This window comes from Harpia harpyja, chromosome Z (assembly GCF_026419915.1).
Source record: "Harpia harpyja isolate bHarHar1 chromosome Z, bHarHar1 primary haplotype, whole genome shotgun sequence".
NCBI classification, from domain to species: Eukaryota; Metazoa; Chordata; class Aves; order Accipitriformes; family Accipitridae; genus Harpia; species Harpia harpyja.
Genome location: NC_068969.1, coordinates 71,917,685 through 72,061,863, shown reverse-complemented (window position 1 = coordinate 72,061,863; position 144,179 = coordinate 71,917,685). Strand labels below are relative to the sequence as shown.

General features: G+C 39.9%; 1 protein-coding gene across 12 annotated transcripts; it reads right to left on the bottom strand.

Moving 5' to 3' along the window:
• Window positions 1-65,205: 65,205 nt before the first annotated feature.
• On the bottom strand, window positions 65,206-141,567 carry AGTPBP1 (ATP/GTP binding carboxypeptidase 1). 12 transcript variants are annotated; one of them, XR_008233333.1, is made up of 29 exons: window positions 141,188-141,351; window positions 130,807-130,938; window positions 129,707-129,777; window positions 122,836-122,966; window positions 122,237-122,304; window positions 121,758-121,821; window positions 121,254-121,400; window positions 120,851-120,982; window positions 118,841-118,934; window positions 117,343-117,380; window positions 115,586-115,794; window positions 114,935-115,112; window positions 112,665-112,759; window positions 111,504-111,620; window positions 110,165-110,874; window positions 106,542-106,625; window positions 106,176-106,262; window positions 105,943-106,091; window positions 104,320-104,407; window positions 103,481-103,625; window positions 93,811-93,964; window positions 92,869-93,049; window positions 91,312-91,441; window positions 90,815-90,946; window positions 89,021-89,197; window positions 83,420-83,580; window positions 81,172-81,197; window positions 75,633-79,959; window positions 73,973-75,192 (listed from the first exon to the last, which is right to left on the bottom strand). XR_008233333.1 is itself a non-coding variant. In XM_052775725.1 (28 exons), the coding sequence occupies exons 4-28, from the start codon at window positions 129,736-129,738 to the stop codon at window positions 65,758-65,760; spliced, it is 3,681 nt and encodes a 1,226-aa protein (XP_052631685.1). In that variant the 5' UTR covers window positions 129,739-129,777; window positions 130,807-130,938; window positions 134,493-134,583; window positions 141,188-141,348; the 3' UTR covers window positions 65,206-65,757. The 12 variants fall into 12 exon arrangements, 8 of the variants coding, with proteins under 8 accessions (XP_052631685.1, XP_052631686.1, XP_052631684.1 ...); XM_052775725.1 differs by lacking the exons at window positions 73,973-75,192; window positions 75,633-79,959; window positions 81,172-81,197 and adding exons at window positions 65,206-65,935; window positions 134,493-134,583 and having other exon boundaries at window positions 141,188-141,348; XM_052775726.1 differs by lacking the exons at window positions 73,973-75,192; window positions 75,633-79,959; window positions 81,172-81,197; window positions 141,188-141,351 and adding exons at window positions 65,206-65,935; window positions 141,454-141,567.
• Window positions 141,568-144,179: the final 2,612 nt, after the last annotated feature.

The following is a 144,179-nucleotide window of genomic DNA, read 5'->3' as shown; positions in this document are numbered from 1 at the left end:
AGTCTTTTCAATGCAATTTCCATATCGGCTTTTCCAAAACCCATATATTCTGAAACTTCCTGCTCCATAAAAGAGGAAAGAAAACTGTCTAAACAAATGCATTTGGGCATGTTTTTATTAAAATAATTGTTAAAATAGTACAGTCTCTTATGGCAGGAAATCCCCCCCTCCAAAGAACTACAATGTATTACATTTGCATAACAATGTCCTTAATAACACTCATCAGGGATTTTAGCTCTTGCCCTGCCTATGTTCCAGGAAATTCTGTCTTCCCACTGCAAAGAAAAAGTAATTTCTTCCATGAAGATTCACTTTCCTGATCAACATTCAAATAATCAAAGTGACTTATCAAAGAAAGATCTGCTTATTTTAGAGCTGTGCATGATACAACTGGGGCTGTGGTATCTCTTTGCAAGTCTGCTTTGTGCTTTACTTCTTTGTCTATCTGAAAAGTATTCAGCTTAAGCACAGTGTAAAATTAGTTAAGCAGCTCTTCCAAGTAAGTATATTTGCAAATTGTGTGTGCTCTTGTTAACAATGCAAAGATGGTGGACCTGTTAACACTTGTTTAAGAATTTGCTGGCGTTAGATCCTCCTAGCAGAGCTGACTTTTATCCATAGTACAAAATCTACCATGCTGCTTTTTCCTCTTGTGCAACAAAAGGTAATCCACTCCAGGTATTCCTAACAAACTTTGGGCAGCCCACAAGTCTCCAGCTATTCCTAACAAACTTTGGTTAGCTCACAACAAGTCCTTGCCCTCCAGAATCATACTCTTCCTTGTCAGGATTACTCCAGCACCACAAAATGGACTAGACCTTCAGCCAGCATCACCCATCACAGGTTTGGGTGGGACAATGGGAATTTATCGCTATTGAGAATGTCGTTCAGTTTGAAAAGCTAGATGTCTGATAGGAGGGCTCCTTGAGGACATCTCACTTATCTGACCAGCAGTGATGTCTTGGCTTCATAACTCCCAGCTTACCTTTTTTAAAATGCACGCAAAAGGGGCCACAGCAGCACTGTAACAATTTTCAAAGTAGGTCTAGCCCAAACCTGGTACCATTAGGTTTGGAAAGGCTTCTGTAAGCTTATCACTGGCTTTGCTGTTAACAAGTTTTAAGAAGTTCTTACACTGAAATGCTGCTGCTTATCTTGAGACTATCACTACGCACTACTACACAACTGAGAAGAAAGCAAAAGCCCTGGAACAGACCAAACTGCTTTCTTTTGAAAACAATACTCATTTTGCAGTGATAGTCATGCTCTTTCCTTCTGTTACTTAGCTTTGTCACTTTTACTGTCAACCTGGGATTTGCTGAGCAACAATTCTCTTGTATTGGTTTGAGCTCAGGATTCCTGCAGAGCACAATGCAACAAAAAGTCCGGTCCTACGTGCTGTGGGAGACTGTTTGGTTTTCCAGACATTCAAATACAACCTAGTTGTCGTATCTTTGCAGACCAAGAGATATTAACAGATATACTTGCACATGATACATGTATCTCATGTAAGGTCTGATCCATGCTCATTGCACAGACACCCTTCTGAAGAACAACTAAAGGGCTTGTAAATTTCTACCAGTAGTTTGACATTTTTTCATTTATGCTGCCTTCTGCTCAAAGGACTTTGAATATGAAATCCATAGGCAAAAGTTAGCTTGTGTGCAAAGAACAGTTTTGCCTGTTTATACTTCCCATCAGATTCCTGGAAAGGGAGGTCTTCTGTACAGCCCTCCCTACTTCCCAGTGCATCTCAGGCTCACTGAGGCTTTTCTGCTACAGTGCTTGCCATCCAGTGATTGCTGAATGTCACAGAATGGCATTCATGGGGTCTTTTGGGGAAAGGACCAGGTGAGAATGAGAAATCTCTGTCAGGGAGTCCTCACACAGGAATGCTGAGCTCTTCCCATGTGCCTGCTGAACTGCATAGCCCAACTAATGCTTATATAAACCATCCAAAATCATGGAGATATACTGATTTCCATCAGCTGAAGATCCAGTCCTGTATCCCTTTGATACATTTTGGCATTGCTGTAGCCTCAGTCCATTTTTTTGTGCAAATGGAGGCACTTGAAAGAGAATCTCTGAAATATCAATAAAAGAGAAAGATTGGGTTACATAGACACACACTCCAATTTGTATCACGCAAGAATCTGCCCTGAAGACATTAACAGGAAATTCTTGTGTCAGCTGTGAGAAGTTCTTGCAAACAAATGGTTTTGTCATTAGATGTGGACCTTTTTCCCTTTTTTTCCCCCCTTTCAGCAAATTCTCTGGAAAATGCAGGTTTTGGGTGGCCAGACTTCTCTGCAGATTCAGATGCAATTTGCAGAGGACTTTCAGCTGAAATAAAAATGACACAATAATTCACAAGTGCTTAAGGTACCTCTTTGACAAAACACTGGAAAGATGCATTCTCAAATGTGGTTTCAGACCCATGTAACAAAACACGAAGGAGCTGTTCCACCTTCACCTGCCAGGAGGGTCATCAGAGCCCTGAAGCAGGTGAAATTCCCAGGGAAGCCCAGGCTTCCACCCCTCACCCACGTGTGCTCTCCTACAGCTCTTACTTCCAGCATGGGTCTGCTCACTCTTGATCGCTGATGCTTTTCCATTTTGCATGGACATAATCTTTCAGTCAGGGAGGAAGCAAACATACAGAGGATTTGTACAAGGACCCCTGTACACCCTGCAGGCTGGACACGGCACAACACAGTCCCCTTCTGACTTAGATGTAGCAATAATTCGAGTAAGTACTGCTAGGGCAATCCCACAACTTGAGCACTTCCATGAACCCTCAAGCAATGGGATCATTTCACTAGCTCACTGAACCAGTGGGCTGAAAGAGACCTCAGGCAGCCTCCTCCTTCATCTTCTGCCCACACACCTGTTAATGACATGGTCCTGCAGAATTGCCGGTGCCAAAGCCATGTTGGACAGAAATTGCACTCTGACATTATTCTAACATCTCAGTGATGGATACTCCATAACCAGGGCATCTACTCTGTTGCTATCCTTACCTTTAGAAAGTTTTTTCTGAATTTCTTCTTGTTATGGAGGGGTTTTTCTCTCTTTACTGTAACCTTTTACCCATCTGAAGACTATTATCTTTCACTTCTTTTTGGACTAACAATTTTCAGTACAGTCTTTCCATGATTCATAACTATAACATGGTGATGGATAAGACACTGACCTTGGAGATGTGGTTTTAAAACCAAGGTCACACACATACTGGGGTGTTCTAGCCACATGGCTTTGGGCAGTTGTTGAAGAGAAAGTACAGGAGCCTTGTTATGATATGTAGAAGTCCTGTTATGAAATATATGGTACCATTTCACCTTTGTGGAAAAAAACTTTTAGAAAAATCTACATTTTAAATTCAAGTATATAACACCTGCACCCCATTCCATTTCAACCCCTGCTGAAAAAGCTAGTCCATTGTTTCCTGGCACGAAAATGCAATGTGCTACTTTGGGTCAATCAGATTTTATGGTCAAGCTCAATCAAAAATGTTTGCACTGCTGTCCCAGGAAAAAAAATCCTGTAATCACTCTGATTGACAGCAGGTTTGGGACATTATTTTTCAGTAGCTCAATCAAAAAATGTACAATTTTATAGCCCTACTCATCATATTCAGACACATTAGCACCTCTGTAGGTTTTTAAAAGTCCTAGAAGAAGGTAATTTCAGCTATGAAAGCTAAAATCACTTTAGTCCTTACTTTACAAATTTCTAAAATATTCTTCAGGAGAAAACTTAACTAAACTTAACTTAGTTTTCTAGGGGAAGATTCAAGATGATGGGCTACATCCTTACTTTAATTTGATTCATGGCATACTACCTTTAAATTTAGAAGAAAGTCACCTTGAATGAGTCCTGAAAGAGGGATTCAGGTATTTTAAACAAAAACTTTCTACACATAAGCAGCACTGAAACACTATCTTCCCCGCCATGAAGATTTGTCCCTGTTATGCCAAATGCTAAAGATTGTCTCACTAGGCAATCTTACACTTTGAGCTCATTGCCTAAATAGTGTTTTGATTTTCTAGTAGTGTAGCTGGCATCAGAGAAAGGTATGCACTCTATTTTTCCAGTGTTTATTACTTTCTCTTCCTACAGGAGCTTTCTTTTTCCTGGTTACACTTTTCCCATTGCAAGTTTTGGTTGAGGTCCAGGGGATTGTGGTCTGGTTCTGCAGGGATTTTTCTCCTGGTTCTCTCTCTCCATGCATATTTCATGTGCCCATTACTTTAGGTGCCATAAATACAAATTAAAACCAGCATTATTTCTGTCAGAAAGCACCATATTTCTCTACTCATTCATTATTTATATTGCTTCCTTAAGTGGTGTTGTTCTTGCTTGTTTGTCTCTAATAGAGGATACAAGTTATTTCACAGCCTTTGTTCATTACTGAGGTTGGGCTGATCAGGAGGTCCACTGAACTGTAAAAGCAGTGAGGTTCACCTCTGCTGATAGATAAATCCATGAACGATGTCTGCTGCTGAATGACCAGCCCCAGTCAGCCACATAAACCACATTAACCTCACCTTTCATTGTGTGTCATGGGAAGGAAGACGATTTCTGTGCTTTGGGCCTATTTGAGCACTGAATGTTTAACCTCTGCATCTAGAATGGATTACGAACTCGCATGGTGCATAATCAACCTCTAAGTATGAGTAGAAAAAGAGCTGTCCTGCGTCACTGAGTCTGGTCTTGTGAACCTCACCTTCTTCTCAGGAACAAGTCAAATCACATTTAAAAAGCTGTTTGATTTCCCTCTCCTGCTGCTTTTACAAGGAAGCCTCCAGATTCTCTCTACTGTAATTTTTACAAGACTCCCTATTTCCATCCTGTACTTACACATGGTCAGTTTTGACTCATTTTTTGGTTTGTTTTTGTTTTTGTTTTTCACCAACATTATTATCCTCCAATTACATATTTCTTTCCACCATGGAGCATTACCAAACAACGTACCTTGAGGGAGCAGCTGCACAGCCTCGCACATTTTATTTTGTTATGCTAAAAATGGGTCTGTGCGGCTGCAGCAGAGACAACTCCACTAATCTTGACCACTGGCCATCTAAGGCCTGCAAAAATCATGAGACTAAAGTGCCTTGCATTTTCTGGGACAAATGGTGGGAATTTGTCTTCTGCCATCAAAGCCTCTGTTTTTCACATTTTCAAGCTGTTCCACACCACCAAGAAAGCCACACATTCCCTTTAAAAGAAGGAGACATGAGCTTCTCTGCATATGAATGCAGACTGAAGTTTTGAGAAAAGCATCTAATGCTATGAAATTCATGATAAGGTTGTGAGACTTGACCACACCGCATTCACTCTACTTTTCTCCAGGTAACAATACATCAGAGGGATCAGCAAGTCTATGTTACTACATGCTGCAAGGCCATCGGTAAGTTCATCCTAAAGAGGTGCTAGAGGACTGTCATCTATCACCAGCAGAGTCAGTGAGGACACTGTCTAAATGCAAGAGTCCCATTACACAAGGAACAGGGCATCTGAAGGACAGTTTATTTACCTGTTCTCTCTCCACAGCTATAACACTATGGATGTCTTGTCTCGGGTCTAGTGCACTCAGTCCTTGTAATTTTGGTGAGTCCCATAGGGACCAGAGCTTCGTTTGAGAGCAGCCTGTGGCTTCTTGTGCTGTCATTGAGAGCTAACCTTGCAATGAACCTGACCTCCAGCACCAGTTGTCCTGTCCTCTTGGAGAGCTGATGGACAGTCAATAAATGCCTTGGCAATGCGTGTTTGCTGGAGGCTGGTGTGCTTCCTTGCTTTCAGACATGTCACAGCTAAGGCTGGGAAAGGCACGGCATTTGCCTTACAGGAGTACAGCCAGCTTGGGAGGGAAGGAGAGAGGGCAGGAAGCAATGGCAGAAGGGCAGAAGGGAGGGAGGGAGGAAGGAAAGGAAGAAGGTTGGAAAGGGAGGAGTAGGACCAGTCCATGGGGGGCTGTGCTGTGCCAGACGGGAATTAAATATCAAGTATGGCCCTAAGACATCCCATCCATTTCCATCCCACCATCTGTCCTTACTCTCAAGGGACTCTGAGTAACAGAGGCTCTCCCTGTCCTGAACTACAAACATTTTCACGGATTTCTACCACCTCCTTTCCTTTCTTTCCTTTTAGGGAGTCCTTTAGACAGCAATTGAAGCTCTACAACAGCAAAGCTCTATCAGAGCAGAGGAACAGTATTTCAAATTAATTAAGAAAACAACATTAGGCAGCTTGTGAGCCCCCGGTTGTGCAGAGCCATCGCTCCCCCTCCGTGTATTCTGCAGGCAGCAGCAGCAGCCAGGGCTGCCGGCAGCACGGGAGAGCACTGCCACCAAGTGCAAACCCAGCTCCTCCACATCGCCCGTGCAGAGAAAATGATTTTTAAAAGCCCATATTCACACCAGCTCTTCAGTCCCTCGCCTTAATGAAACTCCCACGAGTTGCACAGGTGGTCGCATTGGGTTTTTTTGACTTTTCAAGCTATAATTACGCCATTACTTCATCATTTTTACTCTGTGAATTAGTATATCAACCTGTTCTTTCACCTTCTTTTTAAGCACCAGCTTTTTCAGTAACTGCATAGACAGAAGCTGCTAATATCACAGACCTTTTAACAGCTGGTTAAATTAACTGTGTGATGGCAGGGCATGCAGCAATCTGTGAAGTGCAGAAATAAGAAATCTCCCAGTGGCACTGAGAAGAGAAGGTAGAATACGTCTTCAAGACTCAGAAAACAAAATCAGGTCCTGCCTGCGTGGGGATGCTAAGGAAAGGTAAGCTGAACTAATTCAAGGTGTGAATTTAAATTAGATCAGGTAAACCACACTACATTCCAAAGTGAATTAAAAGAAACAGAATTAAGGACTATTTTAAATCAAAATAAAAATGTCACCACAGTGAGGTAATGTAATTTAACCAATACATTTAAAGGTGGATTTGATTAACTTTCCTGCAGGTCCTGTCCCTACACAGATCACAATGCAGGTGCAACCAGAAGTGGTTGAAAACAGTGACATTCCCTCCTGTGGTGCTCTCTGGCACTAGCTCACTGAAATTAATTTTTTTCTGCTCCAGTCCTGTATCAGAGAAGGCAGCCTGACCCCTGCTTCAGTTACCTGAACACTGGACAAATAGGCACAGTCGCTGTCTTTGGTTTACTCACCTGCAGAATGGGGATGCTACTGTTCTTTACAAAGGGTAAATAATGAAGAAAATGCTTATGAATTACTCTTGTCTGTTCAGCGTTAAACGATGTAAGATGATAAACAGAAAAAAACATGCTCTGTTGTCTAAGTAAGAACAGGTAATTTAGTTCTTTTACTTTCCTTTCTTCATGATACTATTAATAACAATCTAAATGTTTGTGCTTAGCATTTGAGGTTTTGTACTATCAATGAAATCAAGGCATCCAAGCAAAATTCCCTACAAATATAAACCAATGGAGGATCTGAGCTCCAGATACTTGTCTTCAGAATCCAGCAATGTTTAGGAAATACAGCTTAATTCTGCTCCACCACAGTCTCCAAAACCAGCCTGTGCCTGGTTCAGTCCTTTGGATGCCAGCAAAGCTGTGCAGGATGGTCATGAACAATACACTTGGCAAGGCTAATAAGCGCTTCCTTTCTGGCTCAGTTTCACATCATGGTTAAAGGTAAGGGAACTAAAATGAAGGAAATGTTAAAGGCTGTTAGTAGGTACTGCAGTTTATTCCCACCTTCATAACAGCAGAATGGACTCTACAGCAATACGTTATCATCTGTTTCTTGGTGATCAGCTGTATAAAGTCATACTGCTACTTCTGATAAATACATTCCCACTAGTGCTGTTCATAATTTACATATTATATACATCAATGAAAATAAAAGTTCTGAAGATATTTTCTCTGCTACTTCCTTCTATTTTCCTTTCCCACCCTAGCAAAAATTAAATGTAGGGGGGGAAAAATCACTGAGAACACTGAGAGCAACCTGGCAAATCACTTGCTTCATTGAGAAAGAAGTGGCATGGCCAAGCTGTTACACACCAAAATGGGCAAAGCAGGAAATTTCTCATAGGCTTGCTCTGATATGGCCACATGTGACTGCCATGCGCGATATCTGCAGAGCATCTGTGCCTTGCTCAGTGCCTGTAAACCGTGGCATCACTTAGTTGTGAAGGCATTATCAGCATTAATCACAGCCAAGACATGTCTTGTGCATTTCACGTGAGAGTCCAGGTCAGGCAGGAACAATGCTGCTGGGGCTGACTAGGCACCATGGAGAAAGCCAGTTTGGGTCTTTTAGGTGCCCTGCCCTGGGGAGAGACTACAAAGGCCAAATAGCCTGGATGGTTTTCAGAGAAAATAGGATGGGACGAGTACCCGAGGCACGTGCTTTGAGCTCAAATCTTCAAGAGGGTTTTCAAATCCAGGCAGGATCTCCAAAGTAGGAACTGCAAAGAAAGGCAGGAAGAGATGGACGGTGTCTGACCTTAAGCCACTTTCTGAATAAATCTTGGCTGAGTTTTAACACTAAGCCTTTTGGTGCTGGGAAGTGAGAGAGCAGACAAACTGAGGACACTGTACTCCCAAGAAGGTGGCGAAGAGCAACAGCCCTGCAAGGGGGATCTGAGAGTAAAGGACCCATCCCAAAAGGGAGGCCAAAGGCTGGGCAGTACTTCTTGCCCTGCTCCAAAGAGTCACAGAAGAGGACAATGCTTCCAGATGCTGGCTTTTGGGAAGGAAAGGAAAATACAGCAAAGGACATTGTGGAGCTGTAGGGAAATATCAAATGCCCTTTTTAGTACACAATTAATGATGGCAGAGGAAAGATCCTGATTAAATCTGATTTTTTTTTAACATATTCCTAGCCTGAAAAATAATTCAGTGGTAAAGCAAAGATAAAGAGAAAGCCAGCTCACACAGGATATTTACATTAGATGGGATAAGCCCTTGTAAATGTGCAGTAAGGATTAATTGCACTTTGGCAGAGATTGACTAGATGACCTACCGTAACAGTTCTGGAGGTAGCTAACAGCCAGAATAAGTCATCTTGAAAATGCAGTAGGGAAGCTTAGTGTCTCAAAGATTCACAGCAGAAATGGCCGTGTTCTTCTGCATGATAATAAGAAAAAGGACAAAGGGGTGAATTAAGGACACAGGGTTGGTTTTGCATTTCAATTTCCTGATTTTTGTCAGGTAATGTTAGAACTTAAACATTCCTAAAAGGTACGGCAATTTCGTTGACTGTGAAATTTGTATCTGGTTTATTTTTGCCTTTTTTTTTTTTCTCATAAGTAGCGGGGGGAAATATCTTATGACAGATTAAATCCTAAATGGCTGATGCAGCTTGGCAACAGGCATTTTTACAGGGAAGAATGTATGGAATTAAGTATGTTTGGTGTGTGCACTACATGGTATACCACAATTATTTATTCAGGTAATCATATCTTTTAAAAACCCCAATCTTTATATAAGCATGATTTATTTACCCTAGAGACAGGAAAAGCTCTCAGGGAAATGTAGATTTAGACATCTCCAAAAAGTGACTTATTTACCCAGTTCAATACATTAAATCTGGAGATTAGATGATTCACCTGACAGACATCAAGGCCTCCCCTGGAACTGTTTCATTCTGATAAGCAAATGTGCCTTTCATGCCTGCTTACCAGGGAAAAATTACTATATTTGCACAATATCTTGTAATGACTCTAAAGAGGTGTTTAAACATTACTAGCATTTTCAACCCCCTACACAAAAAGCAAACAAACACAAAGACAGTCAATATTGTCTTTATACAGTAGTGTATTCATCTATGCTGGGGCTTTGATTCAGGGGTGGTGGACATTTACATCTCCGAGACATCTGCTGTCTTCAGACAGTAGGTCATTTTGTCTTCAGTTTGGAGCAGGCAGTGGAGAATCTACAAAGAAAACATGCTTCTTAAAAATGTAATTGAGTCCTTTCTTGTTTAGGTTATTCTGACTGAAAGCGCGTGGCTGCTATTCATGTAAAGGAAAGAAACCTTTCTACTAAAGACAGAGTTGTTTATATAGGAAGAATGCTGTTCCAGGCTCCCTTTTCAAGGTGGCTTGAAAAAATTATGTGAAGTGCAGTAACTAGGAGGAAGGGAAAATCAATGTCTTTGTTTAGCATGGGAAGCTAGATTGTCCCTACAGCCATGGCTTATATTTTTCCCAGATGGTTTTATTTCCCCAATGGCAAACTCAGAATTTATTTTTTTCCCAGCCCTCTAGAATTTAGATGGGAAAGAAAGAAAAGAAAAAAAGAACTGTGAAGAGAATTCAGACAAACCATCCTGGTTCTCTTTCTTCTTTTCATATGCAAAAGGGACAGTAGCATGCCATGTAACCAGTCCAAGTTTCACCCTGTAGACCTAATGTCACCCACCAAACATAGACTTGCCTTCAAGGTTGGCACTGAACACTTTTGCCAGGAGAATGGCATAGCGTGCCATCTTCTGATGGGCTGAACCAGATAGATGTACCCTGGAGCAGGAGGAGTTTGATAAGAACATTTCCTCAGTGGGCAACAACAGCTCATAGCTCTTAGATGATTAAAATCTACTCTGGCCAACAACAGCTCATAGCTCTTATATGATTAATATCTACTCTGGCGAGCAGCAAGGTGAATGCCAATGGTTTGGGCACCTCCAGTGGGAAGGTCAGGAGTCCCAGGGCACCTGTATGGAAGAGTGTGGAGCCTGATTTCAGATAAATACGAGATACTTTGATAAGTAGCAACAGGGTGGCAATTTGCACAAGAGACTAACAATAACATTGGAGCTGCCACTTTCTGGAAATGGCAAACCATTTTTAGAATTCTAAGTGGAAACTATTCAATTTTTATTGAGCACATTATGGGATATTCAGAGTAGAGGCTGGAAACAGAAAGCAGCAGGAGAACCAGAAGAGTACAAAGAGAGGGGACCAAAACCAAAAAGCAAATTAAGGACGCAAAGGAAACATTGCTATCAAATTTTCCATTCACCAAGGTTCTCATTTGGGACCCCTAAGGTAGGAATTTCAAAAATACCATTTCACACTTCGGGAAAACAGCAGCAGTGGTATGGGAAAGGCCAGATTTTCAGACTGAGTTGAAACACAATGAAAATGGGATAAAATTAAATGCTATAGTTCCCTTGGCTTTATGACTATGTTAGGTACAAGCTCTACACTGCAAGAGGAGCTCTGAATTACTCTGCTCACAGAGACTTGCATGTCCTTCTGTTCCAGCGCACCTCCTCTCCAAGTAAGCCCTTCCTCTTCTTTCTCTGCCTCTGTCTCAGTCCACACAACCAGCTTGCAGCAGTGTGGATGTCCTCTCTCAAACCTCTCAGTGCTGGTGGTTGGAGTCTTCAGTTCCGGTTTTGCCACCATTGTTACCATGGATGTCCAAACACCAAATGTGGAGGAGAAAGAGAGTCCCTACACTGAATTATGGTTTTCAGTCATATAATCATAGTATTTTGCTCTTATAAAACATAACACTTTTCATTCAAAGACTTCTGAGCTTCTAATTGATTACTTAATTAAGTCACAAAATGTTCCTGTGATGTAGGAAAGTATTGAAATGGGTGAGTAAACTAGTATAGATGAGTAAAGTCATTAGTCAAGATGACTAACAGAGATGAGAAACGTACTAATAGAGGGTAGTTGCAGTAGAAGAAAATGAGCTTCAAATGGGTTAGCAGAGTGATTTTTAGAGACTATTTCTGAACACCTACACTCTTTCATAGCCAGCAGAAGCTGTGACTGCTCAGGAATGTCTAAAAACCAGACTAGGTCTGACTTACCTAGGGACAGGGTAAAACAAGACATTTTTAAAACAAAGGTGTGTATGGGGCATAGGAACACACGGCTGAACAGACCACCTGGGCTACTGAGTCCACTTGCTCACCTACGTGGACAACGACAGAAATTATGTTCAGTCTAGGAGTCCCTACAGACCATATGCTACTCACCACCTGTGTCCAACGTTAGTTGCCATTTTAGACACTACTGGCCCAGAAGTCTCTCCTGGGTGGATCTCACCATCACCTGACTCCAGTGGATGATACTGAGATCACCTTCCTGTATGGACATCTTTACCAAGACTGCGTGGGCAGGGTGCGTTTTGACAAAGACAACCATGGTTCTATTCAGTCATCCCATGCTCGGTCTCCCTGCGCTCTGTGGCCCACCAGTACCTTCTTCAGAAGTAACAGGAAAGAGGACCAGAGAGAGGCGGTATCATTTATTTCCATCGAGTAGTGAGGGTACCAAAGGGCTGATGGATGTGGAGTAATGCTTAGGTAAGATTGACAATTATTTCCTCCCACTTCATACACATAACCAGCACCCACCTGTTTTCATCCCACCCAGAGATATTTTTGAACGCTTCTTCTAGCAAATTTCTGCACCAAAATTAAACCCATCTAGCAGTCAGCCTTACTGCCATGTTCCAACGTCAGCTGTGTGTCATGACAACAGATGATAGAAATGCTGCTATTCAGGCTTCAGGGTGTGTGTTTCTTTTCATTTTTTAAAAATTTTAATAGCTTTAAAAAGAGCTCTGAACAAAAGTGCTTGCTCCATGATGCAGCGCTGAGCTAAGGCGCACAGGGCAGGTATACCTGCCCACATGCCAGTGGGCAAAAATAGGTAGAGTGGGTGAGGTTTCCTGTGACACTGTGGGGGCTGAGGGAGAAACACTTCGAGGAGAAAGAGATGGCAACAGAAGGGAAAAACGTGGAGAAAGGAGAGGCAGAAGCAGAAGTGCTCCCCCTTCCCTGCACGCTGGGGCCCTGCACCCCTCCCCTGTGGGGCTGCAGCAGCAGGGCAGCCCTGTAACCTGCACATTGGTGTCTCTGTTCTGCCCCGTGTCCTAAAGCCAGTCAGACCTCCCCACCTTGGGGTGCTCCCTGGCAGATGCCAGCCTGAGGGGCCCCGCCCTGTCCTGCCTGCCTATTCCTGACCCACGGTGCTGACCCAGGAGAGCAGAGGCCACTTGGAAACCCCAATGGAAATTAGGAGGCTGCAACCTTCAGTGCCCACCAGCTGGTCAGGGACGGATCCTATGCTCTGGAGGAGAGAGCTCCACGTCCATCACGGCTTGCTTGAGTTAATGTGTGGCGCAAGTGCCACAAGCCACCCAGGGACGGTGAGCATTAATTTAGGACCAGTAAGCCACACCACAGATGGGCTTTAACTGAATGATCATCCGTCCTCACAAGTCTTACCTGTGGTCCAACAGATCAGGAGACCCAAGGGTAGGTTGCGCTTCTGTTTTACCACCACTGTGATTCTATAAGAAAGGACCATCACATGCAGAAGTAAAACTGTGAAAAATAGGACAGCTGATGTAGATTAGTAGATTCTTGGTGCCAAAAGTTTCATTTGTCCCACGCTAGGTAAGCAGAAGTATTGACTGGCTTGCTTTGGACCAAAACCTGTCCTGAAAGTTCAATGTCAGCAGTGTAAGGAAGCCTGAGAGAGGCAATTTTAAACAGTCTGTGTTTGGGTTCCTCTTAGCCCTTCTGAATGAAATAGGAAGCTAGATACCTGTGTAACACCCCTAAGGTAAAAAACCTTGAAAATTTCTGGCCCTCAAAGGTTACAACCTAAATAGCTAAGATAGGCAAAGCACACCATGAGTTAAAAAACAGCACTGAGAAGCAAAGCAGCTTGTCCAAGGTCTCACAGAAAAGCAGTAGCAGAGGCTGAGATGGGGAGCAGATTTGCAAACCAATCTGACTGTGTGAAATGCTTTCCCACCTAACTGGCTAATGAGAAAGCATTCTTCTTGTAACACTGTGTGCTTATTTTCTACCAGTCAAATTGCTGTGGATGGATTTAATTTGGAATTAATTTTAAAGTGAGTATTTTTAAACCTTCTCTCACACCATGCTTCTGTGAAATGCAAAAGGCAACCATAAAAAGCCCCCAACAAAACCCACAAACCACTTTACAACCTGATGGACAAAAAGTAAAGGACAAAACAGTTACAAAAAAGATCAGAAGCAGAATAGCAGATCCCAGGAGAAATCCTCTTTCAAGGATCATCATAATAAGCAGAAGTACCTGATCTCACTCACACAGTGTAAGTCCCTTTGCATGGATCCTGGACAAGTATTCTCAATGGGTTTTGCTATCAGTTTCAAGAAAGGGAAGTTTGGATTTCCAGGCAGGGAAATCTTGCTCTGCAGATGTCAGCTCAGTTACTCCATGGGAGAAGAGCACTACTGAATGAAAGCGTCCTCCCATGAAACAATGTTATTCCCACAAGATATAATTTCTTGCAGCACAGACCTGCAGACACAACTTTCTACTCAACAGCTGAACTAAAAAGTTTGTATGCCTTTTTTTTTATGCACCGCTAGGTCCTCAAGGCATAAAAAGAAATAAACCTACTAAAAGCAGGCTCCCAGTTACTTTGGGATCAGGCTATGCAAGGGCAGTCAGAAGCTCAGAGAGGAGGGCATCTCCAGCTGAAACTGCTGCAGTTCACAGCTCACACCTCAGTAATCATCACAGTTGTTTCTGTTTCACAGCATCATAAAAGACTGCAAGCAACCCCTGAGCCAAGCAAGAATTTAAATATGTCTCTGAGGCCTTTCCCATTTAGAAAGTCGCTTGTGTCTATGCTTGATACTAAGGGCTGTTTCTGAATATAAATGCTTCCCTGAATCAGGGCTACACAAGTATCAGAAGCTTAGATCAAGGAGCTGATCTGTCCAAATGAGACATGAGAGGCATGATGAAATGCTGCAGATCTTCCCTTTAATGAAACTTAGTTTATGAAACCCTTTAATAAAGCTGCAGTGAGCATATTTACATTCCCAACAGAGAAGAGCTCTCTCTTGAAACAGGAAAAAATTACCACAATTAATAATATCCTGATATTCTTCATAATGACAGTAGATTGCAAGTTTTTGTTGAGCTGTTCATCATTTTGAATTTCCATGCATGTCTTTATTCCACATCCACTTCTATACCCGCTGGGGCACTTCCAGGACTAGAATTCATTGCTGTATATTAAAAATAGCAAACGAATCTCATGATTTCTTTTGTATCTCCCCAGTTTATTCAGCATACAAAAGACAAAATCAATGGCATCCTGCCTGAGGAATAGGGTTATTTTTATTTTTGTATTTTTTTTATACTGTCACGGATTTTTGGCTTTACTCTTGAAACTGTGGTGTGGTACACCAATAGATTTTCACTCCATGAGTTTTCAGATCATCTGCATTTTGCTGTGCTAATCCCAGATGTTTAATATCAAGCAAAATAGTATTTATATCCCATTCATCTCTCTCTCCAGCATCTCCTGTGTATCTGCATTTTCCTTTTCCATTGCCAAGAGTCTGAGTTGAAATATTCAGAAATTATTTTCTTCTCAGGGGCGCAGATCCAATTAAGCACTTACACCTAAGCTTATGTATCACTGAAGGTAAATTTGGGCTTGAGAGACTGAGGTGCTTCCTTAAGCTGAGAGGGACAGGGGGTAAAGGAGGGAAGGGGTGCCCCTATGGGCTCTGCCCTTTGGGGAGAGCTGGGACCCACAGACCCAGCGCAGCTGTTGCTAGAATTGGTCTGCTTTCTGTTTTAGAAAAGCAGTGTGGGATTTCCTTTCCTTCCCTTCCATCTTTCAGCACTTCCACAGTTGCCCACGGTTTTCAAATAGTTGTAAGTGGCAGAAAATTATTCAGGAAACAGTATCTTTAACACCTAAGGATGTGTGTCATTCAGGTGACCCATATGTGTCCAGATTTCCTATGTCTTGTTCCATTTCTTTCTTTTTTTTTTTCTTAAGTAGGTTATTCCCTTTTGCATTTACTGTTTTTTTCCATCCACTTTGTCTATTATTTTTCTTCAGATTAATGCAAAAGCAAGTTCAGTGTTTCAACCATGCTAAGTGTCTGTTAATTTAACCTCCATCCCGATTTATTAACAGATGGACTTTCTACTAAGTGCTGCTATTTCCCCAGCATACTGATTAAATCCTTTCTATTTGTCCTCATGTATCTGATGGGGGCAATTCACTTTGCTTTAACTGTCCTCTTTTCTCTGAAATCATCGGCTGCCTAATTATTCTATCTACATGGGTTCCTTCATTTCCCAACTACCATTCAGGAGACTGGGTTATTTGATTTTATTATTCTTCATCCTGAACCACCAGACTTTCCACTTTATGACAGAATTCTTCTGAATGTAACTTTCTGGACATGTTTTACTATGCACTTTAGTTTTAAGGCAGAACAGAAAATACAAAGAATACACTTCTTCCTTCTTTCACTTCTTTGGCCCCATTTCTTCTGGGACTTTTCCCTGAAATGTGAACAGGCTTTTCCAGTAAAGCAAAGCAGATGTTTTGCAACTGTTTTCACAGTTAGAAGTCTCTGACAAGCTATATATAGTTCATGTGTCCTGTACTGCAAACATTGTACAAATACCTTTACATACAATCAGTCTCAATGAAATTAATATGATTATGTACCCCAGTAAACTAATCTTCTTTCCATTTGGGAGAAAATAAACTTCTCTTTGCATTTTCAAATATATTTGTCCCCTTAGCAAACTGATTACAAGGAAACCATATACATACTTACAGTGCATCTTGTAGTGGAATTTGCAAGGATTTGGGTTTTATTTCTTTGATTTCTACCTCCTAACTTATGGCTCAGGTAGCTAAGAGATGTGTCTAAACTCTAACTTCAACTAAATACAAATTTGGAACAAAGTGGAGGCCTAATATGAACTTATCATGAATTTATCTTGAGTGCACTTCAGATGCAGTACTTGATTGCATCTCACCCAGTGTACCTGAAGAGCAGTCATCCTTGGAAGACAACCTCTTGACATTTTCTTCCTTTAGAAAGCACGGTCATTTTGAGTTCACTTCTGCTCCCTTTTTCCTGCCACTGAAGCAATGTTTGTTCCCTCTACAAAATGGAGCCAAACAAGGTGATTATATGAGTCATCAGAAAAGAGCAACAGCAGTAGATGGTCACTGACGGTGATCAGCCTGAATTGCTTACTGCCCCCCTGCCAATCCCTTGCAGACTTCAGCATCTGGAGGACAACTGGGACCTGTCTGGGGAATAGCCTTGGTGCCCACGAGGCAATAGACAAAACCAGTTTTATCTGAAAGCTAAGTTTGCGTTCCCAAAACATTGCAAGCCTAACATTGTAGACTATTGCCTTAGCTGATTGCAAAACATCAAATGCTAGTAATGGAATGTGGAGGTATTCCTTTCTAAGCATAATAGAGAATACATGCCTAGCTAGTTATGAATACACCTATATTGCTAGATGTTAAAAGAGATGCCACGCTGCCATATAAAAATGCATTCTATTGTCCTTAAGTTGATAGTTCAATCAACCTGTCATCAAATAGCATAAGTATCCTTTCTGCTTCCATCTCACAATGAAAGGAAAGTAAGAGCAGATACATGTGGCATTAATTCTCCTATCCCATGACATTTTTTTGGTATGAAGAAATAACATATTATCAGAGCAGAGGTAGGTAAAGAGAACAGGAAAAGAAAAATTCAGTCTGTTTGAGATTTTGCTATGCTAAAATCTCTCCTTGTTTCTCTGCAACACTTCCATACTGCCATCTGAGTTAGAACTTCACATCATTGCGCAGCTGGGCATCTGGCAATAGTTGGAGTAAAAAGATTTTGAGGCACACGTCGTCAACATGTATATAAAAATAAGAAAGCCTAAACAACTCCAAACAATGTAAGGAAATTACTGAAATTAAGAAGGATTGGGAAGTGTGTTCCCCTTCTTTAATCAAATAGCAATATGAAAGAAATTCAGCAGACCTCAGCAGTTTACGCTAGAGAAAACTTATCGTTCACCAATGTGTTCTGTAGCTTCTTTCAGCCAGCGACAAAGTCGTGTTTGTTCTGTATTTTGAAAAAGGGGAAAGGGGGAAGCGCAACATTGCCCGGATCGCAACATTTAAGCACTTCTTTTAGGTTCCTAAACAGAAATTAAACACGGTGGTAGAGGCCAATTAACAGTATTTAACGCACCTAAGAAGTCACGAGAGGGAACTTCACTCGTCTTGCTAACAGACACGACACAGGCAGCGGGTGGCGACTCGTACTCCCATCAGAGGGTCTACAAAGGAGGGGCGGCGGAGCGGGGAGGGGCAGGAGCCCGGCACGGCACGGCACGGCACGGGGCCGCCCCCCCCGCCGAAAGGCGGCCGAGGAGCCCCCTCTGACGAGAAGCGGGGGGAGGCGCCGGGCGGCAGCGTCCCGGCAAGGAGCTGGGCTTCGCTGCCGCGCTCCGAAGCCGGGGTGTGCTGCTGGTGCTGCTGCTGGTGCCGGGTGGTGCTGCTGCTGGTGCCGGTGCTGCTGGTGCCGGTGCTGGTGGTGCTGGTGCTGGTGGTGCTGGTGCTGGTGGTGCTGGTGCTGGTGGTGCTGGTGCGGGACCCCGCTCTGCCCCTCGCCCCGCCGGGTGGGGAGGGGACGGAGGTCGGCCCGCAGGAGACTCCCGAGGCCGCCCCTCACCCCTGCCTGTGCCGAGCCGTGCTTATTTATCCTCCCGTTCAGGGAGGGTGGGAAAGTGCCTGTGAACTGCAAGATTTTGCGGCGTGCTCAGATCTCCCGGGGATTTTGGCTGGGTCTCATCTCCTCCAGGAGCTCCCTCAGCCAAGAACATTTTGTCTCCGCATCTCACGTGCTTCCCTCTTTTCTTCGTTGCCGCGAGGCCCCGGGAGGCAATGCTGTCTCAGGGCATCGCAAAGACGCTGGCAGCTTCCCTGGTGGTCAGGTCCTGATCCGTGGGGAGTGTGAGGACAAAAACCCAGGGCACAGGCATGCTCAGCAGGGTGCAGGCAGCAGGGCGGGGGTGGCTGCAGGTGACACAGGCAGCAGCCAAGCTCAGTGCAGATGGCCTGCCAGCACCTCAAGGCCTTATAAAAGGAGCAGCTTTGGGAAGCAAGAGACAGTCCTGGCAGTTCCCCACCTATTAGAGGCAAAAGCTCCAGTGCAAAAATGTCGAGCACGGGGTAAAGGGACCGCCCAGAGGTTTTAGCTGAAATTTGGACCTCTTGCAGTCAAAGCCACAAATTCTGGGTGAGTAAAGAGGGGTCCAGCGAGAGTCACCCCCTGATGCAGTCCCACACCCCTCATCAATGTAGGCACTTACAGAGGCCGTTTGCATCCCACGGGCTGGGGCTTGCCTCCATGCCCAGGGCTCAGGAAGGCCTCACACGCTGCACGCAGGGCAAACACCACTTGGCAGCTTCTCTTAGCCCACAGGGGTGAGCTATCATCCGTGCTGGTGATGGGTCGTCACCCTTTGCTGGAAGTCCCCAAGCCCACGGTGGCACTTCAGCCATGCACCAAGCTGTACCCATGGTCCCAAATGCATGTCTCCTGGAGACATTGCAGGCACCAAAAGCATCCCCTGTAGGTTCGCCTGCACTGAAAGGAGAGACCAGAGGGAGGTAAGGGGTGAGAGCAGCTCTATATCTCCATGTACCAGCTGGACTCAGCGCTGTTATCTGCAGGGGCCAGCAAGGGGGAGGGGAAAGGCAGAGGTTGGTGCCATGCTCACCCTGCCCTGCTCATCCTCAGCCCGCAGCTCACACCATGGGGGTGGTCAGGCTCCTGTGGGCACCAGTGGTCTGGGAAAAGCAGCTTTTGCCCCATTTTGTGGGTGCAAATGGAAGAGCCTGTAGAACAAAGGCTATTATTAATTCCCATCTGCTGAAAGGAGGCTGCAGCTGTTTTGAGAGATTTTCCTGCAAGCTATGCAGATCTGCTCAGAATTTTAATGGTTGTTTACCAACCAAAGCGTGCCATTGAAAGAGCAAGATGTTTCCAAGCAAACAAGGTGTGAATGACATTTCAGCCTGGAAGTAAACCTCTTCTTTCTTGTTAAGGTTTTTCTGGGTGAGCAAAGACATTTTTGTATTTGATTGTTTCAGTTCTCAGCTGTTCTTTTTTAACTCATCCTCTCCCATCTAAGCAGCATACAGAAGAAGAGATTCCTTGAAATATGCAATGCATTGTTACACACGCAAAAAGCCTTTTTAGGGGGGAAAAAAACCCCAAATGTTCTCTCTGTGTGGTCGCTAAATGACTGAAAGAAAAGGGTAGCCCCACAAAACACTGGTCTGCAGCTGAAGCAGTATGCACATAAACCTGGTATCTGACCAAAGAGCCTTCTAAGCCCTGAAGAAAAACACAGCATACAAAAGATTGAAGAAGGGAAAAATGAATAGGCTTTGTTATATCCTGGGGAATGACAAGACAGACGGCAGGCTTTTTATCTTATATTTTCTGCAGTGGCCATAAACTTCAAGAGGATTGTTATTGCTAAGAAATTAACATGTCTTTAGCCAAACTCTCTAGTGCACGTTATTTATATCAGGAATTAAGTCTCTGCAACTGTGCCTGTGCTTTATGGCTGTGTATAAATATAAGCCCTGCTTCTGTGGTATTAATACATGCAGTTTCTCTATGACATGTATACCATACATAGCTAAAAGGAACACTAGAGAAATGCCTCAGATAGATACAAATAAACAAAGGTTTTTTGCTTCAATGCATTTGCAGTCCAAGCTTTTTTTCTTTATCCCAGTGGACTTCGAACTGTCTGACCTGCAGAGGGTATTTACAGCTGAAATGACAGTCCCTGAACGCAGCCTAGCATTCTTGGTATCACTGCTGCAGCCGGGGGATGGGAAAGATCCACTAGCATCCACCATTTAGCCAAAAAGTTATGAGCATCCTGCATTTAGAGAGGACTATGCCTGAGAAACTGAAAAGACAAGAGAGTTAAGTGATGTGGTAAACGGTGGCCAGGAAATGACCAGGAAATGAATATAACATTGAGGCAGTGCTAAGGAGAGGGTTGGACAGCCTGCTGCTATTCCATCAGGTCATGCAACCGAAAATATTAGTGAGAAAATTAAAACTATTCATCTTTCACTAAGACAGAAAGGAAAAGTGATCTGGACAGTCTGACCTTCTAGTCTGAGTTAAGTCAACACATAAACAATAAAAATGGACTAATATTTCAAGGAATTTCTTTTTAATGACTGTAGCAGTTCAAGTTACCATGAGATATTTTCCTGTAATATAATAAAATCCCACTAAATGGTCGTTATTTGACTTCTGGTAATGGAGACACCAAGGCTCTCTGCATGTTGTGTGTTTCTGTTACAGGAGTCCAGAAGGTAGATTAGGCTACTGGGATGGCTTTCACCCATATAGACATGAATTTATTTTCTCTTAATAAGTGGTAACCTTCAGCTTTGTATGATGACAATGCAAAGTGAATTTCTACTTCACGCTAGCTAATTCATGGCAACTAACTTCTAAGAAAGCATGTGACTGCAAATAGCTGTGGACTGTTAAATATTAGAGATGATTAAATAGGTTTTTTTTGAAATATCACACTTGCCCATTTCTAACAAATGCTTTTTCTGCTCTGCAGTTCAGCCTACAGCATAGCACAAACAATGACTGAAACAAGTATTAAATTTTTTTTTAAAAAGGATGGGAAATCAGGGGATTGATAAACACAATAAAGTTAATGGCATAGTCTGAAATGGCCAGAGATATCAACTGAGTAGGCAGATACCACGTCTCACTGCCCAGTGTTTTCCTTAGTAAGAGAGTTGATGCTCTCCCATGTTTTAGAAGTGTAAAATAGGATTTAGCTATATAATCCAGCCACCCCCAATCTTCTTTATGCATGCTGGCATTCATGGACACGATCTCAAAGTATCTAGGCACTTTGATTTACCATGAAACAGTATCAAGAAAACACTTACACTACCTGAAAATAACCTGATCTAATACACCACATGATTTTACCAATGTTCTGTCTGCATGCATGTACAGATGGATAAAGAAGTCATAGAATCACAGAATCATAGAATAGTTTGAGTTGGTAGGGACCTCCAAAGATCACCTAGTCCTAGCCCCCTGCAATAAGCAGAGTCATCTTCAAGTAGATCATGGTGCTCAGACCCCTGTCCAACCTGATCTTGAATGTTTCCAGGGATGGGGCATCTGCCACCTCTCTGGGCAACCTGCTCCGCTGTTTCACCACCATCATCATAAAAAAATCTCTTCCTTATATCTAGTCTGAATCTACCTTCTTTTAGTTTAAAACCATTACCCCTTGTCCTATTGGAACAGGCCCTACTAAAAAGTCTGCCCCCATCTTTCTTATAAGCCTCTTTAAGTATTGAAAGGCCACAATAAGGTCTCCCCAGAGGCTTCTCTTCTCCAGGCTGAACAACCCCAACTCTCTCAGCCTTTCCTCATAGGAGACGTGTTCCAGCCCTCTGATCATTTTTATGGTCCTCCCCTGGACCCGCTCCAACGGGTCCATGTCTTTCCTGTGCTGAGGACCCCAGAGCTGGATGCAGTACTCCAGGTGGGGTCTCACGAGAGCGGAGCAGAGGGGCAGAATCACCTCCCTCAACCTGCTGGCCACGCTTCTTTTGATGCAGCCCAGGATGCAATTGGCTTTCTGGGCTGCAAGCACACATTGCTGGCTCATGTCCAGCTTTTCACCTACCAGTACCCCCAAGTCCTTCTCCACAGGGCTGCTCTCAATCCCTTCATCCCCCAGCCTGTATTGCTACTGGGGTTGCCCTGACCCAGGTGCAGAACCTTGCACTTGGCCTTGTTGAACCTCATGATGTTCAAATGGGCCCACTTCTTGACCTTGTCCAGGTCCCTCTGGATGGCATCCCACCCCTCAGGTGTGTCAACTGCACCATTCGGCTTGGTGTCATCTGCAAGTTTGCTGAGGGTACATAAAGACTTGATCCAATACAGATCCCAATACAGACCCATGAGGGACACCACTCATAACTGATCTCCATCTGGACATTGAGCCATTGACCAGTACTCACTGGATATGACCATCCAAGCAACTCCTCATCCACCAAACCAGCTACCCATCAAATCCATATCTGTCCAATTTAGAGAGAAGGATGTTGTGGGGGACCACGTCAAAGGCCTTACAGAAGTCCAGATAGATGACATCCATAGCTCTTCCCTTGTCCACTGATGTAGTCACTCCATCATAGGTTTGCTTTCACAAGGAAGTCTCCCCTTCAGTCACTTGTGGCCAGTGTTCTGCAGCCTGGTGCGGTATTGACTCCCAGTGCTGTGGGAATGCGCATGTAGCAGTGAGCTGGTTATCCATATCATCCCACTGAACAAGCTCCTCACTTCTTTACCCAAAACGTGCCCAGAAACCAGGGCTGGACAGGTTTCTAAACAAGTGTAAACCATATGAGCACTAGAAAACATCCTTATCTCCCATTTTGGATCAACGTCCTTTCCAGATGTGAGAACTCACTGTCTGGCTGCTGCAGTGCCCTGAAATATACCCTCTCTCTCACTGCTTCTGGACCTGTCTTCTCTACCTCAAAATTCTAAGTACTCACTGAGTTCCCGCATCCTCATGGTAGCTCAAAGCCACACCATCTAATCTGTGCGTGCCACCCAGAACATGGCTCATGCACATTGTCACTGCTGCCACTTGGGACAAAAGAGTGTGCCAGCATTAGTCGCAGCTGCAGGGCTTTATGGACACAAAACATGGGCCATGACATGGCGAGTCACGGACTTCCAGAAAGAGCTACGGCAGTTTTACATAAGGATCAAAGATGGTGTGACCTGAGGTGTTGGAGACTAGCACCCTTTGGGTCTGAAGAGAAATTCTCATGCGCAGGTGAGGGATTTTGTTCTCAAGAGGCTTATGGACCTGCACTGCTACAGTCAACACAAAAAGAAGCGTTAGCCTCTCTACCAAATGAGCTATGCCGGAGGTAAGCAGTCCACCAGTCAAGCTGGTGGTGCCCCTAGGAAAACATATTTAAGAAAGGGTAAAAATAATCTCTCACCAGTTTTGAGAGAGAGCAGTGAGAAAAATGTGACAGAAACAGCCCTGCAGACATCAAAGTCAGTGAGGAAAAGGGGAGGAAGTGTTCCGGGTGCTGCAGCCATAGGTGAAGACCATAGGGAAGCAGGTTGTCCCCTTGCAGCCCATGGAGGACCATGCTGGAGCAGATATCCACACTGCAGCCTGTGGAGGACCCCCCACCACAGCTGGTGGACATGCCCTGAAGGAAGCTGCAGCCTGTGGAGAAGAGTCCACACAAGAGCAGGTTTTCTAGTAGGACCTGTGAACCCATGGGGCACCCACACTGGAGCAGTCTGTGCCTGAAGGACTGCACCCCATGGAAGGGACCCACACCGGAGCAGTTTGTAAAGAACTGCAGCCTATGGGAAGGACTCACTTTGGAGAAGTTCATGGAGGACTGTCTCCTGTGGGAGGGACCTAATGCTGCAGCAGGGGAACAGTGTAAGGAGGAAGGACCAGCAGAGAGGAACTGTTAGGGACTGACCACAAACCCCGTTCCTCATCCTCCTGTGCTGCTAGGGGGGAGGAGGTAGAAGAGCCAGGAGTGAAGGAGCGAAGTTCATCCTGTGGCGCTGGAGGGGAAGTGGTTTTAGTTTTTGTCTTTGTTCCTTAGCATCCTGCTCTACTTTTATTTGGCAATAAATTAATTTTCCCCAAGTCACATCTGTTTTCTGTGTGGTTGTAGTTGGTAAGTGATCTCCATGTCCTCATCTCAACCCACAAGCTTTTCCATCTTATTCTTTCTTGTGATGTCAACCCACTGCAGCCAACAATTATTCCTTGTATGAACCACCAGAAAAATACTGTTGGTGTTTTAGGTACAGGGGTGGCAATACACCTCTTTTCTGTTGTTCAGAGAAATCCATTGACATCTTCCAACTGTCTTTCAGCAATCCCTTGCAAAAGTGGTAGCAAGGAAAGATTCCTAACTTGGCTATACCTCCAATGTCCTGTACTACTAGCCTGTATATTTATGTTACTACACAGAGAGCCATCTAGGGTAATTTCCTACTTCTTTTTCCTACGTAATTTCTTACCTAGAGTAATTTCCTACTTCTTTTGCCACAACAGGAATCCATGACCATATTTCATTGAAAGAGTGTGTCATACAATGATGAAAGTCAAGTGCTTCTGTATTTCTACTGCTCATCTGAACAACATTAAAATTGACCACTTAAGGTAAAGCTAGTAAAAATAAGTTTTATTTTACAGACAATAATTTTTTTTAAAGGTTAGAAAATTTCCTTAGTGGAAGCAACTTAACTCCAACATTTCTTAAAGAAGGTGGCACTGAAATTACTACAGCAATAATCTCAACAAGGGTACAGCACTACCTAATCAGCATCAGGCAATATGTGACACAATTAGTTTATACACTACCCCTCTGTTTCCAATGTATTCTGCAAGCCCGTGTCAATGTATAGGTCGCTGTAAACTTTCAGAAATTCTGCAGAGGTCAAATATACAGATTACCTCTTGCTGTTCTTATTTGGACACTTACTCACACACTCAGAGACTCCTGCAGATGCTCATGGGAGTAGACCTGTTATGTGATTGACCACATGAGTTGTGGTTTATTAGATGTTCCCAAGGGCCCTTATGGGCCAGATTACATCTCCTGTGCTGTCCCTGCAGTCAGACAGCAGGAGGCTGTTAGATGGGGGAAGGACAACACTGCATCATGAGAGCTGAACAGAGTGGGATTCCCAGGCAGCGGCTTGCCACAGTAGGGAAATCCATCCTAATTTAATTAATAGGAAAGAAATATTTGGGGTTGTTTGAACAAACAGACTATTACAAAGACACTTGGGCTGACCCTATGTGAAACATCAAAATGCTATAACTCAGACAAATTGAAAGCTTCCTGATGCAATGTTGTTTTGTAGAAACTGCACTTTCTATTGTAAAACCATGTTAAAAATCCTGACTAGATTCTTTGGCCAAGAAGAATCCTTCAGTTTCTTGTTCATGACTGTATATTTCGAATGCTATAAACATCAACTTTGTCTTGGAAGATAATATCACTATAAAATTCTAATTAAAGCTAACAAGAACTGAGAGTGCTCAGTGTAGGCCTTTTAATTTTAGATTAGCCAAGTCATCAATTTGAAACAGGAACAGACCAAATAAATATGACAAAGTGGAAATGAAAATTGTCTTTTAGAAATACTCTGCCATTTATTCAAAACAGACCAAGCAGAACACCTGACTCCTTAATATAGAACAGTAGTTGGGGCAGCTCCATTTGGGGAAATTGATTTCAGCAGAGATGGTCTTGGAAAGAAAAGTAATTTCCAAAAAAAGTCATATGGAACTACTTGCTATTCCCTCCTCTTCCTTTTCAAATCTGCTTCAGGGAAAAATTGTTTCAGGAGCAAGAGGTTAAACATAGCTTCCTTGTGTCTGCTTCCAACAGAATTTTTCATGCCTTACTTCTGATTAAAGGATCTGTTCTCATCAGGTTTACACAAACACCACATTTCATGGTTTCCAGATTCTAGCTCTAATTCCTTTGGCCACTATTGCTCTCCTTGTTATTCTTTACCTCCTGTAAAAGAGGAACCTCACATGAATCACTTGCTTAATGTCCAAATTCAGTTAATAGAATTGCACCAGGAGGGATGAAAAATGAAGATCTCAATGTCATTGAAACAGAATTATTACTAAAGTCTATAGTGCCATTGCTCCCCTTTATACATAGCTACTTCTGTCTACGGAAAGGTGTTATAGTTGGTTGTTTTAACTATTCAGTCTGGTTCTGTAAAGGGGCAGTGAGGAACCTTTTCCTATTGATTAATATTCACAGCACTGCTGTATTCAGTTTCAATTTCAGTGGCTGGTAAAGGAGTCCAGCATCTTGTGAGGTCAAATGCTTTCTTGGTCACATAAGCAAAGATGAATTTGGGTAGGAAACCAAAGCTGAAAGTAGGATGGTGAAACTTCTGCTTTGACAGAAAATGAAATTTCCAGCTCAGAAAAACAGAATCAAGCTGATTGTTGTCATGACATTTCAAGAAACCCAAGTTCATGTCTTAGAAATGCTTCGGCTTCATGTAACAACCTTCAGAAAATAATTGCATTTCTCTGTAAATACAAGGGAAATGAAACTACTTCATTCACCCTTTTTCTACCTTGCCTTGTTGTCTGTCTTGCCTCTATATATCACATCCTTTTTAGGAAGGACAGATATAATTTGTTTTCTTTGTAAGTTTCACAGAATCACAGAGTGGTTGAGGTTGGAAAGGACCTCTGGAGGTCAGCTGGTACAAAACTCCCCTGCTCAAGCAGAGCCAGCTAGAGCAGGTTGCCCAGGACCATGTCCAGATGACTTTTGAAGGTCTCCAAGGCTGGAGATTCCACAACGTCTCTGGGCAACCTGTGCCAGTGTGCAGTCAGAGTATATAGAAATTTTATAAATGTTTATAAACTTCTTATGTAAGCTTATACAAAATTTATACATTGCCTAGCACAAAGAGCCATCTCCTTGTGTGATAAGTGGAAGCTACCTAAAATAAAGAACAACAAGAGCACAAGGGTTTGTAAACATGGGAGTATTTGGGATCCAGGAGCAAATAACTAAACAGTACAAAATTATGTATGTAATCATATTGTCATACATGAGGAGTTAAAGAGTGTTTTATCTGCTTAATGCTGTTTGAAGCACTTCAGTCACTCCCGAAACAGCATGAAAATGGTCAGCAGCAGGATGGAGAGTTCAGTGCCTGCCTAATGAAAGAGGGCTTGAGAATCACTATTCTAACAGTGTGCAGGGAGACACATACATTACTAATATGAGATAGTGTATACTGTGTTGTACTGCTGCATAACATACAGATTGTGCATTGCCTCAGAGGCATCCACATTAGCTCTAAGTTTGGCTGAAAATCAGGGTGTTTTTTGGCCAGGCAGAGGTCAGCAGGAAGACAGCTGTTCCATTGGAAGACTGCGCTTTGCTCCTAGCAGCAGTGGAAAAGTCACATTTTCTTTCTAAGCTTGTTTTCTTCACACATTTGCCTATTTGGCTTGCAGGTAACCTGGGGCTGACTTTGCCTCACAGTCCAGGTGGTAGCTTTTAGCAATAGTTTTGGCTGCAATATCTCCCTTCTAATTCAAATAGTTTTTTGAAATTATTCACAAAGCGCTTTTCCAAAAGATGGAGACTTTGGTTTTACCTCAACAAAAACAATCAACCAGGCAAACAAACATACTTAACTGGCTGATTTGGTATAGAGGGAAGAAGAGCTGGCATAAGCTTAAAGATTGCATTCATTTAGCTAGTCTGGGATTAACTTGTCATGGACACCCCCAGCTGTCTGTAATATATAAGTATGTATCTGAGTATGTTTGCATACCACTAAACAGCTACAAAGAACAAAACAGTGTCATATTAAATGCTGATCATTTAATCAGTTTACATTCTGCTACCATGCTGGTTATTCGGTTCCAGTGCCCATAAACAGTTATCATTAGCAGCATTACTGCAAATAGTGGGAAACTTCTGCTGGGCAGTGGCTTTTTGCTAAGGGTAGCAGAACTCCTGAAAATGAGCTTTAAAGGAACATTTGTGTGTTGGGTTTTTTTAATTCCAATTTAACAACTTGATCATGATCTGCTGAATATGAAACACATGCAATAGATCACATAAAATCACACTCTGTAAACATTTGGGACGTGCAAAACACTTAGCAGAGCTACAGTGTCCTGGCTCTCTGACTCAGAAACCTACCATGTCTGTACAGAGATTTCTTGGGGTCATCATTGTTTGCCCACCCAGGCAATACAGATGTCTCACACTTTTGTGGTCTCTCTCCAATGCACATCCAAATTAACTCTGCATTACTGTAACCTCCACTCACTTTTCTCTTCTAATGTCTCCCTGCTGACTAATCCACCCTAAAATGGATAACATGAGAACAATGAACACCCTTTTTTCATTTGCTGGACAGGTGAAAATCACAAAATGCTAGTGGGTTTGAATGCTTCTACTTGGCCTAAATCGAAAATTATTCTGAACCTAGTCACCAATTTCACACACACAATGTAGAGTCACTGAACTATGCTCTTACACAAAATCCAGTCAGCTTTGTATCATTCATATAAGCCAAATCTTTATTGATTTTCACAAAGAGGACAAGGCTAAAAAATCATTTTCCTGCTACCACATTTCACAATAGAAGCATGTCCACCTTTTAGTCAGTGACTATGAAATCTGAATGCTTTGCACTGTCTAAACAGTGAAGATGGTTTGGTGCACAAAAAAAATTTGTTTAAATTATGGGAAATCAGCTGGAGAAACACGTTGGCCAAGGTGAAGTTCCCAGTGCCAGAATTCTTCCCATGAAGGAAGCATTTTGACTCACAATGTGGCCTTCTGACACCATTTACTAAAAACTCCTCTAATTCTGTCCAAACTACTTCCAAGACAGTGTAATTGCAGAACTTATTGCACCATATCAGCCTCAACTAAACAGGAAATACTTAGGAAACTTCTACCTTTTGTTAGACTAATATAAATCCACAGGAGAATAAAATCAGTGAAGCTACTGTTTTCTTACATCATCACAGGTTCACATTATCCAGATCATGCTACCCATTGCAAGCATATATATTCCAAGAGTGTGTTTAACTGTATTGTTATGCAGGTAGAAGAAAATTTCAGAGAATGAACCTTTCTCCTGCCACTATACATTTTATATATATTGCCTTTCAACTATATTGCCAGTACACATATGCAAAGAAAAAAAAAGCAGACAGAACTCTGATGAGTGAATGCTTTATTTGGAGCTGTATTTTGCAGTCATGGGGAAGCTTCAGAAGGAAGAAAAGTTTTAAGAAGGAAACAACACTATAGTATTTTCATTTTTACTTCAGAAAAAATGCTGGCAATACACTCAGCACAGTTCTCTGGTAATATTAACTGTTGCCCATCTTTTTTCAGCATAAGCACCACAAAGAAAGGCACTTTTTCATATTTTATTTTGGCTTATTTGTTCTTTGTTTGCAAAATGCCCTGACACAAGATGGATGAACATCAGAACAGCTGATGACAGGTATTGATCCAGTTACATAGTTTCAAGTTAACGCGCGGTAACTCGCATTAACATTTCACAGGACAAGTGCATAGACAGGACAAAACCACGAAGTTGCAGTTTATAGAGTTTTTAGACAAGCTGTTTGTATCAGTATTAATGTGATAACTTTCTCTAACCAGAGAAGTATTTACCATGAAATATTTTATAAGTAGCATCAGAAATACCTTCCTTCAGGTTTGATTTACTAAGTCAAAGTCCATTGCACTACTCAGAACACAAACCTTTCCATAAAAATCTAAGGTGATTTTTTTTCAGCCTTTTTAATCAGTGCTGGGGAAGGAGATAATCTCTGTTTTAATCTATGATAATCCCTTCATTCATGGTACAGCAGCACTGAATTTTAACCCAAACCAGGCCAGCTGTATTCTATTTTTAGATACAAACATTGGTCTCCAAATGAACTCAAGAGGTGTGTGCTTGCATTCAAGGGCAGGTTTTGGCTTTTAGACAAAAATTTTTCTCTCATTTTCAGTCCAGATCAGATAATCAGATGACTGGTTTTCTGTGACTTCACTTCAGTGGTTTGAAGGGAGAAAGAATTACATCACCTTTGTGCTAAACTTAGACATTTTCTTTGTATCATAGGTAGACACTGCACTCTCTATCATTAAGCAATCAATAATTAACAAGTAATTGAATAACGAATTAAAGATTCAAGCCTTCTTCTTGTAAACCTATAAACACCTCCTTACCTTACAAGTGATCTTGTGCTTATGCTTTGGTAAGGTCAGAGCCAAAGTTAAAACAGCAGCAAGAAGCTTTTTGGAACCATGGGCAACAGTTTTAACTTCATGTATTTTTAGTAAGGAGACTAATTAGCCATCCAGACATGAATGAAGCATATGAACTTCTGCTGGAAAGTTGGCAAATCATGATTAAAAACATTGCTATGGTTGGAACTACTGAAATGATGGCTTTCAAGGGTTCATTTTTGCTAAATCACAGCCATCTTTCACTGACACAATCAGTGGTGCTTATTATACTCGCTAGGTCCTTTCTTAGACTCAGAAATTCAGACTTTGGCCTCACATGGCTTTGGCACAACCAGACGTTCACATAAAATCCCCGGGACTCATTTGCTCATTTTTGTTTGTTTAGGGCTCTTTCTCCTTCTTCTTATCTCACATTTCAACACGAAGCTGTGATTTTTTCTTCTCAAAATTTCTAAAACAATTCAGCCTTAGGCAAAGCCCACGCACACAGCTTCAGGCTGGTAGGAGAAAGAGAAAGTTAGGCGTGAGTCACACCAGAGATGTGGATGACTGACTGGAGGGCTTGGGCTAGGGTTATGCATCAAGCTTCCCAATGTTTTTCCTCTGTAGATCTCACAGTTCACAGATGTTAAAAATGATTAGTCATACAGAAGGACCTGACACATGTTAAATGCACTTTAAATGTCTTTCCCAAGACCTCATAGCAAGCTGCAGCGTTACAAAGAGTTAAAGCCAGGCCATATGATTTCCAGTGCCAGGCATTTTTCTCCAGCATGTCACTGCCCTTCAATACGCTGCTGATGATTTTTTTTTGAGCAGTGTAAATATTGTGTAGCATGCAAGGAGTGTAACATCCTGAAGCCAGGCTCTGAAATTCATGTAATGCTATGCTTAAATAAATAGCTACGCTTGTGAATACTCTACAGTAGGCAAATGCTGTCACAGACATCAGTAGAACAGCCTTCCCACTCCATTCTAGGTGAACTTAAATTCACCAAAAAAAGCCACTTTCTCTAACCAGAATTATTTTCCTTTCTCCACTCCCCTCTTCCTTCATGGCATCAGTTTCATGCTGCTTATGCTTTCCTTCAACACCTTGACTACCACATAAGCCCTTACAACTTCAATGGTGGTATTTTGCCCTCCCATTTCTAAAGGCACCAGTCCACAATGCCCTTCTTCCTAGCTGCAGCCAGGAAGAAGCTTTCTCTCTAGCTGCCCTGTGCTTCAAATACCCGCTTTAAACTGTGCTCCTTTTAGGCTAAACAAGAAGGGTGTCACCAATATGCTCTTAAACCCCCCTTTCTAGACTTATATCTGTCTTGGAGGAAGAAATAAAGCAGTTATCAACAGTGGGGTAGAGACTCCAGACTGGACGGCTGCTCTCCTCTTCAAACTTGAAGTTACTCCTCTTTTCTCCTTTCCCTTTCTGCTGGTTTTCATTTAGTCAAATTACACAGAAGAATTCATACTGCATATGGGTGGCATCTATAAGGTCTGTGTTTGTACCTTACTGTGAATAACTTTGCTAACCACTGGAAACAGTTAACTTCCGACAGAGCTGTGGACATGAGGAAAAGAGAGAGAAGAGCAGCTCTGAGTCACTTCTGCAGGTACTTACCAGCTGGGTCAGATATCCTCTGGCTGGATCTGTTACACTGCCCCTAAGGATTATGTTCAGCAAAGGTCTGTGACAGCACTCTGCCAGAAGTACTCTTTGGTGTATAATAACAGAGACATGGTGAGGATGAGATACTACAGAACCCCTTACAGATGTTTTTCTTATTGGCAGCTCCTTCCACATGAGCAGTTTACCCAGGCATTGCATCCTGCAGATTATCATTTTCATGACCCTGCTCCCCTGGAAAAAAAAAAAAAATAAAAAAAGCATCTTCTCATGTTATTTTTTTTCTTACTCGGTACCGGATCCAGGCTCTCCCCTGTGCTAAAGGAAAGGTTATAGTAACAAGGGCTAACAGTGCTTTTAGTCTTCATTAAAGCATACAGGGGGATGTGTCAGCTGCAGGGCAGACATGGAAGATGCAAACACAACATGGGACTGGTTTGTGTTTACATATATATATATATATATGTAGGCTCTTCTGAAGGGTTTGGAAGTCTCTCTGTCATATACAGACACAGACAGTTTATTGGCGACAAATACTAACCTCAAAAAAAAAAGTTTTCTGAATGGCTTCTCACACTTCTCTAAAGCAGATATTGCTTTCCATAGCAACATCTTCTGAAGTGAAAAAGAAAGTGAAGAGACTTCACTCCTTCCTGTTTTCAACAATATTTGTATTATCTTGGCTGCTCTGTAAACATCATTTATTCACTGGCATGTCAAAAAAAAAAAAAAAGAGGAAAAGACATTCTTTTGTTAAAAAGGTGTAAGATCAGCTCTGAGCCACTAAGGTATCAATCTCTAGCATCTGCTCTCCAAAGTGAGAGTATCACATTTATGTATGTATCACTGATTAAAATCAGACTAATCTTTAGACAAATATTTTATCTAAGGGTCTGGACATAGAAAGGAGATGCAGATAACACGGTTTTACTACTACAGTAACTTTTATGGGTGGAAAAGCTGAAATACAAAGATAACCATTTTACTCCAGCTCACAGAAATCAGAGGAAGTGCCTCAATGAGCTGAAAGTCTCCTGTTTTTCCATCCTCATGAGACTTTACAAGCTCTATTTTACCTCTTTCTCAGATGTTTTGATCCACTGTTTTGTGCTCATCCTTGAGGAAAAAGACATAGAGAAGCAGGTAAGGTAGATAGTAAGGCCTGGCTTAGTCCTCAGGCAAAAAGATCTCTCAGTAGTAGGAGAAACTTCGGGCATAGAAAAAACAGGGGTAAATGGAAGTATTAGCTTGGAAATTAAAGATCTAGTGGATCTTTATCCAGTGCAACAGAATTTTAAAAATACTGTAATATAGCAGTAACTATTCTGTGCTGTGCAAGTATTATTTTACTTTCAGAAGTGCTCAGCAGAGGGCTTTTTTCCCCTTGGTCAGCTGAAGACATGTTATTAGGAAAGAGTGTCAGGAAATGAATATAAATGTTATTGTGAGAGGAAACCTGTTTCAACTCCCATGATTACAGTTTAACACAGCTGCACCCCAAGAGAACAATAGCGAGATTTATTTCTTTTATAAGTCTCAATTTTGTAAAGAATAAAACAGTCCTGTTAAAGAAAGCTGTGAGCACACGAACTGTCTGGGAGGATGTGAACACAAACAAGAGAGAGGAAGAGAGAGCACAAGAGAGCAAGGATGCACATGTACTTATAAAAGGGGAAACAAACATGTTTCCATCTAATATTTAAGTCATTTCTTTTGGGTAGTTAAAAAAAATGAATCATAAAACCTCCAATATTCTAAGCAAAAAAACTAGGTAAAAAGTAAGGCCTGTTTTACATGCTCACTATAGACACCTACTAGCTGTGTGCGAAGCACAAAACCGGGCACCCAGGCAGAAGGTCCACCTGTGTTTGCTGGCCATCTCACGGTCCCTTTGCAAAACCAGGTCCCAAGGGGTGATTTTCTTGTCTTACAATGGCCTGCCACAGCTGCCTTACATTTTATTTTTAATTTGTGCTGTGCTTTACTCTTGCCATAGGAAGAGCAACTTTGAATCTCTATCTGCTCATGTCATGCTGGCTGCATGCACGTGGGACAGGTACATGTACCTTGGCACCTCACCTTGCTCCAGAGGCAGGGGTGTATGCCCAGATCAGCAGTCGAGGATGCAGAAGCAAGGCTCAAGGGTGCTGGGAAGTGTTTTGTGTCTTGCCAGTCAGTACCTGGAAAGGCTCAGCAATTGTCTTTGTCTCTTCCGCCTTTTGAATAAAGCCTTCTGTATGAAGCCTTTCTGAATCAGTGGGCTTTCTCTTGCTGCAGGTGTCTCCCTAAAATGGGCCTCCTTCCTATTTGCAGCTGCTGGTGCTACCAGGCTGGTTGTGAAGGGCTCCTGTTCCCTACCAGTGACCCAGCACTCAGACCCCTGCCCCTCATCAGCATGCTGCCTTTGCAGCCAACCCAGAAATGTTCCCATGCCTGGGGAGGAGATTAGCCGACGGGAAATCACATTCAATGCAGTCACTGTGTCAAGCCTGCAAGAAATGTCCTACCCCCAGCTTGCTGTTTTGCAGCTGAGACAAGCAAGTCTGCTCCTCAGCTGAGAAAACAGAACAGCCATTCATGTGCATTATGAAAAACAGAAGTTGAAGAAACAGAAACAGTAAAAATCAAAGCCCAACCATCAGAAACAACCACTAAGCAGACAGTACAGCCTACCAAGAGAGATCCTTCCTGCATTTGTTTCACTAAGACATAACTAAATATTGTATATTTAAGCTGCTCCCATTGGTCTGCAAAGTTATTGTTGGGGGGGGGGAAGAAATTATGGGTTTTTATGAGAAATACATAAAAAAGAACTGCTCAGCTACCTTCTCAAATACTGCATTGGAAGTCAAAATTCATTCCAACTCCTTTCATTTGGTAAATGTTTTTTCCAGAGAGTATGGCATGTCTTCATTGCCTGCCCTGAACTACCAGTATGACAGTTTTCTCTGACAATGGTTTCTGCATGTCTGTTCAGAAACACCAGCATTCACAAGTGGGAAAAGTAATACAATTTGGTTATGACAGAGTGCTCAGTCAGGGAATTTTAAGTTTTATTTCCAGATCTGCTGTGGATATAAATGTCTCTGACAAATCCTTCGACCCTTCTGTGTTTCAGTTTCCCTGTCTATAAACAGAGAATCAGCTATTTTTAAATTGCAGTGAGAAGCCAAGATGTACTTTTCTGTGTACAAAACCAAAATATTATTTTTTGAAATATGATCAGCTATGACTCTCTGTTATTAGAGACTACGTATTATGATTTCAAAGACACAAATGCCTGTGTGCTACTGTTTAGATGTAAAATCAGAAGTATCAAAACTCAATGTTAATTTTTATATAAGGCATCTGAAAAGAAATTCATATTTCAAAAGGAAGGTAGAGCATTTGAAAACACATGGTAGCCGTACTGTACCTCCTAACAGTTCCCTCCATTTCTCCTTCTATTCCTACATGTACATCGAAAACAGAATGAAGGAAGAGGAGCAAAAAAAAGTGACAAGTGTTATGAAGGAAATTGGTACACAACTAAAATCAAGAAAGCTTCCCACTGATTTCAACAGATTCAGCGTATGACTTTTGAGGTTTAATAAGAACTATTTTGCTCTACAAGCCAAAAGAAAAAATCACAGTTAAACATTTCAGAATGAGTTTTACTTTCTCAAGCAAATGTGTGAGTGATCGTGTATTTAGTACAAAGATGTAATCTTATTTTTATAGTAATTTTGAAATAAGAATTATCTGACTTATTCTTCCCATCATTGTCATTGTCATCTCTTGCTTTTAGATAGGCAGGTTGTATTCCACTTTATGTCATTACTCACAGACATCCAACAATGTACTGAAGTCATTATTTCCAAATGGAGAAAAACATTTCTCATAATTTAACTTTTTCATGTCTATTTGTCTGCCACCAATTTTCAGAGAAGGAAAAAAAGAGATGATCACAGCGTTGGCTTTGTTTCTATTGAACGTCTGTTCTCACATACTTGGTCCTCTGATGCTTTAACGTATGCAGTAGTAAGGCACTTCTCCCAAAAACCTGGAAACTGTTGGAAATCTTTGGGAAAATGTTTAGTCTCTGAACTTGCCACTAATGATAGTATCATAAAAAGACTACAGAATAAACTTGTCTCTGCCATAACTCAAATGTATAGCAATAAAATTAAATTAGGAATGGGTTTGGCTCCAGAACTTAGACCACTCTGTTCCTAATGGATCCTGTCACAAACACAGTATCTGGATTTTCTTGTTTGGAGCAGATGTTTTCCATTCCTTTGTGTACAGAGGCACCAATAAATATGATGAAATTTTTTAGACCATTAACAATACTTACATGAGCTAAGGATGCATCACTAACCCTGGCTATGAAATGCTCACGTTTTAAAAGGTCAGTGCAAGGATCACCCACTTACACAGTGAAAAGGATGGGCTCTGCTATCTCCATAAGAACATCCTTCTCCTTATCCTAGACCAAGACTGTCCCTCAGGCTTTAAGCTGGAGGGAGGAGGGAGACAGAGGTTTCCTCCACCATGGTCGCATCACATGGAGCCAAGCAGAGTCCCCTTCAGTGTGGCCCTCATGAAGCTGTTAGCAAGGAAATGCACCATCAGGTTCACCCAAACAGTGTGGCAGAGAGGATGCCAGGTGTGATACTTCTAGTTGCTTCTCAGTCAGCAAGATGGCAGCTCTAGGTGCAGAAAATCTGGACTATTTTCTGTGAAGGAATATTCTCCCTTCTGGGAATGCCCCTTTTTTAGCTACCAGGCTCTCATAGCTTTTAGTGAGTGAGAAACCACCCACCATTTATTCTGTGGGAACTGCAAAACCAAAATGAAACTCAGAGTTTAAACAACCAAAAGGGTCAAAACCTTCTTTAAAAAAAACAAGTCAGAGCAGAAAGCCAGAAATTGGTACAGAATTATCTCTTACCAGTGGAAGATGTCAGACCTTTCCTATTTCCAGAGAACCCAGAAGAACACCTTTGTTCCCTCATCTCCAGTCTTTCCAATTTAGACATCTACATCTTTCTGGCAGAAATCACATCCAAAAGGAGAGGAAGGAAGGAGCAGAGAAGGAAATTTCTCACACTCTACACATGCTGCAGTCAGAAACCAACTCGCTCTTCCCAGTAACTCCCAGGCTGCCTCAATCCCCAAAGTTTTCAACTACCACCATAGTTTTAAAATATTTCTGCTGATTTACAAATTTAGAGCCTGAAATTGCCCTATTTTCTCCTCTTGTGAGTGCTGCTACCAGCTCCAATGGCAGGACTGCTGGCAGTAACAACCACTACTTGACTGCCAGCAGCCAGCCTTTGGAGGGGTTGGTAACCACCAGATAGGAATGATTACTCCAGTCCTCTGCAGTCAGAGTTAAAAACATACCTGCTACCATAGGAGCCATCATCCTCCTACCTGCTGGAGGAATTACCCTGAGAGGTGCCAACTATAAACCTTTTTTCAACAGAAAAGACACCTGCTATCACCCTATTTGGTGTCCTTGCTATATTAAGCATGCATAATTAGTTGCTTCATTAACTAGTTATTAACAAGTTTTTTGTTAGGCACCCTTACCCAGAATACAGAGTATCAAAGAAATCAGGACAAAGACCCTCAGTTTGCCATGGTGCAATTTGGGAAGTGAGGCATGTGCAGCACAGGTATTCTGCTGGCAGAGAGGCCAAGTGCTGTATGGGAAGAAGGTGTAGGAAGAAAAGGAGCAAGAAGTGGAAGAAGGGTGATGATACAGCTAATAAGGAAGGAGGGAAATCATGACCCTTGCTAAGCAAAAAGTTCCACACAACCAAACCAAAGATGCTCTATAATATTCACCCAGGAGTACTCCAATCTGTGTACTGGGTTAGCTCACTGTGAGGATGGGCATGGTACAAGAAACACAGCCCCTAAAATTCTGCTGATCTTATACAAGGAACACTGTGGTCAGGAGAGTTACATTCTGATTTCATTTAGGGGGAACCACTTATGAACTGTTGCCAGCCAGGTCAGAGCTGTGCTGCTCCACACATCACAAGTGACTCAGAGTCAGGATAGCTTGAACAAATAACCAAATAACAGTTGAGGACAGAAATCAAAGGCACAATGGAGTAATGAAAGCCATGTTTCTTATTGGTTTTCATACAAATCATCAGATGCTGAAACCATCAGCCTAAAAAAGGGACAAAACCTTTTGCTCTCCAGGGCTTGGATTAAGTTTTGTGTGGTTTGCTAATTACGCTTCTTTCAGTTTTTCTTTCCTTTTTTCATCGTTTGTTATAAGCAGAAAGCAAACATATTGATTTTGCAAGATATTTTCCTTTGAAGGCAAGGCACTTTGCAGTAGCTGCATACATTGCCTTTTTTTTCTAGGACCTTTCTCTCTAACTTGGGACTGCTTTCTTTCACAATGATTTTACTTCCCTCCTTGGGTGGCTTTGAGATTGCAACAGCTGAAGAAACCCTTCTTTCAAAAAAATCATTTTGACAAGAAACATGTGGGTATATTCCTTCTTCACACTAATTTGGAAACTCTCCTTTTAAAATCGGGGTGCAAGAAAACAAAGCAAAAGTTAATTTAGAGAAATATTTCTCCTAAAGCAGGTTCAGCCTGTTCAGGCGGCCTTCTAGAACCTTCAAGTCATTGCAAAGGTGGTGTCAAAAGAGTAAAAAGCAAGCACAGCTTCCCCACATTCCGTCTTCCAACATGTACACAGGGATTTTTACTGCAATACCACTAGCAGGAAAACAAAAATCAAGTATGTGCTACAGTCATTTCTCATAGCAAATTAGCTGCACAATTAGCATTCACAAAAAATAAAAAGTTCCCACGTGTGTAGCACTGTAGAACTATAGCTTGAAGTATTAGGCTACAAATAATAACTTTTTCAAAAAACCCAGAGAGATACTGGTTGCATTAGGGAATTTGGGCCCAGTTATTCCCCGTTAGTCAATATGAACCACAGGGTAAATGGATAAGGATGGAGGATTTGCTTTGATGGACAATTTTCAGTGAACAGGGTTTTATTGTCAGCATTTCCATTTGTGGCTGGAACACTTTAAATAATGTTTTCCTGACAGAAGAAAGGAGTCAAACATTTGGGAAAGAAAAGTAATTTCATTCTGCATTTTGGGGAAAAGCAGCCACAGAACCCACTGAAAACTCATCACTCACCTCTAGGTTAATAAAGGGTCGAAAAATTGTTGCAGCAATCAGTTAACCAGAGATATTACTGTTAAGCCGGCCAAGAAGTTTATTGCCTATTTTGTGAAGGCTAGTTCTTTGAGTATCCTGTTGAAAACTGCATTAGAGCTCCAACTTCTAAACCAAATAGTTTTGCCTGGCAACAAGACCCTTAAGATGCATTTTTCCTGAACGGCTGCTTTAGATTCAAATCCCAGGCTTCCCCCTTAAGGCATCTGAAACCAGGCTGCAACTTCTTTTACATATACCTAGCCCATAAACAAGAGGGGTCATCTGCAGGTTTCTGTGGCAGACACAAAGATCCCTTCATCCTTCTGACATGTGAACATAACATCCACACAGTGCTCAGAGTGGATAATATCATCTGGGATCAGAAACAGGAGGATAACATAAGTCCTTAAGAACATGCAATTTCCAGCAGAGATGGAGATGAGAACTAATTACCTCATTTAATTCCCAATCATATTCCAAGGGATTCCTTTGTGGTCATTCCAAGTGAGATATGCAGATATCTGTAATCTTATAATTACTTCTCTGAGTTCCTGAGCCTGGGGGCAGCGTGCCAATGTTAGGGGTGGATTCGATGACCCAGCTCAAATGCATCTATGCCAACGCACGCAGCATGGGCAATAAACAGCAGGAGCTGGAAGCCATTGTGCAGCAGGATAGATATGACTTAGTTGCCATCACGGAAACATTGTGGGATGACTCCCATGACTGGAGTGCTGCAATGGATGGCTACAAGCTCTTCAGAAGGGACAGGCAAGGTAGAAGAGGTGGTGGGGTGGCTCTCTATGTTAGGGAATGTTTTGACTGTTCAGAGCTACACGATTCTGATGACAAGGTGGAGTGCTTATGGGTGAGGATGAGAGGGAAAGCCAATAAGACAGATATTGTGCTGGGAGTCTGTTATAGACCGCCTGACCAGGTTGAAGAGATGGATGAATCATTCTACAAGCGGCTGGCAGTAGTCTCAGAATCGTGTGCCCTTGTCCTTGTGGGGGACTTTAACTTTCCAGACATCTGCTGGAAATACAACACAGCAGTGAGTAAACAATCTAGGAGGTTCCCGGAGTGTGTGGAAGATAACTTCCTGACACAGCTGGTGGGTGAGCCAACCAGGGGAGGAGCCTTGCTAGACCTGTTGTTTACGAACAGGGAAGGACTGGTGGGAGGTGTGATGGTTGGAGGCCGTCTTGGGCTTAGTGACCATGAAATGGTAGAATTTTCAATTCTTGGTGAGGCAAAGAAGGTGGTCAGCAAAACCACCACTATGGACTTCCGGAGGGCTAACTTTGGCCTCTTCAAGGCACTGGTTGAGAGAGTCCCTTGGGAGACGGTCCTGAAGGGCAAAGGGGTCCAGGAGGGATGGACATTCTTTAAAAAGGAAATCTTAATGGCTCAGGACCAGGCTATTCCCATGTGCCGCAAGTCGAACCGCCGAGGAAAACGACCGGCCTGGCTGAATGGGGAGCTTTTGCTAGGACTTAAGAAAAAAAGGAGAGTTTATCATCTCTGGAGGAAAGGGCAGGCAACTTGGGAGGAGTACAGGGATCTTGTTAGATCATACAGAGAGAAAATTAGAAAGGCGAAAGCTCAGCTAGAACTAAATCTGGCCACTATCGTAAGGGACAACAAAAAATGTTTTTACAAATATGTTAACAGTAAAAAGAATCCCAAGGAGAATATCTATCCTTTAATGGATACAGAAGGGAACGTAGCAACCAGTGATGAGGAAAAGGCCGAGGTACTTAATGCCTTCTTTGCCTCAGTCTTTAATAGTGAGTCCAGTCATCCTCAGGGTACTCCACCTCATGAGCTGGAAGGTAAGGATGAAGAGCATAACATACCCCCCTTAATCCAGGAGGAATTAGTTAGGGACCTGCTACGCCATCTGGACTCTCACAAATCTATGGGACCTGATGGGATCCATCCAAGAGTACTGAGGGAACTGGCTGAGGTCCTTGCCAAGCCACTCTCTATCATCTATCAGCGTTCCTGGTCAACAGGGGAGGTCCCAGAGGACTGGAGGCTTGCCAATGTGACTCCCATTTACAAGAAGGGTCAGAGGGAGGATCCGGGGAACTACAGGCCTGTCAGCCTGACCTCGGTACTGGGAAAGATTATGGAACGGTTTGTTTTGAAAGCACTCACATGGCAAGTCCAGGATAAGAGGGGGATCAGGCCCAGTCAGCATGGGTTCATGAAAGGCAGGTCCTGCTTGACCAACCTGATCTCCTTCTATGACCAGGTGACCCGCCTAGTGGATGAGGGAAAGGCTGTTGATGTTATTTTCCTAGACTTCAGTAAGGCCTTTGACACTGTCTCTCATGGCATACTCCTTGAGAAGCTGGCGTCTTGTGGCCTGGATAAGTGCACTATTCACTGGGTGAAAAACTGGCTGGATGGCCGAGCCCAGAGGGTCGTGGTGAATGGGGTGAAATCCGGTTGGCGGTGGGTCACAAGCGGTGTTCCCCAGGGCTCAGTGTTGGGCCCTGTTCTGTTTAATATCTTTATTGATGATTTGGATGAGGGGATTGAGTGCACCCTCAGTAAGTTTGCAGATGACACCAAGTTGGGAGGCAGGGTCGATCTGCTTGAGGGTAGGGAGGCTCTACAGAGAGATCTGGACAGGCTGGATCGATGGGCTGAGGCCAATCGTATGAAGTTCAACAAGGCCAAGTGCCAGGTCCTGCACTTCGGTCACAGCAACCCCATGCAGTGCTACAGGCTTGGGGAAGAGTGGCTGGAAAGCTGCCCGGCAGAGAAAGACCTGGGGGTGCTGGTTGACAGCCGGCTGAATATGAGCCAGCAGTGTGCCCAGGTGGCCAAGAAGGCCAATCGCATCCTACCTGTATCAGGAACAGTGTGGCCAGCAGGAGCAGGGAGGTGACTGTTCCCCTGTACTCGGCACTGGTGAGGCCGCACCTCGAGTACTGTGTTCAGTTTTGGGCCCCTCACTACAGGAAAGACATTGAGCTGCTAGAGCATGTCCAGAGGAGAGCAACCAAGCTGGTGAGGGGCCTTGAGCACAAGTCTTATGAGGAGTGGCTGAGGGATCTGGGGTTGTTCAGTCTAGAAAAGAGGAGGCTGAGGGGAGACCTTACCGCTCTCTACAACTACCTGAAAGGGGGTTGTAGCGAGGTGGGTGCTGGTCTCTTCTGTCAGGTGTCTGGAGATAGGACAAGAGGAAATGGCCTCAAGTTGAGGCAAGGGAGATTTAGGTTAGATATTAGGAAAAATTTTTTTACTGAGAGGGTTGTCAAACATTGGAATGGGCTGCCCAGGGAAGTGGTTGATTCACCATCCCTGGAGATATTCAAAAAGCGAGTGGACAGGGTACTCCAGGGCATGGTTTAGGGGGCATGGTTAATGGTTGGACTCGATGAACTTGAAGGTCTTTTCCAACCGAAATGATTCTATGATTCTATGATTCCCTAGGAATGTGATGTAGTACTATATGAGGACTGCATTATTGCTGAACATGCCGTGACCACAACAAACAGAATTAAATTTATTGAACTGCTTTTGTTATAAACCTTTGCTTTCAGTTATACAGAACTTTCTACAGTTTCTACCTTTCAGTCAGAAATATTCCAGGCTTGCCTTTTGGATTAGTAATACATACTTAGAAGGTTTGTTGGAGGAAGTGAGTAGAACAAAATTCTCCCACATATTTTGGAACAAAAGGGGAGTAGAAAACCATGCACTTACCTCAATCACATGCAACAGTAGTCATGGATTCATTTTACACAACTACTGAGAAGGTGAAAAAAAAAAAAAAAAGAAGAGAAAACCAAAAAAGTCTAAAAGGACAAAAGTCAGCGTTTAGCAGGGAGGAAGTTAAATAAATGGTACCATACACTTGAACATTGGGTGAACATTAGTTTAGTCTTATGGAAAAAACAAATATTCAAACTTCCTCTGAAGACCATATTTCGGGCATGAGATGTATCCTCACTTCCTCTATTATGCCTCAGGGGGGCAAGGCAGAGCAGATTGCAGCTCCTTCAGCTCCCCGTGCTGCCCCAGCTGGCCTCAGGGGCACTTGACCTGTGACTCTGCCTTGCCCTCCCAGGGGACAGCCACCATGGCACCTTCCCGGAGGACTTTTGGCCTTGCTCAGGTCCCACTTTGCTTTCCTTTCCTACAGGCAGCCCTGCTTTGCTAGTGCTGCCATGCAGCAGGTGCAACTCCAATGGCAGGCCCCTTGGTAGTAGGTCCCCAGGAAACAGGGCACCAACAAGGCCGTTTTTATGGAGGTCCCCTCGTCCAACAGGTGGGTCTCCTGGCCCACTTGCAGCTCTCCTGGCTGAAGGTGCCGGGGTATTGCAGCTTGTCTTGTGGATTTTGTTACGGAAGACCTTCTCACTGGCATTTGGCTTGAGACTACCAATTTGCTTCCCAGCAAGGGATCACAAACAAAACGAAGGGTTGTATCAACTCTTTGTAATTGCTGAAAATGACCAGCGGTCCAAACCCATGAACTACATAAAAAGGGGTTTTAGTCCATTAACTATTCCCTGAACTACCCAGACTGCTTCTTTTAGTACACGCGAGCTAATGGAAAGGCAGCACAGATCACATAACAGTGGGATATTGTTGATCTGTAACGAAGGATGTTGTAATTCTGCACTGCATAGGTGCATACAGCTCGTTTGCATAAGAAAAGCAGTATCCGGTTTACTGCAGTGACAAACAAAACTTTTCTTGGCCTACAGAGCTACTCAGTATTACATTGGAGAAGGCTGAGTGAGAAAACCAACATGAATTAACTAATGATTAAGTAAAATAATTAGTAAAATAAAAGCTGGACCAAATCTTCTCTCCAAATCACACCTGAGTCAAACTTCTTCCTTCAGCTGAGAAATACTTACATGGCATTCTGCAAGTTGCCACTTCTTATTTGCAGATCCTGCCATTCAGAGATGATCAGAAATTTACCAACAGTGTTTTTCCCCATCAGAAGTTACCAATTGCTTAAAACAGCAACATTTTACAGAAATAATAAATCCTGACACCAGTTCTCATAAAGAAAAGAAGGGGAAAGGATTTCCATTAACATTCTTTTGGACAACTCCAGAATGGAGCAGTTTGATTTTTCATTTTGAAAAGAATTTTTGTATTAGCCTTACTTTAAAAATTTATTTGCAGAGTGTTGACATCTTGTTTTGATTACCACAAAGGACTTTTTTCATGAGAGTTATTTTCAAAACTTTCTGTTAAACTTGTAAAATTTGCCACCAAACAGAAAGTCTGGTTCCTGTATAGTCACTGTCACCAAGTCTATTTTCCATTGTACAAGGAATCTCTCTCATGAAGGACTGAACTGAATTTCAGTCCACGGCTGGGAAACACAGAGATTAAGTAACATAAATATTCCACAAACATTGTATTCATGTGATAACGTGATTACTTTCACATTAGATGCAAACTCCTGTGATTTTAATTTTTTCCCTTTTATTAATAAAGTCCTGTAAAGATGTTATTTGTGCTATATCTAGTTGCATCAAATTAGTATGTTAGTTTGTGCTTGTGAGTCATCCCAGTGAGTTAAAATGATGCTGCTTCTGTGAATGTTCTTGAAGAACAGAAGAATAGGAGCCTGCAGGGAAACTTGATGTCCATAAAAACCTCAAAGAAATGTACTGGTGAGCACATCTTAAAATACTTCTCAGCAACATATAAAAACACAGTACTTGCACAGAAGGATGTTTTTTATTCATTGATTTGGTAAAACATACTAAATCATCTCAGAAGAAAATGGTGAAGAAAGTCACACAGCTGCAGTACAAGGGGTGTCAGCTTCTGTTTGCAGTTGTGGCTTCATTTTCTTTCTAGTTTCTCTTGCATATACAGTGGTCAATCTTAAAACTAGCCAGATTTGCTTTCATAAATAAATACATACTCCACTACTTCCTTCTATTTGCTTCAAAGAGCTAGTGATGAATGCATGACATTAACTAAAAAGAGAAAATAGAGAGGGACATCTGACACAAAAAGGAGATTATATGACAAGTGCTATGCGTGGTTTCATGCTAGTGAATGTGTCAGGTATATGGCTAGCCAACTGTATCTGGGATCTCAAATTTCCAAATTTGTTTTAATGTCCAGACCCTCTTTTTATTGTATCTCCTCACACCTGCACACATGTCCAACCTCACACATCCAAAAATGAGGTTGCAGGCACTTCTGAAGCCTTTCTTGGTTGCCAAGATCTACAGTCCTGAGACAAAGCAAGGTTAGTATTGGTATTTGAACCTAACAATGATGACCACTGATAATCCTTTGGTTTGGGGGACATTCTCAGTGCAGAATCATAATTAGAGCAGAAGATCAATCAGCTGCAGCATACATTTGCCAAGTAGTGCTGTCCATCCCCTGGTTATCAAAAAGCCCAAGAGAACAAGAAAGTAACCCATAACAGACCTAGTCTGACCTCAGGTGAACCAGCATATGCCATAGACAGATCAAGGCTGTGCTTTTAGGAAAATTTAAAGGCTACAGTTTCCTGAATTTGCCTTTGTGAACACAGGCAGCAGCTGTAGCTCCCATTGGTCTCTGCAGAGGCAGCTTATCATCACATACACGCAAGCAATAGGTAATTCTGGCATTTTTTTCCCAAGTATTTGAGGGAATGTTTGCCTTCCATTTACCATAAGAGTAACAAAATAGTTCTAGGGAGAATTTTTGATGCACAGTAGGCTACATCTATTGCCACACAAGTTTTAACCCTCCCTAGCGAACTCAGCCTTGCAAGTTTTTTCAGTTGGGTTTACATAGCTAAGAAGGGTAATCACTGGGTTCAGTTCATGAGCTGACAGGGAAACATCAAAAAGGGATAGCAATTTACCTAAATGTTAGGTGGTAATCAAAACTGTAATTGCATTGTCAGTTTTAGACCGAATGGATCACATACCTCACTGGATTGCACATCTGCACTCAAATCCTGCAAATGGTCAGGTGGAACAGCCAGCCTCTGCTTCAAAACTTGTGAGTCCCTCCTTCCTGGCATCAGATATGGTTTGCTCTGGAATCCCCTGTCCCAAGGGCAATATTAAAGTAGCTGCTAAATGAAGGACAGAGCCTTTCCACCCACTCATTTTATCCATCACAGATAATTATAAAGTTGTCTGTAAAGGAATAAGGTTTTTCTTTTTTTCATTGCTCTTCCAAATGCTTACAGCTGCAATGTGACAACCAGCACCTGTGACTTTCCTATATTTACTGTTAAATTAGAATAGCAATCCTGCATCAGTCAGTCAGGAGAAGAAGCATTACAAAAAAGAGTATTAAACACATGCAGCAGGAAGGATAGGAAAGAAGACAGGGAAGTTAATGAGGATATACATGTCCTAAGTGTTCAAAAGAATGTATACATGGTTTATGGAGCTATGTGAAATAGAGAAAAATCAGATTCCATAGACGTACAAAAGCTGTGGTAACCTTGATAATCCTTTTCAAAATACACATACTTTCAGCAACTCCTGAAAAATATTTTCTAGAGTGAGTCTAGAGAAAACTGAAGCAATTGTCATTTTGCAGTACATTGCAAATAACCGATGCTGTTTTTCTTGCTGTATGCAGATGATTTATGAATTATGACTCAGATGGTACAATGTCTGCTAACTGATAGTAAAATAAATTCTGCTGTCATGAGAAAGCTTAATGTAACACGGCAGAGTTACAGGATATTGCTCAGGCCCAGAGCATATTTCATTATGCAATATAATCATCCTCAAACCTCTGAAATTTCTTCACATGCATTATTATCAAGCATTTGCAATAGGGTTTATTTCTCAGATAGCAGGTCTGGAAGTTTACGAGGTTAACCAAAGTCTTTCTCCAGCATCCTTTCTAGTCAATCAGAGACACTGAAATTCTAATCACCTGCTGTTGTCTCATGCATTAGTTGTGCACAGGTTTCACTGTGCTGTTCTCCCCATTACAATGCTAAGTCCAAAAATCACTAAACAAGAAAGTGTTTCAAGAAGTGAAAAAAGTAGTTACTAGGGTGTAAACTGAAAAATAATTAAAATAATTAAAGGCCAGTATAAGTATAAGAAAAGATACACTCAATGGGTGTTGAGAATGCATGGCTCTGAGCTGATAACATAAAAATCTATGAAGGTGGTGAGATTTATGGGAAATGAGAGAATGTGGCACTTGAGCAGAAAACCCAAATCTGTATCATAAAGTCACGCTTTACAGTACAGTATCAGACTGATACCATTCTGACTGCCTGCTTATGTTCTCCTGCAAGGAAAGCTGATTTTAAAATGCTTCATATTTGTGAGGAGAAGAACTTAGAGCTGGTTCATAGACTGCTCTAAATGGTGAGGATTATTCCACTGCATATCCCAAAATAGACTAGGAGGAGATTTAGTGCTCTTCCTGCTACTCTGACATGCCTGATCTTTGGCTCCCAGCATTTCCTGTGATATCAGGACACTCCTTTTCCACCAAGCATGAACAACTTCATAACACACAGGGCTGGCTGCAGACCTTGACTTGCCCCGGGGACACCTGCTATAGCTGGGTGAGGAGCGATCACAGCCTGAGGCTTCCCTCCAGGCATCCAACACACCCCTGCACAACCAGAGAGACCCAGCAGGCAGATCTCCAGGACAGACCTCCCTCTTGAAGGAAATACTTTCAAAGGAGTGATGAACAGCAATGAAACATTGCTCTCCGAATATGCCTTCCCTACAAGGATCATCAGCTAATGTGTAACTCCCCAGGTCTAACAGTGGCATCCTTGGATCCTAGCACACGCCATGCAAATGAAAAACACCTTTGAACCTTGCTGCCATTTTTGCAGGATTCACTTGCAGTAGAGAGGGGCTGGCCTGGGGCAAGTCCTGCAGAGACGTGATGGTGAGGGGTGCTGGGGAACCAACAGCGACCATCTGCTGAAGAGGGGTCTCTTCTAAGTTGGGGGAGAAAAAGACCAGTGCCAAAGCTGGATCTTGAAGAGGGGGAAGAAAGCCTGTGTTTGAAGGCAGGTTTTTCTCTGCTCCTGCAGGACTTCTTTGCCCTCAGCCGAGCACCGTGGGGCCTGGCCCCCTGCTCTCTCAGTGCCTCTTTCAGCAGAGCTGAGCACCTTGGGGCCTGGCCCAGGGTCATGCAGGGCCTCTTTGTCCTGATTCAAGCGCCTTGCCAGTGCAGGAGCCAGGCCCCATGGTGGCCAAGTGAAAGCAAAGAAGGCTTGAAAAGCACAAAGCCAGGCACCATGGTGGCCTGCTCTCGGAAAAGGACCCTGACAGGCTATCCTGCCCAAATCATGGCAGAAAGGCTCTCCATGAGCAGTGGGCAAGGCCTCATGGTGCTCCAAAGCCCCATGGAGTTTGGATTGCAGCAAAGACGACCTGTAAGATCGGGGGCCAAGTGCCATGTTGCTTGTATTCAGGGAAGGTGTGGCAGTACATCCCACCCCCCCCATCCTGCCAGCAGGAAACAAAACTTCTCCAGGAAGGGAGAAGGGGAAGGAAACCCTGGAGGCTGCAGGTTGAAATTTGAACTGGCCAATTGAGATGCACCAGGTACACCGAGGTGACCCTCCTAGCCAATAGAATTAAATGACCACAGGTCAGATTCGACAGGGGTACAAACGGGGTCCCGCCAGAGGACATGTTGGCAGTCCTCCTCGGAGCAGCGGGTCTGCAGTCGGGGACTCCCCCTCGGGCCGGGGCACCGCCTGAGGTAACTCCTCGAGGGAGAGAGCCCTCAGCTTTTAGGTGAGTGATACGCGCGTTTTGAGCCATCACTTTAAATCTTGGGAATTCTTAAGTCAGCCGTGTAGTATTAATTCTCTTTACATCATTGAGCCTGTGATTTTATAGAATGTTATCGGACTTCTAACTAACTTTTGCTCAAGAATAAATCTGAGTTTTAACACCTGTTGGATTTGGTTAGTCGTGCATCCGTAACAGAAGGGTTGCTAAAATCAGGAAAAATTGCCCCAGAAAGAGTGGAGGGCTAAGTCCCATAGCTCTCCAATGAGGCGGAAAAGGTCCAGCCAGACCAGTTGGCTGATTTCAGTGGTGCTCAAAGCAGCACACATAGGCCCTTTGAGACCAGAAGGCCAGGCTCAATGGACATCAAATCATAGGAACAAGGTCACAACCTATAGCGCAAAGACCCATGGTGCCTGAATGAGGGGAAAGAACCCTGGAAGAGCAGAGGCCCAGGCACCATAGCCCTGAGGCCAACAAACCCAACAAGGGGAAGGGAAGAGTAGATGCAAATGAATGATGTAGCTCTTCTGAGTACTCTGATCAGTTTTGGCTCCTCCACGGCAAGAGAGAGTTTGGCAAACTGGAAAAAATGCAATGGAGGCCACTCACTTCATAAGAGGGATAGAACACATGGCAAATGAGGAGAGGCAATGGGTGCAGGGCCTGTTTAACCTTGAGAAGAAAAGACTAAGGTGGGTCTTAGAGCTGCCTGCAGGTAATGGAGCCAGAGCAGAGGCAAGTGGCAAGAGGACAAGAGGCAATGGCCCCAAGTTGCAGCAACAGAAATGCTGATTTTACGTAAGAAGAATGAATTTTCATCGTGAGGTTAAGCACATCAACCACATACCCAGAACAGCAGCAGAGCCTTTCTCTTTGGGGAGTTTCCAAAGCAGATGAGGCCCTGAGCAAACTGGTGCAATTTTGAATTTGACCCTGCTCTGAGGAGAAAGTTGGGTTAGAAACGTCCAGGAGTCCTTCCAGTAGAAATTATTTTAGGATTCTGTGATGCATTGAATGATCTTTCACTAAAACATTATCATCCATTAATGGTGCTTAGGTAGAAAAGTTATCCAGCATTCTAGCTTATGCAAACAGGTAATGTGAAATGTCTGAAGAGGGAAAAATTCTAGAGGACTAAAGCACTCTAAAGACACTTATTACCTCAAGGACATCATCAAAGCTCTAGGCAGTATGCTGTAGGGCAAGCTGAAACAGTTATTGTAGTGAAGTGTGTCTCCTTATATTTGGAAGCTATTACAAAGGGGTTAGGTGGCATAAAAATTCTGTTTCCCCTATCCAAAAATCTATTAGGCATCTGTATGAAAAGTAATTTAAAAGGTGCCCTGTGATTTTTGTGCCTCTGGCATAATTTCTGTAGTTTCAATCTGACTATTTGCTTGTTCTGTTTTGCTTTCAAACCCAATTTCTGCAGCCAAAAAATACATACATGTTTGGTGGACTGCTTAGATCCAACAGAGGAAAGGTGGCAAAAGTCACAAAAGCAATTCCAGTTGAACTCTGCCATCATTTTGGTAGTTGGCTGGGATTAACCTGACCTTTCTCACAAAACTGAGAGGGAAACTGGTAAAAAAAAAAAAGCCTCCCAAAACCCCAACCAAAAAAACCCAAACCAGCGGAAAATAAAAGGGGAGACATGCCCCCCTCCAAAACAAGTCATTGATTTGTGTCAGACTGCTGAAGCAGGTTGCATGAAAGCAGCTCTGAATTCTTCCTGAGCCGGAGGAGTGCAGGGCAACTCCATGAGACCCCCCACCAAAGGCAGCTGCTCTCATGCATCGTGCGGTCTCCAGAGAGAGCCCCTGTCTTGCAGCTGGGTTCTCCTCCCAGGGCAGACCTCCGGCTCTCTGTGCAGCCCCAGCTCGGTGGGCCCTGGCCTGCTCTCACTGCTTTCTGCCCGCCCGCCTGCAGACCCTCACCCTGCTCCGCTTCTCCCCAGGTTCCTGCTGCGTGCCTGAGGCATGCTGGATTACCTGTGGCCCTGGCGTTGGGACCTTGCTGTCTCCAAAGTCCCTATCCCAGCTGCCCAGGACGTGTTTTCCCAACGCTTGTCTCTCTCCACAGGCCCAGCTTGCCAGGCATAGGACCTGACTGTGGGCAGGCAGCATTTGTCCTCTGTGCCATGGCCTCCACATCATGGCCCCATGGCCGCTGTGTCCTCTCCCGAGGGGGATGCCATCTGTCTGGAGGGCCAGGCCAGTGGGAGCATGGCACTGGGCTCAGCACAGTCACCCCCAGGGCACTGGACAGCTTCTGTTGGGGTATCCTCGGGGTGAGAGGACAAAGCACTTGGCTTTGCACTGTGAAAAACAGCTCAGAGCGTGATTGACATCCCTCATCCAGGGAATCTGCTTTCTTCCTCTTTTTTGTTTTTTTTTTTTTTGTGTGTAAAGAGTGTACTAAATCAAGTATCTTAAAGGCGGGAACTTGATCAAGGGAACATCTACCGTGTGAAAAACAGGCTGAGCACTTCACAGATTCCATGATTTCAATTCTTACCTATACAGGCTAGTTATATTATAATCCATTATGTCTCAGAAGACCTCATAAGTAAAGCAAGTGCTGTTTCTTAAAACGGGATTTAATAAGTTCTGTCCAGGACCTAAGTTCAGGGAAAACTTCTTATTTTGCTTCCACTCCGAACACCATTAACAGGATCTTGTATCCTCTGCAAAGGGAAAAGCTGAGGAGAGCAGTTGTTGCGGTTTGTTGTTATAAAGCCACAAATGATCCCAGTCTTGATTTTTGGACATGCTGAATCACCAAATTGCTGTGTTTCATATTTGTATTTCTTCTATATTTCTCTGGTATTTTTAGCAATTTCTGCAGGGAAAAAATAGATGGAATATAAGAATTTCATTTTGCATGTTCACATTACAAACATCCCAAGCTTAATTTTTTCTGTGGTCCATTTCTAGGCTAATGAGGTCCTGAATTACTTTTTTTTTTCACTACTTGTGACATTCAAGAGAGCTACGTGATCTTTCATAATCTCAATTATGATGCCAAACAACAAAAACAAACTTTAAGCTTCTTCTGCTTTCTAGAACTTTGTGTCTTCCAAGGTCTGAGGAAAGAAAGAACAATTATTCCTTTTTGCTTTAACATAAAGAGCAAACAAGAGTATGAATAACAGCCCATATAAAAACCTTTAAAATAGAAGCAATTAATGTTCAGAGCAAGTCAGGGATTTAACATTGGAGGTAAGTTTGCTTTCGTCAAGCTACTTTTTTTATTCTGCTTTAAACATAATTATTTTGCATACTTTCCTTTGAAAATAAGCACAAGATAAAAACAGATGTTTAAATTCTTGCATGGGGATATTTTAGGGAACTTTGGGCTTTTTTATTAGGTAAATAAACTAATAATATTTTACAGTTACCCTGTCAAAACATCTATGTGCTCTACATATGTCAATACAAAGATGAAAAAGTTCTTGTCAGATTTTTTGTTCTTTTTTCAACACGTATAACTTGATGGAATCATTTGAAGACAGTGAGACTGAAACAGCATTTACTGGTTGCTGGAGCACAGTGAAAGACCCAACTGTATGCTCCATAAAAAATTGCATTAATGTAGTAATAAAGCTGCATTCAAGAATTCCAAAGTCACCTGTACAGACTCTGTTCAGCCCCACATGCTTACAAATTGTGATGCAATCTTTAGGTATAAACTTTTTTTTCCATGCATCTATGCCTCATTCACTGCATGAAAGAGACTCTACCCTTAATGAGTGACTATTTGATATGCTGTTTCATCCCTATTGTTCAGTGTGTGATCTTCTGCCTTATTAACTTCACACTATTCCAAGTATTCTGAAACCAAAATCCTGAAGTTCCTCATAGGACTCTTAGAAACAGATTTTTTGAAATACAGTGATGCTCATCACTGTATTACCATTTAGCAAACTCAAAATGTTTAATTAAGAGAGTGGGGGTTTTCCTCCATTTTCTTAGCTGGGATGTGGAGTGTTGAGAATTTAAGATGCAGAATAACTACAAATGCTCAGTGCCCTATGAGAAATGTGAAGCATTACACTCCACTTCATATATTCAGAACCAGCTCCCACCAGTTTCAGCAAGTGTTCTGGTGGTCTCAAGTCAAGCAGTCAGAAACTGACACTCACCAGGCACTGAGAAGTCAGGAGCAGGGACCTGGCTAAGTCCACGAAGCAAAGACAGCAGTGGATACCTGTCAGAGACTGAAGGAGTTAACGTCTCAAACATTGTGGTGGGGCAAGTTCTGCACAATGGCACACTCTGCCTAACAACAAACCCTGCAGGCAGGTGAGAAGTCGGTCAGCAACAGGGCACGGAGGCTGTGCCGTGCCAGAGGGTGCGCAGTTCCCTGTTCTGACCCGCTGAGTGGGGCAGCTCACCGTGCATGGCCAAAGATCAAAGAACAGTCATGCCTGCAGGGAGGGAGAAGTTACTCCCCAAATGACCCCCAAGCCCACCAACCCATTTCCCAAAGGTTCTGAAAGCACAAACCAAGCATGACACCTAATTAGCCTAATGAGTTTGAGTGCCTGCCTGAAGGAGGGGCAAAGAGATGATAAAAGGACACAAACTGAAGCCCTGGGTGCGCGCACCTTCCGGAACTGGACTCCTCAGCTGGCGAGGCCAACACTGGACCCAGGACTGGTGAAATTTTACTCTTTTCTCTCTCTGTCTCTCTCTCTTTTTTCCCATAATCCCTACACCACATCCCTTTAGACATAAACTGTTGACCAAGTCTGGGATTGGGAGTGGATCCAGCTGCACCTGGGCTCCTCTCTGAGAAGGAGTCTAGAAAGCAAGGGGGTCCGCTCTGAACCTCATGACTCAATGGGAGGGAGCTCCTTATTGTCTTCCCTGAACTGATCCCCAAATAAGTAAGGCCTGTAGCATATATTTGGTGGTGTATGGTTAGCACATGTTACACAGTTTACTGACATAGTTTCATGCCAATTTTTGTTATGAGCATGCCAATTCTTGTTTTGAGCGAATAAAAGTTGAGTTTTGTGAGTTAAAGGATCCTTGGTGTCATTTCACTTTAATCCTGACCTGGGAATCAGCAAACCTGAGTCATCGTCCTGAGAAATTGGGACATGGCAACACCAAATCTAGATCTGCAGGCTGGCATTAACTACTGAGGCTTTTTGGTGACTGATCTGTGCTGTATTTGCCACACAACTCCAATGGTCACCAGAGAGGAGGCCTTCCTACCTACATTGGGCTTGCTTATGACATTCTAACTCTTTTCTACATCACTAGTCCATAGTTTTCATAGGCATTAAATACTAAAGTAAATTTGAGTCAAATTTTTAAATTGCTTCTACAACCTGCTTAAATTTAGATTGTCATATGTTTACATTGAATTTTAAACAGGCATATTTTAAAATGGAGAATTATGCTCAGTGAATTTTTTAAGTTTCATTTAAATTAAAAATCTCTATATAAGTCTCTACTTTTTGCAAGAAGAATGGAGAGTATATTCTCCAAAATAAGAGTGCTTACCTGCTGAACACAGAGTAAATTGCAAGATTAGTTGAGCTCACAAGTTTTCCTGCACAGAATTTCAAGGTCAGACATCTGAAAAATCAAAAACTGTTCTGGAATAGTGACTATAGTTTTGGGGAACAGTAACATAGACAAAGAGGTTAGAGTCAAGGCAGATAAACTATGTGAAGTCTCAGCACAGAGACCATGATATACTTGGATGTATGGCCAGGAGAAGGCTTAGTGGAAGTGGAAAAACTGGTGTACTGCTGCCTGCAGCATCAGGGAATCTGTGGGTACAGTGCAGGGCTACCTTATGGTCTCTGATGACCACTGCTGAACAGGAGCTGGTGACCCAGGGACCACTCAGAAAAAGCTGTGAGAATGAATCCAAGTTTATGAAGATGCTTTACAGGAAAGCAGGGTGAAGAAGTGCAGTCCACTCACTTCAACAAAGAAAAGATTGAAGGATGACTTCCTTGTAGTGATTTCTGTACTGTAAGCAGGCAGAGACAAAGTGAGATCAAGTATTAGATACCAACAGCTAGATACACTATAACTAGAAAATGGGATTTTTTCCTTGTCAATCTTCAGAAGCAATTAGCAATTTAAGAAGTTTCCTCAGGACTCAGCAGTTCTCAGAGCCTAATTCAGGGCTGAACTACAAGTACTGCTCTCAGCCACCACTGGCCAGCCTGAGACAGGAGCTGCTTGATGACCTTTCATGTAGCATTAATGAGCGTAAGGTGTAATTGTATCTCTTGTCCTGAAAATCTATAAAGTGTCTGCTAACTTGCAAACAAATCATATGAATTATATTTAAAAGTAGTTTCAGAATCAGCTGTTTTGAAAGTTTACTGCATGGTCTCAGGCCACTGTGCCAAAAGTTACAAAAAATGGAATAATGCAGATCTTTCAGGTTTCCCCAAAACTGGAAACTCACAGAACTTTCAGGCATTTGAACAGAAAGGAGGGAAGGGCAGGAGAACAGATTTTTGATGTTAGCTGTCGTTTCTTTCCATGAGAGCGTTACTACCAGCTTGGAGGTCAGACTATTTGAGTGCTTCTGTCCTGCTCTTCCGTTGTTTTACCTGCTTAGATTCCTACCTGGTAACTCTGAATTCATGATGATAGTTCAATGGCATCATTAGCACACCCAGTAAGTCTTAACAGGCATCCTGGATTTTCACTGGCTTGTGACTGTAGCCGTTTCCACCTAGAAATACAAGATGTGGACTGTGGCCATCTATGGTCTCAGAGACAGCAAACAGGGAATATTCAATAGGACAGAAAAATTGTGGCATGAGACTTTCACAGGGACCAATCTGTCACAGCGCTTCATTTAAGTGAAGATACTACACAATATTGAAAATAGCGACATCTGCATAGACTGGATAAGTATGGTCAGTTAATGAAGGGGAAAAAAACCCTCTTTTGCTGCAGGGTTTTAAACAACCTCTGGCTGTTAGGGGTAATTTTGCTCTGGCTAGATTAGCCAGTAAATGGCTCCTCATTTCTTTCCCAGAGCTGTCAACACTGGCTGATGGCAGAGATGAGGTTACCAACCCTTTCTCTGGTTCAGTAGCACAGGCCCTATATCTTTTCCAGTCTGTGAGGAAAGAAAATTGTTAACCTGGAAATTGTGCCAGTATATGGAAACATACTGGATATTTTTTCTATTATATAGGTACCGCTAGTATCACCTCATTCATAGGTTAATCACTGACTATTCAATAAGTACAAGACAATAGCATAAATTAAAACAAACCAGAGGAATAAAGTACAGGAAAACATTATTTTAATGATTCCTGGTAGCATTTCATGGCCCATACCTATTGAAGGTCATCTCCTTTGCCACTTCATTAGGCCAAGGCCTGTCTCATCATTAGAGGCAGCCATTCAAAAAGAGCAGTCACCTGGGAAACACAGTATAAACATCACCCTTAGTTGCCACTCATATTGCTGCCTGAAAAGGGTCCTGCCGGACAACAAGGAGTGACATTTGCTCTTCTCCTCCAGCACTTCCACAGCTATGGTGTACAATCTTCTGCTGTTTATTTGGTTGCAAGAAATTAACTGGCAGCCAGATGTGTATGGTGAAAATAATGAAATTTAAGATGTGTAAACAGGAGCTCTATGTAAAAATAAGGTACAGCTTCTCCTCAGAACAGTCTTGCAGCTTTGAAACATGCTACACTGCTGAATACCATATGGACTGCTTTTTCACTTCTTTACAAGCTTTCTCAAGGGATTATTCTAATAACTGGCATCATGTGGGAATGTGAATCTTTTAAATATGTAACACTATCGGGCAATGCATTCTAAGTGTACTACCAGTTATCATATCTTTTATTATAGCAATCAATATTTTATATCCTTACATGATGTACTATTAACTGCCCTTCCCAATTTACAAACCTTGGGCTGGAGAATGGTATGTTTCTTTCACAGTATTGACCTACATTATGAATGAGGCTTTAAAGGACATCACTAGAAAGAAAAAGAAAGAACGGGCTTGGGTTCGTGCTATACATGGCTGTAGCCTTGAAGTGGCAGGTGGTCTTTTGTAGGAAACAGTACTGCTTCTTCTGTCAGTATACCAGGAAAAATTTCTTTCCTATCAAGACAATACTGAAATTTAATTAGCTTAAAAATGAATTGAGAACCTGAATTTTAGAAATTCAGAGTTTTAGTGACTGCAGAATTTGTTGTACCTAAACTGTGTCATGTCGCACTCTCCCTTTTTTTTTGAGGCACTGAAAATAAGTACATTTAAGCTATTTGAAACCTCTTTGCCGTCTCCTTAATTTGCAATACCATAACCTCTTCTCTTCCTCTTTTGGCACAGCTTAAATCCTTAGCACTTAAATCCTTTCAGCTGGGAATGAGAAAATGCCTTACCAAATTTCCTGAGAGTTACTCAGCCTCCAGCAGACACATTTGGCTTAAACATCTCTTCCTGCAAACTCCAAAGCTCAATCAACCCATAAGGCTTCCCGCACGTAAGGCTGGGGTCTCAGACATGTTCTTTCCACCCTCCAATTTGAAAAACACTTCTAAATTTTGTTGAAGTACTCTGCTTATATTATTCCATTCACATGAACACCTGCTAAGGGTGGACATAAATCCTTGTGATACATCCTTAAATTTAACAAGGATAACTTTGTAGGTGGATCCTGGTTTTAAGCTGATGATTTTAAGTTATAAGGGAACGCTTATGTCCGCTTGTTTTAGAACTAAATTGTTTTCTCAGATTGAGATATTAATGATACAGCTAGCAATAATCTGTAAGAATATAGGAGAGAGAATGATAGAACATGCAAGTCATAAGCTAGAAATACGCAATTACTTGGGATCCCTGGCTCTCCTGCTCACAGAACCATATGCCCAAGGATCCTGCTTCTGCAGACTGGCAGCTCTGTTCCTGAAGGGCCAAAATTTTGTACAATTCACCAAAGTGGGTTGATCAGTCATTGTAAGACATGTTGTGACCCTTCTTTTGGGTCTGTTTGTTCACACATCTTATTCTGGGTACAAAGAGACACTGCAAGCAGGATACACACAACATAAAAGCATAAAGCAATTACTGGGATTTAGTGAGCTGCTAGGCAAAGCTGTAAGTGTGCTGACCACCCCAACAAGGCTCTGGGGGCCAGGTAGGCATTGGTCCTGCAGGCAGGGTGAGCTCCCATGGGATGCTCAGCCCCACAGAGAGGCACCTGCCACCCACACACTGGCACCAGCAGCTCAGCCCAGTGACTCCCACCTAGTTGCCCTCTGCTTTTCCCCTAAGATTCCTAGGCTGGTGTTTTCTTTCTTGAATCCTTGACCCATCAATGGTCCCATCTCAACAACCCTGCTCCTGCCCCCAGTGTTGCCTTTCATACTGCTGTGGGGATGCTCTCACAGCTGTGCCAGTAGCCTGGCCCCAGGTCAAGCAGTGGTGCTCCACCAGGGCCCCCAGCACCCACCCAGACCTGGCCATGGCGTAGGGGGAAGTTCACAGCAGGGACTGCAGAGAGGGAGTTTTCACAGGCAGCTGAGGAATTCCTCGGGCCCCATTTGCCTCTGCTGTCCACAGACTAGAAACAAAGCGGGTATTTCCTGTGTCTATTCTCCATTTTCTTTCACTGCCAATAGGTGCTTTGCCTATAGCCACTTCGCCCTGGTGGACAAGTCGTGGATGAGGGTGGTTGCTCTTAAGCACTAGCCTATGTGACCCTTAAGACTGGCAAGTTGTAATTTATTCTTCTCTCCCTCCCCCCATACCACAGAGCACAGCTCAAAGGCAGAGGAAAATCTGCCCCACAAATCTCTAAGGTCTGTGATGCAGACACAGCCAGGTGAACGATATTAAGGTGAAGATTTCTTCCTCTGCTATGAATGACAGCTTTTTCTCCTCAATGCAGGAAGCTGTGTGAGAGGGAACACCAAGTGACTCAGCTTCCTTATAGAATTACCTGACCAGGAGCCACCCCTGCCTGAGTACATCAGATTTGATCTACTTCCCTATTAAAATTTGGGTCCAGGTGCTTAGCATAAAGGGATTTGTATAGGTAATATCTTCCTGAATTCACTCATAGATCTGAAAAATTACTCTTTTGAAATAGAGTCTACTTCTGTTCTAGGCATTCAGTCTTTGGACAAAAGGAACAAGTACCTGACATACTGAGTAATGAGCTACTGTCTTTAAACAGATGATTTGGGGCTCCTTCTTTCATTCTGGAACACACTTAAGGTGTATGTTTGGTAACAACAGAGTTTTCAAGCAATCCTGACTGATTCGTAACAGAAGGCTTTTGTCAACAGTGAGGTCAAACCCAAAGGAAGAGGGAAACATCACTGACTGATCACTTAAGCTAAAGGACTGCCTTGGCCTGACTGGATGCTTTAAAAGAACAAGGTAACCTAGACCAGACGTGGATTAAATTGAACTCATGTACAAGTGTACACAAGCGCAAGCTCTGTGTAAATTGAACTTGTCCCTTTTGTGATTATACACGCGCTGTAACAGCAGGATGACTGTTGCAGAGAATCTGCAAATTTTGCAACAGTCTTCCCAGGGCAAAAAAACCCAGGCATACGTTATTTTGGAATATTGTCTGACCCAGTTTAGGACTTTTCATTTGGCAGTGTATTGTACTAAACTGCATTAAGTGGGATGCTGGATCAAACCCAAATATTAAGGCAGACTGTTGGCTGAGGGTTTGTGCGAGACACCTCATTCCAGTTTGTCTTCACAAAATGTACAACTGAGCCATTTTAATCTGTGGGTCAGCTGGACTGCTTGTGTCATTAATAAGATTCATGTAAGTATGGTACAATTAAGCAAATATTACACAAAATATTAAAGATCATCTGTCTTCCCTTACTCTATGCTTCATGTCCTGTTTCTGCTGAAATATTTTCATGTTCATTTTCTTTGGGAACAAAGTGAGCACAAATGCAATGCTGCCATCTGAGAGTGGTTTATGTTGCCTTAATAATTAGCCAGAGAAGACAACAGTTCTGATTTAACCCTGGAAGGCTAAGTGAGGGTTGCTAAGGAGAGCAATCTGCAATGAATCAAATGATGAAAGACCACCCCAGTGCAAAGCAATTCAGTCCCAAAAGCCAGTAGTCTCCCAGAGCCATTTCAGGTGCCAGTGTTAACCCTAAGAAGACTGCAAGCTGCAAATAAAACTTGGGCTGGGTGACCTGGGGTTTGGCTTCAGCCTGCATCGCCTTTCCCAGTAGCCTAGAAGGCAAATAACCTTTGTTTCATGTTCAAGTTTGAGGGGAAGCAAGACTGTTCTGTAAAAGCTAACCCCATCTCAGCCATTCCTGGGCTATGGACCTACATGTTCTGGGGCAAACCTCATTATTACCTTGACAGCTTTTCTAATAAGCTTAGAACTTACCTTGAATTGAGAGACCTTAAGCAGATTAAGCTGTATGAAGACTCCTACGTAGCATTACATCATTTTTAGACTCCAGTTGCCTTTTTGAGGGAATTTAGTAACAGTCTGAGTTATTCTCTAAATACACTACAAGCGAATCTAGACCTTTTTCTTTTGAAGTGAGTAGGACAAAAGATAGGTAAGGGTAGTCTGGGGTTTGGAAAAAAGTTCTTAGTCTGTACTAAATTGTGGAGATCCTTTTAAAAGTACATTTATTGTCTTACCTTTGTAAGTCTGGAGGGACAGTGCAAAGAGCAGTCCTATTTCAGGTCATTGTAAGTCAATCTCCCCACTCCATTTTAACAGCAGTGTTTCATGTATGGAGTACTACTGTGTAATTTTGTTATTTGGGTTCTTCTATTATTTAGCATTCAGCCCTGTGAAAACTTACAGTAGTGCTATGTGATGCTGCTAGTTTAAGTATGTATTCTTCCAATCTACCATGAAAAATGATGCATGCTAAATAACCCCATTCCAAGAAGGGCACACACTAAGCACAAACATCTCATGGTAAGAATGCTGCATAGGCAGCAAAAAGCAGCAGCTGGTTGGCATTTGGTAACGACATAATTTGGATCAACAAATCCTATGGTGTGCTGTTTCCTTTGCTGCTAAACCCGTAATTTACAGCAACAATTCTTTTTGAACTGCTTCAAAAGCTGCACTAACAATACTACGCTTTTTACAAAAAAAAAGAAACCTAACTTCTAATAACAGAAGAATTAAGGGGTTGTGTTTCATATTTATAAAGTATTTTACAGGGACTAAACAAATTCTCTATATAATACTATTAAAAATAGCCAAGTCATCCATAATTTAAGATAATGTATTCTTTACTAGGTGTCAAAGCTGTTTAGCATTTCATATTTTGAAGCCCTTCTCTCAAAGCAATCTACAGTTTATTTAAGCAAACAAGATGCAAGGTCACATCTCAAATGCTTTACATCCTGACGACCTTAGAAACATTAAGATCAAAGAAAGATATCCTTAGACTAATTTAAGAGTCACTGCAACTCTTCTACACCCTACAACAGTTTGGACAACACAGCTTGTGAAGGAAGTTGTTCAACTTAAACTAACATGACAGACATAGTTAAGTAAACTGCGTATGCATTTGCAAAAGTAACATTGATGATTCCTAGTAACCACTTGCTCTTTTCAGACAGCTCCATACAACTAGAAGATCTGCTTTTATCTTAAACTTTCCCTCAAAAAATTGTCTCAAATCTTAAAATTGCTACTGCAGAAATATAAATATTAAAAATAACTTAGTCCTCAACTGCAGTATGAGCTGAATTGTAAATGGATGACTTACTGAGGAATATACCTGTGCTTTCTTAGATCAGATGAAAAGTCTATTGGCTGTGTAGGAGGTAGGGACTCTTACCAAAAGACTCTCCTGTTCTGTGTGTTCTTCAATGGCCTTCATTGTGGTTCATCCAAAGTCTTCCTAAGTTTTACATACATTGATGAATATTAACCTTTTTAAGAGAGTTATAATTCAGTCTATTAATATGCAAATGGTAGTCTAAGCCTGCAGCACACTGACTTTAACTTGACAAAGAACAAAAATATCCTCCTTTTTGAAATGCTATGCACACACCAATTCTTATAGGTAGGTACATTGCTGCAAATGCTATGATGAGAAATCCTTTAAACATTTCTAACCAATAATAGGGAAGCAAAGTAATTGTAATTAATTCTTTATTATGTATTTTTATTAAGTATTGTTATTTGGGGCATGCATAATAACACTGCAACAATTGTATCTATCACAGCATTACAATAGAAACTATCTGAAACCTTGAATTTTTGCATTTTGTGAACAGTGTTTACTGCTACTGCAGTCTTACTTGAGATTCAAACCGATTCTCCCTGATAAGTCAGGCCGATAAAGCAATCCACCTCCAAAAATGACCAGGCAAGATTTTGGCACAAACTGCAGTCTTAGCTGCAAGTTACGTTACACCAGGGGATGTCATCAGTGAAGACACAATACCAAAATTTGTGCTGCAACTTGAATTATACCTGGAAAAGGAATAAAGTAATTAATCATCCACCAATTATTTAGAAGCAAGACAGTAAATAACACAGATATAATTATCATTTATAATCTTATCTGTTGTTATGACTGGAAAAAGAGGCAAGAATATCTTCTTTCCCTACACAGAATCAGTCATGCTAATAGCAAAGACCATCATTTAAAACCAGAAACACATTGGAATGCCAATGTGTAAACCAAAGATTGTCTGGGACAGGCCACGCTAGATGACTGATTTGTGACAGTTCAAGAAGCTGCCATTCTTTGCTATCCATTCTGCTCATTTATTCGGGGTGAATGCCATAGTAACAGAATGGAGCGTGTGCTCAAGCCTCAGCTATTCCATTTTCAGCTGAACACCAGAATTCCCACGAAAGCAGATAAAAGGGGATACCCGCATGTGTCTGCCAACACTGCTGCAACAATAGCAACATGCAGTAGAGAAGGGATAAACAGTGTGAAGCAGCTACCACTGCAGCAGTTCCTCCCATGAACTGGCACCCCTGTGAGCATGAATGGAGACTCTGCCTTTCAGAAGACATGTTAAGCAGCGCCACAAAACATGTAAGAGGTAACAGCCTTTGCATTTTCAACAATGTGTAAGGTAAGAACAAAGTTTCACTCTTGCATCGGAACTGCACTGGTAGAAGTGCAGACCCACAACTGCCAGACTGACATCTCATCTAAACAAACACATACATCTAATCTAATGCGTAAGTGCATTAGAATCTAATGTATAAACACAATGTTATCGTTTTAGGAAAGTGCCTGTTATCCTGAGCCATTATATAAGTCATTCATAACTCCTCCTTTGCACAGACTAAAAGCTGTAGAAGACATGAGAAGAACATATACGCATATTTACTCAGGATGAAAAGATGATTTTGTACCACTAAGTCACAATTCTTTCTAAATAGATGGAGTACGTTTCTAGTCTTGCCTGTAGTATGAAAATAGTGTTCCAGGATTAATACACATTCATATGAAAACTAAGGAGAAATGCACAATGGGGTTAACTAACACATGGCATCCTGCACCTCCTGAAATTTAAGTCAGACTTATTTAATGTGAAGTACTGAAGTACAAGTCCTTAAGGATGAAAAACTATTTATGCAGATAACTAGTATAAGACTGACACAGCAATATGAGCATTCTGCACTGGTCTCACTAGGCTGACTTAAAGATAGTTTGAATTCTGTGGCAATGTTAATCCTTCCGTTTGGCAGATTCCCAAATTCCTCTACAATCTCAATGCAGAGGGCTCCTCTTAAATAGGGTATTAAATAAACTTTCTTATTTACAGTATGTAGTTCATGGAACACAAGGAATGATAATTTTCGCTACAGAGAGAAATTTATAAAAGAACAAGAATGCAAATGTTTCCATTATACCTTTACATCTCAAAACTGTGTGATTATTAATATAAATTCCAGCCTTTAAACAAAAATACAGTAGCATATCATGAGAGATCAAAACCCCTTCCTCAGTTTAGAATCAGGATGGTATGGAAAGGCATCACCAAACAATGCTGTATTTGAAACAGCAGATCTTGCTGAAAATCATCTCCCAACTGAGAATCATTGATACAGTTAATTGTCTTGAGTCTTTTTTTAATCCTTCTTCCAAAGGTACCCTTTCCCTCCAAATACAGTTTTATTTGCAACAGTAAACATATATAAAGTTCTCATCAGTTAAAAACCTGCTGTAACTTAGAAATGTTATTCTTCATGCTCTTAAAGCCCTTGAACATGCAGTGGAAAATGAATGCCACAACTGGGTCCATCAAGTAAAAATAATTTTGGAAAAATATTTTTCATTGCAAAACATGTCCGTTCTGTAAACAACAGCGTACAACTTCATTCCTCTATTAGATCTTATTCTAAGCAGAGGCAAGAGGCAGTAAGAATTAGTAGATGACAGGAGAAGATGAAGTGTAAAACCCATGTCTGACAGCTCGACTTTAAACATGAAGAATACAGAATCACACAATAATTATTCAGGCTGGAAGAGACCTCAGGAAGTTACAGCCCAATCTCCTTCTCACAACAGGGTTAACACTGGATTGAGACCAGGCAAAAGAGGTTTAAACCAAAATGCACTTTCCCTCTTAAAGCATTTGAGTTGGGTATATTATTAATGTACCCACTTATTAACGTGCATATTGAACAAGAAAAATTGAGCAACTGGGTAGCTGAACATATATACAGTGTACACAACTAATCACTTTTTGCAGTCATGTACACTTAAAAAAAACCCCTCTTCATATTAAAACATGCCTATTTTATGGGAAAGAGTTTTATACAAGTGTATAGGTCTTGTAAGCACAGGCTGCATTGGTCACTGTGCAAAATTCCTGAACTGTGAACAGACATTATATATTTTCACTTAGTACTGTGGCAAAACCATATAATATAATCCTCAGAAGCAAGAAACAAGTGCAACAATTCATACATCACTTTTTCATTTTTAATTTAGTAATTATTGAATAGTTCCAGAGCAGGCACTACATTACTTCAAACACAATCAAGTATCTTTGAAATAATGCTGAAAAATAACCTCTTCACCTCAGGATACACACACGCATATACACGCACATACACAAATTAATTTAGAAAATCTGTACATGTGTATTTTTCAGGAAGCAACTCGAAGAACCGTACCATGAAGAATTAGTTTCTGTACTCTGACACACCACAAATTATAATTCATTTTTCTGTAGATAGGGTTTAAGGACACAAAATGCCATGCAGTGCTATTTAGTAGAAAATGAACTGGTAAATAAATTTATCTATTTAGTGTTAAAAGAAAACACAGAATTCCTTAAACAAAACAAATGCCAGTTTACCAGAAATCAGAAATATTTATTGTCCTTGAGCTAGGCAGGCCCCAGTTATTTGTGTTTCCTTAAGCCTATCCCCTTGGTAGACAACAGTGAGGAAGTATTTGACTATGAAAATCCAGGAAATTAATTTCCTATTACTGGCTGCAAAGATGGTTCAAGAAAGGAGTATCCTTGTTGAATCTGAGTCTGAAAGTCCATCTTCTTGATTAGTTGCCTCATAATCACCTGCATTATCAGCTAATTCAATGTCTTGATCATCATTACTCTCTGCACTGTAATCAACTTCTTCAAGGAAGCGAGGTTCATCTTCATCCAAAACGTATGTAGTGGGGCTATAATGAACAAGAAGTTACATGAATCATGTTAAAAGTTTTGCTTGAAACGATACATTCAGAACATGCCCTGTCCCTATCCTGACATACAATAATCCAAAAATTGCCTCAGGAAAGGGGCTGTTTACCCTAAATAGTATCAATTTTTTAATTGCACGTAAAACAACTGGGAGCCAAAACCATGTTTGTAAGACCCTGAACTAATTAGTCAGTCATACACAACTCGTTATCCAAATGTGCCATGACAAACAAGCTACACATTATAGACTTAAACTAATAGCCTGTAAGAACTTCATATAATTATAGCAGTATCAGAGGTTATTGCAGAAGGATACAACTACATAAAGAAATAGAAGTTGCTATAAGGTATAAACAAACTAAAAAACAGATGAGACACTAAAAATTCAATTGAGAAACCTCTGTATTTTATTAGAACACACATTTTACTGAAAAGCATTGTGAGCAATTACACAGTACATATCAGAGATGACAAAACAAGGAGTCACGTTTATGCCTAGAATTAAGTTACCATATGAATCACTTGACTCATATCAGGTCCTCACGCACTCGCATGTAGTTAAAATTTGTATGTTAAACCTTGCTATTTAAAAGGCAGTGGATTTAAGGAACTGAGCCACTACCCACAGAATGGTCTATGCCCTTATCTAATGGCCTCCAAGAATAAGAGGACTAACACCTTTAGTGTTAACTGGAGAAAGGTTAAAAGACAACTTTCTGATCCTCCCACCTCCCTAGGACAGAGGAGAGAAAAAAAAAACACCACCAAAACAAAAAGTGTTTTCTGGTTTTCCTAACCCCCCTTGGGACATAAAAAGCTATCTGCTTAAAAGCACTAAGTATTCCTAAATATTTCATGAGTAATTTTATATTCAGATGAAGTCCTAAGAAGGTTTTGTAATGCATTTTACCTAATAATCAAATCACACAGAACTCATACAAAACAGTGAGAATGTTCTTACTGAGAAAGATCACAGGGTACTTGTAGAAATGTTTGCATATTAATTTTGATGAATTTTGTTGTCTTAAGGCACACAACAGCCTAGCTTGGCTATGGCTTTATAATTAAAAGGATTAATCACTGCTTTCTAAAGGTCTCTTAAGAGCTTAAGTGAACCACCTGAAGTCTGCAATGCAATCTCTATTCAATACAAATAGATTTCACAGTATTCTTCCTCTACCTGTAGCCTCAATGACATGCTACACTGTCATGTTTTGTACTGTTGACAGTTCCATTTAAATATTGGGAGAACAACAAATGACAAGAATTGTTAATCCTTTCTTAAGGAAAAAAAGGACAGAAGACCTAAAATAGTAAGAAAATAAATTATCAAAAATTCAGTTCAGCTACAGTCTCTGGATTTACATTTAAAACAATCTGTATCATGGTTCACTAAACAAGCTCATACTCATTAAGCCATGCAAAAAGGAATGCTCCACAAAACTAAATACTTTTAGAGATTATTTAAGCCATAACCAGGGGAACAACCCACTATGTTGGTTAATGAACTAGGTGTTTAAAACAAAATTGTTTCCATTTAGGAGACACAAAGAGTGAGGAAAATAACTACTATCTTTGCTACGATGCCTTTTTCATTTTACAGGTAGGGAAGCCAACATACCATAAGGATACACGCTTTACATGAAAAACCTGTGGTAGAACCAGCAAAGGAATATAATTTTTCTGTGCTTTTGTTGATGCTTTCCATCCTAGGAAGTCACTACCTACCAACACTTCTAAGGAAAAAAAGGTTGGGGGAAAAAAAAAAGTTTAAATGTTTCGTTTGTTTGAAGAACAAAATGAAAGGAACTTCGCCACATGGATCACATTCCAAGCAGTGCACAGTTTTTTTGCAACTTCTGCTTCTAATCACTTAACACAGATAATGATTTGTTAGCTTTCGTATGCAAGGGATCCACACTGCAATTGCAGGATAGACTGTGTAATTCAATTCACAGGAAATGGAGCCATTAAATCTGAATGTTGGCCCAATATTAACTAATAATTCTGAATACTGAAACAGAAAACTACAATGAACTATGTCAATGACATATTTTACTAACCACTGACAATGGGATGTTAACACATTACAGCAGGCACTTATAACAATTCATGTTAGTGAGGTATAATGTAGAATAATAAAGCTTTTAAAAAATTCTATCCACTCTTTTTAATAAGTGTCATTATTTGGAAATTAAACTCATATAGTTGATCCAGTTAAAAAAAAGCAACCAACAAAACCTATTTTAAGGAAAAAACACAGAACTGGACACACAAGCAAACCACATAGTTCACCTCTTAGAAGTGGCTTGTCAGTTCATATAATATGTCCTATTTTATATTGTCTTGAAAAAACACACAGGTATATCTATTCAATATCTATTTTTGTTATATTTGTATATAAGTATTTTACTTATTTAGGTATGTGTAAGCATGTAGGCATGCCCCTAACTTCTAGAAGTTCAGCCACTGTGCACAGTCTTCAAGTCAGTGTCTGATGTAACACATTTGCTCTGGCATGTGTACGTTCAAAATTCTCATTCGAAACTGAGGGATGCTTTTCGTTGACATTTCCCATTTAATAAAATCAACATTATAAATTACTTTATTCAAGACAAGTACCATTAGAATAGATGAACAGATCTTATTTTCAAAGCTACACAAACCTTTAACATAAAAACTGGCTCTGAAGTCTGCCTCATAACAATCTTAGCTTTCTACTACCATCCAGTCCAATGCACCATGGCTTCTCAATCACTTATTACTGAAAATAAATATTATGATTGTATTTACTAAGATTATTTTTTCACTTTCCCTTTCTTAAGTCTTCATTCCTCACAAAATGGTATCTGAGTACTTTCTACATTCAAAGGAAAAACCTGTGTCGCATATCACTCACGTACATTTGCTTTGCCCATGGCATGTTTTCTTCTGATGTAGCAAATGTTAATCTTGGATATTTAACTTTTCAGCCATCTTATTCTAAAGGTAAGCATGAATCTGCAAAATGTAATTATTACTCTGCTGTTTTACTGAGGCTGGGTCACAAGAAATGTAGAAACCAAAACACATGAAAAAATTTCTTGCTGTTTAATCAAATTCTTTCATTTGCCTCCCTGCCGCTCCCCACCCTTGGCATATCTTGTGACAATATATTTTTAGCTGCTGTCATGCTGATTCTATGGGTTTTAATTTCCTAACTTTTCCCTTGGGCTTTTTCTAATTAACTTGCTCAATAATCCCTCTTCCTCTACCCCCACACCTCCCACTTTTCCTTTTAAAAGGAAACCATTATTTTTCTCAGGTTAGCAGAGGTTGTTTATCACACAACTACAGTTCTGTAATGTAAGGGATAGCATAATCTGTGTATCTTCTTTGAAGTCATGGCAGTTAAAAGAGAATACTACATGAAAACCTGAAGTTTTGCAGATTTTACTTAAACAACATTTTATGGGTAAAAAGATGAACTCCGAAATACCTGATACAATACTGTGGTCTTCATGTTTATGAAGAACTTTAAGGATATCCCTTTCCTTTAAAAAAAAAATTCTCTACATCACCTGCCATTGCATACACTGAATTTAGGAATGAATACAAGTTTTTTCTAAAACATACTTTAATTATTATTTTTTTAATGACAACACCTTCCTATGTTTTTTCTTATTTACATTAATGCTCCACACATATTAAAAAATAAACCTATCCACTAACATGGTATATTTTTTCAAACTAAAATTTTATTTGTCCCTCATAAGATATACTTGGATGTTTTATTATCCACATGACTCAATTACAGAGAAATTAATGCACAAGCCAGACACAACCATTACCAATTTCAGCTCCATGGAGATCAGCAGTTTTCTGAGACTACAGGGGAAGTGTATACATTTTAAAACTTTGGAAGACAAAATTAAGAAATATTCCCTGCCAAACTATGGAGAATTGCAGCTACTTGGGGAGTTGGGAAAGGAAGGAGAGAAAGATCTGAAGAACTAATGATTCTTTTCAAAACTGCATTGCCTGGGGAGGGAAAATTTTAGCGAAGAAAGAGTCAGGAGGTATCACAAAGGAATCATTTCTCCATACTTTTAATTTCCCTTTAGGGTCTATATTCTCTTCTAGGGATCAGCAATGCTGCTACAGTAGGCAACATCACACATGCAGCTATGTGCTGTCCCCTTCAGGACCTCTTCACGTATGTGTTTTTCCCAAGTAGTAAGGATATTTCCTCAAGGGAATTTCCAAGGCTAAAGAGAACAACATGTCTCACTCTTTTCTGAGCCATAAGAAGCTGGGTATCCAAATCCCATTTAAGTCTTGTTTTTAAATATCCTCAGAGTTACTAAGTTTCACTCCACAGCTTAATAAAAATTAATCTCAACATTTTCTTTGTGCTGTCACCCTGAAATACATGTTGTGAAACTAAAAACTGGATTAAATTAGTTGGATTCAACAATCATTGACTGTAGCCCACACTAATATTTGGATCATACTACCAGGAGTGGAAGAAAAGCTTGAAAAATGGTATGAAGAATATAACCTATTCATCATACTTACTTTTTTTCTTTTCCTTTTTTTTTTCCTAGATTACTAGTTTCCTTATTTTGCCCTAGAGAAGATGAACAGTACTCTGACACTACAGTCTACAAAGAATTAAAAGCAATCACTTTCACTTAGGCCAGAGGAGCATCTTGGTGCATGGGCACTGCCACCAGGCCCACCAGTGAAATTCTGGGTGTCATCTTTCATAGCTTTTTCTTCCAACCTTCTGAAAGGCACAAACAGGACAAAAGTTGCAGCATAAGACGCCTTCTTTTTAACTAAGTTGTACTCGTAAGGTACTGGAAAAAAGGCCAAGAAAAGCTCAAATGCTGCAGGAGAGTGGGAAGGGAAACACTTTTACTCCCAGGTGATAGAGATTAGGAGTATGCAAATGTCTGGGCAAAGTTTAAGAGTTATTAAGGGGGAGGGAAATAATGTAGGACAATTCCAGTTTCCTTCTGGCAGCTAGAGAGAGACCCTTTACAAGAAAGTCTTGGACACATTCTCACTGCATGTACCCCCCACTCCTTGCCCCACCAGTCTGATGTCTTTTCTCAAGTGTAAGACTAAGTGCAGGAAATGGATTTTGTGTCAGGTTTTTTCTTTCCCACAGCTCCTTTTGGCAGTCTACTTTTTCTACCATTTTCTAGACATGCTGGGTCCCAAAAGCTGTCTGCTTCTCTGCTATAATTAAATTAAAATTAACAAACAAAAATATACCATGTTCTAGAACATACTAATGAGCCTCAAAACAATCAATGAAACAACGAGAATTTCCAAAAACAGCTGAAGTTATTGTGCAAAGGATAATTCCAGTAAGTCCTACCAGTTATGACTGCAGTCATGTGTTTTTGTTTCATTGCATACAGACTCTATCAAACCTGTCAGCATAACAACTGTAATTCTTACTACAAGATCAGTATTACATTCAGTCTAATCTTTTCCATTCGGAACTGGGGGGGGAAACACTGGCAAATGGGTCTGAAATAATTAAAGAAAAATAAAGTGTTTAATTCATCACTTAAAATGTTAAAGTGCACTGCCAGAGGGAAATAAATCTACTTACTCCTTTATTTTTCTTAAGTCAAGTATGTTTCAGACATGGTTCAAAATGAACTCATGGAAACTGAGCCTATGTGTAATGAAATACTGGAGGTATATTTTAGAATATTAACATTTACTTGGTTATTTTAAGTACAACCAGCAAAACCAAAAAAGAATTTGAGAAACCCTCAAAATCATTTGCAAGAAATAAAAGCAGTGCTTCTGTGTGTTTAGACTTGAACATTTAAACTTGCCTATTTATCCTCTAAAGCACTCAAATTGCGGTTTTATAAAAAGTAACACCAGTAACATCCAAAATACAAAGGAAATAACTACAATCTTATTCATTCCTCTAACTACACAGGGATATTATAGCTGTGTAAAAACTACTCTCTTATATACTTCTTAGTCATGAATTTTTTACCTGCATTTTCTGTAGGTAGCTTCTCATTCATCTCTAATGGTAAGAAATGAGCAGTGAATCATTTAAGTATGAGGAAAGAATAAGCAGTACGTTTATTAGAATAATGGGAATGGAAGTCTGGGCATATAAATCAAGGAATAGCACTACTATCTTCTGACCCATGACGGCCTCTGAAGAGGAATAGAAATTAGCTTTATAAATTTTACTCAATGGAAGCTCTTTGTATATCTCCAGCACTCAACTGAATAGATACCTAACAAATAGATATTTCAGCTGATAGATATTTTTAATAACTCATCTAGAACTGTACAGAAATGCTAAAACTTCAGCACTTTGGATATGAGGATTGATCCAAAGGACAAATGGACAACATTTCACAGATAATATTTCACTAAGAAATAGAAAAAAAATAAATGAAAATCTATTTCCTGATAATTACAAAGAGAGGGACTTCTGCTGCACAGAAAAGTAGCCAGATCCTTGCTGGGAGGGGAAGAAATAAAACCATACAAAGCAAACTTTTCCTCCAAACAGCAGTGAGGTCTCATACAGCTAGGGAGCTCACCTCCCCTGTGCTGCAGCTGGAAGGGTACTTAGAAATACCAGCCATGGGCTTCTCTACATTTCATTATCATTGGACTGGGAAGTGGGGAAAGGAGAGCTCAAGAGTTTGCTGAGCCTCATCAGAGGTGTCACCAGGAGCTGCTTCAGATTGTATCTATGTAAATTAGTTGTAGCCTTCTACCAAAACGTTCTGGCATGCCTCTCACACCACCAAGATGACAAGAAAAATTACGATTATGGAATCTGAACGAACTGCAACATGTTGAGGCAGTGTCCAGTCTTCTATTTCACTGTACAAGGGAAATACAGCATAGTCTTGAAAACTCATTCAGTGATCATACAAAAATACTGCTTAAATAGAACCTCTACCACCACCACCCCCACAACCCCCCCAAAAGACCAAAACCAAAATTATGAAAGAGCAGGGGAAAATCCATGCTGAACCACACTTTTTTTCAGCTGCTAAAATCTGAATATTCCTCATCTTTTTTTTGGTTGGTTGGTTTGGTTGGGTTTTTTTGAGGAGGAATGATCTCATCAATACCTATCTATTACACCCTCGCCCAGTACTTCCCGAGACAGTACAAAGTGGCTTTCAATAGAATTCATTAAAAAAGAGTATTATATTAAAATCTATTTTAAATAATATACAAAATAGAAGAACATGGTATCTCCGTTATCCCATCAAAGAGCTGACCTTTAACTACAAGCTGTTCTACAGTATGTGTTTCTGTTCTGAAGATAAGGCAGTCCCTGAAAATAAATAACATGAGACTACCCCCTTGAGTATTGTCATTGATAAATAGTACAGGTTTTTGAACTTTCTGCTGAGACATGCAGTGAGTGCTACCAAACATAGGAAACTTGGGCCCCAAGGATATCTGGCCCAATTGTCATATGGGCATATTTGTTGGGGAGTAGAATAAAATTGCTCTGCTCTGGACAGACTTTTCCAAGTAATTGAGCCAAAAGTCTGATGGCCTAAGGTATATGGCAGAACGTGGCTTCTGAGCCTCCAGAAACAAAAATTGGCCCATCTCTTAATTCCACCCATGGCAGTATTAATCCCTTCAGCAAAGAATGAAAAAAATAATGTGAAAACATAAACGATTATAAGGCACTTTCATTGCTAATAGTGGAGGTACTGTGAACAAAATTATAGTTTCTTGCTTATGCAGAAATAATGTATGCACATGGCTTCTACGGCACACAGCACAGCTATCAAAAATAAAAAGGAGTCAACTCAGTTATCCAGATGGAAAATTCCTATTATCATGCATAGACATGGGTCATTCCTGTCTCAGAAGGATAACAGAATTATAATTTAAGAAATAAACAAAATCTAGTCATATTGTTCTAGGTTTACTAGAGGAACATCTTGCCAGGGTAAGTATTATGTGCTTAAATATTTTTCAACATTTTAAATTGGAGATGACTGCTTAGGTAACTTTGGTTAAATAAATCTGTTTAATGATGCATCAGCAGGTACAGACAAATCAGTGGCTGTACATAAAACTGCTCTAGTTACACATAAAGTTTAAGAAAATTCACACTTGAAAAAAGGAACAGTGTGATATTAGGTCAATATTCCAGTAGTGACACAAAAAGCAGTATAGTTTGCACTTTTCTCTGAAAAACATGCTGTCTTAGGTGTCTGATTCCACTCTCACTTTTCAAATAAGCATTTCCACTGAATTCAATGACATGAATCTCTCTATAAATAATTATGATTATCAAATCATTTTTAAGATGGGTTCAGAACATAGAGAATCAGGTACAAATACACAACATATTTCAGTCTTAATGCCACATTTTAAAGACAAGTTCTTGGAATTTACACATTTAGTTTTTTCACCACAGATTCTCACATAGATACACAGTATTGCTAAATGAACACTGAGAGCAAGGTACCTATTTTCTCACTTCATGCTACATATTTCTGTATTTTAGTGTTATAAAGTAAATTTACATTTAATAGATTTACATTTAATAAATTTAAGAAACAAAGCCATCAGACATTAGAAAAATCTAAACAGTTGTTAACAGATCTCTCCAATAAAGCTCAGTATTTCTTATGTCAATGTTCCTTATCTGATAAAAATCGTAACTCTAACATGCACAGAATCTGATTTTTTTTTTCTACTGCCTTAATTTCTTTAGTGCAGAAGCATTTATCAGTACCTTTCACTATCTATAGCCAAAGGTCAGGATTAGGAAACTATTTTTTTTTCTATATACAAATTCAGTTTCAAAACATTGAATGAAGTTTTTCATTCATCTCTCAACTTAAAATTTTGTCTTGCAGTACAATTACTTCTGTGATTTTCGTGACCCAGTCTTTTGGGGTGGAGACTGAACCTTCCTGTTTTTTGAAGTTCCTGAGTACCAGTTACCTTCCTCACACAAAAGGATTCTAAATATTTCCATGTACAGCCTCAATAATATTAACCTTATTATGAGCCTCATGTTATTTTTCATCTATGCTCACATGTGCCAAACCAGCTACATTGTGTTTTTGCAATAGTAAGTCTTTCATCAGTGCTTTCAGAAAATCCAGTATAAAACAGTCCCCATGCCCCTTACTTCCACCAACAAAATGTAAATCAAGTCAGAAGCAGTTTCCCCCCTGCCCCAGCACTTTACATGCAGTTCATTTTGGTTTTTCTAGAGTGTCCTGGGTTCAGTTGGGATAGAGTTAATTTTTACAGGAACCTGGGAGGTGGGGGGGCATAGCCGGGGCAGCTGACCTGAACTAGCCAAGGAGCTATTCCATACCATGTGCCATCATGCTCAGTATATAATTGGGGAGCGGGCCGGGGGGAGGGCTCTCGACTTTCGGTGGGGGAAGTGGCGGAGCGTCGGGTTCCGGGTGGTGAGCAGTTGCACTGTGCATCACCCTTTTTGTATATTCTTTCATTAGTACCGTTGTTGTTGTAACCTTTTTTTGTGTTGTCCCAGTAAACTGCCCTTATCTCAGCCCTCGAGGTTCCAGGTTTTTTTTTCTTTTCTCTCCTCCGTCTCCTCCCTATCCCACCGGAGGGGGGCGGGAGGAGTGAGCGAGCAGCTGCGTGGTCCTTTGTTACCGGCTGGGCTGAAACCATGACATAGAGCTAGCTGGATTAATGAAGTATTTTAGGTGGAGAAGGAAAGGAAATTCAAACTATACATGTCTGTTCACATACCTCTCTCCAGGATTTGCTTTATTTCGTAACATCAAAACAACCCACCTTCCCATTTATTCCTTTTCTCATCTAGTGTTACTCGAGTTTGCTATCAAACAGAAAGCAGTAATAGACTTTTACTCACTGGAGGCACTTCCATACCCATCATAAACAGTGTGCTTTAAAAGTCCAAAATGGAAGAACCATTAAGTCCAAAGGATTGTGTTTATGCTTGTACATGCTTTCAAAGCAGCTGATCAACTTGTGTACAGACTAACTTCGGAGATCCTATTCCAGAATCAGGATCATAACTATTACCTTTACAGTAAAGTTTAGTTTCACCGAAACAAGAAAATCTCTCTTAATAAATGATTGTGCTGATCTGTTGAAAGTTTCAGAAATACTAGAAAGCAGTAACCCTGGTCTTAGTTTAAGCTAACATCTAGCACCAACATTTAATCCAGACAACAGTTTTTCTACTTCTTTACCACAATTGCACCTAATTGTCTACAGTTTGTGGATCAGTTAAAAGCTTAACCAGAGCGGTAAAGCATAACCAGTTGCTTCTCACCCCACTACCCTGGGAAGAAGGTCAAGAACTCCAGTTCCTTTTTTTATTCACTTCCTTCAAATAGCTTCAGAACTGGATTTTTTGTGCATGTGTTCATGCAAAGTGGTATGTTAGAAGGCTGGCTGGTACGTGACTCCTCACCCTTTTTTATCCCATCCTGATACTAAAGTGTTTCTGATGCATCTTCAGCTCTCCGGCAGATCCTATGGGGAGTGACTTATGTATGACATACCCCAATTCAACAGGTGCTGTTTTAAGGCCACTCCATCATAAGTAACATTAACAAACTGAGAAATCCAGCACGTAATTTTCTTCCGAAGCACAGCACACCTATGACCCAGGATGCTAACTTTCTCCAGAGAGATAATATAAAATACAGATTCTATATCTGAGGCAGTTATTAATATAAATTTATGTGGACATCTGGGGCTGTTTTTCAATGCCACCCTGATAATTAATTACTCACAACCACATCTTGATTCAAAATGCTGTAACTGAGGTTTAATATTTCAAAGAGATGCATTTATACTGAAGCTTAGTTCTAATAAAATTGACAATATAACACTTACGGATGGGAAAAATATTATAATCTCATTAACACATAATAGTAGCCGCAAATGAAAAAAAAAAAAAGTAAAACTTTTAAAAGCTGTAAAGTATGATAAGTAGGTGTAACATGTCAGTATTAAATTTTGAGTTCAACGTGCTGCATCAATGCACACAAGGAACTCAAGAAACAAACACATGCCCTTGCTGAAAGACTATCATTTAGAGGCCATCCACAAGAGCTGTCAAGTGAAACTGCCTTACAGCCAGCCTGTATTTATGGAAGAAATCGTATTTACAAAATATTAAAGAGTATATGACAGAAATGCCAAAGGATCAGAAGCTTGCCTGTGAAAGTTCTGAGGGAGAGAAATGCAACTAGATTGTGATTTTAGAACCTTGTATTCTAATTGCCTAAACTAGGACTCCAATTTGAAGAGGCCCACAACACCAGCACTCAAGTGTCTTTTGAGGACAGACTTAAAGACATTTCCCCCTTTTCACATTATATATATATATATAATGCTTAAATAGAATTTCCTCTATAGTTTGTGCTCATTACCTCTTAGCCTGTCACCAGACACCACTGGAAAAGAGCCTGACTCTATCTTTACAACCTCCTTTCAGATATTTGTACACCTTGATAAGATGCCCCCTGAGCCTTCTCTTCTCCAGACTAACAGTCCCTGCTCTCCCAGCCTTTCCTCCTATGGGAGATGCTTCAATCCCTTCATCATCTTAGGGGCCCCTCACTGGACTCTCTCCACTATGTCCATGTCTCTCTTGTACTAGGGAACCCAAAGCTGGACACAGTACTCCAGGTATGGCCTCACCAGTGCTGAGGAGAAGGGAAGAATGATGTCCCTCAACCTGCTGGCTACACTCGTCCTAATGAAGCCTAGGATACCATTAGCCTTCTTTGCAGCCAGGGTACATTGCTGGCTCATGTTCAACTTGGTGTCCGCTATGACTCCCATGGCCTTTTCTGCAAAGCTTATTTCCAGATGGTACCCCCAGCATGTACTGGTGCCTGGGGTTGCTCCTCCCCAGGTGGAGGACTTCACATTTATTGCTGAACTTCATGAGATTCCTGTCGGCCCATTTCTAGAGCCTGTCAAGGCCCCTCTGGATCAGCCACTCCTAGTCCAGCATCATCTGGAAACTTGCTGAGGGTACACCTTGCCGGCTGGGCTTAAACCATGACAGGACCTGCCACATCGTCCAGGTCATCAATGCAGATGTTAAACAGGAGTGGACCCAGTATTGTGCCCTGGGGTACACCACGAGTTACTGGCCTCCAACTAGACTTTGTGCTTCTGATAGCCACCCTCTGGGCCCAGTTGTTCAGCCAGTCTTCAATCCACCTCACTGTCTGCCCATACAGCCCATACTTCATCAGCTTCTCTACAAGGATCCTATGGCAGTGTCAAAAACCTTACTGAAGTCAAGGCAGACAATATCCACTTCATTCCCCATGTCTACCAAGACAGTCATTTCATTGTAGAAGGTTATCAGGTTGGTCAAGCATGACTTCCCTTAGTGAATCCGTGTTGATTACTCACAATCTCCTCCTCCTTCATGTGGCTGGAAACGCTTTCGAGGATTAGTTGTTTCATCACCTTCCCAATGATCAAAGTGAGGCTGACCAGCCTGTAGTTCCCTACGTCTTCCTTCTCCGTCTTCTTGAAGACCGGAATGAAATTTGCTTTTCTTCAGGCACCTGTCTCGATCACCACGATCATTCAAGGATTATTGAGAGTGCCCTCGCAGTGACATCAGCAAGCTCTCCAAGCACTTCTGGGTGCATCTCATCAGGACCTATGGACTTATGCAAGCCCAGTTTGCCTAAGTATTCTCCAACTTGTTCCTCTTCCACCAAGCATAAGTCTTCCTTGCTCCAGACTTTCCCTTGTCCCTGGGTCCTTAGATTACTGAAAGCCAGTTTTGTTAGCAAAGACTAAGGTGAAGAAGGCATTCAGTAACTCAGCCTTTTTCATGTGCTGTGTCATGGGGCTCCTGCCGCATTCAGCAGTGGGCCCACATTTTCCCTAGTCTCCCTTTTACTACCTACGTACTTATAGAAGCCCTCCTTGTTGCCTTTAACATCCCATGCCAGATGCAGCTCCAGGTGGACTTTATCCTTCCTAACCATGTCTCTGCATACTCAGACAGCGTCTCTATATTCCTCCCAGGTTAGCTGTCTCTGCTTCCACCTTCTATGTATTTCCTTTTGTCCTGGGTTCGGTTGGGATAGAGTTAATCTTCACAGGAAGCTGGGAGGAGGCACAGCCAGGACAGCTGACCTGAACTAGCCAAGGAGCTATTCCATACCATGTGACATCATGCTCAGTATATAGATGGGGAGTGGGCTGTGGGGCCAGGGGCTCTCTCTCTCCTGGTGTGGGAAGTGTCGGAATGTCAGGTTCCAGGTGGTGAGAAGTTGCACTGTGCATCACTTGTTTTGTATATTCTTTTAATAGTACCATTGTTGTTGTTGTAACTTCTCTCCTTGTGTTGTCCCAGTAAACTGTCCTTATCTCAACCCATGAGGTTCCATTTTTTTCTTTTCTCCTTTCTGATTCTCCTCCCCATCCCACCGGACACCAGGGTGGGGAGGAGTGAGCAAGTGGCTACATGGTGCTTTGTTACCGGCTGGGCTTAAACCACAACACCTTTACATGTTTGAGTTTTGCCAGGAGAGGTCCTTGAACATCCACCAGCTTTCCTGGGCCCCTCTTCCCTCCAGGGTCTTATTCCATGGGACTCTTCCAAGCAGATCCCTGAACTCTCCTCAAGCCCAGGGTTATGATCTTTGCCCTGCTCCCTCCTCTTGAGAACCTGAACTCCCATCATCTCTTGGTCACTGCAGCCAAGGCTGCCTTCAACATTCACATCCAAACCAGCACATTCTTGTTTGTGAGTACCAGATCCAGCAAAGGACCTCTCCTTGCTGGTTCTTGTATGACTTGGGTCTGGAAGTTGTCATCAGTGCTCTCCAGGAAGCTCCCAGATTACTTATGCCCTGCTGTGTTGTTCCTCCAGCAGATATTGGGGTGGTTGAAGTCCCCCACAAGGACCAGGGCTTGCAAACATGAGGCTGCTTCTAGCTGTCTATAGAAGGCCTGATCCATTTTTTCTTCCTGGTTAGGCAGCCTACAGCAGACACCCAATACCATGTCACGCAGTGTGATCTGCTCTTTAATCCTTACCCATAAGCTCTCAGTTGGCTCATCATTCATCCTGAGGCAGACCTCCATGCATTCCAGCTGCTCTGTCACATAAAGGGCAACTCCCCCTCTTCATCTTCCCAGCCTGTCCTTACTTAGACAGCCTGTATCCCTCCGCTGCAGCACTCCAGTTGTGCAAGGCATCCTATCACATCTCCATGATCCCAACAAGATCACAGCCATGAAACTGCACACAGATCTTTAATTCCTCATATTTTTTCCCCATGCTGCATGCATTAGCATGCAGGCACTTCAGAGAGGCACCCCAGCATACTTATTTCTCAGAAAGGGTCTGGGTTTCTTCCATATGGTCCCTCACAGGCACTTCCTTGCTTACATGCAAATGCTTCAGAGAATGCTGTAAAGCAATGCTTTAAAGAAGAGAGTCAAAGTGACTCTTAACCATTTAGTATTTATGAATAAGTAATTTATTTTAAGTACGATACTTAGTGAAGAAGTTTCCCACAGCCCCTTTGTGTACCTCTGTGCATTAAGGCTAATTCAGCTGTTCCCACTGCCATTCTAGACTGAAGCCTGCCTATACTATTCTTAATCTCCTGTGGAGACTGCAACTTCTACAGATGACTGTTCCAGAACTTCATTTTTGCTTGCCATATAGAATTTTTACCTAAAGTCTAGAGTGACTTTTCCTCGTAATTTAAGGCCATTACTCCTGGACCTGTCTGCCCTAGAGAGAACAGACTCTTTGTGTCTGTCTTCTCGTATTTGAAGGCAGCTGTCATGTTCTTTTCTCCTTCTCCATCCCCTAGTTTTCCTCTTCATTTTGATAAAGGCCTTGTGAGGAAAATTGTAATCAAAACGATTAATTTTATTTGCTGTAGTAAGACTTACTCTATCATAAAGATGGAATTCTATCTGGTAATTCCTCTCAAGAGCTTTACAGTATAAAACATTGCCCCTTGCTCCCCAGCTTTATTTCAAGGAATATATCTATCTGAGACGCACTACAGAACTTTTTTCAAGCATCTACACACTTCCTGACCAGTTAACATTTTTCACTTCTCAAGTTCTGGTCTCTTTTGTCAACGCTTACATCTCATCCCAAAGAACAACTCAAATGTCTATCAGACAGTAAGCTCCTCGTGTATTTAAGAAGAATTCTAAACAGATTACTTACCTTCAGATGATACATATCCAGAACCCCTGGCAACACATATAAAACAATACATAAGCAAATAAAGTTTTTTCTCCTTAGGCTGGTCCCTGTCCATGATACAAAACCCACTGAATCTGTGTTTTCCTAATTCAAAAGCTTAGGACAAGAGAGCTGCTTTCCATAGTTACCTGATGATCAGCTACCTCGGCCCCCCAGCATAACAACAGTGGAAGCAGATTTTCTGTGCTAACATCCCTGTAGTATTGCTCATTAAACTACTATGCTACACAAATGGACAAGTAAGAGACTTTTTAGAGCAAAGCAGATAATTCCATTAATTCATTCTAATGGTCAACTTTTCAACAAATACAAGGAATAAAAGAAAAAGAGTTCAAGACTCTTCACAGTTTACCCCTACCCCCCCCCTGCTCTTTTTTTTTTAAACACACTATAGAGATAGCAGAATATGGTTTTACACTTGCAAAACCAAGGACACTGATATTTTATTTATACTTTCAAACTATATCTTACAAGGCTGATAGTAATTCATACAACATCAAGTGAAAATTTTGAGTGATACATTGAACAGTAATGTTACAAATGCTGAGTGCTGCTACCATTGTTTTGGTACTGTTACATTAGTACAGTAAAAAACACTGTGGCATTCCTCACAATTAAAATACTGCATTTTGCCTGCACTGGAGACACCATGCTAATGCCACTCCAACAGTTGTAAAGCACTGTCTGCTTTTTTCAGCATCTGCCATATGACTCTCTCCCAGTGAGCCTACCTGCACTTCAGTGAGGCTTACACACTGGTGGGGGTGGGTTACTCCAAAGCCACCTTCTGATCCTATCTCTTCCAGGAATCACTAACTTGGCCTTACCCAAGCAGAAAACTTGATCTGACAGTAAGAATCTGGCCATTACAAGCATGCTAAAACTGTACTAGTGAGTAAATGATACTGGGGGATCCAGCCGTCACTGGAGTGACAGATATCTATACATCACAGCTGCTTTTCATACACTTTTAACCACTTCCTTCAGACACTCTCCTATTGTTACTCCTATTGTTCTTATCACCTTTTAGCTTATACTTCACTTTTCATTACTACGTGTAAAAGCTAAGCATGAACGCAAGCTCCAGCCTTTCTCAGTTGTCCACATTCTGATAACACTTATGTGTTTAAATGCTGGAACTAAACATCACCTTCCCCTTACACAGGGTACCACAGATGCTCTCCCATATCTCTGCTGGTTTTGCATGGTCTACAGAGAAATTGCTCATTAGTCTAGCATCTACTAAAAGTCTTAGTCTCAAGAACCCCCTTGTTGCAGTTGCACAAAAACAATAATATATTTTGTCCCCAAATTTCCACTGTATTGCTTTAGCTAAGTTGGAGCTACAGCCAAGGCCACTATAAAAACATTTTTGGCTCCAAGTATGCCAAGTGGTAACATTATAGTGTGTAAATCTTACTTCTTTCTAATTTAATGCTTTTCTGAAGTCTGGAATTCTGCAACTCTGCTTTATTTAATCTCTAACCAGATTTTCAGAAAGAGATGCTTGTACATTTGAAATCACTTATTTACTGTGCATCCCCAATTACTATGTACATGTGCATACTTCCATAACTAATTACATGAACAGAAATATGCACTAGTATGCATACTTTTGCAAGCCTATCTAGAGCTTTAAGAATTGACAACCTCATAAGCTAGCTACTGAGCAGATACAATACATTTCTTTTGTGACCCGAACATTATTTCACACATTTTAAGTTCTTTAAATGTTGTTATATATCTCTACCAGAGAGGAAAAAAGAAAAAAAAATTTGGAAGAAAAACTTACAGTTCTTAGAGTGCTTTAACTCACATACTTTAAGCCTGTCTAAATACATTTTTAATACTGTAGCCAGTAATAAAAAAAGAAAAAAAAAATGCTCTCAAAGAAACAATTGAGACCTAAGACCTACTGAGTTTTACTGCATATAGTAACTCCCTGATGACATTAAAATGGCCAGTGTTTATCCCAGCAACAAATGTGACATATAGTCTAACTCTGTATTTATTGTTTTCTTTAAAAGCTTCAAGTAATTGAATTAACAAAATACATCTCCAATATATTCAGATTATTGTTACACTAACAGGTCAAACACATCAACATTATTTTTTATGAGTGAAAGAACATTTTTGAGAGAATCTTTACATCATTTGAGAAACTGCAATTCCCCCCCCCAAAAAAGTAAAAACAATAAATGTGTACTACCTCGTCACTTTACAGCTTGACTCAATCAGCTCATTTTCAATATCCAACAGACTAGAAGGCAGATTGTATTCCAAAGGTGAGGCCATTCTTTTTAAACGCAGTAAGCCAACACAAAACTTTGCTCCCATCTCCTCCAGTTCTCTTGTCCCTATCTGCAATCCCTAATTTAAAAATAAGAATTAAATATTCAAAATAGGTACATGCAGATGGACCCACACATACTACAGAATTACTATGTAAAACACATTTCATTATTTTATTTAATATACTCTCTTGCTCTAAAGACAGAACAAGTAAGAACCGTAAACACTTAGCAAGAGTATCAGAGAAAACTCAATAACCACATGACTCCTCTAAGGCTGAACAGACATTTCTGGACACAACCATATTTCTTTGGAGCTTCCTAGTCTACACTTCTAGCACATCAATATTAACAGGACTTTACCCAGTGGCATTGGAAGAGAGACAGAGATCATGTCCGCGTTTATAAGTATAAATTATTTTAAAAACCTGAGACAGAATTTATAAAAAGGAATTCCAAATACTAAGATTTCAAATACAAGATTTTTCAACAGAAGTTCCATTAGAATGAAAAAAAAATGAGTGAATTCATACTTTAGCTGTGATCAAGTTCATTGCTATGTTCTGACGCAGAAGTAAGACTATTTAAGGCAACAAAGTAACTCCTTGACACAAACACCTCTTCCCCTCCTATAAGTGACAGGCTGTATGTGTTAATTCTGAAAGCATTTATTCACACATTTAGTAATTAAAAACAACAAACAAAGTATGAAAAGCAATAGCTGTTTTCTAACTTGAATGATATACCAAGGCATTTTCCTCTGCAAAGAGTATTTAGGAGGCAGAACTTATGTAATATTCTCTGAGTTTACATATGCGATAAAGCCTCCCACCAGATAATTCTACACTTTTAATTTAGCCAGCAGTGCAGTACGTAGGGACAGAACCTCTGACCTCAACTACTTTATGAAAAGAATGATAATCCAGTGTGACCCTTAACAATTATGGAACTGGCTAGTACCGACTGTATATACACTAACAAATTCAATGTCACAAGCCAGCTCAATCTACCCCTTTGCAACTTCTGTATCTCAGGAGAATTTAGAAGGATTTTAGTTTGGATCTTCTAAGCCTCTTAAGGTAAAGGGTAGTTAAAAAGGAGCTTTGACAAAACAAGGAGGGAAGCAGAACCAAGAATTGGTGGTAAGCTAAGTCATCAAGTAGGAAAACACATGAAGCAAAAAGAATGGAGTAGAAGTTTTTTTTACTAAAAGCTAAAAACCACACACACAAGCTTTGTGTATGTTGCTGCACTGACTGTATTTTAAAATGCAAGGTTTAAAAAAAAGTGTTATGCTGCTCCAGAAACGGCACAGTCCGCACATTCTTCATGTACTTCTGTTTTGAACATACGCACGCTTAATAAATAGAAAGATTGTGATTTTATTTTTCTTGCTAGTTCTGTTTTTTCCCCTTGGTTTTATTCATGAACAAGGTGCTTTTTAGTAACAAGAAAACTAATGCTATATTCACTAAACAGTGCCATCCTCCAGCCAAATGGTACAGCAACTTGCTAGCAGTGAACAAGAGTTGGATATTTGAGTATTATTGTTAATAGTAGTACTACTTACCTCTTTTATAATGCTTTTGTGCTGTAGCTTTCAAAGCACTTTATTAATAAAGGAAGAATTATCCTCACTTTACTGATGGAGAAATGGAGGCAGAGAGGGTTGAAGCGATTTGCACAGTGTCTCACAGCATGTCACTGACCCCGCTGGGAACAGAAATCAGTTCTCCTCACTCCCAGTGCAGTACCTTATCCACAGAGGCCAATTTTTTGTTTTTGTTTTGTATTTGTTTGCACGTCAGTAACATTCGAAGACCCCAATCATAGCTGGGGCTCCACTACGCTAATCACAGGAAGACACAGTCCCTGCCCCAAAGAGATTAAAATAACATTAAGGACAAGAGGCAACAAGTATGGAGAAGAGGAAGGAGAAGGGTAACAGTAATCTCACTGTTACACAGGTTACTAATGTGCACAACTTGATGGTTTAGAAACTTTTCCAATCATTGTCTACATCTGTTGCTGAAGAAGTTACAGTTAGTTGGCAGATTCCTTATAAGACAGTATAACAGGAGTGCTCTAAGTTGAAAATGGACAAGAGTACAGTATAAAAGAAAGTGCAAAGACAATTGTTAGAAAGATAAATAGCGTGTGCATGTTCCACGGCTGCTATTGTCACCACAGCAGAAAGAGGATATAACCGAAGAGAGACCTAAATAGATCAGACCGAAGGTGGATAACTGTGAAACAAAGTTTGAACAATAAAGTCTGAACTTACTATACCGAAGGGTCTACATTCTTGTGGTAAAAGTTCATGCCAAAGTCTAGATTTGCTTCTGCCATTTCTTTAAATCATAATGGAGAATGCAATACCACACAGCTGCCAAATACCAAATTTCTTAAGCCATAGTTATTCTTCCATCAGCCAAATCTCTTAATTTCCATGAAACAAGAGACCCAAAGGCTGTTTCAGGAAATAATAACAAGCAGTTGCCCTAACTAATGGACCGGAGGTGAAGTCCATTGTCACGGAAGCCTTGATTACACTCCTCTTCTTGATCTTCTAATCACCTTCAACTGTTGTTATAGCACTTTTAACTGTGGCATATTAAAGTTCCTTAAGTGTTAAAGCATTGCTTTGAAGCACAAGCAACCTGGAAGTAGCTGCCTTTTTTTTTTTTTTTAAAACATGCACCAAATTTCATTTGTTTTTCTTTACATTTTATACAACTGTTTCTTCTAGACAGTAACATTTTAGATGGCTGGTTGAAGTCTTCCTTACTAAGCACATCATGAAAATACCTTCACATGAATAGAGTATTTTGGTGATGAACTTTGCTACCTGAAAGTAAAGATACACAACAAAGGCACAACGGACTGTGACCTCAAGCTGAGAAGAATATTCCTGTAATATGTACTTAATAAATTGAAAACAGCCATACTAAGATTTGCAGAAGTCAGTTGGACAGTAAAACATCATCTTGTTCTTCTGCTTGCTTATTCAGCAGAGGTTACAAAGATGTGATCATTTCTGATAGCTCAAAATATAGAGACTGAAGAATCGTGGTAACTGACCAAGTTTGTTGACTGAATCCTTATCTCCTGAAGTCTTCTCTTTATGTGCCCCATAAAATTGCCAGATAACAAAATCTTTTCAATTAACTTAAAAATTAAGCAATACTCCCAAACTTATTAATCTCCAATCAGGAAAGGGATTGATTTCAGTTTTCAGGTGGTTTGAATTATTGAAGAAATTGTTCTTTTGTCTGGCATCTTAATTATCCTCCACAGTAGATCTTGGGAACATCTTTTCAACTGAACATTTGCTTTTCAGTATCTTGAATCACAGATGACTGAGCAATATTTGCAGCACTAATTCTCAATGTACTACAAAGACCCCACAAAAGCAGTTAAAACAAGATTGGTTCCAGAGATAACTCTGTCACCAGGGATCCTAAATTCAGGTAAGAATTGCTAACTTCAGTTCAACAGCTTCCTGGCTGGCAATAGTGTAGCATCACTGTTGTCTGAGTACAATAAAAAAGAAAAACTGATGTTCTGATATTCCCCAGCTTTGGCAAAGACTCGGCATTTCTTCCACAAAGAACAGAATTGTTGAGTAATCCTCTTTGTGCTTTGAACAAAATTCAGTGATGATGCCAAACCAGAAGACTGGAAAAGTGCTTCAGACCTTTACACTACACACAGTCCAGTCCCTCAGATCCAAAGTGTCATGTCCTTTGGGGTGGGAAGTAGGAGGGGAAGGAATTTCTACAGTTTAATTCCTCTCTGTGTTTTGAAATAACCCACTATGAAATATGTCATCTAATTTATACTGCAAGTTTATTTACAGAGTTGCTGGCCCCACTCCCTCCACACACAAAAAAAAAGGATGACTGAGCCTTTTCACCTCTTTGACCTTCTCATTAGACAAATGTTGCTCTTTTCTTGTTCTGTCTAGTCACCTTGGCCTTTTACATACATTGTCTTAGTAAGTCTGAGCATTATCATAGTGAGGAAAAAATGAAGAATCTTCCCCTATGTTCAAAGGATGACTAAGTCCTCACAAATTGCTTTATTCCAAATAAAATGAATGACACAACAGCAATCTGATCTCATAAGCTAGTTTCTATTACAGAGAGGAATGCTCTTCCCTTTTGAGTAAATGATTTTTCCACAGAATTCAGCCATTTTTTTCCACCCTTACTGAAGAAGGGCTTTGCAGGTTAAGCATCTTGAAAGTTTGTCCACAAAGAACCTTCAATTCACCTTTCTTAAGAACTTTTGTAGGAACACTGCTAAAGCCATGAAGTTCAGGTTTAAGAATTTTCTGAAAGTTTCAAAATAAGCAAGTTGGATAAGTTACCATTTTTTGAAGGTCCATAATGATGTCATCTGAGGAATAATGGAATATTCTGACAATAGCTGGAATAATTTTATCAATTGACAAAATTAACTCATTCATTTAGTAGTTACAGACCTAGTGAAATTCCCACCAAAATATATTTTCCTTCTGTATAGGGAGATAAGCATGGGTGTTGGAGCATATATTAATACATTAAATATACCCGGTTCCAACATTTTTTTTTTTGTTCCTGCCCCCTCCCCGGCCTTGATCCCAGCCTTCTGATCCTCTTTGTCGAGCACCTTATGTGAGGCTTGTGGTCATTTTCTTGATTTGCATTCCTAAATTCTGTTTTCAAGCAGAGGAAACCGTGACTTCTTTCATGAATGTTCATTCTGAGAACTTGCTTCAATTTGTAGCTAAATTTAACCCAGTGACAGAAGTTGAAAATCAGATGTTAGGGTGGTGGTTCTCCTTTTTTTCCCCTATGAGTATTTTCTTTGAAATAAGTTTTCTGCTAGTGAGAAACTATGAACAGGGTCACCTTTTGTTTTCAAATATCCAGCCCTGTTAACACTTTTGAAGGAGACAGATTGAAAACAAGTTTTAAGTCAAGAAGTCAAAAACAACTATGATGAGTTCAGAGATGTGTAATTTGTAGTTCTGGTAATCTGATATGAAAGTGTTTTGATTTATAAGCCTTTTTCTGCAGCTCCACAGGAAAATCCTGTAAGGGACACTACTAAGTATCTGGTGAAGAGCCATGAACTGCCATGGTGAAGCTGAAATTGCCATTTGTAAAGGAAATTTTTATTCTAGTATTGGCGTTTATTACTACCCAATTTTAATAACCTACTGGAAAGAACAGTTCTGATTTTTTTAACTACATGCATACATGCATATGTATTACAAGCAATAATTAATACTAATCTTGTTAAAACAGCCAATCAGCACAACATATTGGGGGGGTGTTAAGTGACATATGAAGACTGTTATGCAACCTATAATATTGTAAATTATGTAATTTCACTCTAACATTAGTGTACACAGATCTTAGAAGAGTTTTAGAAGTTTAAAGCAAGCAAGCAAGCGGGGTTATACAACAAGATACCAATGCAAATTGAAGAAATTATAAAGCAAGAACAGTTTAAGAGATGTATTTTCTTACCTTATATTTGCCCTGGTCACATCCACATAACGTGCTTTCCATTGTGTAGCTCCTTTGTACTCCTATCTCTCTCCAGACAACAACTCTCGCTGTTGATTCCTTGGACCTTTCCACTACAAAGCTGCAGCTGCCCATGCAGAATGCTGGGGCAGTTTGACTCAGGATCTTGGGCAGTGCCTGCAGGACAGCAATTTGAGAAATACAGTGATTCTTTTATTTCACTTATGGAAGCAGGGGGGAGGGGAATATGCAATCACAAACTGTTACCAAAAAAATTGCTGCAATTTGAATTAAAAGAACAAGAATGAAAGCATTTCTCCATCTTGAGTTTTCAAAACCCACTGTGTGTTCAAGTGACAACAGGTTTGCTATTTCCTACTTATTAAAATACTCTTTTTCAGATTCAATCACTAAAATTGTTAGTCATATGGGTAAGAAACAGGATACAAAAGAGTTCTTCAGGTGATCACCATCTCCTAATTCACCGAGCTAACTTTGCTCAAATTAAGCTTACTACATACACCATATAATTAATTTAATTCAGTTTCAGACTGGTTCAACAATCCAATCTGCAGACCTAACACAGGCACTATTTTATTAATACATAAAATTTGTTCATATTCAACACAGCACTAGGTGCATGTTTAACTTCAAGAACATGAATCAAAGTTCAATATAACTGTTTACATGACAGCTTTGGAAAAAGACAAGAAACTGTTAGGTATTTGACTAATGCTAAATGACTACATTCTTTCCAGCTTTTATTTGTACCAGTTAAGCCAAAACACATGACCACTTTGAATTTACTATTTCAGTAGTACATATACAATTATTGGTGTAAGCTTGCCCAAACATTTCAGTCTGCCTTTTTGAAACCAAAAGGCTTTTTCCCACAACTCTTATTGACTAGTCTTCTGCGTGCTATGGTAGTGCAGGCTGAAGTGACAAAACCCCATAAAAACGTGTTGAGCAGCAGACATGAACAGCATTGAACTCAGCATCCAGGAAATCGCACAAGAAAAATCAAGGAGAGATAAGATTTTTTTTTTAAGCGAGGGAAATTTGAGGAAAAAAATCCGAAAACATCTGCACTCATTTACACTCACGGATGCATAACAACCGTTTTGTCGTGCGTTCACATACTTCTCAAGCTTAACTCTGCGTCTCCTCAAAAAAACACGGGGTTTGGACGCATTAGGCTGCACAGATTTGCAGTTACCACAAGGCGGCAGTGGAGTTACACAAAAGAAAGAACGCAATTCTTTACATCTTTTGGAATTTTTGAAAGCTTATACAATGCAGTGGATGCTGTTTGTGCAAGTTTATTATGTATATTTATTAGGGCCACATGCCTTAACTACACATCTTTACAAGAGGAACTTTGCCTATTTCCATACACAAAAATGAGTATTTCTCAGAGCAATTCAGTATTTTTTATTTTCTTGTTGCTAGAATATTGTTTGCCATGCTTAAATGACTCTTTTTTCATCCAGTAATTATAAATGCACAGAAGCATATTTTCCATGTATTTACTATAATGGTGATGTTGAACACGGAAAAGCATGTATTGGTACAAAGACCCCCAAAAATAAAGCACTCCACTGCTGTGTTAGTATACAACAATTAAAGCTCTCAACATACTCTGAAGTACGCTCACAAACTAAAAAGAGATCATTCTAAATAAGTCTGCTTATGCTTTAAAGTCACTATGTGCCCAGAATAATATTGGGAAGTTATTTGAAAAGTATATTCCAAATTCATGCCAAGTCAAAAAGGCACAAATACCAAACTTACCCTGTAACCGGGGTCTTCAATCAGGTCACAAGAGGCAGCATTAACATTGGTGTGCCACATTGTCTCTTTGATGCTGCAACCATACATAAATACATTCTTTTTACGAGAGTGACCATGATAATCACAGTAGACCTACAATAAATCATTTGGTAAAATAAGCCAAGGCATATAGAATTCACATTTTATAAAAGTAATAGAAGGACAAACAAAAATTTTTATTTGTACCATTGAAAGCTCCAAAGAATTGGGAAATACAACTCCTTATATAACTAACTTGTGCATTAAGACAAAAAACGTAGGATTCATCTAAGGAAGGTTTAACTTTCTACCCTAGCAAAGGAAACGGATTTACATCTAAAAGTTTGCAGAAGACCAGTTCTCCAAGTCAAGTTTAAGTGTGACACAGTTTACGAGACCGTATTAAAATTTTTACTTTACAGACTAGCTACATAGGCAAGGTTAAAAAGATTCAGGATTGCTTACACACACATACTCACCAAAGGTAAACGCTTTATAGCAGCCAGATATTGCAGTAACCCTTTAGCATGGTAAATAGTGGGATGCAGATCTGGATTTGGATTTTGCCACTGTCTGTTTAAATCTTCTCCACTTAAAGAGCAACGGTGGCTATTGTGGGGGGGTGGAAAAACGCATGATGTAGTCTGTATTATCATACTTTTAAATAAGCCTCCCCCCCACCTCAAGTTTTCCTCATCACCACTGCTCCTTTGGAAGGAGTCTGGTAAGAAACAAACTTCAGTTTTCTAATGTGCCAAATAATAGAAATGCTTGAGGTTTTTTAAGTTATGTTACAGAAAAACTAAAAATAAGTTAGAAGTAGCTTCTTATAGGAAGTCAATTGTAATCTTGCTTATTTGCTGTTGAAACTGAAGGCTTATGATCCTATTCAAATGCTAGTTTGAAATCAGTAATTTTGAATATATTGTATCTCTACAGTTTTGGTGTCTTGACTTCTGTAATATAAGACTAATGTCAACCAGAATTCTGAGACTTGAAACATGAAGTTGTTAGGAGACAAGTAGCTGTGAGAAAAACAAGACAGACAAAAAAACCCAAAACCAATCAAAAAAACCCAGCAAACAAAGATCGATCATCTCTGTATTCTGTCAACTATCAGCAAGAACTTTTAAACCTGCAGAAATTCATGTTTGTGCAGTCATCTTCAGTACCTTTGTCTTTAGCTTGTGTCTGCTGGGACAGATTTCTCAACTGTCCCTGTATTAAACTTTCACTTGTATTCTGAATTATTTAATTCCAGGTATTCTGTTATATACATGCTTTTACATTTATAAAGACAGGGTTCTACTCAAATCCATAATAGGTTTGATTTTTATCATTTTATTTACAAAACCTTTTAAAATACTACCCATATCTAGGAAAGAAGGAACTGTAGAATCACCATACCAAAATTTCCATTTTATATAATTTCCTGTAAATATAGACTGCTGAATGCTTACTCATAGCAGTATCAAAAGGTTCTGAAATATCCCTTAAATTTATTAAGAAAAGCAGTAGTAAGTGAAAGAATTACCATCAATAACTTGAAATCAGGATACTCTTACCCTTTCTCTTGCACACTTATTAACTTTCCCCCTTTTAAAATAGCATTTGACAACAGCCATTTCCCTAAGATACAAGGACTGTTCTTTTTCATGAGAACAATGAACTTGTTTAGCTTTTCCTAAAAGCAGCTGTGCTCTCATATAACACTGGACACCTATCTAAGACTGTAGTTCAAAGACAATTAAAATGCCATGACAAATCACCTAGGAATGATTATCATCCACGAACAACTGAAAATACTTTTTATAAAACTGAAATTCATGGAACGATACATCTGCCCTTAAAAAGCCAAAAAATGGAAAAGTCCTAGCCACTTGTAAGTGTTGGGTTTTTTTTTTTTTTCATATTAAGTATTACATTTGTATGTTTCTGGGATTAGTTTAGGTTTGGGGGGTTTTTGGTTTTTTAAGATAACAGATGCAAAGACTTAGAAGTACAGATTACATACTTGTGAGTAAACTTATGCTTACTTTCCATTGATGACACCATCTGGATTGAGCATAGGAATAATTTTGAAAATATAAGATTCTCGTAAACATTGGGCGCTTGGATTATTGCTCATAAGGTATTCCAGCGTTCCCTTCATAACCCAGCTTGCATTAGTCTCTCCAGGATGTACACGAGCAGATAGGAAAACATAAGGACGATTCCCTAGAAGAAGTATGCATAGAAGTTGCAAAATATGATTCAAGCTAAGTAACCAGTTTGTTAATTGAAAAAAGAGGCAATAGCCAGCTTCATTTATTACAATGCAAAATACAGTATCTGGGAGTTGAGTATTATTGAGTATCAGCATTATTGATAGATCTTGCCAGAATATTATTATAAGGACTGCTCATTACAGAACTGTCACAATGGAGCTTTCAATTCAATCAGACAATTACACAGTCACAACTAGTTTGAGCTGGCAATTATGATATGACGACTTTGATGGCTTTTTTTCCAATAGGCAAGAAAAATATGGGGGTGGAGGAACAAACCAGGAATGCTGTCATAACTAAAGTTCACTTCAGATTGCAGTAGCTTAGATACTGGCTTTATAAAAGATTTTTTGACAAGCAAATAACCTGAGCATTTGGAGAAAAAAGTTAGTCAGAAGTCAGGTGTTCTTTTCCAAGAATTGCTGGCTGCAAAATGTAACACAGAAAAGTATCTAGCAACTAGGTTAAAATATATGAATATATATACGCTTATATATCCAGATATAAATATCCTTATTTAGGATATTTAGGATTAAATATTATTTAATACAAAGCAAATCCTGAACATTGACACCTCCTAATTTCAGGAAATTCATTAACCTTATTTTACATTTTTATTTTTACAATGTACAACAGTCAATACTAAATTTTGTTCATAAAGACCTAGTTTTACATTATTTTCCATTGATGAGAAAAAAAAGTCTTACTTACTGAACTGACAGATATGTTCATAGTAATTGGACTCTGGCATGGCTGTAATAGTGACTAAGGGACAACTGTTGCCAGCCAGGGTCTCACAGAGAACGTCTTGTCGAAAATATATCTGTTGAGGGTTGTGCATAGATTCCAGCTTCTGAAGATGCATCTTCATCCCAAAAATCATGAAAAAATACTTCAAATCTTTTGCAGTCACATATCACAGCATATTCCACAAGTACTATTTAATCAATCTTTCTTTTTGTTGTTCTAAACAATGTTCAAGTTTCCATCATAATTTTGACCATGAAATACCATTCTCTACATCTCTGACTGACTGAATAATTCTCTATAAAGAGTCTGTTTTTCCGTCTGCTTCAAGGAATATGAAGGCACAGAGGGTACATTATTTTCTACCAGATGATACAGTAGGGCTACGTGGAAGGTAAGAACTTCTGCTTCACTAAGGTTATCTGGTCAGGGACCTTTTTCAGTACAAAAGAAGATACCAAAGGGAGAAGCAACAGACAGGAACAAACAAACAATCCTGGTAGATGAAACATAACAGAAACAATAGCAAAGACCAAAGTCTCAAGTCTCTAACTGATTCTCTAACTGATAGGCCATTAAGAATCTACAGGCAAAGCTTTGGAGAGGGCCACCTGAGGAACAAGGAGGAAACAAGAGGAACACAAGGATGTGGGATATTCAAGGGGGGCCTGTGGGACTATACAAAACTTATGCACCTGATCCCTACAGTCTGCCTTTAGCTATTGTTGGAAAATAACTCTCAGATTTACAACAGTCTGAGAGGCAGGACAGTCTGAACCTCCCCTTTGCTCTCCATTAGGATGCATCCTGAAATACTGGAATAAGTTTGGTGGGGATCCCCTAACAAAGAGAAAATTAAAAGAATACTGCAGTCAATGGTGGCCGATGTATAAACTGGGTGATGGGGAAAAATGGCCAGGGACAGGGACTTTGAATTATAATACTATTTTGCAACTTATGTTATTTTGCAGAAGACAGGATAAATGGGATGAGATCCCATATGTGGATTTGGTTTTTTTCTTTAAGAAATGATCACAAAATAAGAAAAAAAGTGTAAATCATTGATATCTGATTCAAATGTTTTGATGCTGACGGAGGATAAAAAGAAATTGCCTCGCTGTTGTTCTGCCTGTAGTATTGGGAAGAGGTGTTTGAAAGTGGACAGTGAAGAAGAGGATGTGCAATTGATGGTTTCCCCAGGAAGAGACCAGGACAGTGTAATTGCAAATAGGGAGAGAAGCAGTGAAGTAAGCTAGGGATTTAGTCCTATTGCAGGCAGAACTTGGGCACAGCAGAATCCTGTGATTCAGGCTCTGTTATGCCAGGTGGTGGGGCCAGATGGAATACCTGTGTATGTGAAAGTCCCTTTTTCAACCTCAGATTTAATGAATTGGAAGGAGTCTGCTGGATCATATCCAGAAAATGTGTTATTGGGCATTTCAAATGACAATTGAGAATCACAACCCAGACTGGAAGGATATACAGGTGTTACTTAATACTTCACTTCTCCCTGAGGAAAAGAGAGTGGTATTGGAAAAAGCTCAGGAAGAAAATACGAAATTGAGTAACAGAGAAGGTCCAGAATGTTTTGTGCTGACACAAGAACCTGACTAGAATCCTAATTTGGGAGCGGGACGGCTAATGATTAAGCAGTATCAACAGCTGATTCTATATGGAGTGAAACATTGAGTCCCCAGACCCAAAAAACTCACAAAGCTGTATCAGGTAGCACAGGGTAAAAATGAGGACCCATTTGCTTTTTGTGAAAGATTATGCAAAACGGCTCGGAAACGGACTGATTTAGATGCAAAGGAGGCGGCTAACAAAGTAACATTTACCACCTTGTTTGTGTGGCAGTCAGCAGCAGACATAAGAAGGAAGCTGCAAAAGGTAGATGGTATGTCAGGAATGACGATCTCGACTGAGATTGCTTATAAGGTGTATAATAACAGAGAAGAGTTAGAAAAAAAAAGAAAAACAAAAGGAGAAACTAAGAGATCAGAAGGAAAATGCTGCAATTTTGGCAGCCGCATTCACCCAAGTGCAAATCTCATTTCAGGGAAGAGGTTTTCTGAGAGGACAAGGGCATGACAGAGGACAGAGAGCAGGAAGAAATACAGGGAGTAGAATCCCTTTGAGGAAAGATCAGTGTGCAATGTGTAAGGAAAAGGGACATTGGAAAAAAGAGTGTTCAAAGAAACAACTAACTAATAGGACACCCCCATCTGTACCCATTCTGGAGGCAGACCTGTTTATAAATGGTACAGGAGATTCAGATTGACGGGGACCAGGGCTTGAGAAATTAGTTTCCTCAGCTGAACTCCTGGTTTCAGTTAAGCTGGGGAATGAGACAGTTAAATTTCTAGTCGATACAGGAGCAACATATTCTGTACTAAATAGTTGTAAAGGACCTATGAGTAAATTCTCTATGTCAGTGATTGGTGCCACGGGAAAATGGGAAATCGGACCTTTCTTTCAACCAATTAAGTGTGAAAGTGGAAACAAAGTACTTACACATGAATTTTTGTATATGCCAGAATGTCCCCTACATTCAGAAGGGATTTATTGAATAAATTGGGAGCACACATAACTTTTGATCTGAGTAAAGTCTGAGTACATATTCCGCAAAATAATGCCTGGGAGGCACAAGTATATGTGTTACAGGAATTGTCAGAAACAAAGAATGTTGAAAATAAGGAAGGACAAATTGAAGCCCCCTCTGAAATCATGAATGCAGTGATTTCTTTTGTCTGGGCAACTGAGAAACCTGGAAGAGCCAAATCAGCAGAACTGGTAAAAGTGGAACTGAAACCAGGAGTGAAGCCAGTAAGACAAAAACAATACCCCATGCAACTGGAAGCTCAGGTTGGACTAGAGCCTATAACTAAAAATTTTTTAAAATATGGACTGCTGCAAGAGTGTCAGTCTGAATGTAATATCCCGATCTTGCCTGTTAAAAAGTCACATTCACAGGAGTATTGGTTAGTACAAGATCTAAGAACTATTAATCAAATAGTGATTGATGTACATCCAGTGGCACCTAACACACTCTGTTAACAACAATAGTTGATTCAAATGTTTATGTTACAGTGTTGGACTTAAAAGACACTTTCTTTTGCATTCCATTGGATGAACAAAGTCAGAAACTGTTTGCCTTTGAGTGGGAGAGCCCTGTAATGGGACGCAAAATGCAGTTATGCTGGACGGTGCTTCCTCAAGGATTCAAAAATAGTCCTACAATTTTTGGTAATGTATTGGCAAAAGAACTGGAACAATGGCAAGGTAAAAAGTCTACCACTACCTTGCTACAATACGTAGATGATATCTTGTTGGGAGCAGACATGGCTGAAGAATGTAAAGACACAACTATTGATTTATTGAATTTTCTAGGATTGGCAGGATACAAAGTGTCACAAAAGAAAGCGCAAATTATGCAGAAAAATATGATTTATCTTGGATCTGAAATACCCCAAGGAGAAAGGAAACTAGGAGTTGAGAGAAAAGAGGTGATTTGCCAAATCGCGCACACCCCCCCCCATCAAAAGAGAACTCGGGGGATTTCTGGGAATGGCCAGATGGTGTCACCTGTGGATACCTAATTTTGGATTAATGGCTAAACCTTTGTATGAAGCTGTTAAGGGACCAGGAGAGTTACTGGAATGGACTCCAGAATGCTGAAAAGGATTTGATGAAATAAAAATCACCCTTATGAGTGCTCCTGCCTTAGGCCTTCCGAATGTAACAAAACCTTTTAAACTTTATGTACATGAGAGAGTACATGAGGCACTGGGAGCGCTTGCACAAACTTTGGGAGACTGGAAAAAAACAGTAGCTTACTTTTCAGAACAATTAGATAAGGTAAGCTCTGGATGGCCAGGATGCCTGACAGCAGTGGCAGCTGCTGTATTGCTAATACAAGAGGCACAAAAATTGACTTTGGGACAGAAAATAACTGTTTATGTGCCATATGCTGTTGTAGCAGTGCTGGAACAGAAAGGACATAACTGGTTATCTCCAAGCAGAATGGTACAATACCAAGCAATATTGCTCAAACAGGAAGATATAGCAATGAAAGTGTCCAGCACCCTGAATCTAGCATCATTATTACCTCTACATGAAAAGGAGGGATTGGCACATGATTGTCTACAAACTATTGAACAAGTGTACTCTAGTCGTTCAGACCTGAAGGATACTCCTTTACAGGATCCTGACTGGGAGCTATTCACTGATGGAAGTAGCTTCGTTGTGAGAGGAGAATGGAAGGCTGGATATGCTGTTGTTACTTTAGAAGAAGAAATAGAAGCAAAACCACTGCCCGTGAATACATCTGCTCAAAAGGCTGAATTAATTGCTTTAACTTGAACCTTGGAATTATCCAAAGGAAAACAAGTTAATATATATACTGATTCAAAATACGCCTTTGGTGTAATATATGCTTATGGTGCTATCTGGAAAGAAAGAGGATTGTTACCTTCACAAGAAAACCCTGTAAAATACAGCAAAGGAATTATGAATCTTCTTGAAGCAGTTTATAATCCTAGAGATACAAGTAATACACTGCAAAGCACATCAATCTGGACCAACTGATGTGATTAAAGGAAGCTGAAAAGCACATGAGGCTGCAAAAAGAATTGCTCTATCAGCAACAATGGCAACTCTAGTTCGAAAAAGAATTTTAAAAATTGACACTCTTAAATATACAGAAAAGGAAAACAAGCTGGCTGAATTGTTAGAGTGTATAAAGACTGCCAAAGGATGGTGGGTAACAACAATTGGACAATGTGACTCCACAGATAATGAAGGAACTAATGGAACGAACACATAAGGGTACGCATATGGGGACTCAGGCTCTAATTGAAACAGTGAAGAGATATGCTGAAGGGATTAATATGATGCTGATTGCCAAAAGTGTTAACACAATGATGTGAGATTTGTGCCAAAAGTAACCCTAAGATCCAAAGGAGACTCCCTCGCGGAGAGGTAAGAAGAGGTTTTATGCCTGGGGAATATTAACAAATTTATTTTTCTGAATTACCTAACTGTAATGGATATAAGTATTTGCTAGTAGTTGTTCATACTGTTTCAGGATAGCCTGAAGCTTTCCCATGTCACACCAGTAAGGCAAAGAAGTGGTAGAAATTTTTTTGAAGGAATATACCAAGATCTGGGGTACCAGAAGGGTTTTCTTCAGATCAAGGACCTCACTTTCTCGCAGAAATAGTTCAAGAGGTGTCAAGGTTTTTACAAATTAAGTGGGATTTACATACTCCATGGAGACCACAGTCCAGTGGAAAAGTAGAAAGGATGAATCAGACAATAAAGAGACAGATTGGAAAATTATGTCAGGAAACTCATATGAAATGGATGTAAGTTTTACCTCTAGCATTATTAAGAATTAGAATAACTTTTAGAGTTAGAGAATGGATTAGTTCATTTGAAACTTGGTATGGGAAACCCTACACTATAAATGTAACAGGAAAAGAAACCCAGAAGCACCTCAAGGGTGATCAAATTTTAAGTGATTCTCTCTTGTCTATGGCAAGAGTTCTTGCTTTTCTCCACAGGTACATCCAACTGAGAGCTCCTGTGCCTTTGGATTCACCTGTACATCCATTTAAGCCAGGAGGTCGGGTATATCTACGGACCTGGAAAGAGGAGCCATTGACAGAAAAGCGGAGAGGACCTTACCTTGTGCTACTGACTACAAACGCTGCTGTGAAACTTCAAGGAATTGATTCCTGGATTCATTACACCCAAATAAAGGTGGCCCCTCCAAAGATATGGGAAGTTGAACAAATACAACCTTTGAAGTTAAAAATACGCAGAGACACTTGGATTCATATTAGATCAGTTTTACATTCAGAGTGTATACAATGAAAAATTTTCTTGGGTTGTCTTTTAGGAATAGCAGTAATACTGTTCTTATGGTTTTTAAACAGGTACACTACTTTTTTAAAGCCTAGCGATGAAAGAAATATGGTGGTTATTTTTTCTCATCTTCCCGAATCAGACAATTAAAGGGAACCAGGAAGGATGCTCTGAGTCTTGGAATCATAATCTTCATTTGAAAATGACTGAAAAAGCTGAGTAGCAGCTAATCAAACAAGTTGCTGGGTATGCACCCATTTTCTGGAATATAGTGATAGGGGAGTACACTTAGTGGGAATACTAATTCCTTTTAATATGTCCTGGAATAATCTATGGATAAACCCAAAATTCACAAGAAAGAATGAAACTGACCTTCAAACTTGGGATATAGTGGATCCCAATCTTTTAGATGTTAAATGTGTGACAACGAATAAGACTAGGTCATCTAGTAATGTTGCAGTAGTACATTACCCATATTGTGATTGGTCAACACAATTACAAAGGAAGAAACAGCAGGATGGCTATTGGATATTCCAAAAAGTAGTGGGTGGTATTGGTTATGTGGGAATAAAGCACGAAAGGCCCCGCCTCCCAGTTGGTCAGGAACTTGCACTTTGGATGCAATTGTTCCTAATGTAACAGTAATTAATGAGATCAAGGCAGGATTATGGGCACGAACATACATGAAAAGACATCGAAGAAGCCACAACCCATTAATCAATTGCCATACTGCCTTCCATTCATTTGCGAGATGGTTCCTCCCTTTGTTAGGAGTTAGTGAACCTGAAGGCAATACTGAATTTCTGCCCTTATTGAGAAAACAGGGAACGAGACTTCTGATGCCATTAAGGCTCTACAAGAAGAGATGTCCGAGGCTGCTAATATAGCCATTCAGAACAGGATGGCATCGGATAAGTTGTTAGCTTCTCAAGGAGGTGTACGTACGGTAATTAACGCCAGCTGCTGTATATATGTAGATCAGAGTGGAAGAATTGCTACTGATTTGAATGAAATTTGGCAACAAACTAAGATCTTACACAAAATTCAGAAGGATGATACACCTTTAGGATCTGAAGAGATTTGGAGATGGTTAACTTCCTGGTACCCTGATTTAAGCTTATGGCTCAAGAGATTGTTGACATTATTGATAGTAATCTTGTTAGCTTCTGTGTGTTCACATGCACTTCTACAATGCACTTGTAGGTGTAGCTTGGCAGCAAGCAACTTGATGCAGAAATGAGACTCATCTAAGGAATTCCCTTAGACAAGTCTCAAAGGGGGGAATTGTTGGAGAATAACTCAGAGACTTAGAACAGTCTATTTTGTGCAAGGTGTATTTTGTATATATCAACTTAACAAGTAAGGCTGTAATCAGAAAAACACACACTTGGCATTCATAGAGTAAGGACACCCTGGAACAATTAGGCCTTGATGTTTTGAGGATGTTTCGTGTGCATTGCCCACTTGGCAAGAATACTCGAGGTCCATCAGAGAGAAAAGAAACGTGAAAGATAATTGGACCTAAGAAATGTACAAAGTGACTGATAAAAAGAAACATCCTGCCCCAGAAGGTGCCAAAGGCCAGATGATTGACAAGAAGCATGAACTGGGGGAAAGATAAAGGTGGCAGGGGGAGATCGTGACCACCAACTCAGTTCCAGGCTGGAAAAACTTGCCCCCCCACACCTGCGAGGAAAATGCATGCTAAGCTACATAGCAAGCGAGGCTAATTTAAATATAACTAGTCAGTAGATGAGATGGTGACTACTAACCAATGAACGGGATTGTAGGCAGATTTTTACTTATCATGTAACAGAATAAATACATTGTTTTTCTCTGGTATGGTGTGCTAGCTTTGTGGAATTACCACCTAGCACCCATCTTTGCACAAATATGAAATAAATAATGTCTCTCCCGAGTGTGTGATTATTGGGTGGTTGCACACTGGGAAACAAATCCGCTTTTCGGACAACACTATCTCTCTGTGCAGCCTCACTCTCTATCCCATGCATGCAAATGCTGTGTGGACTAGGTGCAACTAACAAGACAGGTGTGAGTGCATTTGGGGTCAGCAACTGGAGTGAGCAAGGGTCTCAGCATCAGCAAGTAGTGGGAGAGGCCACACACCGGCATCTCTGTGGGAACCACAGACTTTGTGTCCAAAGTGCCAGCTACTGTTGGGATCGAAGTGAGCGGACTTGGTGCCAGCAGCTGGAGCTGTAGGCAGCGTAGGCACCCTTTGGTCCGTGGTGTCAGCAGCAAAAGCGAGAGGGGGTCTCAGTGCCAGCTACTGGAGTGGGTAAGGGTCTTGGTGTCCAGTCACTGGGGCAAGAACAGTATGTGTCCCAAAACCAGCTAGTGGGATGATAAGAGTGAGTGAAGGAAGGGAAGGGTGTCTCAGTGCCAGCACCTAGAGTGTTCGTAACCCATGTGCCTGGTACCAGCTGCTGGGGACAGGGCGCAAGCATATGCATATTCCCTGAAGCTAGTGTGCATGGTGGGGTGCATGTACAATTTACTAGCAAACTTCGAGGTGGGCTACCCAGTGAGTATGAGGCCCCAGGCCAAGGCAGGGGTATCAGGTGGGCAGAGCCATGCTGGCATCTGGGGGGAACTACAAGTGTGGAGCACCTGTGAGATGAGCGTGCAAGTGCATGCATCTGTGTGCTAGTGAGCATCAGGCTGGACTAGCCTGCAAGTTGGAGGCCTGCACAGCAGGTAAGAGAGGCCAGCATCCAAGCAGGGGTATGGCATGGATGGGCCATGCCAGTCATCCGCAAATGTGCATGGGATTCTAGAGAGTGGATGGATGTGTATTTTTACTAGTGAACAGCAATCCTTACCAGCTAGAGAGGACAAAAGGGAATTGGGTGTCTGCAGTTATCTTTTAAGCAAGTCCTAGTAGTGTTACACATGGGTGCTGCTGAAGGCAGCACATTGTCTGTGCCAGTCTGTGTAGCCTGTTAAAAACCAGGGAGCATGTGCAAGTGTGTGCGTGAGTCTCCCTCTCTCTTTGGGATACACACTCAGACTCGCTAGTGGTTGAACCTACAAGCAAACAGGAAAGCAGCAGCCATGTCCATCAGCCTGGGACAGAGACCCCTCGGGTCCCTTTGCTGGGTTCCAGCAGCCAGGCACGAGGAACTGCCAGGCCCCAGAGCTGTTGGAGGCAGTAGCTCCTTATAACATCCCTTAACAGGCACTTCTTCCAAGAGCAAGTAGGGCTTAGTAAAAAGCTTCATTCAGTGCTGTTACACGCTGGCCACAGAGTCCCCAAGTTCGCTTTCATTGCTATGATAGAAACAACCAACAGAGATTTTAGCCAAGAGTTTTGCTTAGTACTAAAAGCTTCACAACACTTCTTCAGCCAATTCATTATCCTAAAAAGGTCTCTAATTATCTTAGATATAGTAACTTGAATAGATCAGTTGTGAAGAGGTATGCGTAGAAGAGCAGGATACGAGTCATTTGTCTAAAACGCAAATACTTAATCCAATTAGCACCACTTCCTGTCAATTATGGATTATGATTCCCAGAAAACCCATTTAGCCTGCAAGTATCAACTTTATTTTTCCAGGGACTGTTCTTTAGAACAACCTACAGACTCCACCAGTCTAAACGCTAATATTTTATGAAAATTCTCCATTTTAAGGAGCATCTTGAACTTCATAAAAAGAAATAAAAAGAATTCAGTCATGAATGCTTACATTTCACATTGTCCAAAGGTATAAATATTTATCTATGTAACAGATCATAATCTTCTTACCTTTAAAGTTGAGTATGTATATGGATAGTGGTAAGCAAAGTAGCAAACATCATCTTTATGTTGGAAAGTCACTGTGAACGTAATTGTGTAGTAAGATTTTCCTTTCTGACCTCCAGCAGCAATTGAACTTCTTGAAAAATGATTCCTAAGAGTAAAATGAAGGTAATAAACACATTAGAATAATTTTTTTTCATATCATTGGTTATTCCTGAACACACATTCTAAGAGCCAGGAAGATTTTCAGTGACTGTATTTCTCTTCTGCATACATCCAGGTTAAAAACCACTGGTTCCCACCATCTGTAAAATACTTTGTTATAACAGTGATACACATTCATTCATATTGGGAAAAGGCCAGTAAACAAATAACAAAATAAAACAAAAAAAAAGGAAGCAAACAACTGCTGACCAAGAAGGGCAACGCATGGATATGCTGTACCATCTCATCCCGTGTTCCAGGATTGCTCTACAATAATTGCACCATAGAATACAGGAGCCTAATCGCAAGCACCACATGAACAGTATTATTGGAAGTCACTATTAAGATTTCAAGTATGCATATATACATTCCCTTAAAAGGTTCTCTGGAACAGTATCCAATTTCTTACAAAAGTATAAAAGATAAACAGCTGAAATATTAGCAGTATGCTAACAAAATAAGACCCTATCTATTTCAATCACTTCTGTTACTCCCATAGTAACTCAGGAAGAAAACTCTGTTTACATCCGAACTACTAAAATCGAATTATCAAACTCAGAAGCAAACATTTCTTCTCAAAAATTGTACATCATACTAATCTTCAGTGTAAGATTTGCTGTATGTTTGATTGGTGTACTTACTTATAGTAACAAATGTCTGTCCCAACACGAGTCCAACATGGTCGAGAATTTAATGCTTCTTGGACAGAATACATGAGGGGCTGCATACCTTAAAGACAAAATGCATCTCGCTTTAATGCTTAACGTTACACATCAAGATCTTTGCAGTAACGGACCACATCGACACTTGTACGTGAATCTCCGAACTACCTACACTCATTTACTCACTATCATAGAGTGTATTTTCAAGAATGCCTGGGTATTGTACACTCTTTTAACAAGGTGACAAAAGATTCTTCCCCCTCTCCCCTTATTACATCCTAATTTTCAGCAAATAACAAATTAAAGGAAAAAAAAAAAAGAATCAAACCTACAGAAGACCAAAACGAAATGTTACATGAAAGCTGTGGTTAGCATGAATGGTAATCTACAAGAAGTCTGGTCCCACTCCATCCAGCTCACCATTACAAAAAAAGCTTCAAAGAGAATACAAAAAATTGATACAATCATCCATTCACCTGGATAGCTGGAAAATAACTGATGTTTCAGGACAAATTTTTTTTTTTAAACAGTAACTCTAAAGTCTATATTTTTTAAAGACTATACTTAAGTTGAATACTTAATATGAAGTTAGAGTTGAAAATAATACATATTAATTGAACATTATTTACTAGTTAGATAATTAGCCAAGTACATTGACTGATTCAGTCAGCATACTTAAAAACAGACATAACTATCAGTTAAGTATACGCAACATATGAATGAAGATCTAAGGTAACTGATGAAGATCAGTAAATAATTTAAAAGCATCTTATTACTGGTTAAACTACCTGGTACTCTTGGATTTTATCAATGTGAATTGTACAATTACAACAAAGAAGAATATGATGTTACTCTGTTCCAAGACTTTGAGTTGAGGGGGTGTGGGGGGTTGTGGTGTGGAACTTCTCCTCCTCCTTCTTACAGGATGAATTTCAGAAAATCCAGCAGGAAAAAAAAAAAAAAAAACCCTAACAAAACAAATGGTTTTAAGCTGAATGACACACCACTCCCCCCTCGACAAGTCGAAGAAAGGCCTATTAGGTAAGCCAATGCTTTTGGATGAGGTACAAGCAGCAAACACGACTCACTGGAGACTGCAAGGGTCACCTACGAAGCCCAACATTTCAAAGGAGACTTACTTTTCCTTCTCAGATAATGTGCCTCTCTTCCCATCAATAACACAAAACTGTTTGAGAATGTCTCCGCTTACTTTCACATCTGAAAATACACCTCTATTCAGAGAGGGATTAATGACAACAGCTGTCATTCTTCTTGCACCTATGTGGATCAACAGGCTTTGGTGTTGTCCCCCCACCATCTTAGGACAAATTTTAGCTGCAGCCACCAGTAAATTTCTTCTGCTTTGGTCTCTCTCACAACAAAACTTCATTTTAAAAACTGACAGCCCACATTTTAAGATACTTTTTTTCATTTTAACTGAAATTTGTCAAAACATTTTCTAGTAATGCTATTAAAAAAGAATCTGATCTGACAACATGAATATACTACTGATCCTGGGGCAGAAAGGAGGAAAGAGCTGAGCTGTCTAGTACAGATATTTTTTTACAAATTTCTTCTCAAAATATGGGAAATGTATCTTACCATAGTTAAACTGACTGTTTGACTTTTCACAGTTGATGATGTTAAACCGGTAACCAATGCCAGTTTTCATTCCACTAACTTCAAAGTAAAACCACTGATGATAATGATTGCTATTTATATCCGAGTTCAGAATTAGATCATACTCGTTTCTAAAGATTAAAAAAAAGATTGATTTGTTTTTGTTAAAAAGCAGAAATAAAAGGTCTTATGTGTGAAAAGTTGAAATATCTTACTTTCTGATCTGAATAACTTTGCGCAGGTTTCCTGATTCAAATTTGGAATTAAACTTCAAGACATCTGCTTCCTCTGGTACTGAACAACTATGAGTAGAAAAAGAAAAGGGACAAAAATTAATAAAGCAAACTTAACTAAAACAAACTCATTAAGTTTATTTTAGCCCTCACCCGGTAATTCAGAAATTATTTTGAACCCTCCTCTAAATGCAGCCTGGATAGCAGAAACACTGTTACACCAGATGATACTTTCATTGAAGTCTGTCATAACAGTACTGCTTTAAGTATTACAAATCATATCACAGAAAAAGTAGAAAAGGCTTAGGGTATTCGCTGAATATTGTTTTCCTAACAGTGAAAACTTACCTCAAATTATCAAGGTCATACACAACTCTGTCTATAATGTCATTTTGATGAATCAGTCTTTCAATATCTTGAGAGATTTTTGTCCTAAAATAAAAAGCAGAGTTCTCATTTAAGTTGTTCCATACTGTTTCCAATTACAAAAGAGGAATTACTCATACAACAATGAAGACTAACAAAGCTGACATGAAGACAGTGGAACAGATTTTCAGAGAGACCTCAGCCTCATCCCCACTTATGTGGGCAAACTGTAAGTGTACTTAAGTTTTAACACCTGCATTCACGGCTGACCAAGTCCAATATTTTTATGTGAGGGAGCTGAGTTTTCATGCATGCAACCCACTGGGTTTTCTCTTATGGGAAAAATGCACCATTTCACACTTTATAGTAGAAGCAGGAATTACTCAAACATTACTTATGTTAATGCTTTAATCCAGGACAGCACTTGATAACATTAGTAACTTACATGAGTCCTACCATAACTAAAATTAAAGCATTTTAGAGAGTAGGTCATGCAGTGAGTGTGTTAGTGCACTAGCTTTTCATTTCTGGAGATCTAGGTTCATTTATCAACTAGGTAACAAGTAAGAATGAATTTGGTGATGTCAGCAAAATGTCAGGTGTATGTTTATCCAGATCATAAAAACCATTGTACAACTGGCAGTTATCTAGGTCCTGGTCTGGAAAAGTAAGAATGTGTTGCAGTTCAAGAATGAAATATAGTGGCAGAGCTGTGTGGAAAAGCTTGCACAGCGCCTGCAATAAGAAGAAAAGGAGGCAGAGTAACAATGAACAATACAGGAACAGAGCAGTAAAGTATGTTCAGGCTGGAAATTCTCCATTTTATTAAAACAGATACTGTTAACTGATGAGAAGGTAAGTGCACAACTCTAGTGCCTTTTATTAACTTTAACTGGAAAAGAAAACAAGTCACAAGACCAATGTACTGACAAAATTGTAGAGGCTGACTCACCACAATCTATCTGATCAGGTTCAGTTCAGGGCAGAACCACAGATTTTTGATCTTGCACTTGATCTTACACAACTCCTTAGATCTCAGTATGCCTCAGCTCTAACAGGTCACAATACTTGCTATCATCACAGCAGTTTTGCCAAGACAAAATCCATTACTGAATATCAGGCATTCAAAGATCACAGTAATAACCAATAGTAGACAAAAGGAAAGAAGAAATGGTATTCAAGATGCACATGAAAAGGAAAAGTAGTAGCAGACATCTTCACGTTCCAAAAAAAAAAAAAAAAAAAAAATCAAGAGAAGAGAGGAGCTATTTTAAGATAATTAAAGGAAAAAACATAAAAACAACACTGGTGATGTGGAGCTCTATGTTTATAGGTTAGTCCTTTGTGGATCTTGATTTACCTGATGATCACTTCTAAGTGTCAGATGATTAGAAAATAAAGTGATTACAAAATACTGAAGTGTACAGCAAAAAAACCCCTCAAATTTTAAGGAATGGAAAAAAGTAGCAATTTAAACCCAAATGTATAAGGTATTGAATTATATAATAATTTTCTTCCCTAAAAGGTAGAATAATATAAAACACTTTAGGTATTCTCAATGACATTTTTCCAAGCAATAATAATTTGGTGAGACATTTGGTGAAAATTGCAAGTTACTAAATATAAGCAAAAAAGCAAAAGCCCTCCAAAGCACAAATTCAAAAACAGTGCATCTCCCAGCATATTGCAAGACTAAAAAAGAAAAAACAAACAAACAAAAAAAACCCCCACACCAAACCCCACACGCTTGTCTAACAGAAGTAAAAGGAAAACCCCAACTCCCCACCTCAGCCCCCCACAACGTTTTCTTAAATTACAAGGATGGATTACGGCAACTATTTGTTTTCTAAAGAAGACTTAGCTAACAAGCAGTAACTAACTGCTTACATTAAGGAGAACATAACTCCCACTGAACACCAAAAGAGTTTGGACACAGCTTTGTAGAAGAGTTAAAAGCTTTTCCATGTCTCCTACCAAACTCATTTTCACCACCTTCCTATAAACTATAAATTCCAAAAAAGATTAAGCCCTTTTTAAGCAGGTTCCCTTCTCAGAAATTTGTTACATTGCAGTAACAAGACTGAGTCATTTGTAGAAAACTGAATTCTTAGAACAGTGTACCTTAAAAAGGTGATGCAGGATTTTTGATACAAGTTTAGCAACTTTACCTGATATTCATTCTTGTTTCACACATGACCTAAAAAAGTTACTTTCAACATAGAAAATACAACAAAAATAAAACATTTTAAAGTTAAAATAAAATATGCTCTAGAATTACCTTTACGGTTTAGAAATCAGCTTTATGTATAACCACACAGGTAGCTTTGTTGATTAAAAGTCAGAATTAATACAGTGCTTTATATCTAAGAATGAGCATTGGAATGAAAAATTTTATCTGACTTCACTCAACTTTACTCAGGTAAAATTCAGAATTATTAAGTACTACAAAAACTTCCATGAATATTTGCAAGATCTTCTTAAAATGCAGTTCTTACAAGATTTCTGACTAAAGACTATCTCCCTTCTAAACAGGCTGAACGCATCTAAAAACCAAGCTTGTAGGGAAGATTATTTTCCTTCAACACTGAACAGTGCTTTCTAGTAACGGCATATTCACTACATCATTAGTGTTTCTACACCTGGTCATTTCACTAGAAAGATCACTTTTATGACACATGTGAAACAGCTAAAGGATTTTAATCATACAACCTGAAGACACTTAATCTCTTAATCATTTTAATATCTAAATGTAAATATGAAGACTCTCATGAAACCGGTTAAAGTATAAAGCTGAAAGCATTCAATCTAATAATTAAGCAAGTGGCAAGGTCTCACAGTTACTATTACATGTTCTGTTAACATGCTCATTTGTCTTTATAGTAACTTACTATGCATATGAGCCAGCTCTTCATACCACCTCTGCAAATTATTCTTAAGAGTCTCATCACCCTTCATCACCTTCTAATATCTCTCAGTGAAGAAATAAATGGGTGTGCTGATGTGTTCATTTTTATTGGTTTGTTTTATTTTTCATTCAGCATTTACTGTGTGTCGTTCTGCAGGACTGAACTCAAACTGCATCCTCAGCATTTGTTACCTCTAAATTCTCTTATACTGCAAACACTAAAAAAGCAAACACTTAAGTGCATTAATTTTTTAATTTTTGCCAGTACATTTTCTTGAAAGATAGCTTTGTTAGCACAAAGAGAAGAGCTGAAGTATCTCTAAACTACTAACTCTCCTATCTTTGCTAAGACCTGAAGGGAGTATTCAAGTGGGGTTTTTTGTTTGTTTGTTGGGGGTTTTTGTGTGGTGTTTTGGGTTTTTTTGCAAACCACAAGATTTAGATGGGGGACGGTGGGAAGGCAGAAAGGGAAACTAAAAATTAAACAGTATTTAGAAACTAAATTACAGAATTAGCAATTACAGAATCAGACTGTGTTCTTGTTTATGGCTCTGCATTGATCAATGCCTACTCACCTACCTTCAGAAAACAGTTTTAGATGCCAAAGTAAACATTGTATATGTGCCTGTTAATCTCATCCTAAAGATTTGTTTCTCAAGGCAATGAAAACAACGACAAAAAAAGGAGTATGGTAACTCACCTCTGCACCCCATATGGCCTTTCCAGAATAGGCTCCTTAAATGGGGGTGGAATATGGCCAAAATAATCTGGATAGGCCACTTCTGAATATTCAGGTATAGACTTTGTGGTTTTTACCATTTCAATATAAAGATCACAGTCATGAACTGGTGATACATCAGAAACCTCAAGCACAACTTGTTCCCCTGATGAACTAGATCTGGAATCCTCCTCCTCTGAATCCACTCCAGTGCAGCAGAGTTTTCCCAGCTGGACAGATGATCCTTCAAAGAGGCTGCTTCCACAGGGTGAAACATGTTCGCAAGGTTTACTACAAGCAAGCGTGGTAAGGCTAGTTTTGCTTTCCTTCTTTATTATACACCCTGTAGAATAATACTGGTCATTTTTTGCACTGCTCTGCAGACTGATTCTGTCCAAGCCTTTCACAATTTCTTGGCTTAGACACTGACATGACGGAAGCAGATTTCTTTGATCATTTTGCTGATGTAAACTACTGTCTTTGATACTATCTTTCTTTGGTAGTTCCAGAAAGGCTGGCCTTCTATTGTATTCCTCTGCCAATAAAGGATTGCTCTCCTTTAAAACAACTCCTTTCATTGACTGGTTTGCTTCAGCAGAGTGCTCCTCTCCTGCTGTAGGAACAACAATAGGTCCACACAGATTTGCATCAGGTACAAAAGGCTTTGGTTCCTTGGAAACTAAGTCACATTCCTTAAAAAATAAAAGGAAAAAAATTAAAGAGATTGTAAAAAAGTACAGAGTTCCTAAAGTTTCATTTCTATTAGACACAAACATTCTCCTTCATTGTTCCTGAGGTGCATTTTGCAATAATCCAAAATAAGTGTAATTTAAAAGACAACAGTTACTAAGTTTTAAACTTACATAAACATAGCAATGAAATTTCAGCTTTCACAAGAAGATAGCGTCAAAGCAATAAACAAGTAGTTCATCAACAACAAATTATCAAGTCAATGCAATTCCCCAGATATTTTCACCAACTACTTTAAAGAGTGCACAGCATTTAAGGAAATACCTAATACAATCAATGTTTGTCAGAAATGTCATGTCCTTTCTTACTATTTTACTTTCCACTGTGTGCAATAATCAGACATCAGAAAGCAGTTTTCCTTTATATCCACCCACAATCCCGTTCTCAGTCAGATTAAAGTAACCTATGACATTTAACTAAGTAATTCACTATACAGCACTCTCATATGTAGCTCTAGAACTGCAGACTCATTTTTTGGCTAGGGGAACTATCCACCCAAAAAAGAATGTCAAAGTGTATTCCAGAGTCAACCCGTCATGACAAGTAATGCCTTGGGAATTATACACTTTACCTGAAAGTTTTCTGAAAGTTCTGGGAAGAATTGCTCATATATTTTCAGTTCTTCTATGGGTCTTCCCAATTCCTGTCTAGGTTTCAGTTTATTAATATCAGTCTCAATATCATCATTCTGAAAGAGGACCAGAACAAGTTAATCTTACATCCAGAATTAATGAACTTCTAAAATAATTACATTTACCTTTTACTTCTGACACAGCCATGCTTTAAGAGCTGAATAGCACTATTTTAAAATTAGCTGAACCTCACCTTTCACCATGAAGTTTTAAGCTGCTTAGTTTTATTAGTATGTCAAAGCCCCCATTTCAACAGAAATATTACAAACATCTCAATTTTCTTGCTTTCATCCAAATGTATTAGGCACAGACATCAGACTACACTTTACATGAGATCTGTGCATAATCCAACTATTGCAACCTGGAATGTGGAGATTTCATCTGACTGCACTGACAAAGGAGTAACTGCTTCTATGGAAGATACTCCCTTCATTGGGGCTCATGAGAGCCTTGAATAAAATTTGCCATTGCAGTCTGTGGACAGACAATTGATTAACTCCTGAACATATGTAACATAAAAATATAGAATAAGGCAGTTGTGGCCAAATGTCCTTTCATGTCATGGCTGGCAGCTGGAGGGCAGAACAAGACCTTCCTAAAGTGATACAACAGTGAGAGGTCTGATCTCTACCTCTACAGTTGGCTGAACTTCAAAGTTACCTTACTGAAACACTGACCTATTCAATCCCAGTCCAGAATGACAGGAAAAGTTAGAGCAGCTCCTACACACTAAGCAGCTTAGGTGGGAAGAGCGAGCTGAGAGAAATACAAGTTGGGAGCAGAACAGCGCTAAAAGAGTTTGCGGTTTGGTTCCACTGTACTCCAGACACATCAAGTGTGAAGCAAACAGGTTTTGACAAAAATCTGGAAGTAATCTGAACAACAAAGGTTGATATTTTCAAGCACCACACACCCTTCTTAAGTTTCAGGAGCTTTTTTAATTCTAGAAACTACCCTGAAAACCTCCTCAAAGTCCTTTTAACACTTAAAACATTTGGCTGTATACATGATTCAAGCAACTTATAAAAAAATAAACAACTGTAAAAAAATAAAAAGCTGTTATGCCTGATTTTTGCCTGTTAATTCTGTCTCATACCAACCTTAAAATGTTGGTCCCTGTCATCATTTTCGGTTTCAATTTCTGATTCTGTTTCAGCGTCATCGTTATCATCACTTTCATCTACTACATCATCCACTACGGTACAAAAGAGTTTTGTAAGGCAGATTATACATTTAATCCAATACGTATGCTCAAAAAAATTTCTGTATTCTGGGTTTATTTTCTTTTTTACTTACCAGTTGAAAAAATGTGAAAATCAACTAGTAAACACTAATTACTATTACCAGATTTACAAAACAAAGTACTTGTTTGACAATAATGCAGACTCAATTTATCACATTTCTATCCAGTTTTAAGTCAAAACAAAGATCTCTGGTTTAAACAAAGCAAAACAAAACAAAAAACCACCCCACCACCCCCAAAAAAACCCCAGCAAGACAGCAGATAGCCATAGAAATACTTTACAATGTGGATGGGCCGAGAACATCTCAGCATGGCTTGAGGTCAGCACAAAATGAGATGACTCTGAAACCTTTTCCCAAAGTAAGTAATAATGACCACATCCAAAAAAAAAAAAAAATTAAGGTCTCAGAAGCTTTTAGTCATGTCACCTAGTATTGACCCAGTGTCAGGGAACAGTGGGACAAAGTACCCTCTTTACCATTTTTGTCTTGCTTAAACGGGGCCTAACAATTAAAGGAAAAAAAAAAAAAAAAAGTCAAACATATCACTGGAGATTCAACCAGTAAGGATAATACTCAAGGAGAGTAGTCACTGCAACTGCTTAGCATGAACAGGTTGGAAACTAAATTTTACCCCCAACACGTACAGCAAGATGTTATTTTTTAAAGATGGGGAACTAGTTGGACACTAATGACTAATTTCTACTTGAGTTAGAGACCCAGTACATTGAAGGACCTATGACCTCCTCCTTTTGTAACAAAGTAAAACAACGGGAAGCAAACTAATTGACTAATGAGAATTGGGTTAGCTTACTAGTGGCAAGTTTGATCTTTTTCTAGAAATCTCACGAAGTTTGATGCTGGGTTTTTTTGTTATGTTTTCTGAAAGAGTGTTTTCCATGCAGGAAATTTGGTGATTGTCAGTAAAATTGTCACTCAGAGGTTTACAAATTATACTGATTTTCTAGTGTATTCAGAATGATTACATGTATTGCTTTTACAATGCTGACTATACAAGATTATATTTTTAATAAACTCAGAGCTGTAGCCACCCCAATATTCTACACATCTTTTAATACAGAATTTTTTCCTTGAAAAGAAAATCCTATGTATCTTATTTCCCTAGGTTTTTCACTTCTTTTTTGTACAGATAACAAACCTTTTAAAAAAAACTGTCAGTAGTCTACTTCAACATACTGTACTAAGTAGATGTTTAATTTCTGTGGATTTTGAAACACACTTCTAAATCTATTTTCTACGCTGAAGACAAAACAAAGAAGCTAAACTCCAGCAGTTTGATTCTGACCCATATGAACCCCAATCAGATAGCCGTCTTCTTTCGGACTATGATCCCATTTTGTTTCAAGAGTATTGTGAATAAGAAGATATTAAGAAGTCTGACTTTGCCTCTTCATTTTAGAGTAACTTTCTGACAGCAACTTCATTAGTTGCTTACCCAGGTATCAAGCTGTTTCACCATATCTAAAAATGCATTAAATATTAATCATCCAAAAATAATGAAAGGTGTTCACAATGGGACGAATCTATTTCCTACAAAGCACCATACAAATGCTTTGCAGACAAGCATTGCCTAAGAGACTGCAACAGTCCAAGAAAGCAGCTCTACTTTTCTCATTGTGCAAATGAAGGAATAACCACAATAATTTAAAAAATAATGCTTCAAATGGGACATTAATCTAAATTCACTACATCCAGTTTATCAGAGTAACAGAAGTAAATCAAGCAATATACACTCCCGTAAAACACAATGGACACTCCATTTCACATAGGAGAATGTGTATGATAAGTGAGTTAAAGAGAGCCCATTTAGGTTTGTAGATTAATATGTACAGCCTATGCTCTACACTTCAGAGTTTGATGAACATCACATTTTAGTTCCTGTTTTATTTTTTATCTCAGAAACATAACCACATGTGTGGACAAGATTATCATCAGTTAAAACTTAACATTAGAAATTGGTACTCTGCACTAACAGCCACAGACCCTTTGCTAGCTGAGAAGAGTCTCAGCGTCCAAGTTTTAGTGGAGAACACAAATAACTGCAATTGATTCCACCTTACATAAAGCAATACATGCTTAAAGACAAAATATTACAAAATTACCATACCATCAGGAGGCAAGCTGTACAGCTGAGCCACAGGACCACTGGCAGGAATAACTGGGAGTTGGAAATGGAAAGAACTTTTAATAGTTGGTAAAGGAAGACGATTTTTAGGAAAACATTTTCTCATTATTAGGCTGGATGTGTTGACAAGAGGATCAAGAGTTCTTACTGCAAGGCACTCCTATTAACAGGAAAATAATGAAGACAAGAAAAAAAAAAAATGTATCTCTCAAACTAATAGTCAAGCTACATTTGTTTTACAGAGTTCTAGAATTCACTAATAGCCAAGTATTTTGTTTACAATAAATTTTGCTAATGTCTCCTTTGAAGGCCAGAAGAACCTCTACCAACTTAAGTTCAGCTTTTTTAAAAAGCCAAACTTCAAAATTATAAGCTTTTCCCCCCTCCCTCTTTTTTAAAATTAAGTTCAACAGCCCCTCCCAGGGACAGTCACAGCCAAATAACAGCAAATATGAATTTAATTCTGTACTATTTCATTCCACTTCAGTCAGCTGCAGAAAATAATCCTTACCCCCCTAACCAGTAATGACCATGAATATCATAAAAGAACTATGACAAATTTGAGGTCAGGATGTGTTTTTAAAGCTGAAGAGTTAAAAACAACAACAAAAAAACCAACACATATAAACTTACTTGTGAAGTGTTGTAAAGAATTTTCATCCCATTGGCATCAATGAATGCTTTTCTTCCCAGTTTGATGTTTGTAACACTTTTAATGCACTGTAAAATTCCTTTACGTATCAGCATGTATCTGTGTCGACTATCATGACGGTGCCAATCAACATAAATTGTTAAAAGCACCTGCACATATCCTCTGTCTACTGCTCTCCTGGCATTTGTTTCTTTATAAAAAAAGTTAGGAAAGAAAATTAAAAATTGCCCAATGACTTCAATATTATTGTCAAATCAGTGTTAAAAGTATTCTTTTTACCCAAATAACTGAATCGTTTCATTTAAAGCAGTATTTTAGCCAAGCTTAGCAGAGTTTTACATCAACCTGAACAGAAATGACTGAATAACTCAGGCCAGTAGTCTACACTTCATTCATCAGAATAACATTGCATGTAATTTTCACTGTTTACCAGAAGAACAGTGTGCATCACACTTAAAGGTAATTGTAAGATACTGTCAGATAGCAAATTAAAAAAAAAGTTTATATAAAGCATATCTATCTCTATCCACACACACTGTGTAGATAGATAGAAGACTTGAAACAAACTTCTTACTGCTTGTAATCCATAGAGTTTTGCAGCAGATATCACTCAAATTTGATAAATGCAAAATACCTCTACCCAAATACTGGATAATCAGTATGACAACTGGACTATACACACCAGAGATTAGTGCTCTTATTAAAAGATTTAAATGTACAAAGTATAGGAAGTTACAATGTCCAAAGCCCTCAGGACTGAATAAGACATCTCAAAATAAATGCACAAGACCTCCTTTTTTAAAGACACACCTTTTCAACATTTCATTTCTTTCCCCAACATTAAAGTTTAACTGCCAATTTACAGAACAGAATACTGACAATAATTCAGAAATATTTTTTTCCCTAAACATCCTAAAGAGAAATTCCAAAATTAGTAAATACACAAATCTGTAAGACCAAGGTATCACACAGATCAAACATGAGAAATCTCAGCACCCTGTAATAATCGGTACAGAAGTTTCCTGTCATTTGCCTGAAGTGGTTTTCTGCAAATCTAATCACGTCTCAGTTCTTATCCAACTCCACTAGAACTACCAGGAATGCTGTAGCTTTTATACAACTGTTTAAGAGAGAATGAGTTTTTAATTCCTTGTCAGTTACAATCCTGATGCAAAATCTGCACAGAAGACATTTGTCAGGATCCACCTCTGCAGGCTAAGACAGCCAGCGTCTGGGAACAGACCATTGCTTCCTTACCCTTGGTTCCACTTCATGAGCATCACTGACAGACTTGTCATGAGGACCCAAGACCTAATTAGTCAGAAAGGTACCTGAAGAAACCCTGTATTTTCCCCTGCCATCCAACAGATATTTTCAGATGTATGTATAAAGAAGATGCACAGGAGCCAAGTTACAGATATCTGTTACTGAAGGCCTGAGATGAATGACTGTAAAAGGCTATTTCTCCACCTTGGATCCAGACCAGGCGTGCAGAAGCAGCACAGCCTTTCTGCTGCGTAACTGAAGAAACAGTAACTAATTAGTAAACATATACATATATACCATACAAATACTAAAGCACCAGAGACTGCAGATACAACTGTAGCCTTACTTCTAAATTTCCTATCCTTGATTTTGCATTGGCCACAGACTTAATATTAGTTTTACCCTGCGTATATATACACACACACATATATATCTCAACTAGACAAACAGATTTTTGTAGTCAAACACTTACTTGATTTTAGCAATGCAGCAAGTGTGTCTAAAGCAACCCTGTCAACATAACAAGAAAAGTCAAAACAGCAACCAACCAGCAAGCTTAATCTACAACACTGTAAAGCTATACAAAATATTTACTGCTAGCGGATTTATTTAGCATCTATCCTCATGTCTTCATGGTTGCACTGTATCACAGACTTTGCTCTTAAATATTTGATTTTATTAAAATATCACGTATATCTGCTATATCTGAAGTCTGATGGTGAAATTTAAAAATAGCAATGCAATGGCTATTCAAACTTTCAGCCTTTGCAAAAAGACACCATAAATGACAACATAATGTTTATGAACCATACTCAGTAAATGAGATACTTCCGAAACTCACGTTTTTATGTTAGCAGCAGAACAAGTACTTCTACAAAGCAAAGGACACTATTTTAGAAAACTATAGCTCAAAACTGGCAGTGTATGAATATATTGAAGAGTAATGCTCATCAATCTGTACTACAATACAAGATCATCAGTGTAAGATTTTTCTTGTACAAGAAGATCTTGTCTCACTTAATTCAAGATGTACAACTAGAAAATGTATATACTTATTTTTACCCTCTTTGTAAAGATAGACTCCATGCATCTGATCTTAGACCATAAACAAGGCTATCATGATTACTCACATCATGGAATAGCAAGTTCATATGTCTAATTATAGCTGGGGTTTAAAAGGGGCAGAGCATTTTTTTAAAAGATACTCCACTGACCACAAACTTAGATAACATAACACTATTTTTTTTGTACTGAAGTTAGAAGATGAACAACTTGAGATTACTATTTTGCTAACCAGATGAAAAATTCAGTTTTCCACAGGTAAGTACTTCAAAAAGGTGGTAGTATATAAAGAAAGGGCTGTCTCCTGTTAGATCCACTTATCTATTTTTACCCTAAATTCACTTAAAGAAAAAAAGAGAAAAATACACTGGGTGGGGAATCTAAAGTCGCCACTTTAAGGTACGTAGTAATTTTTTTTTTTTTTAAACACACAATAGCCCACTAGACAGACATTGCTGGTGCTTACTACTGTGTTTTATGTTTTTGCTCTGAGAGTCTGTAATTGCTTTGAAGTAAAACAGAAAGAAAATTCTATTACAAAACAAAATAGATAGTGACTCTAAAACCACGAAGGAGATGTGGGAGCCAATTCAAAAAATTGAAAAGTGATGGGATTGTCTTGATCTTTTTGTCCTGATTTGGGGATAACCCCTGTACAGCTTCCACACAGGAATATCAGAGACAAAAAATAACATTTATATTCTTTTACCAGTACTGTAACTAGACATCCAAATATTTTGTTTTACTCTACTGGGTAAAATTAAACTGTCAGATTTGTGGTTCTCCTTCCCACCTCCTTTCAAATATGAGTTACATTTGATTTTCCTAATACAATTTTTCATTTACAAGTAAGTTTCAAAACTTATCTAAGGTTTTTCCATATACTATATTAAAGAGACCTTACTTACTTCATAAGGCTAGTGTTCTTTTTACTAAAAGGGCCAATGATCTTAAACATCAGTTCTACTACTCCATTCTTTCCCAAGGACACTGCATTTACAGCTGGAAGAGTTAAAAACAATCCATTTTAAGATAATGTAATAAGAAAAGCAAAAGAAAAAAATATATCAATATACTCAAACTAAAATCCATGCAAGTTAATTTTGAAGTACAAAAAACATTAAACATGTTTGTGCTTTAAGACATACAATGACAAGCAGACAGTACTCTGTACATAATTAGTGTGATAATCCAATCCTGATAAAACTTGGAAAAGAAGAAAAAAATTAATTATTAATTTACAAATAAAATTATGTACTACTTCCAATGCATGCTTCTGCTTTCTTTAAGATATATCATAAAAAGACTTTTCTTCCAAAAAAGTCTCATAGTTTATCAAAACAGCAGGGTTTCTAAAATTCTTAAGTCTAACAAGTCCTATGACCTGCTATTATCCTTCAGTATCGGGAAAGATAGGTATGTCCACCACAATTTGAAAGCCAAGCGTTCGCTGTAAAATTTAGAAATGCCAGTTGGTATAAGCTTTCCTGAGCTACACATTATGCATTATGTTCTCAGAAAAAAAAATTATGATCTATTTGAAAGGGAGCAAATTAAAAGAAATGATGCCAAGACCTACATCCAAGAAATGCACACTGGATGAATATATGGCTGACGCCCAACACCCACTGAAAATACAAACTGCTGAAAGAGGCACAGAAATTCAATTCCCAACTGAGGTTAGCAATATGCACTCCTAACAAAGTAGGAAGAGAGTAACTAAGAATTGACTTCAACATAACAAATGTTGTTATTAGTGTAGAATTTAGTACTCGAACCAAAGTTGCAATTGCATCATTATTAGCAGCAACATTACACCACTAGAATCTAAGAAAAGTTAGGATTCTACGCTGGTAGTAACTGTATACAAACTTTAAGTAGTACTTCCCATTTACATGTAATAAACTACTAGTTTATCTGTTAATAAGGAGTGGGAAATACAGAAAGATATAAGTGATCTAAGCAGAATCCTAATTAAAGACTCAGTTCAATTTCCCATTTTCAGGATGAAGCAAATTTTCAGCTAAGCTATGTAACTATCTGTATTAAACTCTTCCATTTAGAAACAATTTACCTCATTATCAGACAGCTCAACGGAAATAAAGCTTCCACATTTTAAAAATATTGGGACTTTATGAATTATAGATGCTCATGTGAATGTTCTGAAAACATGATCTTATAGATCATCAAATCAATTCTCTTGGAGGAACGCGGTTATGTTTGCACTTTCTCGCACTTCTTTAAGCGGTTTAACGGCCATTTTGAGCTCAAAGGAAAAACTTAAGAGCATCTAACCAACAGTAGAGACACAGGAAGAACCACACTATTTTCATCAACTTCCTACTGCCTGCCCAATCAATTAATTAGGCTCTTGTGAAAGAATGTTAGTCCAATAGTAGGGCACTTCAAGACAAGGAATAAGGGAAAGGTTAAATAAAGAAATAAAATATGTCCTGTGTGAACCAAGTTTTAAATTAGCAATCAGGAATTAAATAAAATAATAAAAAGCAAAAAAACCATGAGCATGTATAATAAAGAGAATAATCATTTAATTTGAAGTGCTTTTGCAAGCACAGTGTTAGCATTTCTGGTTTAGATCTTAAAGCATCAGCACTTATGCAAACCAGATGACTCAAAATTCCACACATCCAATAGCACTGGTTAAACCCCTCCCAACTATATATATATTTATGTATGTATAATCACACACACTGAACAAAAACCAAAGATACACAGAAGTACAAATATGCTTCACAGTTTTTATTAGAATTTAAGCGATTTGACAATATAAAAAGGAAGTTGTCTGATAAAAATAATTATTTTAAACATCTAACATTAAACAAGCATTTAGATCCGGTATTTTAATTGTTATCTAGATAAAATATCACATGGGAAAGAAAATAATCTGCAATACTTACAGTTGGTTGAGTAAACTCTTAATACTTGAAGACATGGCAGTATTAGCCTGTGGTTCTGCAAATTCTGCTTCACTAAATTCAATGATATGTTGAGGGCACCATTAATTCTTGCTTTCATGCCAATCTTTTTGTCTGACATCAAAGAAATACAAGATCAATCAAACTAATTTTGAAATTATTATAAAAAAATAAATGAACTGTGAATTCCTTCTACTGATAATGTCAACTCTGCATTATCTGTATTTCACCATTCTATCCTCCCCTCTGTTTTACTCCTCCTTTTGTTCTCTACCAGTTCTGAGTATGTGGATGCTTATACAATAATAATAAGAAAATTTTTCTTAAGTTTCAATCATGAAACTGTAAAGTATTAAGCCATATTACTTAAGTAGATCATTATCACCTTTTGGACCAATTTTTGCAAGAAGAGTATGAAGAAGCACCATTAAGTCTTCATTTGGTGGAGTGTCTTTGCTGGCAGTCAAAAGCAGCTGCAGTAAGATCTGTGTCCCTCCTTTAGTGACTAAGACGCTGGCTCTCCGACCACCACCTAGAAATTAAAACTTAACTGATATCTCTGAAGCCGACGAACAATTAAGTATCTAAGCTACAGTTATCATAAAGAAAGTCTTTAGCAGAGCAATATTTTCTTCACGTGTGACTGCACTATTCAAGAACATGCTGGAGTTAAGACTTGCAGCAACATAAATTATTTCTGTATGATTATTTGAAAGGTGACTTCAGTCCTTATGTTTTTTTTATTCTGCATACACATCAGCTTTAGCAAATGTCAGAAACAAACAAACAAAAAAACCCCCAAGAAAACAAACTAACAAAAAACCACCCCAAAAGTCTGCAGAAGAATACAGAAATAAAAATCACAAATTGTTCCTTAATGAAAACTTACCAACGGAGACTAACTCAATAAGAATATTCAATATATTTAGAATAGTTTGAGGATCTTTCGTATTCTGCAATAAAAACCAGAAAGATTTCTTTGCTTAATGTGGAAGTCTGATACAGTGGTTTAGATAGTTAAAGCTCAGGGAAATTGCCACCACTAACTCAAACAGAACTTAAGATGTAATCACCCAGCTAACCATCCCACTATGCAGCCTGAATTAACCACAAAACCAATTAAAATCTAGTTTGTAGTATGGCATATTAATTAGAACTGATAGTTGCCAAATAATTTCTTGAATATTTAAAAATAAGGGGGAGAAATTCTTATGTAGGTTATGATACTTAAAGACCGTATCTAATCATTACAGTCCTACACAAGTTTTGGAGACTAGCTAGGATAACAACATATTTAATAATACAAAGCCCAATGATAAAATGAAAACTTGCTATGTACCCATAACCACACAGATCAAAAGGTTTTACCTCTAGCGTTGACAGGATAACTTCTATTCCAGTGGAGCCCTTAGAAGTCATCTCCTTCCTGGTTTTTTCTGCCAGTGAGAAAAAGACCACTTTTAATGTACTAGCTTGCAGAAAAAAAAATGTGATCATATACAGATTGATCAGAAAATCTACACTGCTAATAATAAAACCTATTTAAAACTGCATATATGTATATAAAACTAAATAAAAGACTTAAGTGATTTTAACACTCATTTTTGCTTTTACTTGTTCAACAACCTTGTCATGCCCTAGAAAAGAAACTGTAAAGAAAAAAATCTGTAAGAAAGCTCTCCTCCAGATACTTCTACTTCTCATATATATGCACACACACACACATATATTGTGAATTATTACTTAAATTATAGCTGTATGACAATACAAAATGCACTCAGTGTAACCAATACTATACCAGATAGCATTAAACACAGCCTTAAACAGGTGCTTTCAACAATCAGGGACAAAAATGGATAGATAATCAAGTTCACCAAAAAGAAACAAAGAAAAGTCCAGCAAGGAAGAAATACAAGGAGGAAGGCTGTAAAGGAGAACTACTAAAACCACACAACTTAGATATTTACCTTGACTCTGAACCAGATGAAGGATCTTTGAGGTAACGTATCTGGCATTGTCTGCTTCTCCTAACACAGAGTCCAAATTGATCTTCTCCAGCTGTGACAGCAGCGACATAGTCCGAGAACTGGTAGAAACACTACAAGAAAGATTTTTTTACATTCACTTTTCCCATCTAGATCAGAGAAAAAAAAAATACTAACAACAGAAATCCCATGTCAGAGTAAGGGGAGTGGCTAATTCACCTTCATATTTTATCTCGATAGAAAAACAGTCTTAATTCTCCTTAATTCTGGCAAATTTACAGATTTTGCAAAGCCTGCATTGCAGCAGACTAATTATATATAACAGCATCTCCGAGAGCAACTGTGAACAGGGAAATTGGTTGCAGCAAATAAACTCCAGATATAGGTACAAATGTTGTTTATCTATGTCAATTAGAGTAACTTATATTTAATATAGTTTATGTTAAGTGCCAGGATACTTTATCAAACCTGCCATTCAAGGAAAAACTGGCTACAAACAGTCCCAAAGACTGTTTGTCTTCGAGAGCTGATGTTCTGGAGGTGAAAGAAAAGATTATCATTCATGAAGTGAGCAAGCCAGAACACACCAGCTGAAGAAAAAGAACACAATTTCAAAGAAAAACTTTGGAAGGTGTCCAAAGCTATCATCAGAGTTTGGATTCATTTTGAACACAAGGGTATTTTGGCCTGACATCATAAAACTGCCTTGAAAATGTATTTTAATATAAGAAACAATTTCGAACCAGGCATTTATATAGATAGGTAAATTACAGAGAAATAATAAATTTAAATATTTATAGTATTCAAAATAGTCAGTCTAGAAATTATTTTATTTGCTTTCCAGTTTTAGATGATAACAACTACTCAGAATAGTTTTGAGAGTCACATTCCCACATGAAAATAATTTTTAGACAAATGGTTAACATTTGAATTATAGTCATGTAATCAACTACAGGAAATGATGATTTCCAAGGATTAACTACCTTGACTTTTCAATTTTGTAACATTAGAGTCCTGCAATAATCAACAATAATTCATTTTACACACATACTGTTCTGACTATCTGCAATAACACTAAAGTATATAACATTAGGCTTTATAAATACTGTCAGCTTTGTTTCTAACAATAAGGAATTATTACTCCTTGATTTGTATTTTACATCTGTGAAAAGGTTTCACACAGTTAACTCTACTAAAATAATTTGTTTAGATGTGGACAAAAATGTTAAAATCAATGAAAAAATGTAGCTGACAGCAATGGTTGTACTGTCGTGAAAGCAAATTGATATAAAATCTGCTGCGGAAACCGCTTCTACCGCTTTTTTTTCCATACTGACATCTAAATGAGAAGCATAACCAAAAAACAATTTCAGGTTACAGGTGATACTTACAAGCTGTTAAGATCAGTAGTAAGAAATGGTTATACTAATTATAAAGCTTAAATCAAAATAATTTTATATTGTGAAGTAAGTATATCACCTTCCCAGTTATTTGCTAGACTTTAACTTAAAAGTATTTTTTGATCTAAAATATATCTGTCTTGGTTGCTGAAATATTACTTTCCTTGGATAAGCAAAGCATAATCCCTCCAATCCTTTCTCATCATCCAAACCCAGGTTGAACAGTATAAAGCCATTACTACTTGCATAAGCTTTGTTTTGTTTACTTCTACTTCTCCATTTATCCACTGAACTGGAAATACTCCAAAATAAACCCAAGATTTTAATTAAATCCACAAGCTCTGTTGATCTGCTGTACAAACTGACAAACTTCCAAAGGATGTTATCTTCACCAGCTCAAATCAATCAAAACAAGGAAGAGTCCAGCCAACCCACATATAAATCAACGTGTAACAGAACTGCTGCTTCAATCTGTGTGTGTGTGTATACGCGTGTGTGTGTATACGCGTGTATTTAATTTCCATTGTGGTGTATCATTGGTCTCACAATGAAATGAATGTAGTTTGAAAGCTGGAAAAAAGCCAAGAAAGCAAAGATGATCCTTAGGAACAAACAAAGAAAATACAAGTTTTTGTAACGACAAAACTCTTTACAGGCATTAAACTTTTAGCACAAACCTGATTTTTGACTGCTGCAGCCTGCAAAATTCAAGCAACACTGGCACATGGAAGTAATATACCAGGTACAGAAAGTTACCATCTAACTTAATTTCTCCATAATCACTAAAAGTTTTAAAAGGTTTAGGAAGGGTAATTCATTCTCACTACTGGGTGGCATAACAATTTAAGTCCTAAGATTTAGAGGTATAATCTCCTCCTGGGGCCAGAGTTTCTATCAAGGGCAGTGAGCGCTCATTGTAGCAGTTAAAGAGGTATCTTCAGAATGGTTTTAGGCTATTCATCTTGCAAGAAGTCTTCCAACAGAAATATAGCCAAATAAACTTCACGTCTTCAGCATACCCAATAAAGTGTTCTTGAAAATAACACCAGCCCAGAGTCTACGCTGAAATATAAATTAAAGTCCTGATTTCCTTTTAGCTATGACTGAGTTTTCTTCTTAAAACAAGAATTGTACTCTTGTTTATTAATATTCTACACTAGTATACATAGTGGTTTGTCTGGGCTTAAGCCCAGCCAGCAACTAGGCACCACGCAGATGCTCACTCACTCCTCTGCCCTGCCAGTGGGATGGGGAGAATTGGAAAAAAAAAAAAAAAGTAAAACTCATGGGTTGAGATAAGAACGATTTAGTAACTAAAGTAAAATAAAATGTAATACTAGCAATAATAATAATAAAACATAATAATAATAGTAATGAAAAGGACCAAAACAACTAACCAACCAAAACATAAAGCCCAAGAAAAAGACAAGTGATGCACAATGCAATTGCTCACCACCTGCTGACAGATGCCCGAGAAGTGATCCACTCCTCCCGGCCAACTCCCTCCAGTTCATATACTGAGCATGACATTCTATGGTATGGAATATCCCTTTGGCTAGTTTGGGTCAGCTCTCCTGGCTGTGCTCCCTCCCAGCTTCTTGTGCATGTGCTTGCCAGCAGAGCATGGCAAACTGAAAAATCCTTAACTTAGGATAAGTGCTACTTAGCAACAAATAAAACATCAGTGTGTTATCAACATTATTCTCACACTAAATCCAAAATACACTGTACCCACTACTAGGAAGAAAATTAACTCTATCCCTGCCAAAACCAGGACATGGTTACAACACTGTGATGGCTTTCAATGTCTGCACAGTAAATCAAAAAGGCTGTAGGACAGGAATTACGGCAGCCAGCCTGACTGACTCTGCTCCTGTACATAATACTGCTGTGACAACCCATTTGACCTACAAGCCAAACTGAAGCCCAATTTACAATGGGACTCTTTCTGATACTTGTAATGCAAATATGTACATTTTGACCAACACACCATTCAGGATCCAAATCTAGAAGACAGCTCTCCAAAACAGAGAGGCACCATGGAATTCAGTATTTTTAATCCAACAGCTAGGTAAACCAAGGGTATAGTCAGAATGGCACAAAAAAACTGTATCCTGTCAGAGCTAGATTTCCTCTTAAGCTGCTGACACTGCAGAACTTCACATGAATACCCTGAACACTGTGGCCAGCCCTTCATACAAAACTTGTTTTCCCACAATGTGAAGAACCCTTGTTACTGAAAGAGACATTTTTCACCCCACCCATTCTAAAGCCTTCTCACAAGAGCACTCTGTAGTCACCGAGGGTTACATAGAGTCTCTACTACCTTTAGTTATAAAAATTGTGACTAAAGAGCACCAGAAGAAAGTTCATAAGGCCATATAAACCATTCTCTTCAGAGCTGGATGAACACAACAGCTGCTTTTTGTGACAGACATATGCCCAACCAGTCCTTAATGGCCTGCAAAAATGGTTTTTCAATAACCAAAGGCAACCTTGTTCTAACACTTTGTATCCCTTCATTTGAAAGTTTTTCTCCCTGCACTATAATCTTACTATTTCTAGCTCTCCTCACTGCAAATGTGACTGTCCTTTATCCTTTCCAGTGGTATACCTAAGCACAGTACCTTGCACATATTTCCATCAATATTCTTAACCATTTTCTGCATTTGACAAGAGTATTTTGAAATCATTTGGTCCTCCAATATTTTTGCAGATCTTTTCAGCTTGAAGTTGTCTGCAATTTTAACAAGAACTCTTTCTTCTCTTTCAGATCATTAGTCAAAACTCAAAATATTTTCAGTCATTAACTGTAACCAGAAACAGAAAGACAGACCACATCCAAAAAGAAACTGTGCACTGTTTCCTTCTGACAGCAATCAACTACCACTGCTCTGGTATCCTGTCAGTGCTCTACTCCAGAGCACTTGCCTTAGCTTCCTGATAGCAATCACATGCAGTGGTTATTTTAGTAAAGCTTTAAACACGTATGTGGTATTTTAATGCCACTTTTGTGCTCATGGGATCTGTGAGTCTCACACATGAAAAATCAGATTTATTTTCAAGGACAACTCAAAACTACTTTTGGCTGTTCGCAGCCTCACCCATTTGATTAGTTCTTCCAGGACCCTTCTGTGCAAAAAAAAGAGAAGATGGCGGATCGACAGCTACTCGGTTTCTGCTCCCTGACTCCCACAGACACAACCACTAGGTTTGCCACCTCTGTCTTTCACTATTTAACCCAAATCGCATGAGTTCTGAAGACAACCGATAATTATTATACTCGGATGGATTCAGACTTTCTTTAAGCGTCCTGAGGTACAATTTACCAGGCTTACTTGATCCCATACACTGCATGTCTCCATAGATAGGAAACCTTTTCTCCATCCCACATTCAAATGCCACAGCTCAGAACGCCCCTCACACCACCACCTTGTTTGCAGAAAGGAAGCATGAACAAACAAGCTTACTGTCATCTCAACTGTTGCCAGAGCGTACAGCATGACTCAGCTAACCGGAGAGCTTTGCGGATTTCCTCCTTCTCTGGTTAGGAAAGCTATGACTAGATATAAAGGAAGCAACTGCCCCAACAGTGAGGAACACAGGACTTCAGGGGTTCACATTTGAAAAAGAACTCCCTTAACAAGAAAACATCTTCTCAAAGAAAATTCCCTCACTGCAGGGACACTTCTTGCAGTCCCCCCAATTCCCAAAAGGTTTAAGCATTCTTTAATTATGAGGAACTGCTAGATTCACAACTCTCCATTACTCACTGTACACTACTTCCGCTATGCAAATGCTAAAACACATCATTACACCTTCTGAGTGTCTGCTCACAATGAGAAAGGTAACGCTAATGGCTATCACGGCAGCATATAAAAATTCAGTTGTCTTAGAATGATTTTCAGCTATTCATCTTGCAAGAAGCCTTCCAAGACACAATGGTGAAATGAAGGAAGACACCAGAAACCTTCAGTTTCCCAACCGTACCTACTTCCTCTGAAACTGTTGTTTGCAGTCAGCCAGAACACTGACGTTATTGGGGAGCGTCTTCTTCCCCCACAGCAAACAGGTCTTCCGTGTTCAGCATGTTAGAGGGAGCCACTAAAAAACTATTTTAAAGTAGGCAGGCTTCTCATCAGTTTATTTTCATTTTATTCCAATGCAAACCATTTCCACATTACTTTGTTTCTCAACCACCTCCACAGTTACCAAATAATGTTTGGAGAGCTGATACTTCCAATTAGCACACAGCTATCTCTGTACAATAAATTCACCATAATTTATTCATGACTTAGGGAACAACTGTTTTGAACTGCAGGGGTGGAAATTTCTATTTTAACTCAATAACTAAAGAATAAATGGTACTTAAGTAGCCACTCTGCAAAAATCTAGTATTCTTTGTGTTAGGATACTTTATGTATTATAATTGGTAGTATTTCCAAGAAAACCCATTGCTGACAGAGAGTATGACTTTGCTTATCATAATGCCTAAGGAACTAATATACCATCAGTAGAAAACATATCAGTTTCTTTACTATTTCTTTTGATCTATTTCTCACACAAACAGGAACAGCCAGTCTCTGATATCAAACCATTCCACTCTTAAGGTCAGCAAAAGCAAAAATTATTCTACATGCAACCATTTAAATTCAGATTTTAAATCCATCCCAAGATATAAAATTAATCCACAGCAGAGCATGCAAATTCATCCACTCATTTCGACAATAATCAGTATTTCAGAGAGCCAAGACTGAAGCCAGAATTCCCTATTTTGCTGCCTTTACAATCTTTTTTTTAAATCTGATTAGATGGTTGGCTTTAATGTGGTGGTTTAACCTGTGCTAGCTTAAGAAAAGAGTAAGGCTGAACACCTTTCCATAGTTTCCTGATGCTTAACAGACATGTTGCGTTCCACAGATAATCTCATAATTTTTTCAGATATTTGCTAAAACAAGTTATTAATGAAAATAACAAACACAAGTTTTCAACTCTTGAAATCTTCTGTAATCTCACTCTTGTTTGTCCTAGCTATGTGTTGGATTGCAGGATTGTTGGAGAATGATATGCATCTTATGAAAAATTCATGGCTTCTTATACAGTATTATAAACCTGTCCTTTAATTCTTTCAGCAGAAATCATTTCATGTTTTGCCAATATTTGCATGAAACAATTAATTGATAATTGTTTCAATGAAATTTAATGTATATTTTATATTTGAACATGTCTAACACTAACTGAAAATTCTAAATTTAAGAAGTTATTTATTAAGCGTGAAGCTACTTTATGCTAATCAATATTGACTCCCTCAGTGTTTCAGGACATCACTTTACACATACTTACTAGAGACCCATAATGTGTATTTTATGTATCTTAAAATTAAGATAAAGACTGCTTTTTTCACAAATCTCATATAGCCTGGTGTTGAGAAGTCACCATAGTATTAAATTTACCTTTTTTCAGATGATGTTTTTACTTTGTTCATATCGGAAACCTGATTCTTCAAATCACCATCCCTGAGAACCTGGAAGATATTAAATAACTGCAAATTATCAACATCATTTGTTCTTTAATGATGAAATGCTACCACCGTATCAGATGTCTCTACACTAGAAATGTTAAATAAGCTAATTTTCATTGACTGCATTTCTCCACACTGTCACAAGCTCTTCTCTCTTCAATCTATTTGATCCAGCTTTTAAAATAAACTATTGCAATGTAAGTATGGAGTATGATTCTGCATTGTAATTATAAATCAGTCCTACAAAGCTGAGAGCATCTGATTATAGTAAAACAGAAATTTATATCAGTTACCTAATAGATAATATTGTCATGTCCATGACAGAATTGTACTGAACAAAGCTTTTGCTGAAGCCAGTAAACACACTTCTTTAAACTTACATGACAATGTTATGAGATGCCACAACATACTTAATTCTGACTGCCATTTCATGTATCTATAGGATAACTAGTACTAGAGGCACAGTGAGAAACATGGAGTGTTTGGTGTTCTTATTTAAGCAAGACCTGAATACATTTCTTGGACAGAAACCATATCGTACTAAGGACTCAATTTTCCTATCCTTTTAAGGACATAATGTCCTCAGGGTACACTGCTTCCTCAAATGGTGCCTCCAAGCAATTAAGGTTGCAGTCTACAGGACCATTAACTGAACCTCAGTACTTCCATTTGAGATCTAGTAGGAATGACAAATACTCCCACTGCGAAAAAAACCCCAGTGTCTGCAAAGGGCACAGTGGTTAGTTTTAAGGTAGAAGACAGAGTACAGGGAAAAAAGGATGTTCAAAGATATGGGTGGTGAGAATGAAGAAGATGAAGCACTTGTTCTCTTGGGAAACGCAAGCAAGAAATTCAGTCAAGCACACACAAACAGCCCTCCCACCCCCCCAAGAGAACTTTGTGAGACCTCTCAAAAATCCTTGTTGTTCAGCTCATATAATAATCAGTTTTTTATTACTGGTAAATTCCACTCTGCAACTGGTAAAAGCCTAAAGCAGATGAAGTATGAAGCAAGCTTATTTCCAGACTTACCTGAAAGCAGAATCTTTTCCCAGCAGCCAGGAAGCAACTGCTCAGCTTTTCACACAAATTCCAGCTTGACTCAAGTTAACAGGTGTCCTAGGTTTGTCCAAGTACCCTTCAAGTGCAAACTATCTTGACTTCCTTTAAAGAAAATGAATAGTTACAAAAGGATAGCTGTGTCCACCACAATGCAGACAATTTCAAAAATTATAAGGTCTGGATTATTTGAACCAGGTTGCAGGTCTTACTGGGCAGAAAACATTAGATTCTTGAATTCAAGTAGCCAAGTGCTGTTTTGCTTGCAGCATTGACCTGCTGTCAGACAGATGATGAACAGTCTGCCAGTGCCAATAGTGTCTACATATTATAGTGTACTGAATTGCTGTACAAGTGGAGCCAGCTACAGAGCTCAACTATCTTGAACTGCAAGGTCTTAATTTATTTTGCTCTAAATTCACCACAAAGTATTTCAGTAAGCACTAATGTGTAAATGCTCCAGGTCAAGGGTAAAAGACAAGCAGATAAGAAAAAGCACAAGAACATCTCCCAAAAAAGTGATAAGGAGCATGGAAAAAAAGAAAAGAGATAGAAATGCATGTATCAGCAATCCAGACACTTGTGGTGGAACATTTATGTACACTAAAGTAACAAAATCTCTCTTTAACATTTTACTAGGTGATGCAAAAAAGCCACTTTCAAACTATTTTAAAAACTTTCAATATTATGATTATTTTGAATAAAGGATTAATAGAAGGGTAAAGCCAGAAGGTGCAAGGATCTCAATTTAAACATACTTTTAAAACACATTTAATGCCACTTGCCTACCAGTGGTAGCAGAGCAGAGGGTAAATTAGCATTCTTCTGCATTTAAAAGACCAACAACAACTATTTTAAAAAAAGCCTCAAGTTAGAGGGGAACAGAGGAGAGCAGGGAGTGTTGACTAGTTAAACTTCAGGATGATATGTTGGATTCTGTGCAATCTCACTCTGCCTTTTCACATTGTCTGTGGAACATTATTCCCTCCATCCTCCCACCTGAACAGGAAAACAGGCAGCTTCTTCATATGAAATTTCTCCAAAATTGTAAAGTTCCAAATCAGAAAGCTGCACTCACTGTAATAATACTACCAACACTAAGATAAATTAAATGGACTGCAAAAAGTTATATATAGTTTTCACCTTTTCCTTTCTCCCCAAAAAATCAAAGACATGTCTTATGTGACATGTATTTGCCTCCCTCCTATGTGAATTCTTTATCACGGAGCCACTGACTCACCTTCTCCACTGATCCATCTTTTCAGCCCTGTGAAACTTTGCCACTCGCTGCCAAAGCTCACACAAAAGGGCAGAGGATACCCCCCCAGAATTTACCTTTCATGTAAGTTTTGGCACATGCTGAAATATAACAGAATAACATGGAACCCAGGCTCCTACTTCTTGGGTAAATACTCTAACCACAAAGCTACTGCACAAAATGGTGAGCACTATCACAGAGCACATTTTCTTTTGCTCAGAACAATGGCTAAAGAAACAAACTGGCACCACTTCATTCAGAACTCAGATTCAGGTGTGTCTATTAGGCATTACTGGGAGTGCCTGTTAGACTACAGAGAACTCATAAGGACACCATCTTCCTGAATACTAAGTTGGTTCGTATGTGTTAGAAGAACACGAAGATGCTTAGATTCTCCAAGCCAGCAATAATACTGGTCAGTCATTGTAACAGGATTCAGCGAAAAATCCACTGACACAAGTTAGGTAGTGACCTGCATGGGAGGTGAAAGGGGACTTCATAATTCTTGTACTGTGCTCTTAATGCTCAATACTAATACCATTCTGCTAGCATAGGTGACTGGACCTCAGGGCTTCTGCAAGAAAACATAACGGTATTATGAACAGGGTCACAGAATCCAGATGTTGCTACCCTCTTTTATAAACAGCCCGAGGCCCAGTTCTCCTGGGGATGAAGAGACTTCTAGATTTGGGCTTTTCTTTGCCGACTGCCAGGTTTGAGGTTTTTTCCCTTACTGCAACCCCTGAAGATCGCACATCAAGGACACATGATGTTTCTTGTCCAAACTCTCCATTTGGGACACCAAACAAAGCCCTCTTTTTTTCCTTGATCTCACCTATCTGTATCTGATACACAGTCAAAACTGGCTCCTGATTCTTCCAGAAAGCAGTGTCTCGTTCCCATTTTAGGCATTCATTTACTTTTGTGATCCTAAATCCACTGCTTTGGGGAAGAGAAACCTAAATGCTATCTGTTTCAAAAAATAAGCAAATAAATAAAAATCCCCTTCACTAAAATCAGGCCAGTGCCTGCCCCATTTCCCTTGTTTGTCTTCTCTCTCAGAGGAATCCTTTTTCATTTTCACGCAAGTATCAGGAATTTCATACCACAGCAGAAAGCTACTTAATCATCAGATTTACTCTCCATCATCTACCTAATAATGGAAAGAGGGAATTAAGAAAAAGTAAATGCTACTAACCAAATACTTTGCATGCACTGTCAAAAAACTCTTCTTGCATCTTCTTTAAGATTCTGGTACTTAAACTAATCTATGTATTTCAGGGGAAAGTTCGTATTCCCCTTGCTTACTGCAAGCCATCCAGGTGGAATTCTACATGCTCTGAACAGCCATCTTTAAATAAAACTGAAGAATTCAAATTAAACTCAGTACAGTAATGCATGGCTCAACTGCACCAGAACCAGCAGTGAAGCGTATTCACTCTAAATTGTTTTCCCTTTTATCTCCCATTAATTACTAATGGATAGTAAAGCAGGCAGACACAAAATCAAACTCCAATCCTTACTCTAATTTACATTCATAATAAGAAAAAATGCATAGTCACCATTACAATGTGTCAGTGCTGAGCACTTTCATTGTCATTTTGCTAACATCACATCTGAAAGAAATTCTCATATGTTAAACAAAAAGTAACCTCACATCTGAGGCTGAAAACTTTTATTTTAACCAACAGCAGCTCTGCTTTCATGGTTGCTTGTTTTTTCATTTTTTCTTTTCCACTGAAACTGGAAGTTTTTTACACATACATTTAAAATATGTATCTATATTTGGGAATTATACCAGACTATCTTGCTATCAAGCCCATTTTCTTGCAATAGAAAATCTCCCCCAAAAGTATGTTTTCAAATGACTGCCATGGAAGACAAATCTACCAGTATCTGGCAAGATACTGGCAAGCAAAGGGAGCTGTATTAGTGAGACAGGGCAAAATGACTCTGCCACAAAAACAGCGCTCAGAAGCAATATGTACAGAACATGTCAGATAACACCTACCTCTCAAGACTGTGGAGAGTGAAAAAAAAAAACAACAACCAGGTTTTATGCTAAAATCCTGCTATTAGAACTCTCTCTTAGGGAAAACAAAAGATAATGTCTGCTACTGAAGCAGGAAGGCATTCTGAGTTTACATACAGAACTCATATGCTTCAATTGACCAAAATACTTTAACATGGAACATGCCTGTCTTGGAAGGATAAGTGTAAATAAAAAATTTGAAGTATCTTTGTATTTTCTTTTCTTAACCACACCCACCCCCCAAAAAACCCAACTCAAGCCAAAAAAAAAAACAAACCCAAAAAAACCCAAACCCCACACACAACCACACACAAGAAAAACAAACAAAAACAACAACCAGAAAATAAACCTCTTAAAAAAGCCAGACACCTCTGAAATTTACCCTGGTTAATACCAGGACTTCCCTGCGGAGTACTTGGTAACTACATTCTGAAGACGACAGTTCTTTTCATGAAAAAAACTAGAAAAATCAAAACCAACTATGGATATGCACAGTTTATTGATACTATTAAATCTGTTCTACTTGCAGTATATTCTAGTTTCTGTATTTTTATTTTCCAGAAACTCATTTTCTTAACTAATATATTTTATACAGAAAGACAGGCCTATTTTTGGAGTCTATTCACTATATATTAAAATAAGACATTTTATCATGAGTTGCAAAAAACACATATCAAATCATATTCATGGAAAGACAAAACAAAGCTTCAGTTTTATTGTATATATCTATCATAAGAAGTCTGCAAAACCTGTAAGACTGTTCATATATAGATATTTCCATGTTTTGCTTTGCATCCAAAGCTAGGCACATCCCAAAGTATTTTCAAAGCCAGAGCTCAGACTTCACTTATGCTCATCACAGAGTTATTGATTTGAAAGGTTAAAAAAAGCAACCATTAACAAGCGCACAGCTAATAAGTCATTTCTTTGCTGTGTACTTATCAGATAGTGGAAGCAAATAGCTGAGCAAAATCTTTGTAAATGTTACAGTATTAAAAAAAAACAACCTAGTATGGGAAAAAGGAAGGGATACAAAAGTTCAGAGGACAGAATTGTGTCGAAAAGCAATGAATTAAAAAAATTAAACAGAGAAACCCTAGGTATGAACTGGGAACACATGTAATGATTTAAAATTTCATAAATGCTATGCAGAAAAAAAGCTGAATCAAAACCCTCCACTAGATGAGGTGATTGTATTCTGGGGTATGCTTCCAAAAGACACTTCTACCTCTCACAGAAGTACATGCAGGTCCCCCCAGTCCCAGTGCAAATTAAACCAGAAGCAAACTGGCCTTTGACAGTATATCATTTCTTGTATATATATGTATATATATGACAGTATAACATACCCCAAAGTCTCAGAAGCTGTTCGTAGGCCAAAATATTCTTTTTCAAGACACCGAAAAAGTCTTTTTAAACACAACCATATAAAAAGACTACTGCATTATTTGTGCTCTAGGCAATCTTAATTCCAAAATACTACTTGTGGCTTACTTTTATAAACATAGAAGTAAATTGTTTGCAGGAACAGACTATTTACCTAAGTAAATTTACATTTGTAGGAATAGGCCCTGTGTTCAAAATTTAGGATGAGCAGCAACATGTGACAGCAAAAGTCACCATCTCAGTACCAAAAAGCAAACTACCCAGAATGCTTGTAGAGAGCAGGTCAACACCGTGATAACCAGCATCCTAAGTACAGCAAAACTCCACAAATACCCCTGCACAATATGGAAGACTGCAGTACGTTACTTGAGATTACACAAGAAACATTCACCAGGACAGCACAGCGCTCTTCCTTTGGCAGCAGTAAGAACTGGCCACTGCTATTAATACAGCGGTGCTACCTCCACAGTCTCAATCTCTTGTGCCATAAGCATGACCGTCCCTTTGCAAAGGGCTTAGCAATTATACCTTAAATAATCCCTCTGGCCATTAATCATTTACTCATTCACACATGACGTATTGTTTCACAATTCAGTACCCCAAGTGACAACTTCCACTAGTATTTTTTTGCAAAACTTTTTTTGACAGAAAACACTTCTATTTTAAAGCCATACAAAGTAGCGAAGTTACTGGGTGTGAACAATTTCCTTAATAAAAACATAAGGCCTAATGTTAGCTTATAAGTCCCACAGACTATTTTGAGATGCCACAGTTATTTGTACTGCTTTGTACCCTGAAAGCTCGATCCACAGTACAATACATAAAGGTTTTGGTTATCTACAATCCAACTTAAAACTCTAGTGATTGAAAACCTGGGAAAATCCTTCAAGCTTGTGTCATGGTTTAACCCCAGCTAGCAACTAGGCACCACACAGCCACTCGCTCATTCCCCCCAACCAATGGGATGGGGGAGACAATCAGGGAAAAAAAAAAAACTTGTGGATTGAGACAAAGACAGTTTAATAGGACAGAAAGGAAGAAAATAATAATAAAATTACAATAATAATAATAAAAGGACTGGAATATACAAAACAAGTGATGCACAATGCAATTGGTCACCACTCACAGACCAATGCCCAGTTAGTTCCAGAGCAGCGACCTGACCCTCTCCCCCCTCCGGCTGACTCCCTCTAGTTCATATACTGGACATGACATCCCATGGTATGGAATACCCCTTTGGCCAGTTTGTGTCAGTTGCCCTGGCTGTGTCCCTTCCCAACTTCTTGCACCCCTCCAGCCTTCTTGCTGGCTGGGCATGAGAAGCTGAAAAATCCTTCATTTATTATAAACACTACTTAGCAACAACTGAAAACATCAGTGTGCTATCAGCATAACTCTCATACTAAATCCAAAATACTAACACTATACCAGCTACTAAAACAAAAATTAACTCTATCCTAGCCGAAACCAGGACACTTCACAACTTAAGTTTCAAGTTGGCAAATCCTACATTGTACTCAACCACAATCTAGTAAACAGACCCCATATGCATAAAGAGTTACAACTAACATGGCAGTGAAAATTTGTTTTCCAAAGTTGCCTATTCCTAGCCCAGTTCCCAAACCTTCTTCTACAAGCACAGGGAAACGAAAACATAAGACTTCCCACCCCATCCCCAATCTTCCTTTGTGGAAGTCTCATAGGAATTAAAGTCCTAGTCAACAGCCCAGAGAAAGACGGTTTTTCAGGAACAGCCATTTCTTAAAGTGTCAATTAGGACAGAATGACTTTGAGTACACACTAAACAGTTCTCTCTTCCTAAGAGTTGTCTCTTCCTAACTTTAATGCGCAGCAGTACAAAAAGCTTTAAGTATCATCAAAAAACAATAATATACCTAAGAGTATGTTAAAAGTACTTCTTCCATGAGAAAAAGTTTGTTCAAGACACTATAAAAACTAGAGGTACTTTTCTTCTAAATATAAGACTTCACGTGGAAATGGCATAAAATAACCCTTTATCTAATGACTAAAGCTAACCAACTCCAAGTAGAAAAAAAAAATCTTAAGTTTTTGGTGGAAAAGAATCTAATTTTCAAATTCAAAATACACTGGAAAGGCTAACAACCTTTACTAGTCAAAGAAAAAATACTTCTGAAATTAAGCTACTGCCTTTTCTTTGCACCCTTTGGTATAAATATTTACAGCAGGAAACAAAAAAGTCAGCTGATTAGTTTACCCATTGCTGCATTATAGCAAAGTGCTGACTTTGTGATGTTACTAGATAAACTGCAGTACACAATCAGACATTCAAAATGACATACATAAAGCTTCAAAGACCACCAAAGCACCACAGCCCTGTACAGCAGCTTGCAAACTACACCATGCAGCCAATTACCACCAGTCCACTTAACTGTAAAAACAAAGTCTGATACAGGTGATTGGTTAAAAAAAAAAAAAAAAAGAAAGAAAGAAAGAAAAGAAGAAAAGAAGCATTTATCAGGAAAAGAGCAAAATAAGAAAACAGTACTTCATTTCTTGCCTGGAAAGAAGCTCCTAGAAAGTTACCTGCATGGCAAGCATAAGGTTACTCCTCAAGACAGGACAAACTTGCCGTCACCAGGCTCACAGAGTATCACAATCAAAGTCTGCATGATTTAAGTTCACAGAAATACTGCAAAAGTCAGCTACTTCTTGCCCAGCTAGCATAACCCTTTCATGACATAGAAGGTGAATGGCACAGGGAGGCAGAGGGGGCAATAAAAATAGCCAGGAGAGAAAGGACGGTCATTGTGGAAACTAAGCATTTCCCTACACCAAAATCTGAACCAGAACTGGAATCCCAGTAACTTTGCCCAGCTCTTGGAAATGCTTCATTGATATAGTGCTAAATGTCAGAGGTGGTTTCCAGCACCTAACCCAGTGACTGCTCCTTGATGGCTAAGGTCAGTCTGTGAAGACATCAACCCAAACATCTCAACTTGCTAGTTCATCAGCTGAGTTAAAGCAAATCCTCAGGCCTGTTTTTAATCCATAAGGAAAAAGAAGAAATGAAAAAAAAAAAAAAATCTGCAACATGGAGCTACAGATTTATCTACTCAAATACACTTCCAGCCCTTCAACCTCATTAGTGTGCAGAAACACAATCATCTTGCAATTCAGCAACCATTCTCACTTTCAAAACCTTGATTTGTACCATTTAGCTTATGAATTATACTTGAAGAAATTAAAACAGTATTACCTACCTCGAGTACACAAAACCCTGGGCATCCTGCTTCTCATAAGTTATAAGGTTTTTTAAAGATCTGGGGAAAATTTATATGTGCTTTTTAATGCATTAAGGTTTTAGGATGACAGTTTCAGGACTGTCATTTCTGCAGCTGTTGCAAAAGAAAGGAAGGATATTTGGGTGCTCCCCACCCCCAGCCCTTCTCTGTTTAACTGTTACAAAACTGTATTTCCAAATGTAAACCGGGCTGAATTGTCCACGTATCCAGGACACACACTGAACAGTTCATAATCTTCTTGATGCTTAGCACAGGATATTGGACAGTTAAGCTGTGGATAGCGGCAGGGCTTGAAAACATACCCAGAGATACACTGCCATTACAAATCCCTCCTAAGCACTCATACAAGCAGCTGCCTTGTTCAGCACTCTCACACTCACTCCAAGAAACCTGACTTCCCCTCTAAGTTGTTTAAGGAGTTCAAACACTTCAATTACTGCAGTTATACTCCAGGGCCAGGATGACTTGAGCAGCATTCAGTTCTTTCGGACATTAGCAATTCATATCACAGGAGCAATCTCCTAAGAGCAGGCAGCTCACAGATATTGGAATTCAAGGAGAAGTTTCAAGTAACATACTGAGAGCCAAAAAACAGGTGGTTCCCAGATATGTCCAGCAGAGTATCACCATGAATTTTAAAGACTGCAAAGTCTCTCATCATAAGATACATTGCTGACAAGTTGTTGAGTTACAAGCTGACTGTCTTTCCTAGACTAAAACCTAAACATGAGGTGAAATATAAAGTTCCTTCTGTAAGCCAAGAGGACTTCAGACAGCCCTCTCCCAAGTCCTCCCTCTCTAATTGCAGTTTCTCATGCATAATTTCAGGGAAGTTGCTCCCAGCAGCAGTAAGCTAACCGATATAAATCAGCTGATTGTGTGATACCATCTACTACCAAGAAAACTTAATATTTTTCAGGTTCAAAAGCTTCCATTTGGAAGACAATCTGTGAATTGCTTGAATATTAACTATGAGCACTGCCATGTCCAAAACCTGAACTGAAAGCTAAGCCTGAGATCAGGTATCACTTCACACACTAAGACTACTCGTTGGTTTGCGACCCTTATCTCCCTTTTTGAAAAAAAAGGAGAAACTTATTTTTAGGAAGCTTTCAAATAAAAAAATTGTACTTCCCTTATTTTATGCTCGTATTAAAAAAAAAAAGTCACAGTGGTGAATTGAGACATCAGAAACCAACAAAAATTTTTTCTGCTGAAATAGGGGCACATGATAAAATTATCTTAATGTTAAATAGGAAGGTCTCCAGAAAAGGAGATTATCTTGACACTCCCCAGCCCCCAAAATAAATAGATACTCCAACACAGACTTACACTTGCACTTACAATGCACATCATGAGGTATAATTTCCAGAAAAACTCCTAGGTCACAAGTATGATTTCACTGAAGCATTAACCAGAAGGTGGGGCTATCCCATCAGCTGCATCCTGTCACCCATCATTACATGCAGGTGCAAAACACACACTGAAAGCTACCTGCAAAACAGGGAAGCCTTTTCATGAAATATAACCTGTAAAGGTAGCGCACGCATGTATTTCTCTAAAAGAACATCACTGGAGAGCTAATTCCCTCATGATGCTAAAATAAATACACAAAAATCAACATTCATACCACAAGGCGATACAGAGGCTTCACAGCGTTTTTACACCATACAGGTGCACAGAAGAATTTCATCTCTGCCCATAACATACCACAGAAGGCTTACAGCTGTTAAGTGTACAAAATAAAAGTTCACCCAGGCCAGGATCCCTAAACATCTGACAAAGCTCAGTGCCTGAAAACAGTTTATGCTCAAGAACAACACCACCCCACCCCCCGATACGAAGCCTATTTCTCAGATTCTCTCTGTCAAGCATTTGAACGGACACCTAGAGAAACACTTGCCATGCTAGATTTCCACAACTGTAAGAGGAGACAGGAGAACACCCCAAAATATTAATAAACTCCTACCCAAGGAGCGTGAAGTTAAACGGACGTTCGGCAGGCCATGCCGCATGGCTCATGAAGCAAGTGTTATTCCAGCCGCCGTGTTTTCCACCCAATACCCACACGCCAGGTTACGCCGCCGGGCAGGGCAAGGTAGGGCAGGGCAGGGGCCACGGCGTTACGAGGCCAGCAGGACAGGGGGTCACCCACAGCCCTTCCGCTTCGCGGAGCGTTGAAGTTTTGCTGTAACGCCGCCCGGCAGAGCCGGGAAGCGCCTCCGAACGGGCCACGCACCGCAGTGTAGGGCGCGGAGGAAGAAGCGCGCCCCGCTATCACCTGCGGGCTCAGCGCCGCCAAGCCACCGGCTCCAGCCCCTCCCGCCGGCAGACCCGACCCGACCCCCGGCCAGGCCCCGAAAACTGGCACCGCTCCCACCGTAGGGCACGCACCCGTCTCAGCAGGTGGGAACACGCACGGCGCCGTTCCCGCAAAGAGCTGCCGAGGCCTGGCGTCCCCACGCGCACCCGCCGCTCCGCGAGCGGGATGGGGCCGGCAACGGAGAAGTCCCTGCGGACGGGGCGGGCCCCCCCCCGCCTCGGTCCCGACCCCGGCCCCGCCCCGTGGGAGCCTCGCCTCACCTCGCCCCGGCCCTGTCCCCGCTGCGGCCCGGCCGGCCCGCGCTGCCGAGGGTGATGCCCGGCCCGCGGGGCTTCACCTTTGCGGCAGCCGCCGTCCCGAGGGCTGAGGCTGCCCCGCAGCCCCCCCGCACCCCCCCCGAGGGACAGGCGGAGGCTGCCGCTCACCCGCGGCGCTCGGGCGGCGGCGCCGTGCCGCGCCGGGGCGGCGGCTTCGCGCTACGCCCCCACCGTCTTCATGCGAGCGCCGGCAACGGCGGCGGCAGAAACCTGCCCGCATCGCAGCGCGTCACGGCCCCCCCCGCCCCGCCCCGCCCCGGCCTCGCGCAGGCGCCCCGCGCCGCCGCCGCCGGGAGGAGCGCGGTGCCTGGCCTGTGCGGCACCGGTGCCCGGCCCCGGTCGCCCCGGAGGTAGAGGAGCGGAGCCGGCGGCTGCTAGCGGCGGCGCTGGAGGAGGCTGCGAGGGGAAGACGAGAAGGTCCTTTACCTGGCCACGGGCTGCCTTCTCCCGGCCCGCCTCGGTGCGGTGCTGCTGCGGGCCTTCCCAGCGGCTGCTGAGTCGCCTCGCCGCTGGCCTGGGCCGCCTCAGGCAGCGGCTGCACGAACCGGGAGGCGCGTGGGAATCATACAGTTGCAGGATCAGCGTGACAAGTCGCGTGAATCCGTCTCGCCGGTAGCGTCACCCTTCAGACCGGCCGCTGGCATCCCAGCTTTCCTTATTTTCCCGGTGCGCTTCCCCCCGGCCCAGCGGAACTTCCACACCCGGCCTTTCACGGCAGGTGAAGCCGTAGATGGTGACTGCCCAGGGCACCGAGAAAGCGCTGAAGCAAGTAAGAAAACTCAAGATGACTGACTTGTAAAAGCCAAAGGCTTCATTCTCTCCCCCCCCCCCTTTCGCCTCCAAGTCTTTGCAAAAGGGAAATAATGCTTCATACGCTAAAAAAAAAAAAAAAAGTTACGTTGTCCGGTAAATTAACCTCTTATGTGCCCGGCTGTGAGCCACTCGGTGTCACTGATGACTTCTGAAAGTCGGCAGTTTAATGTCCCTTCCTGACACTTGCTGATCTGTAACAACCCAGAAGTAACATTTCCTTCTTCATGAAGTTCCTCAAACAAAGAAAGGAAACTGCTAAGAATTCTGAGGTCAAATCTTTATACTGAGAGTTTAAAAAACTTACAAAGAAGCAGCAGCCGTTTAGTGAAGGTTGGTAAATTGACATCCAGTTCAAATCTCATTTCTGCTAATAATAGCTAATGATAAAGGCACAATCCCTAATAGAAATATGCAGGGTTCATTTCCCAGTAACAGCATGTAACCATGGAGTTACCCGTTCCAATTCTTAATCAGTTAAAAAGCAAGACTTTAAATTGTACACACTTTTATTCATCTTGCCTTACAAAATACATACACCTGGCTACAGGATTTGCGACTACTGTCTTACACACCATAATTTATTCCACTCACGAAGATAGGAACAAAGATATCCAAGACTCTTCTGCCTAGGAAGTAGCACCGCATTCTACTGCTGGTGACAGTCAGCAACTCTTCCTTAGGGCTGATTCACCTGAATTTTTTACAGTTACCACTTGTCACTCCTTTAACTCAAGACAGCATTACAGTGTTAGAAAGGTAAGTTCTGCTTATCACGCATGCAACAGTCCACAGATGATCTGCACAAGAACATACACATCTATACCTTCCGGACACAGAACAAAGCTGCAAGCTTCTGCAAGTCAGCAGAAGCCACACAGGTTAGTAGTAGGGGACTACTTTTAGGTAGCTGTGTCAGATGGGAGATAACTGGTTAAATGCGTGGTGTCTAGCTAACTAGCATCAGCCAATTTCTACCCATTAAATCAGGAAAGTCAACAAGAGTTTTGGTGAAGTTAATTCAAGTTTAAAGTGGTATTGTTTAGTCCATTACCATATAATTTATGCATAAATGCTTGATTACATTTTCTTAAGTCCCCTTCCCACCGTATTAACATGAATGGATAGGAGTAATTAAAGCATATAATCAGTTGTCCTTGATTTTATTATTCACTTGGTCTTCCTCCAGCAAATAATTCAATACTAATTATGCTTCCCAGGACTTGTAAACCTATGGGTCACAATTGGAACATACACATGTATTTGGAAGGAGATTCCCCCATCTCCTACCTTAACAGGTTTCTCCAGTCACCTAGCATGAATGAGAAGAATGCAGATATTCAGCATGCAGGAATTTAGCAGCACATTGGCAACTGGTAGGAACAGTCTCACTCATTCCTTAACGGGTCACATTGGGCAACGATTTGAGAGAGAAAACTTTAAACAGCAAACAGTACAGCTACAAGTTTTCTGTGAAGTTCTATTAATGGAATTATTTTAAATGCATAACTTTGTCTAAAGTAAAGCGGAAGACGTGGAATAAACTCAAGTATGACTCAGGCAGAGACAAAAATAGTGTCAGGCAGGCTCTGGCAAATAAAGAGCAAATAAGGGGGGGTGTAGATAAATATCTCCCAAATTTTTTAAAGCTGAAGTCAAAGTCAGTTTACTTAAGTTAGTTGAGTAAAGAATGTTTTTAAACATCTCTGTATGTGTCCTGGCACATGACAAAAATGAATTAGTTAAAAATAGGAGAATTCTCTAGTGAAGAAAGAGGACACAGCAGTAGATCCAATTAATTTAAGACTGGGGAAAAGTGTAATTTCATTTAAGAAAGAATAAGGTACAGTAATAATACAAATATTTGTATTGGTTACTGAAACCCATTAACTTTTCTCACTGTTAATGTAAACAAAGAATGCAGAAGATAAAAGCT

Excerpts from the sequence above, each read along its gene's own strand:
- AGTPBP1 (XM_052775726.1), bottom strand. The coding sequence starts at position 129,738 with ATGAACAAAGTAAAAACATCATCTGAAAAAAG. Across the intron at positions 122,967-129,706 it reads AAAACATCATCTGAAAAAAG|TGTTTCTACCAGTTCTCGGA; the intron begins GTAAATTTAATA and ends TCTTTCTTGTAG. Across the intron at positions 106,092-106,175 it reads AAAGTTATTCAGATCAGAAA|AAACGAGTATGATCTAATTC; the intron begins GTAAGATATTTC and ends TTTAATCTTTAG.